This window comes from Chlamydotis macqueenii, chromosome 13 (genome assembly GCF_036417535.1).
Source record: "Chlamydotis macqueenii isolate bChlMac1 chromosome 13, bChlMac1.mat, whole genome shotgun sequence".
Classification (NCBI taxonomy): domain Eukaryota; kingdom Metazoa; phylum Chordata; class Aves; order Otidiformes; family Otididae; genus Chlamydotis; species Chlamydotis macqueenii.
This window is the reverse complement of record NC_141568.1, coordinates 2,513,183-2,654,539: the sequence shown is the minus strand read 5'-3', so window position 1 is coordinate 2,654,539 and position 141,357 is coordinate 2,513,183. Positions and strand designations below refer to the sequence as shown.

The 141,357-nt window shown below is 48.7% G+C and overlaps 4 protein-coding genes and 1 non-coding gene across 16 annotated transcripts; 1 reads left to right on the top strand and 4 right to left on the bottom strand.

Annotated features, from left to right (window-relative positions):
• Positions 1–11,396: 11,396 nt before the first annotated feature.
• On the bottom strand, positions 11,397–34,013 carry KIAA0513 (KIAA0513 ortholog). 6 transcript variants are annotated; one of them, XM_086758344.1, is made up of 14 exons: positions 31,230–31,304; positions 29,310–29,468; positions 20,313–20,795; positions 19,539–19,638; positions 19,218–19,291; positions 19,002–19,072; positions 18,265–18,472; positions 17,785–17,825; positions 17,162–17,240; positions 16,760–16,837; positions 15,037–15,066; positions 12,526–12,606; positions 12,141–12,235; positions 11,397–12,022 (listed from the first exon to the last, which is right to left on the bottom strand). In XM_086758344.1, the coding sequence occupies exons 3-14, from the start codon at positions 20,636–20,638 to the stop codon at positions 11,973–11,975; spliced, it is 1,233 nt and encodes a 410-aa protein (XP_086614470.1). In that variant the 5' UTR covers positions 20,639–20,795; positions 29,310–29,468; positions 31,230–31,304; the 3' UTR covers positions 11,397–11,972. The 6 variants fall into 6 exon arrangements, with proteins under 6 accessions (XP_086614470.1, XP_086614471.1, XP_086614469.1 ...); XM_086758345.1 differs by lacking the exons at positions 29,310–29,468; positions 31,230–31,304 and adding an exon at positions 33,478–34,013; XM_086758343.1 differs by lacking the exon at positions 29,310–29,468 and having other exon boundaries at positions 31,230–31,360.
• A 7,749-nt stretch (positions 34,014–41,762) lies between these two features.
• Positions 41,763–64,461, bottom strand: FBXO31 (F-box protein 31). Of its 7 annotated transcripts, none has more exons than XM_086758406.1 (11): positions 64,080–64,204; positions 58,632–59,001; positions 56,810–56,881; positions 54,308–54,394; positions 49,849–49,925; positions 48,333–48,500; positions 47,542–47,616; positions 45,939–46,048; positions 45,047–45,200; positions 44,040–44,404; positions 41,763–42,936 (listed from the first exon to the last, which is right to left on the bottom strand). In XM_086758406.1, the coding sequence occupies exons 4-11, from the start codon at positions 54,360–54,362 to the stop codon at positions 42,714–42,716; spliced, it is 1,227 nt and encodes a 408-aa protein (XP_086614532.1). In that variant the 5' UTR covers positions 54,363–54,394; positions 56,810–56,881; positions 58,632–59,001; positions 64,080–64,204; the 3' UTR covers positions 41,763–42,713. The 7 variants fall into 7 exon arrangements, with proteins under 7 accessions (XP_086614532.1, XP_086614530.1, XP_086614531.1 ...); XM_086758404.1 differs by having other exon boundaries at positions 58,632–59,108; positions 64,080–64,188; XM_086758405.1 differs by lacking the exon at positions 64,080–64,204 and adding an exon at positions 59,268–59,586 and having other exon boundaries at positions 58,632–59,108.
• Positions 64,462–64,849: 388 nt separating this feature from the next.
• On the bottom strand, positions 64,850–64,922 carry TRNAM-CAU (transfer RNA methionine (anticodon CAU)). The gene has a single exon. It is a non-coding gene; the product is annotated as a tRNA-Met (tRNA).
• Positions 64,923–72,472: 7,550 nt separating this feature from the next.
• MAP1LC3B (microtubule associated protein 1 light chain 3 beta) lies at positions 72,473–81,992 on the top strand. The gene is made up of 4 exons (XM_086757812.1): positions 72,473–72,609; positions 75,407–75,462; positions 77,914–78,020; positions 80,084–81,992. The coding sequence occupies exons 1-4, from the start codon at positions 72,570–72,572 to the stop codon at positions 80,256–80,258; spliced, it is 378 nt and encodes a 125-aa protein (XP_086613938.1). The 5' UTR covers positions 72,473–72,569; the 3' UTR covers positions 80,259–81,992.
• A 4,797-nt stretch (positions 81,993–86,789) lies between these two features.
• On the bottom strand, positions 86,790–134,812 carry ZCCHC14 (zinc finger CCHC-type containing 14). The gene is made up of 13 exons (XM_010116084.2): positions 134,198–134,812; positions 121,783–121,906; positions 100,481–100,554; positions 97,672–97,743; positions 97,357–97,466; positions 95,368–95,462; positions 95,223–95,277; positions 93,509–93,782; positions 92,062–92,153; positions 90,528–90,655; positions 89,994–90,134; positions 88,444–89,907; positions 86,790–87,150 (listed from the first exon to the last, which is right to left on the bottom strand). The coding sequence occupies exons 1-13, from the start codon at positions 134,759–134,761 to the stop codon at positions 87,095–87,097; spliced, it is 3,249 nt and encodes a 1,082-aa protein (XP_010114386.2). The 5' UTR covers positions 134,762–134,812; the 3' UTR covers positions 86,790–87,094.
• Positions 134,813–141,357: the final 6,545 nt, after the last annotated feature.

Below are 141,357 nucleotides of genomic sequence, written 5' to 3'. Positions count from 1 at the left end.
TGCCGAAACCAGACCCCTCCTAAAATAAGCTGCCTTTCCAGAGCAATCCCTTTTCCCCCGCTCTTCCCAGCTGCGGGGCCCGCGGTGAGGGTTTGCCGAAGCTTTTTATCTGGATGTGCAAATACCAGCGGGTCTAAAGCCGCTCTTTAGCCGGGACTGGCAGGGCTTCATCGACCCAGGGGCTCGGAAGGGTTCACCAGTGTGACCTTGATGTGTTTACTGGGAATATATTCTGGTCCCGTGCCTGCACCAGGCTCATCCGTCTCCAGCATCTCCAGCCCCAGCAAACCCCTCCAGCCGCTCCAAAGCTGAGGGGTTTTGCGGTGGCGAGCCCGCCAGCCGGCGTGCCCCCCTCCTCCTTCCCTCGCAGGCTGCTTTTTCCCCCCCTCTCCCGCTTCCATCGAGCAGCAAATATGCTTTCAGAGCAATAAGACGGCTGTTCAGCCTTCGGAACAAATGTTCTCTGCCAGGCTCCGAGCACAGGGGCGGAGGGGGGACTCACACTGATTTAATGACAGTGATTTAAGCAATTTGATCCATTTTTATGGCGCATTTACAGTTAGGGGAAAAAAAAAAAGATAAAAAAAAAAAAGGAGAGAGAGAGAAAGGCAGGAGCGGAACGGAGGCAGGGAAGGTTAGGGAACGCATCCCAGCAGGCGCTCGGAGGGGGAGCGAGGCTGCCGCAAGCTGTTCCCCTCGCTGCCCTGCCAAGGCCAGCCCTGCTCCGAAACCCGGCTCGCCTCAGGTTGGGGGGCTGGGGCTCGCCGGAGAGGGGCTGCAAAGCCCGCGGGGCTGGGGAGACCCCAGGAAGGGCCTGATCCCAGCTCTCATCCTCCTGCCTTCTTTGGGGGGGGGGGGTCCTGTTTTGCCATCCCTCCAAAATCCCGTCCACATCTCCATGCTGGCGGCTCTAGGGGCTGCTCGGGGGTGCCGGAGGACAAGCCGCCTGTATAAATGCCCCGTATCCACTCACAGCAGAGGAGAAAACAGAGCTCTGAGCGCAGCCAGCTCAGCAAAACGCCCGCCCCGGCGAGGCTTTCCCCATCGCTGCGCTGAGACCTGGCCTCCTCGTTGCACGTGTTCTGCACAGCTTCAGCCCCGGTTCTGCACAGCTGCTGGCCAGGGCCGGCAGCGCTCCGGTCTCTCCCAGCTGGCTTTCATGGCTCATGGAAAACGCCGTCTGGACGAGGGTCGTGCCCCGGCTGCTCCATCCCACCCTGGCCTTCGCCCCCAACCGGGATTGATCCCTGTTAAAGCAAGGATGCACCAGCTCGGCCATCCCGGCCACTCACTGCGACCCTGGAGTGAGGGCATCGATGGGCAAACGCCACTTTTCCATCAGGAGGAGACCCTGGGGATGCATCGGTGCCATGATAGCCAGCTTTTCCTGCGGGAAAAGAAAGAAATGCCCTGCGAAATCCTAAGGGATCCCTGTTTGTTCTTGCAGGATTTCCTCAGCGCTTTCGGCCCGTCCCTGCCCGGCTGTGACCCCCCTCACTCTCGCCCGGTGAGAATTTATCACTGGCAGCACCTTGGGGGCTTGGTTTAAGGTAAAACACAGCCATCCTGAATTTTTTTTTTTTAAATATCAAGGCTCATCTGGAGGGTACAAACGCCCTGCAGGTCTGTAAGGGGTTTGAATTGTCGCCAGAATTCTCTGTTTCCAGAGCCACGGGTGGCACTGACGCCTCCACGGACCCAGAGGCACACAGGAGGGCAGGGACCCCAGCCTGGGCTCGGGGGGGTTGTTGTCTTTAAACACCCCCATGGAAGAGGAAAAAAAAAAAAAAAAAAAAGAGAGGGGAAAAAAAAAATTTCCAAGCAGCAAACAAAATAAATCTTCCTCTCCAAGCCAAAACAGAGAGAAAATAGCCAGGGACCTTGGCCGGGAAGCTGTTTATGATTGTTACGGGATTCGCTGCCAATTTCGGCAGTTGGACCATTTTCCTTTTTCAGCCCATAAATAGCCAGCCCTTCGCGGGGCGGCCCCGGGCGCTGCGGGGTGGGCTGCTTTCCTCGGCTCCCGCCAGCATCCCTGCTCCGGCGAACGCCCCGGCCCGCCTGGAACCCCCCCGGCCGGTGAGAGGGGTTTGCTTTGGCAAAAGGCTGGGGCAGGAATCACCTGCGAAGCCGAAATCCGGCGCGCGAGCGAAGCCCGGGCGGCCGCAGCAGGATGCTCTGCCGGGTGCAGCTGCCCTTTTTGCTTTGTTTCGAGGGGATTAAAAAAAAAAAAAAGGAAAAAAAAACAGAAAAGGAAGAAATAAAGCTCAGGAGAGCAGGAGTGATAGGCACACCTGCCTGCGGCGTAACCCCGCGCCCCGCAGCTGCTCCCCCTTCGCCCCCGTCCCAAGCCGGTTCCCCAGGAAAGGGGCAGCTGGTGCTCGGTGGGGTCCGGTCCTCCCGTGGGAACGGGGGACGGTGGCCCCGGGGATGGGTGGCGATCGGCGGCCTGGGGATTGCCCGGCTCCCTTCCCATCTTCCTCCTCTTCCCACGAAGCCGTAAGACAAAGGCGCTGCGGGAAAGGCAGGCTTCCCTCCAGCACGCGGCCTTTTGTCTTCCAATTAAAAACAAACAAGAAATAATATCGGCGAAGGAACGCGCCCGCCGAGGCCGCGCGGCTCCTCCGCGCCAGCTTTGCTCAGCCGAAAGGAATCCGCCGGCTGCGAAATCAAATCCACGTGGGACGCGAGCCCACGCTCCCGCGGGACCACGAGCCCGGGCGATGCTCGCTCCCCTCTCCCCAACCCAGAAATCCGTCGGGAAAGCGCGTTGTCGGTACGTAGCGCCGTGGATGTGCTCCAGAAAATCCTTCTCCATCACCGCGTCGCCCGGATCTCCGCGTAGCTGGGGCAGAGCTGGGGTTTGCTTCCGCGGCCTCGCAGCCCCCGCAAGACGAGGTCACGGCGGGCTTTCCGCCGCGGCCCCGGGAACTCGGTTCCCCGCTTTGCGGAGGAAAAAATTAAATTTTCATTCGAATTTTCACTTCGGCAGTAGAAATATCGGCTCCGTTTCCACCTGCTGCTTTGAAGCCTGCGCTTTGCATGGGAGAAGTGCACAGCTGAGAGTTTTCAATTACAAAGCACATCCGTATAAGCGCGGGAACAGCCAGGCGTATGGATTTTAAGCCTAAAATAAAATATTTTTAAAAACCCCAAAATGAGGGGCGCTCAGAAGCACACGCTGCCCCAGGAGAGACCGTCAGATGCTGGGCTGGGGGGAGCAGGGCCGGACCACGGAGGACCAGGAGGGCTGTGCGTGTGCTTGGGCCAAATTCAACACCAACAGCTTGCAACGTGGAGCTCGGCCCTTCCCCTCCCCAAAAAATCAGCCCTGTAAGGTCCGGCTGGGGAGGTGCCGAGGCTTAACTCTAGGCCGGGCTTTGGGCTGGAGCGTGGGGCAGGATTGGACCCTTCCCTTGAAGGATGCTGGGAGGATGCGTGGAGCGGGGCTGTGGTCCCCAGGCTATTGCTGTACTCGCTTCCTGAGGGATAAAAAAAAGGATTTATCCTCCTTGTAGGGCTGGGAATTCCCACTCCGGGGCTGCAATTAGACTTGGAAGGGCGGGTGGGAGAAGATTGGGGCTCAGCAGCACTGGGCTCGACCGCAGCGCCCAGCGGGTGCCCTGGCAGGGATGCTTGCCCACCCCAGAGCCCTGAGAGCAGCTCATCCCTGTGCCATTTAAGAGGAATTTCCACCTCCATCTACCAGGGATGGCTCTGGGAGGCTCACGCCGGATTTCCTCCGGCTTTCGTGCCCAAGCTCGGGGCTGCGCACTGAGCGCGGCGTGGGAGCGCGACGCTCTGGAGGAGGCAATCGCAAGCACAGAGAAAAACCTTCCAGCTGGCCACGGGAGATATTGATTGAACAACTGCGGCTGCGGCGGCTCCCCGTCACCTCCAGGAGCAGCAGGACCGCCGGCCACCGCGGCAGCGCGTCCGGTCCCCGGCGAGCCTGGATTTGGCCCCGCTCGCTGGAGCGTTCTCCCAGAGGAAGGTTTCCCACAGGGGAAATTGGCTGCATCCTCCAGCAGCGCGGCGGCCATCGCCGGTGCCTGTCTCTAGAGGAGGGTGGCGTTACCATGCTGGGGGGGCTCGGAGCGGGATGTCTGCGATGAGGCATCCCGGGATGGAGCCCGCCGCTGCCTTAGCGGGCGGTGGGGAGGAAGCCCCCATCCTCACACACCATGGTGAGGGATGGACCTCCCAGCACCTCATCACAGACCGGGACACAGCACATGCCATCCCATGGGATAACCCCAAATATCCCCCCGGGATGCCAGGCCGGGGAGCTCCTAGAGGGACAGGGATGGAATTTGGACCCTGGAGCTGCATAGGGTCTGATGAAAGACACCCTGAGCCCAGACCTGTACCTTGAAATCAGTAAACCAGTAAATCCCAGTTTGTGGGACCACCACAGAGAGGATGTTTGCCAGAGACCCTGCAAGGAAAGCCAGGAACTGGGGCAGGATCCGCGGAAGGCAAGAGGGGAAACGCTGCTGGGAGAGGAGCAGAGGAGCCTTTGGGGATGCTATCGCAAGACCTTACAGGAGGAGATGACACTAACGACCCGCAGACGCCCTGCGACGCCAGCGTCTTCCAACAGACCCAGACAAGGCACGACTCCTGCTCTCCAAATTGGATCCGTTCCGAAAGTGGGAACCACGTAGCTGTGCCCCCCTCCCAAAGCCCGGCTCCTTGGGGTGGGGGCTCAATCCCCCGCACCCCAAGGGACCTTTGCAGGAGCCTGCCCTTCCTTCAGGCTCCTGTGTCGCGTTTTAGGGCTGACCAGCAGCATCTCTCAAAGCCATCCCGCATCCGACGCTCGCCCCCTTCCTGGCCTTTCTCCAGCCCTTGCCGGCGGGGGGGACCACCGGCGAGGCCCCCTCCCCGCCAAGGCCAGCTGCGCTGCACACCGAGGGGCCGCCGCCGGCCCAGCAGCAGCTGCCTTGGCCCGGGTTCAAGAACAGCGCCGGAGGAGAGCGGCTTGTTATTTCTGTCCCGCGCCGGGGTTATTTTTAGAAAACGCTGAACACCCCCTTCTCCGAAATCGCTCCTCGAGGTATGACCTTGCCGCGCTGCAGCCGCTCAGCTCCCGGTCCCACCACCCCCTCCCTCGGGGACCGGAGCCGAATGCCACCCACCCACCCATCTCCCCTGGGGTCCCCTGCAAAGCCCCGCTGCCACCAGCATCATTGAGGATGAGGAAGGAGGCGGAGTGGGGGGGATGAAGGCTGAGCGACATCTCAAGCCCTGCCGCCATCCAGGTTCGCTCCCGGTTTCAATTATCACCTGCTCGCGCGGCAGCTGCTGGGCGCTGGGGAACTCAAAGGCAAAGTCAACAAGGTCTTGTTGTTTCAGCTGCTCGGGGCCACGGGGCTCCGTGCGCCTTTCCCCCCGCCCCCCCGCCGCCGCCGCCAGCGCCGCGGGGATGCTGCGGCCCCCCGCTCGCGGCTGCCGTGTTTCGCCTACTTTCCCCATCAGGTGAACACTGCGGGAGCTGCCGAGGGGGGAGCAGAGAGAAACCTCAACGAGGGGGAAAAACAAAAAAGAAAAAAAAAAAGAAAAAAAAAAAGGAAAAAAAAAAAAAGCCCCAACAAGCCAGCCGCTGCACAGAGGTTATCCGGGGGACAGAGCAAATAATTGGCGAGGCGAACAATGCATTTTAATTAAACCTCTGCAGGAAACGAGGGGAGGGAATCAAGTTAATTGCACGGAGCGGGAGCAGGAGATTAAAAACGTTCTTCGCTCCGAAGATGGTGGCTCCCATCCGCCTTCGCCGAGCAAAACAAGGCCGCCCGGGGCGGCGATGCTGGCAGGGAGGAGGCAGCGAGTTGGGGGGCATCACCCTGCTCCTCCGGGCTGCCAGGGGGCTGCAGGGGTCCCCAGAACCCAGGGATGGGTGCTGCCATGGGGGGGTGCAGGAGGAACCTGGCCGTGGGAGCAGCTCCCGGGATGACCCCCGGATGGGGGGCATCGGTTGTGGCTGCAGGAGCAGGACCAGGGGACGTGTCCCGCCACAGCCTGGTCCCTTCCCCAGGGACCAGCCGTCTGTTCAGGGCTCAGCCCAGCGCTCTCCCCACGCCACCAGCCTTTGCTTTTTCCTGCCCTGAATATTTCAGATTTCAGGCTCTCCCAAGCAGAGAGCACCGCTTTCCCACACCATTCCCTCTTCTGGTCCCGCACCTTTTCCTCAAGCTCCTGTCTTCACCGCTCCCCTCCATCCTGGACACGGTGCAAATGGAGATGCCCCCAGCTTGCTGCCAGTGAGACCGGTAACAGCGGCACAGCCGGGCTCCCCTTCCTGCCCGAGAGAGGAAAAAAAGCCACCACAGGCTCCAGGATGCTGGGAGACCAGTGCACGAGCCCCGACCGAGCTCCTCACGCCTGGCACGGGTGCAGGGAAGCGCTGCCAGCCCCAGGCATCCACCACCGCCCCGCCATCCAGGGCAGGAGGCATCGACCTCTGCTCCGAGGTAATTTGTGAGCCCTCGCACTCTGCCCTCCATCCAGCCGCCTGCTAATTAGCACCAGCCCAGCCCTTCGCCGGTAACGAGAGCAGCAATCGGCCCCGCTGTTCCGCTGCGAGGAGCCCGCTCCTTCCTTCCCTCCGCCGCATAAATTTCCCAGGCTGTGATTTTTCCACTCTGATCCCACATAGAGAATTCCCACCGGGGGCAAGGAAATTACTCCAGCGCGTAAAATTACCCGTGCGCGGGATGCAGGGCACAACATAAGGGGTTGGGTTTGTGTTTTTTTTTTTTTTGCACAAAACCGAAAGAAATCCACTGAGGGAGCTGAAAGCCAAGCCTTGCTCCTGACCACGGGTAAGAGCCAGACAAATTACAGCAATTAAAAAGAAGAAAGAGACATGTGGACTTTCATATCCACAAACCTCAGGATGTAGCTGGCGGGGGGAGGAACGATTTTGCACGCTGCGAAAGCAAAGCACATCTCAAAATACTCGCTGTCCTCAGAGGCACAGGCTGTCCCTCCAGGCAGGCAGTGCCACCAGCGCGAGGACGGCGCTGGGACAGCCTGTCCCTGCCGCGGCCACCCGGGACGGCGCGCCCGCGGCACGAGGACGCGGGCTGTGCTGGACCAGAGCTCGGCATCCCGAAGCAACGGAGGGGAGATGGGGGCCAAAGCAGTGGGTGCAACACCCTCATGGACACCCCCGCCTTGCTCCTGCCTCTCCATCCCCCTGCCCCAAGCCCACCCCGAGCTGTGCGAGGACCCCCGGGGAAGTGGGGGCACGCTCGCCTGCGCGTGCCGCGCTGCGGGGACGGGGACGTTCGGCAGCTGCCCGCGGGGAAGGTGTCTGAAGCGCTGCTTGCTGTGAGAACATGAGTCACAGCTCCCGGGTGCGAGAGCCTGACGTCTCCCTCCTGCTCATTTGTTCTGCACGTCAAATATTTGCCCTGCGCAGTTGCACCAGACGCATGTTATTCGTGAGCTTTTTATTTTTTTTTTTTTTTCCCTTTTCTGCTGGCAGTGACAGCTTATTAAAAAACACCACAGTGCCATCTTGGGAAACTTGGCCTCCCAGCTACGCGTGTTCCAGCATCCTTTCCCTCGCCCGCTCCGGGGACCAGCTCCTCTCCAAGCACCTCTCTGCAGGGACCAGGAGAGGCTGGATCCTAAAACCCATGGGGCAAAAGCAGCTGCCCCATGGGGCTGCGATGGGGAAAGGTCATTTTGGGCCCGTTTCCAGCAAAGCCAGGAGCCCACAGGCAACCAGCAGTGGCCCTGTCTGTCCCTGGAAGCGGCACACGCAGTGACCGGAGAGGCCAGCCGAGGAAAACTGCTCAATTTTTCCTCCCTCCATCGAGGAAGCCGCTTTGCTGGCTGCCAGCCCCACAGTAACCCCATGGGACCTCAATCTTTTCTTTTTTTTTGGGCCACATCCCTGGATTTCTTATTTGCAGGGCTCCTCACACCCTGACTGCCTGGTCCCCAGGGAGGAGCAGGAGGTGTTTATCTGTGCTCTATAGCTAAAGTAGGGTTTCTGTCCCACGGTTGCATCTGAAAATGTCCCGTTCCCTTGGGGAACTGGGGGGGACGGCTTATAAACGTGAGCCTAGGGATGGAGCAGAGCAGATGGGCCACTCACACGGTGTGCTGCAGGGAAAAAAAACCCCAAAACTCATGCCCTCACCCTATTTGTAAGAAAAAAAGCACCCTTCAATCTCCGCTTGCATCCCCAGCTAAGACACATGCAAGGCTGTAGGCCTTTGCAAGAGCTTCCAGGATGAGGGCTGGGATTTCTGGCTGGTGGGGGCTCTGGACCCTGCTGCCCCCCAGGCATGCATCCTTCTCCTCCTCCCTGGGGCTTTCAAGAAGCCAAAACCCATGGGAGAGCTCCAGGGGGGAGAGAGGGGAACTGTGCTCGGTCCCCGTTAGCACCGCGTCCTCTCCACCAAAAGAGCACCCTCGAGGGTCATGCTCAACCAGCCCATGGCTCAGTCTTGTTTCTCCATGGGAATCTTCCAATTTCAATCGTAAATCATTCAGAGAGGGACAAAAATAAAACATTTTAGTGGTGGGATCCATCTCTCTAAGTGGAGAGATTTAAAAGATAAACATCCCCCCCCATTCCAATGGCAGGACACCAATGAGTCCCTGGGTTTTCTTACTCACTTGTCGTAGGGCAAGAGGAAACATCTCCTGGAGATACTGTGCGTCTGGAGGGAGGAGTACGGGCATTTCAACAGCTCTCCATCCTACAATTCCTAGGAAATTCAGCAGCATTTAGTCGAGAGAGCCTCAAAGCACTGAGGTAAGGCTGAGCCGCCCCATATTAGACATCAGAGAATCTAAGGAGGGGAGCGCTACAGCCAGCTGATCTTGGCACGTTACTTCTGCAGGCCTCCTGCAAAACCCAGCCCCGGACTCCAGCCCCACTGCCTCGGTCGGTGTGTGCCCCCCATATCATCCCCAGAAGCAGCCTTTTGTCACACTCGCCGCCGCTGCCCGTCACCACGCGGGACGACGGCCGGGGTCCGAAGCAGCGAATGGACTCCTGCTCTGCGCCGCCCAGAGACCCCACTTTGTACTCGTGGTTTTACCAACGGGAAAGCAGCTGTGGCCACATCTGCTGGGAATTTTTCCCGGGACACATCCTGGCTGCGAGGGCACCAACGTTTATTTGAGTCAAACTCCAAATAAACGCGACACGGGGCCAAGCGCTGCCTGACCCAGGGGCCAGAAATTTGGGAGCCAGCAATGCAGTTCGCTTGGCAGACACTTGATGGGGCTACAAAACCGATTACCGGTGCACCTGGCAGAAACAGGGGTGCAAAACAGCCTCTGACAGATGTTTTGGGGGGAGCCCCGCTTTGCAGGGTACCGGGCTGGCATCGCAAGAGCTGCCAGCCCATGCGCGGGATGCTGACCCCGGTCCGGCCGCACTCGGTGCCTGGCGGCTTCGCTTCGGCCTTGCAGTCGCATCCCGGACCCAGTAAGGATTGCCAGCAGCGGGAAAAATCCGGAGGCTTTACCATTTTTAGATTTTCCGTGATCCGTTTTGAGAAGCTACGGGAAGGGCGAGCGGCCGGCGTTGCCTTTGCAAAGCCCCCGTGAAATTTTCTGCTGCTACTTCCCACCACACCACTGCCTAATTTTCCCCACGTGTCACCCCAAAACAAGGGGAGGCCGGGGAGCCGCGGTCCCGAAGCAGAGCCCCAGCACGGCGAGCGGTGCAGCCCCGCGTTGCGGAGTGAGGGCTGGCTCCGAATTCCCCAAACGCTGCTGCCAACCTTTCCCCGCACGGCCCTAAATCCACCGGCCCCTGCCTGGCTCCGGCTGGCAGAAAGTGGCTAGTGAGAGTCGAAGCCTCTCCTGCCGGAGAAAAAAAATTAAAAAAAAATGAAGAGACAGTCCCATAAATCATGAGCCAGTTACTGACGGAGAGGCCTCCCCTCCCTCCTGCTCCGCACGCTGTGGCACGAATTACGGCCCCGGCTTCGCTGCTGCGCGGTGATGAACGTCGGAAAAGGCTGTGACGGATGAGAAAAGGGATGATTTAACTGCCGTAAATCCAGCCAGCTTAGAGGTGTTTTTACAACCAAACCCATCCCGGATCCCCTGTTATGAATACTTATCGCTCCCAGACGCCGCTACGATGGAAAGATTTTTAACGGATTTAACAGAGGCGCAATAAAACCCCCAGGGCCTGGTGGGCTTACGTGGCCAAGGGTCTCTCTCCACCTTGCCGTAGGGAGAATCACGGAATAGTTTGGGTGGGACGGGACTGTTAACGCTGTCCCTGTATCGTCTGCGCCCAGCCAGCAAAACCAGTGGCCAGGTGGTACTGGGGGTGCACTCGCTGCGAAGGGCACTGGGCGCAGGGCAAATATCTGAGGAATAAACACCTCCTTCCTCATACACGGGAGCTTACGGGGCGAGGCGACGAGTAATCCATCCGGCGAGGAGAGCAACAGCCATCCCAGGGCACGCGGCTTCTGGATTTCCGTAGCCAGTCAGCCCGCATCCATGTAAAAATCCCGGGTAGGATGCCGGGTTTCCCTCTTCCCATGGTGAAGCTGTAGGAGGTAATTTAAAAAAAAACAAGGAGCAGGGCAAGCTCCTTCCGAGGAAACGTGGCTGTGAAACCCTGCTTGAGAGAGAAACCAGCACTGCAGGGTACGAACACAGCACGGCCACGGAGAGACCCGAGGGGACGCCGTCTCCGAACCCCGGGTGGAGGATGACACTCCCAGCCCGTTAATCTAAGGGAAAAATCTCTTTTTTTTTTTTTTTTTTAATAAGATAATACTGAGTAATTGATTTTTAAATACACTGAAATCAAATGTCCCCAGGCCAGAGCAGGATCCCAGCTCCGCCATCAGATCAGCGGCGACCGGCAGAGACGGAGCGCGCAGGGAGGGGGAAAAGGAAATAAAAATTAAATCTCCTCCGCGCGCCTGGCTGGCTGCGGGGCAAACCGCTGCCGTGGCTTGAAGAGGCGCATCCGTTTTTCCCTATTAAAAAGGGAGAAGTTGGCAGGGGGGATGAGCTGGGGAGGGCAGCGGGGACCATCGAGGGCGAGCAGGCAACGGCGAGATCGATCCGATTAGAAGACGCGACAGCGGCAGGGCGAAAAGTCATTTTTAAGACGATTTATTCCAACCTCTCTCTCTTTCACCCCATCCTTCACGCAGTCCCTGTTGAGAAGCTTTTATGGCCGTTTTTTTATTTTATTTTATTTTATTTTTTTTTTAGAAAAATACACATGCAAATAATATACATTGCACCGCTTAACTTTTTTTTTCCATGTCGGAAAAAAAAAAAAAAAATAATAATAAAGCAGGATTCGGGAAAGAGTCCAGGAAAGACCAGATAAAGGTTTTCGATGGGGCGAGGGGCTGCTGGAGGGGACTAACGTGCACGAAGTGCACGTTAGTCCCCTCCAGCAGCCCCTCGCCCCATCGAAAACCCTTCTCCAAAAACTTTGCCCAGGTTTGGGAACAGCCAAAGGAAAGCCAGTGCCGTGTCCCATCCTTCCTACAAGACCCAGCATGGAGCAGAATCCCAGCTCCGTGCTGGCAGGAGCCAGAACTCCCCAAATCCAAGCATTTTAGGGAAAAAAACCATCATTTTGATGCTAGGAAATGCCATCGGAGGTGGAAAGCATGGGAAAAAAACCCTGTTTTGCTAGTTATTTTATGGGATATAAGTGACAGCACGGGGAAAAAACGGACTGAGGGTCCCTCGAAATCCGGATTTACGTTTCAGGACGATGTTTTTGGGGTGGGCTGTTTGGCTTCTATTCCTACTGGCTGCCCTGGCGCAGCTCTGAAGTTTGACAGACGATCATGCAGGTTTTATTGCAGCTTGTGTGTGGTTTTTTTTTTTTTTTTTCCTCCTCAGTAGCCCAACTTCAGTTGCAGGTAGCCCCCCGGGGGTTGGGTTTCTCTCCCCTCCCCACCCGCTCCGGCTGCCGTCTCTCCGCCGCAGCGTTGCCGGCCAAGTGGCTACTCGGTGGCCATCTGCTCGATGTGGTCGCTGAGCAGCTTGTATTGCTCTGTGGAGGAGAGGGAAAAGGGTGCCGGGAAGGTGCCAGAGCCAGGCAGGGGGGCTCCATCCCTCCGGGACCCCCGCAAAGGGAGTGAGCATCCCCCCCTCCCCAGGCTCAACCCTACCTTCATCCAAATTGCCGATGGTCGCTTGCTTCTTCAAGAAGTCGCTGCAGAGCTTCTTGTTCAGGCCGAAGGCCAGCATGTTGTGGATGAAGGTGCTGAGGAAAGACAGAAGTGCTCTTGGCGAGGGAAGAAGGGCCAAGGCTGTCCTTTCTTCCTCCCACCTTCCTCTTCCTCCCCACAGCCCCTTGTGGGATGATGCTCGGCTGCTGGAGAGCGCGCTGGGTCCCTGCGGTGCCCAGATTTACGACGTAAGGGGCAGGAGCGGGTCCCGGAGAGAACCATTGAGCATCCTCTGTGCCATAAGGGGATGTCCCCAGCGGGAAAACATCTGTAATGTCCCCCCCTCCCACAGCTGCTGGGGGGACGGTCCCCGCGCCCCGCTCACCCCAGCTGCCCGAAGGTGATGTTCTCGTTGAAGCGGAGGCTGTCGTCCCGCTCCTCCTGCGTCATGTGGCACCACTTCTCCCTGCAAAGGCGCAAGGGCCGTCTGGCACTGCTGTCACCCCAAGACCCCCCACCTGCACCCCCTTCCACCCCTGGACCTGAGGAAGGGAGGGCACCGAGAGCTCCGGCACGCGCACGGCGCTGGGTGAGCTCCCGTGCCTGCATGCACCCACAGATCCCCTCACCTCGGGGCAAAGTGCAAGACACCCCACGAAAAAAAGTCTTCTTCAACCGCGATGAAGAGCTGGGAAACAGCACGGGGTGTCTCTTGCCATCGCTGCCATCGCATCGGCGAGGGGAATGAGTGAGGATGCAGGGAGGCTGCAGTTTTTGGGGGTGGCCAACCCAGCTGGGCTCTGCTGAAGCCCCCCAGACCCTGGGATGCGGGGGTGGGGGTACCAGGCACCTCTCCCCGAAGCTGCTCCCCCTCCGACAGCGCGGGGGGCTTCTGTATCCCTCCCCGTATTCCCACCCAGGACCGAAATCACAGCACTGCCCTGAGGATGCTCCAGCTCCGGCTCCCTCACAAACGCGACTGCAGCGTTGCCTTAAAGGAAGGGGGGGGATTTTTAAGCTCTCGTTGTTCGCAACCAACTCGAGGCGGTGGCGGGAGTCCCCATCCCCGTGTCCCACTTGGGAATAAAGCCCGCGTCACCGAAATGTCACCGCGTGCGACGCGCAGGCGGTGGCACGGGGAGCTCAGTGCATGCACGCCGGGGAAACTGAAGCCAGCCCCCTCCCGAGAACCCAGGTGAGGGCACAGCCAAGGAGAAGAGGAGGAAAAGCAAGGAAAAAACCAGGGATAGCTGGAAGAAAATTAGCTCTGTGGAGGAGAAGGAGGAGGAGAACACTGGGAGCAGAGCGCACGCTTGCACGCCGGCAGCCGAGCAGGACGGGAGAAGCTGCGCCAGGTGGAAACGGCGGCGGGGAAGAAGGGCGTCGCGCGGTAAATTCGGTGAGGTTCCCTCAGCCCCAGTGCACGTTCGTGTTGCTGGAACTGGAAAAGGACGGGTGCTCCGTCAGGCTGACCCCGAGAAGGGGAGCCCGTCCTCATGCACGTCGGCCCAGCCCGGGCGCGCGGAAGCTGCTGAGCCGAGCCGTCGGTCTCCAGGCGCGAGCCACTGTTATTTACAGGGCTCTGGGAACTTATATGAAACGTTTAAAGGGATTTAAAAAAAAAAAAAAAAGGTGTAATTTCTCCCAGATTTCTCCCTAGCAAATAAAAACCACATCCAAATGTGGAGGCTGGAAAGAAAGGAGAAGAATCAAATTAAGGGGCTTTGAAATCTGGAAGCAAACCTTCACAGATCTCACTGGCCCACTTACAGAAGCAGAATGTTTGTAACTATTTTTTTTTTCCTCCCTTTTTATGTTTTTGAGGGAGGAAGGAGGGGGAAAAAAAATTATCAAAGTGGCCAAGAAAAATTTGCCGTGCTTCTGGCTTGTTATTTGGGAATAACACGCCCGGGAAGGGGGAAAGCCCACATGTGGCTCCACTCGAACCCTTTGATCGTTATTCCGGCACGGCGGGGGCGGGCGCAGGATTTCAGGGTGCTCGGGAAAGCCTCGCCGCAGCCGCCGGGCGCTGGGGAGATGGGCTTGCATCTCCCGGCATCGCTCACGTTCCCGCGTCGGCGTTTCACCCCGCGCGGCTAACCCGAGCCACGCTCCGTCTGAGCAACACCGGCGTTATCCGTGCCTTAGCCACGCGGAAAGATTTACTGCCAAGCTTCAAAGAGCCCTCATCCTCTTGCTAATGCCAGCCCTTGGAGTGATTCACTCCAAGACGGAATATCCCACGCCCCGGCAAGAGATGCAGTGCCTCTCCCCCGATCCCAGCTCGCGGCGTGGATGGATGCGGCAGCTTTTGAGCTCTGCAGCCCGGACGACGTGCTCGCGACCGCAACGTGCAGCCCCGTTCGCATTTTTCTTATCATCTAGGGGTTGGCAGCACAGAGCGCATTAAAAAAAAAAATAAATAAATAGAAGGACCAGCTTTTCCAGCTGGCAAAGGATCCTCGGCACATCGACGCGGCAGCGGAAGCCAGGAGCAAGCGGGAAGGACGGGAGAGGGGGATGCTCTCTCCAAGAAGAGACCCAGTTCATGTCCAAAACCTGCCCGGGGAACCATTCCCAGTCCAAGCCCTTGGCATTCCCAGCAGCTGGGCGCCTGATTCCCACAGCAAAATACCACAGCTTGAAACCGGTCAGGTTTCTTTTTAAAAAGCTGTATTAAAGAGGAACCGATTGAAACCCTTCTGGCCCTTTTGCGAGGGTGATGCCCGTGAAGTCCAACCTCCAGCGGCCGTTCCTCCTCGGTGGAGAAAGGGCCTTTGGGAGCCCCCTGAAACACGTTACCCCCCTGCCACCCCTTCCCCAGGGCAGGATTTGGGACCTGAAGTGAGCAGCGGCCTCGGGACACTAATGCACCGGAGTTCGGGGACAGACACACCTCTTCTCCTCTTCCTCCCCAGCGTTCCCTCTGGAGCGGCGGCAGAAACGGGGCCGACAAGAGTGGTGCGTGAAAGATCATGCAAGGCAGAGGGTTGGAGGGGAAAGGAGAGAAGAAGAGATGGAAGAAGGTTGTTAGAGGCAGAGAGAGGAAAGAGAGAGAAAAAAAAGAGGAGTTTAGTTCTGGTTCCTTCCCCCCAGCCCCTGCCCTCCCCGCTGAGAGGAGACGAAACCGCTGCAGCGCCGGGAGGACGCAGCCCAGCCGCCCCGGCGATGCCCCGGCCGCCCCACGGGGATGGGCACCCTCACAAACCCCTCACCACGGGCCCCGCCGCGGCCGAGCGCCGTCCCCCGCGTTTCGAAGCCAGCCCGCAGGACGCCAGCCCCTGCCAGGGGTTTTAATCCTCAGTCCAGCAAGCGGCATCCCAGTTCACCCAGCGGCTCCCATTATCCTCTCCGGAGGACTAAGTGGGGGTCACCACCACCCTCCAACCCCCCCGAGACACTCGGAGTGCTCCGGGATGCGGCCGCCTCAGCTCATTCGTTAGTCGGGCTCGTTTCTGCGGCGGAGGCAGGCTCAGCCATCAGATTAATTGCGGACGGCGCTCGGAGCAGAGAGCAGCTGCCGGTGGCGTACGCCCTTGTGAGACATTTTCTGCCGCTAATTTGGGGCTTAATCAAAGCAAATGCGGTTATGGTGACATTACCGTTCGATAGGTCCTTTCAGTGGGAAAAAAAAAAAAAGCAAAGCAATAAAGGAGAAAGGAGAGATGGATGGGTGGCAGAGCATCCCATGGGGCGAGCCAGGGCTGCCGCGGCTTGGCTCGTGTTTTGGGGAAGACGCGGGAGGGCTGGCTGCTCCCAGAAGGGCTGGCACTGCTCGGAAAGGGGCTGCTCAACCGCCCCCAGCTCCACGGCTCTCATCCCGGCAGCCCAGCGCCCCAAAGCGCCACACTGACCCGCAGCAGGACGCTTCGGCTTCGGAGGGGTGGAAGCGTGGTGGGGAGAGGAGTGAATTGCTCCAGCCCCCGCGGCAGGGCCGTGGCGGAGCGAGAGACGGGCATGAGCACGGTGAGCATCTCGCCCACCCTCGCACCCCGTGGGGTCCCCATGCCCGGGCACCCAGATGCTCCCTGCGCACAGCCACCCTCCAAAACCAGCAGCCCCGTCCCTTCGCGGGGTTTATCCCCATTTTCCAAGCCCTCGGGGCCGACCGCACTGCTGTCCCCAGCTCTCATCCTTGCTGCTTTCCCGGGATCGGTCCCTGCGCAGCGCAGGCAGCACTTCCACAACCCTCCGGCACCCAGGGCATCCCTTCTCCATCCGCTGCTCCAAGCATCTTTTCCCAGATCCGCTTCCAAACTAAGCTCCAGCAGCCTGAACCCTGGCTGGGTTTTCTGGGCACGTCTCTAGGGCTTGCAAAAACGATGCAAAACGAGCAAGAAAAAACCTTCATCCCTAAGAGGATGCACGTCGCGTTCCTGCTCCCAAATCCCGAAGAGGACGCACATCTCCCCGGCGCAGGAAAGGGATTCTTTCCCTCGCTCACCTCCCCACCCCACCACCCAGCGGCCCCAGTAGCTCTGCGACCAGGGGCGGAAGGCGGAGCGTTTCCCAGTGGATCGGTGATGTTTCGGGCCGTCGGGAGCAAGGGGGAACGCCGAGGGGATGGAGGGGACAGGGTGTCTCCTGTTCCCACGGGGACACGTCAACACGTCACCTACCTGGTGGTGGGGGACCGCTTCCTGCGCTCGCAGTGCACGGCGTCGAAGAAGGCGGCGTTCCAAAACCGCAGGTTGTGCCTGCAGGGAGGGAGGGAGATGTTGGGGACGGCCACCCCTCATCTCCCCCACCCTGTCCCCAAGTTTTCCCAGGGCCCGCGCTGGGACCAGGAGATGAGGCAAGTCTGGCAGATTCGGTCCATTTTTGGCCCAGCTCCTTGTGGGGCTGCAAACACACTCTTACTACGCAAGGGATGTGCAAAAGCCATGGCCACCTCTTTTAGGGGCAGTAACAGCTTAAAAGCACTCAGGAAAATTTGGGGAATACGTGGGCAAGGAGGACAAATCCCTTCCCCAGGGAGGACAACGCCAGACAGGACTCAGCTCGACCCGGACAAGCTTTACCAGATGGGCTGCTGCTTGAGGTGCATGTACAGGTAGATCTTCTCTCCTTTCTTCTCCTCCTCTGGGCTGGGCACGGAAACTGTGGGGACACACGGTCACAAGGTGAGGTCTGGGTGACTCCCACCTTCCCACCCACCCACGGACCTTGTGCTCCCCCTGCCAGCTTGGCGTCCAAGCGGCCACGACGGCAAGGTTTGCAAATCAAATATCCCCAGCACACCCCCCAGCAGCGTGAAGAGGAGCTTTGCTGCCCTTTGTGGGTAGGTATCAGCTCTGATCGAGGCAGGGATGTCCCAGGAGGATGCTCGAGGGACCAGACTGCTGGTTTGGTAGCACATGCAGCTACCGGGGGCGCGGCTGGAACAGCGCGAAAGCTCGGAGGCGGTGGATGCCCAAACCTCGGCAACCTGGTGCCACCAAGGATGAGATGCCACCAGATGTTCTTTGTGGGAAAGGAGCTGTGAAGGCTCCTTCGGAGCTCTTTTCTAGGAGCTCAGAGGAGACAGCATCATGCTTCCTGCCCTTCTCTCCACCCCACACCTCCAGCAATGCTGGGCATCTCATCCCGCTTCCAACCCTCACTCCTTGACCACGCCTGCTTCAGCAACACTGGCTCCACTCACCCGTCTTCTTTAGCTTCTCCTTCGGTTTGTCCTCACCTTCTCTGTGGCACAGAAATCAGTGTCAGCTCGGGAGAAGCCTGTCCCCCTCACAGCCCACGCAGCAAAACCCAGCTCCCCTTGCCAGGGGGAGTACCCTCATTTGAAAGACCCCTCTGCTCCCATACTACTTTCCATGGGGACACAAAGGTGACTAAGGGACTGCAATGTCCATCCCAGTCAGATCCAGCATGGAGACGATGCAGAAGATGACAAAGCAGCAGCACCATCTCCTCGAACGACATATCTCCACGGCCAAGGGACACAGGGCTCCCAGACCATGAGATACTTCATGACCAAAGTATGAAGCATGGGACCAGGTTAGAGACTGTCTTCCCACGGCCAAGACAACCCCTGGCTCATGGTGGCCCTACACCCAAGAGGTTTCTGGCTTGGTCATCTTACTCATGCATACCTCAGCCCACCCAACGGAGTGATACTCACTCGCTCTTTTTGGTGGTTGGACCCTTCAGTTTGGTCTCCAGACCCCCGAAGAAGCCCTTGACGTTCTCCGTCTTGGCCGACGTGTTTTTCAGCAGCCGCTCTGCGATGTCCTTCTTCTCCGCCAGCCAGCTGTTCGCCGACTTCAGGTACGAGTCAATGCTGCCCGTGGGCTTCTCCTTGGCCTCCAAGGGCAGCGCGTGGGCCTTGCCTGTGGGCAAAGTGGCAGGAGCTCAGCTGGCCTCAAGGGCCTGGGTGCTGCCAGCTCTTGGGGGACCTGTTCCCAGCTGCAAGATATGCCGCAGAGACCACGAGCCAGATAGAAACGGCCCAGACCCCATCCCATCCCAATTCCTGTAGATCTTCATCCTCCCCGCCATTTTGGATAGAAAATCCAGCCCTCCACGGAGGAGTAGCCACCACGCACCGAGAAACGAGGCAAGGTGCTTTGGGCTGGGGGGTTTCACGTCACATCCCGAGGCTGGGGAACACCTGGGGATCACCGCACACAAATATCCTTGGCTAGAAGCGATGGCAAACCAGCATCACCGTGAGGTACCACGCCAGCGAGGCTCCCCGGCAGGTTTGCACGGCTTGTGGGCCACGGAGGCTCTTTGCTGCTCAGTGTTGGAGTCAGGCAGAGCAAGCCAAGCTTGGATACCCATCCATCACCCTTCCCACGCCCAGAGCACCCTTCACGACCAGCCCAAGCAAAGCCAGAGGGTGCGGGCACCTCTTACCCACGTAGTAGTAGGTGAAACACATGGTCATGAGGTTCTTGGCAGGGCTGAAGTCATCCATCTGGTGACACCTGGAACGGAGGGAGGATTCGGTGGAGACACCCAGCGATGGCACCCAAAGCAGCCTCACGGTTGCTGCCATTCCTCGAGCTGTGGCTCTGATCTCCGGGGCTTTCGGCGGTCGCCACGAAGCCCCTGGACCCCTCCCCGACTTACTCGAACAGCACGAGGGCGAAGGACTGCATCAGGCGGTAGAAGGTCTGCTCCGAGACGCACTTGGAGTTGCAGCGCTGCAGGCACAAAGCCCAGGGTTCAGCCCAGCCCCGCGGGGTGGCCGCTTGCCCAAAGCAGCAAGGGCAACCTCAGCCCCCTCCGGGACCCCCCAACCTGTACTGAAGTTCCCCTCTTATCCCAAATTCCTGCCCTCCGGAATCATTGCTCTGGGCCATTGCTAAATCCCCCCAGCCTGAGCATCCCGCCCAGGCTGCTCAGAGCCCCGGTACCGAACTGCGCTCCCTCGCCCGGCTCTCCCCTCACCTGGGCGCTCACGTATCTCGCGAACCATTCCCTGCCCTTCCCGCTCTCGCCGCTGCAGAGCTCGCCAAACCTGGCCTTCTCTTCCTGGTCCAAATCCTCTCTGAAATAGGGAAAAAGAGAAAAAAAAAAAAAGGAAAATTATTAAAGTTGAGGATGTGGCCGGCATCCCCAGTCCAGCCAGCACGGCTCATTCCCCACGCCGTCCCTCTCGGCGGCTACATCCCAGTGCTGCGACGCCGGGAGGAAGGCAGAGGAAGAGGGAAAGGAGAGCATCCATTTTGCCACCCTCTGGCTCCCGCTGCTCTTTTCTTCCTCCCTTGCAGGAGGGAAGGCGAAGGCGGAGGGAGAAGGGAAAAGCCGAGGCCAGCCCGAGCAGAAACTGAGCTCCAGAGACAGGCGCTCTGCCCCAGAGCGAAAACGAACCCCCCCGCCGCCGCTCGTCACGCGCGGTTTGCTTGATCCCGCCTGACGCGCCGAGCCGCAGCCGCACGGAGACCCCAGCGATGGGAGCCGGGGGGGATGCGGGGCTGGGGCGGGGGGCAGAGCCAGGGGCTGCGGCGGGGGCCGTGGCAGTCGTAAAAAAATGGGGAGGTGGGGGTGAAAGATGGGACACGCTCAAGAGAGGGGTGCAAGTCAGAGCCCGTGTTCCCCCATCATCTCCATGGGGAAGGACACAAGCCGACGCTCCCGGAGTGGGAAAGCAGCCAGATCCCATCCCGCAGGATTTTCCCCGGCAGCAGGCTCGGCGGCGTTCACCGGCCCCACGTCGCTCACCCTCCAGTGAAGATCTTCTCCACGTAATGCCGCATGAACTCCCGGCGCTCGGCTGTCGCCTCGTCCCGGGCCGACTCGGTGCTCTGGCTGGAGGAGAAGGACTCGTTGGAGGAGGAGCGGCGGTAGCCACTCCACCTTGGGGAGTCGCCCATGTCGTTCTCGCTGTCCGCCGACTCGGTGGCATCGCTCTCCTCCCCGGCCGCGTCCCCCAGCTGCCCGTTGCCATCGGGGGTAGCGGGAGGAGAGGGCTCCGAGGGGATGCAGGCGGGTGTTTCGGCATCAAAGTCAATGAGATTCCCTACGGGAACGTCCAGGGGGGCCTCCATGGCTCTGCCGGGGGATGTGGCGGTGCTGGGGGGACTTGGTCCTCGTCCTTTCACCCCTCACTGGGACATGGAGGCCATCGCCGGCGGGGTGCCGAGGAGGACGGGCTGGCTAAGGCAGGCAGGTCCTTCTGCGGGGGTCCGTGCTACCGCAGGACATCTGAAAAACAGGAGGAGGACGAGAGTGAGGAGATGACCCCAGGGAACCCATCACCACGAGGAGGGCGAGGAGACCGCAGGCCACCACCTGCAATGTCCCCAGCAGCGGGGAGGGACGGGACAGGGGTGCAGCAGGCAGACAGAGCTGGCTGCTCCCCATCAGCCACCTGAACAACCCAACCCACGCGGTGCTCCTGCTCTTTCTACGCCGTTCAAAGGGGTTCTTCACCCTTTGGGCCAGAAAAGAGACGATTTGAGCCGAAGCTCTGTATGCCACCTTTGGGCCGCGACATCTCGCAGCCTGATGGGCAAAACCGGGCCGGCGTGAGCCAGCAGCTGGCAAACAGGCTGGTGATGTTCCAAGCCAGCCCCTGAGGAGCATCCTCCTCGCGGGCCTGCCTGACCCCGATCGGAAACGTCTCCGGGGTGGAGAGGGATGCGCCGACTTGGCTGGCAGCCCCGCTGCCTCCGGGGGAAATGGTCCCAGGAGCCGCAGGGACCACACTGCCCTTCATCTATCTGCCCTCCTCAGCCCTCCCTGCTCCCAAGTCCCTTTTTTTTTTTTTGGAAGGATGGAGCGAGGACCTCCTCCGCCAACCCCTCCGGCACCTGTGGCTTTGGGCTCAGAGCTGCCTCCCCGCCATACCAGCAGTGCAAGCTGGTTTCTGAGCATCCCGGGCTGTGTTTTAATGGGAAGCGGGCCGGGATGCATGCGACAGACCTTCATGCAGCCGTGCTTTGCCACCCGTGCCTCCCTCTCTAAGCTGTGACTCGCTTTTTCCCCCATGCACGGCGTTGGGGAGCGCACCCAGAAGCAGAAAGCTGTCAGAGCTCTTGGAGAAATATTTCCTCCATTCTATGCTCCGCTGCTTCGATGTGACACCGAACAAAATCCCCTAAAAAAGACTTTGAGCTGGGACCCGCCAAGCTGGGCACCACTCGGCACGCGATGTCCCCTTTCACGTGACCGGCGTCATCAGAAGCGTCCATCCCGAGCGGAATCGCTCCTGCTAAGTGACTCAAGCGTTTCTGCACCAGAACTTTGCAAACAGGGCCGACTTCAGCCACGAAGCTCGGGCACCCAGGGGAAACGATGCTGCCAGCACTGGGAAACCAGCAAACTCAAGTTGCGCGGCTCCAAACCCCGGGGTTGCTGGAGGGTCGGTGCCCCGAGGAACGAGGTGGGGAGAGATGGGAGATGCTGGGTGGCTCTGCCCTGGGACAGGCGCATGCGAGCCCAGAAGTGACGCACGGGGTGTTTAAATCCAGCGCTGGGAGAGGGCTGTGCATCCTGCCAGGCGAGCCCACCTTTTGCAGGGATTTCAGGATGGGATGCTTTCTGCCTAAAACCCGCACGGAGTTTCCCCTTGGGGCTTTTTGCAGGTGTGCTGGGTGCTGAGGGTGCTGCAAAACCGCAGCAACTCACGCCTGGGAAGCGGGATGCAATCCCAGTTCGCTCTGATGGAAGGGCAGGATTCAGCCAGGCCGCATCCCAGCTCTCCTCGCTCCCTGGCCGTGGAGCTTGGCCCCGGAGCTGGATGACAAACTGCTAATCCTCGTTACCAGCGCAGGCCGTGGGCGGCATCCCGCGTAACGACGGCGCTCGAGCCCGCGTGCGAATCTGCGTCCTATGTGGAAATGGTCAAGGGCGATTAAAAATTGTAATTAAACCAGAAAAACCTCTGCCTGTCTTCTCACAGCTCCAAGAGCGCATCCCTCCCGTCCCTCCGCGCTCTGGGTGCTGGGACGGGGACGTGTCCCCCTCTAACCCGCGGGGCCGGCACGCTGCTACCTCCTCTCGCTGGATGTCCTGCTCCCCCGGAGAGGACACAGCCCCGACGCGGGAGGGACGCGGGCACTCATCGCCAGAGGGACGGGGCAAAGCGCCATTTCTCAGTGCTGGCACTTCTCCACGCTGCAGCCCGCCGCAGAATTCCGCGCTTGACTCCTCCAGCCCCGTGCAACAGCCCCGCAATTGCCCGATTCGGGGTCCAACACGGGCACGGGGCCGGGTACCGGCACTCCCTGGGGAGACCACGCAGCCACCCAACCCTGCACGGCACCCACCCACGGGTCCGTACCGGCGAAGCAGCTCAGCACCGGCGAGAAGCGTGGCGGTGGGCGCTGAGCCAGCCTGGCAGGGCGCTGCAAGGGCAACCGTGGGCAGAGCTTTGTTTCTGCCAAGGAAAACTCCCCGTGCCGTGAGGGAACGGCCTGTTTCCTCCGGAGGAACTGGTCAGTCTTGTTCCCTTGGCCTCTCCCACGGCGCAAACACCCTGGCAGCAGGGTCACGTCTTGGGGACGCGGAGCCAGTGAGTGCTGGATCCCTCGAACCACCCTAAATCCAGCGTACGGCACCATCCCCTCCTCCTAAATTGCCCCACGAACACTTAAATGCACGAACCTCTTCCCTTAAACCGGGAATGGGAGAAGCTGGAACTCCCCCGCGCTGAGTTTGTCCCCACACCGGCAGCGAGGGCGCAGTCCCCATCTTATCGGGGCGCAAGGCGGCTGCGTCCTCGCCGAGGCGCAGCCGTGCTACCCCGACCGCAGAGAAGTCGCAACCTCTGCAACTTAATAAAAATAACTCCCCGAACACCAGGGAGGCTGTGAGCTGAGACCTGCGCTGAGCTGCGCTGGTGCAGGCGGAGCAGAGAACGCACGCACTCGGTGCATGCCAGAATCAGCAAGCCCAGCAAGCTCCCAACGTGCCCCCGCTTTGCGATGAACCCTTTCCTCCCGCGGCCGCCAGACACCAGATGGCAGCTCCCCGATCACCTGGGCTTCCGAAGAGAATTAAATGTCTCTGGAACAGCCCTGCGCTGCGAAAGACCGGCTTTTGTGCCCGGCAGCCGCTTCTCCTTCAACGCTCGCCGGCAGCGCAGCCTTCGCGCCCCCCCCGCCACGCACACGCATCCCCAGGGAGCCCCGAAACGCAGCTAATTATTCCGCAATTCCCATTTCCACCCAGGAAAAATTTCACCCGGGGGTTGGGCTGGGCGTTGGAAACGAGCTCCCCAAAAGGCACAGGGGGGTTTTCACCCACCACGAACGCGCTCAGCCCCCCCACTCCCACGGGAGACGCTGCCCTCAGCCCCCGCCGTTGGGCTTGTGGTTAAAGATGCAGCCGGAGCAGCTTTTGGCTGCGGGGGCCTGGGGACCCACGGGGCACCCTCCATCCGACCCGGGGAGGATGACCGCGTCCCACTGGTGGGTTGAGTTTAAAAAAAGAACGGCGATGCCTCAGTGGTGGGGGCCACAAGAAAGCCGGTTATCACTGCCCAGCGATGGGGAAGGAGGATGGATTCCATCTCGGCAGGGCCTGTCCTCGCAGGGGGTCACAGCAGATTTGGCATCCCCCCCCATCGCCGCCGTCCCTCCCTCCCCTCGCTTTTACCTGCCCCCAGGATCCTCGGCGCGCCTTCACTCGCCGATGTGTCAGCGGCATCCGGCGAGGCTGCGTCCGGCGCGGCTGGCACGCCGGCGAGCGGGCAACGACGCGAGGACGCGGCGATCCCTCCCTCCGGAGCTCAGGCGCATCGCCGTTCCCCCCCGGGTGCCCACGCACGGCTGCGCGCAGAGCCCGGCCGGCTGCGGCGCAGGCTGGGAGGAACGGGAAGGAAAAAGCTCATTGTGTCATTTCGCTACGGGTTTGTCACGGCCGGCCGAGCGCGGGTGTCTCCCGAGAGCCGTGCCGGCCCCTTTCCTGCGACACGGGGCGAGCACGCATCCCCTGCAAGAACGCTCGGTTTGTGGTGGGATCCCCACACCGAGCTCAGCACTCCCCCCAAAACAGCCTGTCCGAGCCCCTGCGCACGCACACATCCAAAATGTTAAGCAAAATTAGGTGAGGTCCCCATCAAAGGGGAGTTCTCCAGCCCTCTCCATCACCTTTAGCTGGCCTCTAAGCCTCCCCATCACTCAGACCCCTGAGGATTGCGAGTTACCCGCCCTGCTCTTCCCCAGATGAGCCACTTTTAGGGGGGAAAAAAAAAAAAAAAAAAATGGAGATCAAAAGGAGAAAAGCCCCAGCGCGGAGGAGAAACCGGGTGAGAGCAGCTGGTGCAGCAAGCGGCAGGACGAGGGCAGCGCTCGGGGGAATTATTTCTCACTTGGAGGGCAGCGTTGGTGGGGTCCAGCTTCTCCCCGGCACCTTTTGGGGAAAAAGCTCCAGGGGTTTCGTGGCAAGGGATGGGAGAGAGGGACAGGGCGAGACACCTGGGAGGGACAGCTCAGAGGGGGTGCTACATGGCTGGGTCTCAATTTTGGGGTGCTCGCCTGCCCCCCATGCACATCAGCGGCAGCCCGCGGAGGAAACGCCGCATTTGTGACACGAAGTTCGAGCTCAGCAGAAATCCAAGAGCGTTACTAATTGACTGTCTGCTGAGGATGATTATTGTATAAGTCAGACTTCAGAAATTGCCAGTGACACGTAAAAACCCATCCCAGATCCCCAATTTTTATATAAGACGACGGTGACGGGTTTTACTGCCTTCCTCTTGCCGATTTTCACGCCGATCTTTAAAGCACGACTTGCAGGTCGTGGGGTTTTTTTTAATCCATCAGCTCTACCGTCGACCTCGGGTTTGCACCGGAGCACGGGAGACGGAAACCCCGGCGACGTGCCGGCACGCGCGCTCCCGGCGCCGAACCAAACCCTGCCCTCTGGGGCAGATCAGCGCCTGCTCCACCTACGCGGGTAACTCGCAGCCCTCCCCAGGGATGATTCACCTGAGCCAGGAAAGGAGAGCACCCGGGGCGCCAGGAGAGCACCCGTCCCGGCTGGAAGCGGCCAAGGAGCAGGGCGGCCCATCTCCACCATGGCTCAAGGTCGGGTTCTTCACCCACACGGGACGTTCGAGACTTCCCGAGCATCTCGCGGCGGCGCCCCTCAAAAATGCCCTTCTGGGAGAGCCACCCCTCCTCCCCAGCTCCGGCCCCAGCCGAGAGCCGTCTCCCATCGCTCCCACGCCCGCAGCCGCGTCCCCAGCACCCACCTCCTCCTCGGTGCGGTTGCGGGGAGCCGGGGGGTCCCCAGCTGCAGCTCTGCCCCCGGACCGAGGTGGGCGTTCATGGCTCCATCCCCCTTTTTTTTGCAGACAAAGGCTGCGGGGGCGGCCGCGTCTGTCGCAGGCAATAAGCGGCCTGTTTTCCTGTTTTCCTTCCCCGATCGCAACACGGCACGACTCCAGCGGTAGGCGGGTACCGCCAGACAGCCGAGCTCACATCCGGATGGAAGCAGAGAGGAGGAATCGGTGCTGAGCTGAGCCTGACATCCCCACCTATGCAGCAGCTGCAAGGGGAAGCACCTCTTTTGTGGAAGTTACTAAAGTATTGGGCAATATTTTTTTTTTTTTTTTCCGCTTTACACCCTTGAGCACGGGGCTGGGCACAAGGCAGAGGCGCCGACAGCTCCGGAAAGGAGCCGAGGTTTCGAAGACAGAAGGATGTGATGCAAAATCCCCTTGTATGGAATAGGAACAGAGCAAGAGGAGGGAGAAACAAGGTAAAAAGCTCTGAAAAAAAAAGCCCCAAAGCATCACTTGCGAAACAATAAGTTAACGTGCATTAAAGAGACCCACAACACCACGAAGCCGTCCAAGCCCCAAAGGGTCCTCGCCCTCCGCCGCCTCGCGGGCCACGGGACTTGCTTCAGACTCACAAGCCAAGGAAGGTGGTGTGCTCCCGATGCTTACCCAGCCCTGTCCTCCCACGCCCCCCCACAGCCCAGCCCACCCTCCCGTGGCCACCCCGCACCCTCTCCTCCGTGCCCTCCGAACCCTTCAAACCCAACACCCCGACGCGAAGCTACAACGCAACCGCCTGTTGCGACACCGCGTACCGGTTGCCACACAGCTGCTGAAAAACCCTAAATAAGCCGCTCTTCCAGCGCGGCCCTCTGCAAATCCTTCCTAATCCAATCTGGTTCATGGCATTAAGTTGGACCCTCCTGTACCGAGCGCCCCTCTTTGCACAGCAGTTGGGAAAATCCGCTCGTTTCCCTGTTCCTGGCTGAGTTGCTGATGCGGAGGTCACCAGAGCTTCCTCCTCCTCGCTGATAGAAGTGTGGAAGGACGGGGATCCGCCTGCGCTCCTGGCTTCCCACCCCACGCGTGGTAGCAGAAGAGCTAGAGGGGACCCTGACCTCCAGTTTGCCCCCGTAAATCGCAGCTGGGATGCAGGTTACGAAACAAGCCCGAAAACCCAACCGTTGGGTGCGTTACTGACGCAGAGCGGACGATGCTGGAGCCCCGCGCCCCCCACCACCGCCGAGTCCAGGCGATGCTCTGCCCTCCCCGCGACCGCCCCACGGCTGGATCCCACATCGGGGGGGCACGGCTGCACCACCAGCTGCCTCTCCACTGAGGAAAGCAGAGCTCAGGTGGGCTGTCGAAGACATGCTCCTCCTCGATGCCGACTTCTTTAGGCAAGAAGTTGTCTCCTCGTCCCTCCCCGGGCTCCTCTTGGTCAGCAAACATCACCGTGGCACATGCGGCAGAAGAGCTCGGCGAGGGAGGCAGGCGTCGGCACGTTCAGACGAAGGTGTTGTAATTACCCTCAGCCTCCCTGCCATCTGCAGGGCACCGAAAAGTTGTGCCGTGGGAAAGGAGAGCAGCCAAACCCATCGATATCGCCTTCCCGGGGAGACGCGGGTGGCCAGGCTGACACCAGCTCAAACAACAGGCTCTCCCTGCAAATCCACCCGAATTGTGTTCTGCTCCAAAAAAAAAAACCCTAATACAGCAATAGCCGGGGCCCGCGCGGGCTCTGCGTACGCACCGTCGCCAGCTGCACGGCGAGACGGCCCCGGGGAAGAGCTCCTGCTGCACCCACGGTTCAAATCACTCCCTGGAGCGCCGCGCTCCGTCCTCTCCCTTCCCAGCAAACCACCCCAGGAGCGGCGGAGCTGGGGGAAACGAAGGCGGTTTGGATTCCTCCCGCCCAGGCAAGGCAGCCGGGACGGGCGAGGAGCGACGGCGGAGCTGCCGGGAGTGCAAAGGTTGCGTCGGCGAGCGTGGCGGGGCGGCTCCCGCAGCAGCAACAGGAGACCGAGCCTGGCAGAATCCAGCTCGGATGGTGCGAACCGCCGCGTTTCGCGGGGAAAGGCGACGCGGGCGGCTCGGCACCGCGGCTCGGTGCTGGGCAGAACCCCACAGAGCCTCCACCAGCCTCCCCAAAACGTGCTGCTTGCTGATATCTCCTGCGTTTTGCATCCCCGCTCCCTTTTCTGGCTCGGTTGCTAGAGAGGCTGACAAGCCATGCCTCAGCTTCACCTCCAGCCCTGCTGCCTGACCCGGGCAGAGCGCGGTCCCGGGGGCGTTCGGACGCGAGCAGCTCGGGACGAGCACAGGGGACACTCGGGAGGCGCTGGCGGGCGCGGCACCAAAGGGAAGGTCACTGGCAGATGACTCGAGCAATGCGGGCGCTAAGGGCATGACATGCTGGCAGGGGACCAAATGCTATTCTCCTGCTTTTATTTCCGAATCCTGATGAAGATACGGATTCCTAAGCAGGCCACCTCCCTGCTCTCCCCCTCACCTCTCCCCAAAGCCGGCTGATTTAACATCACCGGCGCTCCCTGCAATCCTTGACGTGCAGCCCGGAGCATCCAGCATCACCATCGCCCTTCCCGATGCGCAGCACACAGAGCCCAGCGGCGAGCGGGCAGGGATGGGGAGGATGAAAGACCGGTTGCATTTCCAGACAGGAAATCTCTCCATCCCCAGGGAACCCCGTCCCTAATTGTTCTGCGTTACAAGCTTCCGAATTCATGAGCGCGATAACCAAGAAGAGGAGAAAAGCAACTAAATTAACTCCAGGAGCCATGAAAGGCAGGTTCGCCTCGTGGTCCTGCAGCCCTCCGCAATGTGGTGTGTTCCCTGGGATGGGATGGGGATGGGAATGGGGATGGGACGCCGGCCGGTCAGCGCCAGTCACCCCCAGGTCACTATTTCTTACCGTGCACCAAATCTACGCGAACCAAACTCATTTTGCGCTCACCCAGCAAAGCTGCTTCCCCGGCAGAACCCCTCCCGCTCTCCTGAAGCGCTTCGTGCCACATAATTTCCTTTCCAGCCACAACAGCCCGCAGCGACTCTCGGCTCTCCGCGTAAAGCTCCGTCACATGCCAGATGCCGGCCCAAGGAGGAGCTGATAAACGCAGCCTTTTGAGGCAGCGATCGCCACTCCAGCCACTTGCTAAAGCGGAGGGAGCGAGGCAGCGGCGCGGCAGAGGGGAAAATTCGGGGAAAGCACCGCGGCGGTGTCGGGGACGAGCGGGGATGATCGCAATTTGAGATCTCATGGGAGCTGCGCTCTGATCGTTGGCCGTTGATCCCGGGGCTCACCCTGCTCACAGACCGTGAAAACATCCCATTTCCAAACTGCACCCAACTTCCCAACTTTCACCACTCCACCCCTTCTTCTCGCTGCGCGGGGTGCCGGCCAGCACCCGATATTTTCTCCCGGCAGACTCCATCCCCTGCGAACCCCGCAGCATCTGTTTGCTTTTTACCTCCAACCCGTGGGGCGCTTGGCTCCCCGGGGCTGCTCCTTCCAGCGTCCGGCAGAAGGCGATGCCCCGCGCGCCCGGTGCCGGCGCGGACGCAGCCTGGCGTTACAGGGACGGTTTTGCAAGCGTTTACCGGGGCACAGTGATGAATTAAAGCTATGGCTGTCGAAATAAAAGATAAACAAGCCAAGGTGGTGACACACCCAATGCTTTTCCCTCTCCCCGGGTGCCGCCCCACTGCCGACCGTGCCCCGAGAGTCGCAACCGGGCCGCATGCCGAAACGTGGCCCCGGGGTGGGACCGGAAAGACCTGTTGCTGCTCACACTGCCGGAGCCAGGAGGGCACAGGGATGGGAGGAGAGGTGTGACGGAGGCCAACATCACCGCCTCCCGCGCCCTCACCGGCAGCGCTGAGCTCGGGAAAGGATCGGAGCAATGTTAGCGGGCGGCGGCGGCTGGATGCGACCCCCTGTGAGGCTGCACCCATGAAGGGAATACACCCAATTCACTCTGCCCTTGCCTAAGGCTGGGTCTGCAGGGCCCCGACCCACGTCCAGGACCCCCAAGTGCTGGAGGACTCCCCCCACTCCATCCCGAATGCAGAGGCGATGGGATGCCCCGCGGTGCTCCAGTACCCTGGTCCCCATCTCCCACTGCAGCACAAAGCACCTGCAAACCAGTTCAGCCAGGAAAAAAAAAAAAAAAATTGAAAAAAAAAAAGGCAGCTTTATTTCTCCCTGACATTTAATAACCTTTATTGTCCTCCGAGCGGTGGTTTCCCATCCCCAGAGCCAGCAGCACGGCGGATCTTCCTCCAGGCTGGAAACGCTTTAAAGCCTGGCGGCCGCCCCATCTCCCCACCAGCAACGAGAAACCCCAAAGGGTTCAAAAGGCCAAAACCAGAAGGAAACAGCACAGGATGCTGGGGCAGAGCTGGCTCCTCCAGAGCCCGCTGCAAACCCCGCGGCTCCTGGCTTCGCCCCCACGGCATTTCCCAGCCCTCTCCGGTTATTTTTCAGCGCTGAGCTCGTACAGAAAGTGCTGAGGCAAAAGGAGAAATTAACGGTGCTGCAATTCCCACTGCCTCTGTCATTAGGAAAAGAAAACGCATCCGAGCATCCTCACTCCAACGCGCAACGTAATTTGTTTCACGTTTAATATCAGCCTCCTTCCCAGCGGATGGGCTGAAGCTGGGAAAAATCTCAGCTTTTATCGGCCGCGCTCCAGGGCGGATGCAAGGCAAAGGAGGGGGATTGGCAGAGACTTGCATAAAGGGAAAATAAATAAATAAATAAAATCATTGAAACCTGTGTGGTGTTGCTGCTGCAGGAGGCAATCGGCCACTAAACTGTTGCAGACATTATCACCCGGAGCTGCTGGCTAATAAACCAGCTAATTAGCTCAATATTTAACTTTAGCCTTACGGAGTTTTCTCCTACACCCCAAACTCTGCACCAGTAAAACCGTTCTCGCACGGGACGGCGGCGCCGCCTCGCCTGAACGCACGCGTCTTGGGGCCGGGCAGGAGAGGGACGGGGCAATCTCGGTTTTATCTGGGATTTAATCCCCTCCTCGAGCCCTGGCCCTTGCACAAGGAGGCTGGGATTTTCCCCGGCTCCCGGTGTTTCCTCCTCGGGGCCTCTCGTTTGCGCAGGCGGCTGCGAATGTTTCCTCCTCCTCCCGGCGCCCCTCGACGCAGCATGGGAACCCGCGGCTCCCAAACCCGCAAAACACCGCTAATCGAGGCACCGGACCCTCTCAGCTCAACGCCCCCACCCCAAAAAGCCACCGAGCCCCCCCCCTGCACCGCCTGCTTCTGGCTTTTAACCCGAGAGCACGGCCGGGCCGTCAGCCGTGGCACGCTACGGAGTTAAAGTCGGCTCTCCAGGTGCTGCTGGAACAGAGAAATAATAAAACACAGACCTGGTGGTCCCGCGGCAGCAAAATCGCTGGGTTTTTCCCTCCGGGGCTGGAACAAGGAAGAGATAAAACACGCTTGCTCCGGAGCGCAGGCAAACAACTGCTTATCTCCACGCTCGCAGCCTCAAGGCTGCTGCACGGCTCGGGGAAAAGTATTATTCCTCCCCGCGCCCGGCAAACTTTCTATTTTTGGCCCCTCCGTCACACCGAGCCACTGCCTTCACCTGCGCCGGGCTGGGAAGCCAGCCAGCCCCGCAGCCCCCGGGGACCCTGCAAAGCCCCGGCTGCCAGGCTCACCAGCAAAGGGCTAACGTTTCGCTAAAACAGAGATGATTTTTGTTAAAGCTGTGGATTCCTTGCAGTTCAGCTTGGTTTGATTTTTTTTTTCCCCCCCTTGAAATGAGATTTTCCCATCAGAGACCCAAGCCGTCAGCCTGCAGCAGACCCCGTGCGGCATCGCCGCCCAAATTTGCGCAGGGAGTTAAATCAGGGCGGCTGAAATGCCGAAGGGCACGGGCTCGAGGGATGCTGCGAGCCCAGGCTCTCCCGGGAGAGCGGGCACCAGTTTGAGGAGGTTGAGATGCTGGGAAGGGTCCAGCCGGGGGTACCAGGGAGTTTGGGGCTGGCGTTGGCATCCCAGGGGATGCTGGGCTGGTTTGTGGGGGTGAGACACCCGAAGGGCAGCTGCAAAAAGGCAGAGCCAGACCTTGTGCTGGACTTTCCAGCGACACTCTGGGGGCTTCAGGGTGGAAAACGGTGGATTCTCCGTCCTCGGGGGGACGGAAAAAGTGGCAGCTGATCTGACCCCGTGCTGGTGGTGGGCGAGGGACCGCCAGGTCCTTCTGCCAACACATCCGCGACCCTTTCCTTCCTGCAGCACGTTTCCCTTGCCCAGAAAGAAGGGATCCATTTGTTTTATCTCTCTGCTCATTCCACTCTCCAGGTCTCATCAGCCGGCCTTGGCTGCAGAGCTGCCACCGTGCCCACATCCAAACACTAAAACACCTTGAAAAAGAACATTTTTTTTTTTTATAATGATGTTCTGTGGGATCTGTAACTGAGGGTGAAATTACATCCAGGGTGCATTTCGGTCCTGGAAACAGCAGGATAAATTAGCTCAGCTTTTTCCTGGTTGACTCAGCTAATCCTTCAGACGCCGACGGGCAGATTCGATCACATCGCCTCTCCTCGGGCTCAGTAAATACCAAGGCCAAGCCGTGGCAGCTGCGGAGGATGCAGCAGAGCTGCTGCCTGCAGTGTCTAACCCGCCCTTGTTCCTGCACGCACCGCAGCTCGGCGGCGGAGCCGAGCAGAGGTCGCTCCCGTTTTGATTTATGAATATGGATTTTGTTGGTTAAGCCATTAGGAGCGGTGATGAAGCGATCCAGCCTACATCCGGAACGGCAGCCTGCCTCATTTGAAGCCCTCTCCGCAGAACGTTCTCCATGCCTTCCCCCCCCCGCCCCCCCCAGCAACGCCACTCATGCAGGGAAGATTATATTAAGGCTTTGTCTGTAACGCTGTAATTCCACCTGGCCGCCCTGAGCCCTCGCTTGTGAAAAAAAACACAGCCACAGGCAAGAAAAACGGTTGGGAAAGGGGATTGCGGAGGACTGGCATCCACGCCCAGCGGGAGAAGCTGATATCCCAAGCATCGTTCCCCCAGGGAAGCCCAAACCAGTTAGATCCCTCTTTCCAAGGTCATATTCCCCATTTCCCGGGTCAGCACGTCCCAGCCCCGTTCCCCCGGGCTTTGTACCAGCTCGGGGTAAGAAACAGGCTGTGCCCACGAGGCCTCGCCGCGCAATTAGGGAAAACAAAGAGGGAGATGGGAATTGTCCGTACCACACGGCGAGGGCTGGGCTGCGGCCTCTGCCGCCTGGCTCCCAGCTGGCTGCCGGCTCTAAGCCGTATATTTTTTCCCCCCATCGCTGCCGTATCTGCTTGTTTTGGAGAGGAGAAGGCTCCCTCCCAGCTGGTGATCGCCTCCAGCTGCCCTCGCGTCCGGGCCAATTTGGCACCTTCTCCCCAACGAACCAGCGCAAGCCAAGACGCGGTCAGGGATAGCGATCCTTCCCAGCGGATCCTGAGCGTTATCCGCGCGGGAGCCGTTGGGAAGGGCCCCGGCGAGGACAGGTTTCCCTTTGCAGCAAGGAAGATGCTCAGAAAGGAACACAAATAATATCGGAGATCTCTCCCTTCCAGAGCTGCAGAAAATTAAATTTCCACGTTATTTATTCGAGCAACTCACAGAACTCCTCAATGGAGCGGATCAGTCACAGCCATCCGGCGCATCACTTGCCAGCCGTCCTCTCCTCATTTGTTTTTAATTAGCAGCAACACGCGGGGGGCCGAGCCAGGCAGCGCTGGCGCTGCTGATACAGCGACGGATAACGGAGCTCGCCTCCTCCGGCCGGGATTACCGGGCTTCAGGCTGCCAATCACCCCCTCACACGCTGGGAGCAAGGGTGGGATGAAGGCAGGAGGTCGCTGGCGGAAGGACGCTCGCTCCGTCTCCCGGGTATCAGGGTAACGAGGATTGAGGGACACGGGGTCAAACCAGGCTCCGTGGGAAGAGTGGCGACTGCGCAAACCGGGGTGAGCTGCCCCAGCCCATGGCTCGTTCAGGTGAGGTCAGGGATGAGAAGGGGAGAAAAAGCCCCAGGGAGAAGCCAGCCACCGAGGAAAACACCGGAGGGAGGTGAGACACGAAGGCTGAAAGCGAGGGGAGCGAGTTTACACGTGAATTTGAAGCAGCTGCGACATCCTCCTGGCATCCTCCATGTTTGCTGCTGGTCCCCCGCCAGCCCCGCCACGCACCGTAACACCGCCACAGGGAGGGTGCCTGCGCAGACACGGAGGGCATCCCGTGGGTGCTCCCACCCGGGCCCGTGGGGTGTCCATTTTTCCCCGCGGGTGCCCCCGAGCGTCCCCACCTCATTCCGGGGCTGCTCCAGGGGTCTTGAGTCCTGTAGATGTCCCATCCCGAGAGTCCCAGGGTTCCGAGGTGGCGCGGTCCCACGAGCGTCCGTGTCCGCGTGGGTCCCGGTTCCACGAGTGTCCGTGCTCAGTCTCTGGGCGCCCCCTGGCGGGCGCACCGCGCCACAGCACCGCCCGGCAGCCGCCCCCGGGGGACCCCGGACCCGGTGGGGGGGGGTGACTCCCAAGGAGGGAGGTCGAAAGGGACGTTGTGACATGAAACCCGGGGTCCCCACGGCACAGCCACACGCGTGGGGGAGCCAGGAACTGCGACCATCACGCAGGCCCGGCACACAAATTAATTACGCGTCAGCAGGGATGGCAGCGGGCACACCAAAGGGTGACAACGCCAAGGGACCAAAGAAAGAGCTCCTGCTTTAATTAGCCCTGCAGAGCTCGCCACTAATTAACCTTTTGCACTGGGAAGAGGATGAAGAAACAAAGCCCTGCTGGGAAGTGGGGGAGCAAAGCACTCACCACATCACTCATCCTCCTTCCAGCCTACGCACTGGGGAGGGATGCAAAGAGGAGAGGGCAGACCCCAGTTCGGACAGCCGAACTTTCCCCGTTTAGGCACCTCTGAAGGCTTGGAAACTGGGAAACGCCAGCCCTCGGATCAAGGAGCGACATGGGTAAGGTTCCTCCCTTTTCCCCTGGTTCCCGGATCCAACACGGGGACTCCCAGCCTCTAAAGCAGACTCTGGGAGTGATGGTGGGGGTCTGTCTCCTCTCCATCCCCCCCTGCACCAGGAGGGAAGGGAGATGATGGTCCCCTCTCCCAGGAGGGAAAGGGCTCAGGGTGAAATAGATGGCTGATAAGAGTGAAAAATTCCAGTCTCTCAAGCAGCAGTGAACAAAAGCCTCTGCTCCAGCCTGTTCCCGAAGGAGCAGGGAGATCAGGATGGGGACGGAGTGCAAGCGGGTGTTTCACACAGCTCCAGGGTGCTGATGCTGTAGATAAGCTTACACAACTCCAGGACCAAACTCCGTTTGGCTCGCCAGGCCCCAGCCCTGCCCAGCAGCACGCCTCTCCCAACAGCCAAAAATAAAAGAGGTGTTGGGCAGAAAGGCAGGAGTATTGCACGGAGAGAGAATGGCAAAACCCGATGTTGCTTTCACACCCTGTCCTTACCCCAGGGGAAGGTGTCCAGCTGCTGCCAAGAGCTGGGCTCACACAGGGAACTGATTTTCAGGCACGTACTTGCAGCGTTCAGAAGGGAGACCCACCTTCCTTCCTGGCTGGAACCAAGAGACCTCCGACTCCGCGTTACGGCACCAAAGCCTGGTGGTTTTGAGAAACAAGCCAAGTAGGAAGAAAAAGCATCACCGCAAACGGCAGCGGCAGCCTCTTTGGCAGAACAGAGACGCAGCCCTGAGAGGAGAGCTGCAAACGCAGTCCCCCAGCCAGCGTGGAACGTGCCTGTTCACAGCAACTGTCTTCCCAGAGAGGGAAAAATTTACCCTGGCACGGCCTCAGCCTCTCAGCTAACAACTGCGGGGACAACTCTCTGCCTGTTCCACAGCCAACGGCCTGTAACTGGCTGTGGCGCTGGGGACTTTACCCCTAGCAGATGGAAAAAGCAATTCATCCATCACCAAGACAGGAGGAGAACCCACCTGCTGAGGAACATCTCTGCCAGGTCACAGATACCTCCTCGCTCCTCGGCCAGGGGCTGCGGCAAAGGGGGCAAGCGCTCCTCTCCAGGAGGTGTTAAGCTGCCCAGCATTCAACCATCCCATCTCTTGAGTTTCTTCGGAAAGAAAGGGAGGGCTGCAAGTCAGCATTTGGGAGGTGCGCGTGGTTGGTATTCAGAAATGCTGCCGCTTGAGAAACTACATTTGTGCTCCTCGAAGGCCAAACATATGGTAGGAGTTACTGCGTGCTTGCTGGATGTTTTACTATTTTCCCTCGCTAAGGCTTGAACAACAGTAAATCAGATAAAGAACACTTTGCGTAAAGGAGCGGCCTCAGATGTGCCTTTAGCAGCAGGAAATTAACGCCTGGGATTAGGGGAAGGCAAGAGCGGTAAAAAAAAGGGGGAAATGGAAGAGGTCACACGTCCACAGAGGACTGCCTTGAGTGAACCTTGATTAACTACCGGCATTAAGGCAGAGCCGTTTCCAGATTACAAGTTCATGCGTGAACTTTGGTAGTTCAGTGCTCCATGGCCAAGGTTTGTTCTCAAAAATAATCATCTGCCAAGGAGCTTACTGGGTTGCATACCTGGAAGCACAACATCCACTCCAGCAAAGGCAGGGCTCAGGCCATCCACAGCGAAGCGGGGACTCCGCCGAACGCCCTGGCACACCACCAGACACAAAGACCCGCTGCGCAAGGATGAACGACTCCTTGGTGGCAGCTGAGCTCACGCCACAAGTTCTCCCATTTCAACACAATGACTCTCTTGGAAAAGCAGTGCAGATCTGAGGTGGGTGCGAATTTTAAGGTGGGGGGGAAAGTATGAAAAAAGGGGTAAGAAATACAGATGACTCAGCTTAATTCTGTAAAGAAGGAGGCTTACACCATCATGCTGCCTCTCCCTCCTCATCCCTCATGGTAGTTTTGTGCCAGCTGATCTCTTTCAGACTAAGTGGAAGGAAGAATATATAAAAAAAAAAAAGCCAACAACTTAAGGATTACCACACGGTTCCTTTCAGTAAGAGAAAGCTGTAGCTCAGAGGGCAGAAAGACATCCTCAGGGCTCAGTTCTGCCGGCCCCAGCATCTGCTGCGGGAGGAGCTGGGCACCACGGGCACCCCAGGGCGGGAGCGGCACGGGGCAGAAGCAGGGGGAAAGAATAGAAAACAGGGGCAAGGGAAGAGCTGAGATTTTTGCAGCATGAGGTGTGAGGGTGCGGGCCTCCTTTGGGAAATCAGTGCAACCGCTCACCAAGTACCCAGACAAGGGACAGCTAATTCTTATCACGTGGTGGAGGACGGGCTGCTGCACGTCAGAAGGGTAGAACTCAGCTGCTGTTTTCCTTTGAAACAAAATAAACAAAAGGAAGCAAACAGAAGTAAGTTCACAAAACTTTCCTTTTTATTATTTGAAATTGGAAAAGGCTCCTTGGGTAACAACGATCAGGTGTAAAAGTAACACACACATTTTGCTAGCTTTCTGACGCCTGGGATGAAGTAGGCCAAGTGTTGCAAAGTCACGTCTGGCTTTGACAGCGCGTTCCTCTCAAATCCAAACAGCAGGACTGGCAAAACCCCACCCCTCACACAGGGGAGCAGAGCGGGAAGGTGAGCTCTTTCAACGACAGTTATGTTCCACATGGGTATTTCTGGCATGAAATCGAGGTGTCTGACGTCAAATGGCATTTCAGAAAGAAAAGCTCACTTTTCCCCCCTGCACTGCCCTCTGTTCGAAGCAGGGATCTGGTGTTCCCCCTTCATTTTTACCAAGTGCCCCGGGGTACTTTAGAGAGACTTATTTACACTCAGAGCCTCCAGGAGATGCCCAGATTAATCCATCAGTGTCATGTTAAAGTGGTGAGTGCAAAATACACACAGAAACAAGGTACACCTGCTTAGGGGAAGTAGGACTATTAATCAATGAAAAAAAAAGTGCAGATTGCTTTAATTATGCTAATGAACACAGCTGATCCTAGTGCTCTTTTCCTCAAAATTAAAAGACTGCAATCCAAACAAAAACCAGAATCATACATTGTAATTCAGCACACACACACAAAAAAAGGTCAGTGGCACTCACAGTTTGGTAACTTATCTTCCACTCCACCGCCTGATCACACATCTCAAATATTTCACTGTCCAACTGGTAAATTATGCTGTCCGTCTGGCCCGCAGCGTGAAGGCCAGCACGCAAGCCTTTGGCAGCTGAACACAACAGAAGACTATCGGCCACGTGAGCAGCCAGCTACAAGACAGAGTTAATATATTATCATTTCCTAAACTAGTAAGTTGAAATTAAACAACCCATTTCCACACAACACCCAACACTCCCATTAAGTTCCGCTAGTTTTAAATTAATAAAAAACAATAAAAAGTCATCCTTGTTTAAAAGTAAACATTGAGCCAGCTGCATTTTGGTTTTTTCCCTGGTAGCTTACACCTCCAAGCAAGCTTGCACATGAATTTGCTTTCTGCCCAGTACAAGTTTCCTAAATAATTGCCATCTGACCTCTGCTGTCCCATTCCAGAGTAGCCGTGGCAGTACCGCACCGTTCAACCCAGAGGGAAGCTGACAGCCAAAGTTACAAATAATTCTGTCCCTTTTCCTCCACCTCCATAAAAAAAAAAAAAAAAAAAAAAAAAGCAAGCCTGACAAGTCCCCGTGGACTGCAGCGAGTCTCCTACAACCACAACGCCTGATCACAGCACATTTATAGCTATGAAATCAAGCCCAACACAAACAAACAGGCTGGACGAGGATCTCTGACACTTCTGCTTTCCAGCTGGCCAAACCCATGTGTTTTCACAACCCAGAAAGCGTGACCTAGAGCACAACACAGCCCGAGCACGTAAGCCAGTCCCTTATTTATTACTCCTGAGCCAGAATTAAGCCCCAGGTCTGGCTGTGGCTATCGGGGCAATGCCACCCTGCAACCTAATTGCAACCGCTTTGTTCGTTCCGAAAGGCTTCTGCCAAGAAGCCCCTGACAAGTTGTTTTCCATCTTCCCCAGCGCTTTCCACCCATCTGGGATCAAGAAATAAAAGCCAATTGTCCCCAAGATTTTCCACAGAGCGAACAGGATGAGGAGACGTCAGCACCAGAAATTTATCACCATCTGCAAGGCACCACCACACATTATCCCCTGTCAACAGCTCACAGAAATATCCCAACAAGCTGGACAGTTAGGGTTCAGGAAACAAGGAGAGCACGCAGAGAGACGTACCGCGTGGTGATACAGCTCGTACCACACGTGAGCAAGTACAGCAAAACACTGTACTGCCAGCACCGCTTCCAAAGGTACCACGAGGGATGGCAGGACCGGGGCTGTGGTCGCGTCCCCCTCGGCCCCGGGCGATGCTCAGATCCAAACCGCCTGCCGCTAAATCTGGCTGCACTCCTCTTGTTCATTCCCTTCTCCCAAAGCTTTCAGAACTGCAAGCTGTAACCTCTCATCGTGTCACTCTGCTTTTCTCTGGAAGCACTGATGTAGCCAGGCACAAAGGAACCAGCAGAGGCACAGGAGCGCTCAGAGCATTTATGCCAGTCTCTCCAAATTCACCATCTTGACAGCTCTCCTCACCCAAAGCCAAATCAGAGGGAATTTTCCACTGAAATGCCACAAAAGCCTGCCAGGCTTTGAGGAGCAGAAGGTGAGAAGGCAGAGGAGGAGTATTAACACAAAATCTTCTGTTTTCATTGCCTTTGCTCTAGACAGAATAAAGCCACAGCGTATCAGCAGTTCTGCCTTTAATTGGGACTAGCACGTTCTGACATTTTGAGGCCACTCGGGTACACCGTAAATAGAGAGATGCTTCTACAGGGGCAAAGCTGAGCTGTGAAGTTCCTGCAGGGCATCAGCCTCTGCAAAGCCCTTCTCTCCAGCCAGCCAAGCAGGTCTCGCCTTCAGAAGGGACATCCTTAACACTACCACTGAAAAATGCTCAGAAAGGACAAGCTACAAGCAGAAGAACTGTCTTAGCCTGGAGAACAGCAGATGCACAACCTGTGCCAAGAGCCAAGCAGAAAGCCTCACCCAAGACACAACGCAGACCTGCATTCAGCACTGAGCAAAACACTCCTGCCATCTGCTACCTGCGGGTTTGCACTCCCCAGCAGCCTCCTGACATCCAGGGGAATTTAAGCTGCGGGTAACAACTACTCAAAGCAGTTTATGGCGCAGCAGTGGAACGTACCTACACCGCCTTCACGCACTTAGCCAGCCCAACACAGCAGGTTACAGGGAGGAGACTGGCTGCAGTCAGCATCTGTACTTAGGAGACAGCAACTCAGGTCTCAGGCCAACCACTTGTAGTGCATTCAATACAGTCGGGATTTTCAACCTCACTTTAAAAACAAAAAGTAAAAACCATTAAGTCAGTTACGTAAAACTTAGGTTTTTATTTTCTTAGGTGAGTGGGGACATTGAAGGAAAGAGGAATCTACAATCCGAGCTACGGATCCACTTGCAGCTGAAGCAGAGCTGGTTTTAAGCCCAAGCGGTTGAAGCAGCTGCCCAAGGGAGCTCTCATCCCTTCAGGCTGTGAGGGAGAATACAAAGCAGCCAACATACTGGCTGCAGCAGCCTAACAGCAAGCTCCAAGATAAACTGGCCACCCAGATGCCGAACAGACTCCTTACATCTTTAGGTATCCCAGAAATCTGCATCACCAGGCTGGAACACTCTGCCTGCAAGATTAAGCAGGTGCTTAAGCACGTGCTTCTACACATCGCTCAGCAACCGCAGCAAAAGGCTGAGATGCCCGATTTTAGCTTCAGCTCACCTCTCTGCCCACACACCACGGCTCAGAGTGCTGCCACCCTTCCTCTCTCCCAGCCCTGCGTGATGGGGTGAGATCCAAGTCAACTCTTCCCTCTGCTGACGCCAACAGGAACACTTCTAACAGGCTGCTCAGAACAACCTGCTTTTTATAGCTTATTCACTAGAACGACAACAGCACTTCAGATCCTCACCTCCAACACTGAGGCAGGGTTTCCACTACTGAAAAAGCAGTAGGAAACAAAGAAAAAAGCGCCCCAAACCATTTTCAAATTCCCAGGAGAGACAGGAATTAATCCTGTGAGTGACGTGACCTTCTGCTCCAAGTCTCTGCTGGAGACTCGGCTCTCACGCAGCTTGAGGGAACGCTCGAGAGCCAGAAATGGCAAAAAGCCCTAGTGAGAGTGAGAATAAAAGCTGCTTGCAGTCAGGGGAACCAGGCAGTGACTGAAACCTCTCCACAGAAGGGGCCTGCATCCTCCCAGCACAACACCCAACACATGTACGGACACATTTACAAACCAAAACCTGCAGAAAATGTAAAGACAGAGTTTTGTTAGACACTGATCCGGCCGGTAGCGGGAACGGAAGAAACCTGGAGTTTACCATCACAGCCAGAGAACAACTGCAACAAAGGATGTATTTTGCCTGTAACCTAGAGCTTCCTTACAAAAAGCTCTTTTCTCTCTGCACAAAGATCCCTATTGTCTTTTCCTACATGGGATTAATAACACGCGTTGATGCAAATGCTGAGATGGTTTTTAGCACAACTCAACCAGCCAGGGTTTTCCTGCACAGGAGAGTCTATGGGGAATCTGCTCCCTCGCTGCAGCCCACGCTTCCCACTGGAGCTCAGATCTGCCAGAACGCAGGTATCACAGAAAGAAATTAAGCCCAGGAGCTTTCTGTGGAAGCAGCAATCATCTGGGATGAAGCAAGTGTGACTAGAAAGGGAACAGAAGCGTCCTGCGAGTGGAGCAGCAGCACCCACCTGTCAGCAGCCATTGTAAAAGGCGCCAGAACAAGCCACAGCAGCATTAGGAGAATCCCTTGCCATTCCTTCAGACTGCACAGGGCAACCTGATACAAGAACGACACCTAACCAGGGTCACACCAGTACCGGTGACACACAGCACCTTCTGCTTTTTTTTCTCTCCTTCCTTTACATTTTCAGGCCCAGTTTAAAAGATCTGAGGTGAACCTTTCTGGTACAAAACCAGTTCTGAATGCACCAGCTTCTGCAGTTTACACTCATTTTCAGTTCCACACCCAGCTCCTGTAAGAAAGGAGAATCATCTCTACGTTCAGGGAAACACCCAGACCTGGAGCCCCAGGGACAGCACATCCATGAAGCTTCAGAAGCCAGGACAACGCTACACACACAGTCAATTACAGTGGGAATCCTCCCCTTGCTGCCAAGCTGAGGGAATTTCTCAAAAGGAAGCCACCCACTCCAATTACTAAGCCAAGGATGCAGGTATTGCACCAGCCTCTCTTGACAATGCTGCACCCAGCGAAAGGTTTCTGGAGAGGAGGACGTGCTTTGTCACTGCAATTTATCATTAACCAGTCAGCCAGCCTGCAGCAGGGGACCACAGAGGATTTCAGGAGGGTAAAGCAAGTCTCCCAGAAGGACAGATCCTCCTAGAGCACAGCAAAGGATTAAATGAGTCCCTTGCAAGAAGAAAAGCTCTTTCCACGGGAGACCGCTAATGGTCAGAGCAGAGGGCTTGTGTTCATCCAGTCAATTAGATGTTCTTCTGATCCAGCTCTGACCTGGAGCTATTTTTGCTCCAATACATTCTTTTGGCAATAAGAAATGTCTATTTCCTCCTCAGCAGGATCCTTTCAGCTATACAAAGCTATGTTACAGACTGGGTAACCAGGACTGCTAGGGAGCAGTGTGGGGTGACAGGGAGGGAAGGGCAGTCATGGATATTTTAACTGGGATGTGTACATTTGGGGTAAAAAGGCTTTATTAAAAGTGCATGCTTTCATTCAGAGGTACCGAGAGCAAGGAATCCCCATCCCAGCCCTGCCTGGGGAGTGCAGCAGCCTTTGCAACCCCTAGCCCTGTCCATCACCAATCACCCATCAAGTAGCCAGCGACTGAATGTTCTTCAGCATTTCATCAAAAGCCTCACGGGAAGGCGCTTCGGCGTTCTGGAAGGAGACCTTGATCCGGCTGTAGAGACTGAAGGACTTCAGCTCCAGCCAGATGAATCCAAAGCGATCGTCATCAAAGAGAACAAAAACGCCTGGCGTTCGCTCAGGGCTGGTGAAGCCGTGGCCAGCAATAAGCCCCGTCCCATAAAAACTGCAGGGAGAGAAGCACAGCAAAAAAAGATGTGAGAACAGCCATAATTAAACACCACTTAATGAAATAAAAACAAACATAAAACTATCATCAAGCCATTTTCAAACACACAGCCAGGTGCTACAGAACAAGAAGTTTTACATTCAGTCTGTTCTTATCACAGCACAAAACACCATTTTAAGAAAAGAAACTCTCTATTTCTATCTGGAGGCTGCTGCTTTTAGCTATTCTAATTAACACCTGCACGCGAAGGCTGGATTTTTCTGTAGTTCAGCCCAGTAATCCATCTGAGATTCACTTCTGCAACTCAAGGGTCAACCCAGGCCCAGACAATCCTCACAGAAAATAAAAGGCATGTTGACCGGAGAGGCAAAGGCAAGCCTCGTGACAAAACCCAGGGGAAGGGAGAGAAAGAAAAATCACAAAAAAGAAAAACCTAACTGGAGCTGGGGAGGAGTAAAGGTCAGCCAAACCTCTAAGCAAGCAGCAGGTGGAGCAGGGTTTTATTCAAACACAACTCGGTTGTGACAGCAGGGGCCTTCTGGGATTAACCAGCTATTGGTAGGTTTTTCCATGAGCACAGATGTTTGGCTGAAGGTCACCTGCCTAAGCCTAAGCTTCTGGGCTCTTTTTCCACACTTCATTTAGTATGCTGCTTCCCTGACTCCAGGTCCCGTTCAACAAGGCTCTCTGCATATTTGCACCTACTGCTTAGGGTGCTCAGCACCTTCCAGAGCTGGCCCCAAGGCACCAGAGGCCAGGGAGGGGTGGGAGAGAGCCAAGGAACACAAATGACACACAGAAACGGGAAGTGGCTCAAGCAGATCTCCAAACATACGAGCTGGGTAGCTCTGGGAAACAAAACACAACAAAAAGGAGGGGGTGGAATGCGGGAGAGGTGCTAGCTTCAGACGCAGCAGGCTAAAATCTAGCAAGGAAGCGGGATGGCAGATGACAGTGCAGTAAGAGAGGAGAAAACCAGAGCACAAGGGCCTCGGAGATCCGCATGCAGGTAAAGGGCAAGCAAATACAGAACACGCCTCAAAGGCTCCCCACTTTCTGTTTAAAAAAAAGTCATGGGCACAACCACTAGTCTCCATTACCAAATTCGGCAGGTCCGGGGATAGTCTTCATTCCTCGATATGACTCCCATGGGCAGCACAAAGGGCTGGGAAGCTGGTGCCTTGTCCTGGGTCATCCCCCCCGCCCCAGCTGCAGTCTCTTCTCCCTCAGCACCTTCTCCTCCCAGGGCCTTTGCAGCAGGCTGAGAGGCAGCCTGCTGGGAGTGGTCCTCTTCCTCCTGCCGCTGTTCCTGCTCCTGCTCCTCTCGACGCACCTGCTCCTGGACCTCCAGGACGATGCGAGAGAGCTCACTGAAATCACGAAGGTTCTCGACGTCAGGTAACTGCAGAGGATGCGCCAGGTCAATCTCTACAGTCTGCTGCCCAGCTGGGATGTTGGGATCTCCCTAGGGACAGGAAGCAACAGCATGGCTGCAGAGGGTGCTGCAGAGTTCAGACCTGTACCCTCGCCAAGTCCATCATCTGACTTCTTCCACATAGTTCACCCTATTCTGCAATCACCAAGCTGGCCGCAAAAAAAACCAACCCTCAGACCTTGTTTGTTGTTCTCCATGCTGTCAACGTCACCTCTGCTTTCTCCCTCTCAGAAAAAGAATTTTAAATCAAACGATATGAACCAAGCTGTACTTGCAAAGGTAAGAAAGTCAAAGCTGCAACTGCATTTTGTCAGAATCCCTGCCTGCAGAGAGGACAGAGCTCACTAGCCTGGCTTCAGTGAAGAGCTGGTATCGGCTCCTCAGATATATGTGAGTTATCTCCAGTGATCTGCTAGCAGCTGCTCACAGAAAGGAGCTGGAATGGAGAGAAAAGGAAGTGGGAGCCAGGTGGCACCATAAGAAACTTCGCAGAACAGGTTCTAGCTACTATACACATGTTAAGATCCACTCAATGCCACCAAACCCCGCGAGGAACAGGGTTTGGGGTGGCAACAACTGCCTGACTCCCAGACAGAGATCTCTCCTACGGATCCATGGCAACAAGAAGGGAATGCTTTAACAGGCATCTAAGAGAAAGGAAAATGCACTCACAGTGATTTTAGTTCCCTTTGCTTTCCTTCCATGAAAGCTCAACATGACAATCTCCAGCCCATGGCTCCCATACGTCCCCTTGAAGAGACCTGGCTTTATAAGGTCATCAGGGCTGCTGGGAGGGAGGTAGATGCGTCGGTACGTCAAGCAGTTGCTGTGCAAAAAACAAAAGGTTAGAGAGGTTAAGAGAATCCCTCGACATGAGGAACGTGTCTGCAGTCTGCTCCTCTGGGCTGTCTTCAAGAGAGAGGTGGGATCTGTTTTCAGTGACACTAACAAGCTTAACAGATTTCACCTCTCTCCCTTCACTTTTCTCTACCTGTCCTCGTTAGCACACCTCGTTAGTAGGAGGGTACTGCAGCAAGGTCACAGTAAATCTCCTCACTTCCTGAGATTTCCAGAGAACCTAAGAGAGGAGCATATTTAAACATGTTACAGAGAGGTGGCTGCTATTAGAAGTTCGGAGTGAGTTAAAAACAAAACAAATGCTCAGGGACGGTGTGATTTCTGCCTAGTGCACTACAAAGCATATTGCTTACTAATACGGAGATATTGCTAACTAATATGCAGCTATATGCAGACAGCTCCTTGGGATTACAGGCATTTACTGTGTCTTCAAATTAAACACAGTTAAATGACTCAAAACCATCTTACTGTGCACAGTTACTGTAAAGAACTTGGAACCTTATTATTACTGCTATCATTACATCTCATCTCTCTGCGCAAGTGGAGAGCGCTGTGCTTCACTGTATCTCTGCACGGAGCCCGCAGAGACAGAACATTCCTCTGGCTGTTAAAGTCCCCTGCAAGCATCCCATCTTGGGAGCAAACGATCTGACGTGCACTTGGAGCCGCAGCAGGCTCAATACCTAGAAAGAGCCGGTGCCCTTACTCATATTGGCTGGTGTAGATGAACTTCATCAAGATGAGCTCTTGCATGTGTTCATGGAAGATGTCTTCCAGAGTCCGACCCCATTCTTCCCTTAGCCACGTCCGGAATTCCTGCAGCCCAAGGAGAAGAGACAACAGGAAGATAAAGGCATTTCATTTGCGACAGCGATGTACCCCAACATGACTTCACCTTGTCAGCAGGATTCAGTGGCAGAGCCACAGAGAGGGCATACGCTCTGCCAGAGGATCACGGCTGGATTTGGGAACAAGCACATGCTGCTGCAGAGCTGGCTTGGAAATATGCTTAACAAGTAGTGACAGTGGTAACTGCCTTATACTTGCCAAACTCCACACAATAGATGTGCTTCCCTTCAAATAAACCACAGGCAGAACCAATATGCCTCCTCAGAATAAAAGCATAAGCATCACCTGCTACTGCAAAGCAGCTGACCTACTACTTCTTTACATCCTGACTTACCTAGCAGTAACTCATTTGTGTGCCCATAAGCTGACTCCTGTGCTCCATCCTGGCATGTTAAACACAAAAGGGGAAGCTTTTGAAAGGCACCGAAGATTTAGGAGGTTCAATCCTGCTGATTTAATGCCGATGCATCTAAATCCAAGGGGTGCTTTGAAAACATGTCCTGAAGAACCTCTGCACCAGCTCTGACAAGTTAATACCCTGCCATGAGTTGGGGTGATAACAGCTTACACTAAGATAGCAGCCTACCAAGTGATATTCCAAACCTGCTGGCTTTATCTTCTAAAGCCAGATCCTCCAATTACCATAATGCCACGCACGCTTAACGCCGTGCTTTGAAAGTATTAAAGCATTTCTCATCTGCTACAGAACCAGAAAACACTTAACTAAACCTTTCACCCAGCTGTTTCCCATTAGTAGACAGACATTTTAAAGCATTTGTTAGAAGCTACTGAAGTACCAGATTTGTCAGGTTTAACCAGCTGGCCGCAAACACCACTACCTGGAACAGGTAGTAGCTGAAGGTTTTCATCCTGACATTCATACCTGCACCTTAAAACACGTCGTTTGAGTCAGGAATCTGCCTTGCTGGATACAGCTGACATAGACACAGGATAAACAGCCAAATGAAGCTTTTAATCCCTTGACCAAGATGACAAGCAGGAGAAAGGTGTCCCACTGATAAGCAGGAACTCAAATGCAGCTGGTACTCAACATTAGGCCTCTGTGTGAAAGATCTTAATTACACAGACAGCAATAATACAGAGATCAGTGTCTAGCGAGCACTGCAGGGCGTACGATGTATGTTGCTGTCCTTCTTTGGACAGGCCTGCTGTCTAACAGGAATGGTGTCACAGCACAGGAAGAAAAAGGGTGCTGGGGCTCAAAGAGCACCTTGCCACAGAGAACTGCCTAAACCAGCTTCCTGCTCAACAAAGTGGACATAACAGCCCGCTCCAACACCCTGCTGTGCACTAAAGTATGGGGTGGGGTCTCCACCCAGACGTTCTGCTGATGTAACACTGAACTGATCCCATATACTGGATCCTTAAACCACACCTTGGCAAGAACAGAAGAGGTTCCCCAAGATCCTTAATGCAGACGCTTGGCAAAGCACTCTTACCTCCTGCCTTCCCCCTGACATCCGATGGTGATCTGTCTGGTTGCATTTCGTGGAGAACTCATCCTTCTTTACAATCTGTAGTTACCATGGAGGAGAATTTAACAGGTTACAGACCTGATTAGAGATGCCTAGGATGATGTCACTAAGATTGCTTAGAGTAAATGCTTTACACAACAAGCATTACTGAACCCGCTACAACAGAGAAATCATTAAGTGATACTGAGTGCATCAGCTACAGAACACATAAATAAAAGCAATAAAACCCCAATGCATTCTAATGAAAGATACTAGTTTTACGTTGCTTCTCTATTTGAGTTTTTTTCTTCAAATAAAAGGAAAAAACCTCTCAGCAAGCTTTTCAAAGCATCGTGTACTGAATGGATGCTACATCACCTTCTCAACGTCTCATCTTAAGAGAGCTGTAACACAGAACAGGTCTGTGTCTGCTTGGACACATTGACCAGCTGCACAAGGCCATTTTGCGTATCCTTTCCCCTAGACTCTACACATACTGGTGCTCCCACCATGCTCTAGCCCAACAGAAGACAGTATAACAGCCTTGCTGCACTATTGCAGTGACAAATTCAGAGTGGGAACAGCCCACACAACTTGTCAGACACATAATGAGCGTAAAGCTGGCATCCACACATACAACAAGGTGGTGAAAGCCACATGCCTTAAATAAAATTCTCATAATTTTTTGAGGAATCCGTTTCCAGAGCCAGTGTGAGTGCCTGCACACACACATTGCACCTAGGACACAGGATGCTGAAAGCCCTAGAGGAGCTCACCTGGATATGGCCGTTATGAGGTCCCTTATGACCATACATACACTCAACCGTTGCACATTTTCTCTCCATGAGGTGAATCCTGAAGAGAGGTTTGAACCTCATGGGATCGTCAACGTGAGGGTCATGAGGTGGCAAGTACATCCAGCCAATGATGAACAAACCGTCTACCTGCAGAGGGGTGGGAGACAAAGCATACGAGATCAGCCTTGCACACTTCCTGTTGAGTTTGCAGCAAACAACTCCAGGGCCTATTCTGCAACAGGGCAGGAGATGTAGAACAGCTTGCTGCATTTCCAAACTGCTTTCCAGCCATGAATCCAGACCATATGCACTCACAGCACACCCTCGGTGAAGAAGGAGAGGGTTTCTTTACGAGGCTTTCCGCACCACTGGAAAATGATCAGGCCTTTATTACCGCAAATGACTTTGTGACGGACGCTTGGTGCGCAGGATCCAGAGGGAGAGGCTGCACTGAAGACACCGCCCAGCTAGGCAAACTCTAATTGGTTTGAGAGCTCATGCTGGCAGATACTGCTGGAATTCTGCTTCTCATGATTATCTGCGCCTTTTGGACGAGGAATTATTTGGCTCTATTCCTCACAGACAGTACAGGAAGCAACAATCTCCTCTGCTGAGAGGTTCAAGTGCCAGCCCTCTTTCGGCACGCTTAACAGAATCCTTCCTCTCAGGCCCCGCAGTTCCAGAGAAAGGATATTTTTCTAAACAGACAAATCTGAGACAAAAGCAGGGTAGCACCACAGAGGCACACTTGTCTTTATAAGGTCACAATCTCATGCCAGTATTAGTGCACTTGGATGCACTCTTATACCAGTTCATGGAACAGAATCTTGCAAAACCCAAAGGCCTCGTGATTTGTTATGCTTCAACCTGTCAGCTGGCGAACCTCGGTGCAAAGAACAAGGGTTTCGGGCAAGCTGCTGGCCCAGCTCTCTCCAATACAGAGTCAAGCATTAACTGCTCTCCCCAGCAGCAAGAGCTGCCAGACTCCACAGGTCTTGCACCAGTCATGCACCAGTATCCCTACATCTGATGCAATAATCTTAGAGATCGCTAGTGAAAAGTATCGCAAACTACAGGAGGGAGAGCTGTGAACTCCAATGCAAAACATTCAGCTGCAGGCCAAGATAACGCAGTAAAGTGATGGGCCAGTGCTGAAACCTCTGCAGTACTCGATGCACAAGGAACGGATTCCCGTGCCAGCCACTGGAATATCACCATTAAACTTTAAATCAAGCCTTTCCCTGAAACACTGCTCATGTTTTCTGTGTGCTCCTGTGGCTGGCTGGAGTACAGCTGAAAAACAAAAGGACTGTCTGGGGAAAGGTGGTGGTGATGAAGAGATCCAAGAAGCTGGGTTCCAATCACTTGCTTGATGGTTGTTCAGATTTCTGTTCAGATTTCTCAACAGCATGGAAATGGCAACCAGGTCTAGAAAGCAGTATACAAAAAGACTCATCAGTCCTGGACACTGGAGCCCCCAGAAGGAGGTACTCACCACCACGTTCAGCAGTCCCCCATAGGGCCCGATGTCCGGCTGCCATAATCCCAGGATGTGTCGGTATCGGTGCAGCACTAGGGAACAGTGAGACACTGAAGTGAGCACATCAAGCTAAGGAATGGGGATTTGGGGAAAGAAAAGAAAAGGAAGACCGCTCTCAGACTGCACACAACACTGAACAATACCACCCGCAACTGCCTTCGCTAAGAAAGGGAGAACTGGTTACACCCAACCACAGCCAGGCAGTTCTGAAGCACGGCCTCCCACAAGCTCACACAGATCCACCTTGTTCTCTGCAGCCCTGCTCCCAGCCTGGCGCACGGGGACGAGCTAGCTTCCAGGGCTTTACAGAATCAGAAACCTCCCCAGAAATTCTTAGAAAACTTTCGCAGCGTCGCCCCGTTAATGCAAATCACATGATATACCCAGAGCTAAAAACAAATAAAGTGCCTGCCATCTCCAGTTCCCAAAACTGTACTTGATGCCTCAGACTGCAAAGCAACAGAAAATAAGGAAGGGCACAAAAGCAGTAAGGAACAGGGAAATTAAAGTATTTTTAAAGAATTTCCCCATCTTGTATAGACAAACTTGTGTCCAGAGTTAAGCGTTCTTAAAAACAGCCACTGAGAGAGCACGAGCAAAGCGCACAGACCACGCCAGCTCAGGAGATCTGGTGATGTTACCAGGTCAGTAAGCGGCTACATTGCAGCAGTGCCCAAAAGCTGCTTCCAAGTCCCTCTCTCAAAGCCCACTGCAGCAGGCGGGGCTTCCCATTTCTCATCCCAGAGCTAGGTGCACCTTCCATCCCACCAACACTGAAGGACAAGTAGGCACGTTTTCAGCAAGCAGGAGAAAATGCTTATTACAGAATGACCTTAACAAATCTCCTTTTGAGGAAAGCTTAGAGATGCTGCTTGCCTCCAGTCCTCACACATTCAGCCATGAACTCTATCCACACAATTTCCTAACATGGCCAGTTACCTTCACTCGAAGACATTACACACAATCAGGCATTTTGGGTGGGAAGAACAGAATGGAGATTATTTCTGAGACGGCAAGAAGATACCACACTTGCCTCTCAATGATGTTCACGGCCAACTCAGAAGGTCACAGAACTGGCTTGAATAATGAGCATCAATTTATAGGAAGAATTTGCATCAATTTATAGGAAGAACTGTGTTTCAGTGCAGCTGTTACAACAGCTTTGTTTCATTAACTACGATAGTTCTTGCTAACTTAAGGAGTGTTTTCATTACACCAAAGCTGAGAACTTCCACAGAGGTTCAGGACAGCAGGGAGGGTTGTCCAGAGCTGCTGCCAACTGGCCTGGAGGAGCCTTTTTCCCATGCAGTAAACAATTTAAGATTGCTGGCCTGGTTTCACCCAGTGAACCAAGTGCAGCACGAACAGCACTAAGGCAAGCAGGCAAGCCACATTCTGTGTCTTCTTGTGTCAGTGCAGTAATTACATATTAATAAATGGTGTGTGCATAAGCTGCTCCACCCACCACAATCTGCCTTCTACCCTGTCTGGCACACAGCTGATAAAACCCAGCTTCTTAAAAGGACAGAAAACTTCATGCTAAGCTATGCAAGAGTGATGAGGCTGTTCCTCCTCCTCCCCCAAGCTCCTGTCTGAAGCACTCTGAGAGCTCTAGCTACAATCAGTGGACTTTTCAACAGCAGGGAAAGCGTCTGCTTGACAAGGCAAGCCCTTCCACTCCAAGACAGACACCTGCAGAGGGCAGCTTCTGTGCTCACTTTGAGCAAACAGCCAGCTCCAGCTGCAGCTCGGTTCACCAGGAGCACCACAGTTCAGGAAATGTGGCTGAGTAACACACACAGCCTGTTCACCTTCTGCCCCAACCACCTGGAAACCTGGGGCTGTGAAGGAGGGAGGAGGCCAAAAAATCCCATTCACCTCCAAAAGAATCCTGTCTACCAGATAGCAGCTTCTGAGCTTAGCTTGCATCACTACTGTGGGCAGCTTTTTTCTTAATTTTTTTTTTTTTTTTTAAAACCCCAGCTGTCTGGCACCACTGAAGCGTTCAGATGAGCTGATGGGAAACAGGCTGCAATGCGAGCAGCGCTCCACCCCGTCTCACCCTCCCTACTCACCAACACCCACAGCAGGGACACCTTAACGGACAAGTCCTCCCTCACTTGCTCAGGGTGCTGTGGACGACTCCTCCTGTTCCTTCAGGAAAGGAAGTTATTGGGGAAAACACTGGTACTTGGCCAAAGGCCCAAACAAGTCTCAAAGCAAAAGCACAGCTCCATTTTCAGGCCTGGGAGGTCTCTGGGCTCCAGCGAGCCAGCAGCAGCATTCATTGCAGGGAAAGCCTGGTGAATTCCAGCTCTGGCTCTCCCTGGCAGGAGACAGGATGGATCTGACAGTTGTTTCTCTCCCTGCTCCTCGAAAGAAAACAGCACTTGGGTCTTTCTCCAAGATTTTCCTCTGCTACACACACTGTTTTTCTCAATTCTGAAGAAGCCTCTTGCCTATCCAAACTTCTCAATCCGCATCCTGCCAAATGGAGCGAAAATACACGCACTGGATGCTCTAGCACAACCCCCATCCAGCCTGAGTATTACTCAAGTTGCCACAAGCAGCCCTACACGCTCTTCAGATGGAAAGGCAGCTTGACTCCAGCTGGGGATGGGCGAGAAAAAGCAGGGAATGCCCAAGCTCCCAACAAAAGAAGGCTGTCAGGGAAAGATCTAAAGCCTGTGCTCTTCGCCAGAGTTCAACGCAGGATAAGGAAGTGATACTGAGCAAATGCACAGCGACTCCAGCAAACATCGCGGCGCTGACACACCACAGACACCACAGGTATGAGCAGACAAGAGTGGGATATTAAAGCAGGAGGACAGTAGATGCTTCCAGATGTTACTTTTTAAACTAAATCTTATTACCTGTGTCCATCCTGGACAACACAGCCAGAGAAATGCAAAACCTAACATGGGAATTTTCAATGAAATCTGCGTCCTTCAAGGCAGAGGTAGCTCACTTTGAGTGGAAAACAGTCGATCCACTGCAACTCCCTTGGATTCTCAGGATGCAGCAAGATATCTATAAGCAAAATGAGCTGGAACAATGGCAGCAGTTACTGCCCTCCAGCTGGTGATAACTGACCTGCTAGTGGGAAGAGCTATGTGTCAGCCAGGCTGGCTTAAAACCCTGGGGAAAGTGATCTGAGCTGGCCTGGCTAATGCTGTGTGAATAGGAATTAGGGAGCACTCACATGGTAAATCCTGGCAACAAGGTCGTAATACACAGCGGGGAAAGAAGGGGGAAACGGGCAACCGCATCTTAAACCACACTGGCTGCTCCCCAGGTAACACAACAGGCCCCTAGAGAAAAGGGGCATGAGACATGAGAAGTTTGGGGCTGCAGCTAAAGAATTAGCAACTGAGGGAACAGCACAAAATGCCATTTGAGCGCCACTACAAATGGCACTCTTGGAGTAAACACCCAGATAGCAATCTACAAAGGAATCCCTCATCCTGAGGGCAGCTTGGAGGTGCCTCTCCTTCCCATCCAGCTCCAGAACAAGGCTGGTGTTGACAGGCAGGACTGCCAGACCTAAAACTTCCTACCAATCCTGCTCCACCACTGCTGATGCCTCTCTGTCATGACTCACATTGAAGACATCATCTTCTCTGTGTGGCCCACGCTCGACTGCTTTCTTTAGCACAGGTAAGTTTGCAACATCCACTCTGCTCATTAGCGTGTGCGAAAAACAACATTCCCAAGTGCCAGTGAGTTAGTAACTTGAGTCTGCAAACCCAAAGGAGCATTAGAGACAGCTCAACACCCCCTCCAAATACCAAGCACTACTGGCTTCCTTAATTGATGTAAACTAATCAGTACCTCCCCCCAAATCCTGCTGAACAGTGAGCATTAAGCTCCAATGTTTTACTATTCTTCCCTCAAAAAAACATCAGGAGGGAAAGAACAGTTTACCCAAAGCAGCTTCTTGATGCAGAAGGCAAATCACAATCTCTGAAACACCAGCAGAACGCTTCCTAGAGAGGGAGATGGCAGCTAAAATTCACTGCGCAAGGAGGGAAATAGCGTGGGAACCCTCAGCATTTTTCACTGGGAAGGGCTGTGGATCTGAATGCAGCTCATCTGGATCAAGACAAAGCTTTTTGCCAGTCCAGAGCCTATTTAAGCTTGCTTTTGGGAGCCCTCACCAGGGCATCTGAACACTTCCTTCTAAGAAAGGAGCAATCGATGGAGAGCGGAGTGTGTGCTCCCCTACTGTGAACACAGACCCTCCTTTTTGCGCCCAGTCAGGACAATTTTCTAACTCCAAGCACTTCAAAAGGACCCTCCTCCGTACTGTCCCAAGGTCCACCCCAAAATAATTTGCTTAAAAGCAACGTCACACTCCATGCAGCATCTTGTGTGTGCTTAGTGCAGAAAGCATCAAGCAGCAGGAGGTACGTACGGCAGGTGTAAACATCTCTGTACTCCATGTGCTCGTAGTCGGGAAGGATTTTCATAAAACGCCCCGACTTCACTCGCGGGTTTATACCTGAACAGACACAGCAGGATAAGTACCAGTGAACTCTGCTCCACTGCAACCAGCACGTAACAGTAGGATGAATCTGGACCAGCCACACAGGAAAGTCAAACTTCCTTTTGACTTTAGGTCCAGTTGTGGTGCACCATTTGTTTCCATTAGCCCCAATCCCAGGTATATCCAGTTATCAAGATTACTCACACAGAACATGGCATGTTCAAGATTCCCACAGACAATATTCAAAAATGGCATCCAGTGAATTCAAAGTGGAATCAGGGTCCCCCTCAAACTCTGTGGTGTAGCTGTAACAAGCACCCCATCTCAGTAAGACCACTTAGACCAAGTAACCGCATGGACAATAGCCCAGGCCGTGGATTAGTTACGCTTCCTAGCACTCAGTTCCTCATTTCCCACACTACTTCTTACAGAAACACATTCAGAAAAGTGCATGTGAGCCCTGCCAGCAGCCCTAAATTAACTCTTTTGCAATTAAAGAGTTTTACAGGACAGTAGAGAAAATGGGGTCACCCCACAAGGAAACTGTTTCACTAAGTGTCTGCAACAGGGCAAACAGCTGAATCTGAGCAGGAGAGCCAAGATCGTACATCCCTGAAAGGCAGAAATAACTGCCAAGCGTTCTGACTTTAGAGCAGCCGTCGCTAGTTGGGATTGCTGAACGGACACGGGTGGAGTCCTTATTCAGAAACGGAATGAAGGCTATCGTAGAGGTAGTTCTCACATGTCAAGTGTAACTCTTTGCCAATGGATGCTGTGGATGCAGAAACCACTTTGGTGCAAAGGAAGACGGGAAACGTGTAAGACAGATCTATTGAGGGCTATTAAATCAACAAATTGCATTAAGACTCTGGAAATCCCCAACCTGAAAACAGTCAGAAGCTGGGAGAGTACTCGTCTCAATCTTCCTTGAGTGACTGCTCACAGCCACAGCTGGGAGATGCAGTACCGGGCTAGACAGACCATTGCTCTCAGTAAGTGAGTTTTTACACATAATGTGTGTATAAAAAGCACTAAACATCACCGTAGTAAATCTGAACCATGGAACTACTGAAGTGGAAAAAGTCTACAGCCCACAAAGAGATGTTCTGCCATTTAGGACTGGCAATGCAGAACTACGATCCAGTACGGTACGTACAGTACGGCTGTCACAACACCAGCGTCACACAGAGATACCAGACCGAAAGGCAAGTAAGGGAGGTCTCAAGTGCTGATGAGAGTTCTCTGTGGACATTCAAGCGCTAGCTCAGAATCACTCAGCCCTCCCACCCAGTAAAACTAGGCAGCTCCAGTGCTAACGCACAAACAGGTAAAGAGGGACACTAGGTGATGAAGTAATTTGCCAGCGGATGCTCAGCAAATCTATTAAAGATGGGATTAACACCTTTCTACCTGTTCCTCTTTCCAGCATTAAGATCAATGCTTGACGTCATCACTGCTTCAAGGTCAGCAAATACAGCACATGTAGAAGCTGAGCCAGATTTCAGGTCTGCAAGGCCTATAAAGACTTCTTGTGACTTTTAACTTGGGACAATTACAGCTTTTGCTTCATAAAGCAGGACCTTCTTTGAACAGCCAGATCCTATAATTCAAGCACTGTGGGTTAAATCTTGTTTTTTATCCTAAGGACCACAGGTAACTCCCTTAAAAAAATTTGTGGTGGGGAACTGAGACAACACAGCCTGGCAGCGCTGGTACGTGAGCTCTTGGGGGCTTTGCAAGGCTTTCTGAGCAGCAGCTCAGCTTCTGACTGCAAAGGGAAAGATGTGGTGACAGGGGAGACAGCCTCACCATGGATCCAGGCCTCCGTTCAGTCCTCAGCCTACCTTGGTTTCTCTCCTCTGATGATGCCTTGTTCCCACTCTAAGACAGAAGACGTACATCTACCTTGCAGAAGGCACACTGGATCTGGAGAGTTGGGGTCCCACTCCCACAGATGTTCCTAAAACACACTGACACCTTGTCTGAGGCCCAGCCCTGCCAGGATTTGCTCCTTCAGGAGCAGCCCAGAGGAACATTCATCCCTTTACCTACAGCAAGCGCTTGATGGCATCCTTTCACCAAAATCGAGACTTAGCTACACTAGGGCTATGAAAAAATATCATTAATTCCTTAGCAAGATCTGAAAATGGCAAACAGGGAAGGATAAAAACCTCAATCCACTTTATAATGTTAAATTACATGCTCTTTTCCCACCAAAGGACTGAGGGCCACAGACATCCTAATTCTTGGCATCTGCTTAGTATTAAATAAAACTCCAAACATATCAACTTCCCAGATGAAACCCCTGCCATCAGCAAGTAAGTCTGAATAACTTAGGCTGTCCAAGTTCAATAAATATTCAACATGCATATACTTTCAAAACTGGTACTAAGCAAGGACAAACTGATCTGCACCAGCTTTATCACTTACGTTTGGCATAAACGTCTCGACAGGACACTCCTGTGATCTCCAGCTTCCGCAAGTTTTCACAGACGCCGTATTCTGCAATGACACAGACAGCAATGTCAACTCTGGCACAAAGGTGTTTGCTACCCATGACCTTGGTACCTACTGTTCGAGGAAAAATGAGATCTCATTAGGTGCATTTTTCCAAGCTGCCACATTAGTCTGGGAATCTTATTGCTGCTTTGAAGAGAAACCAGAAAACTAGATGTAATTGCATTGCAGTTTGGGAATCCAACACATTTTACTAGCACTGCCTGCAAACACCCCACGAGAAACACACAAACACAGCAAAGTCACAGATGCTTACACCCAGACCAGAAAGAGTGTGAAATGTGGAAGACGTACTCATTCCAGCTGGAACTGTACGCCCGTTTAGATCAAATCATGATTGTGTGTAGTAATTATCTACCCCCACTGAGGTATCCAACAGGGAAAACTGCTTATTAGGATCCTAAAGAAAAGGTCACAGACTTTAAGGAGAATGAAATGGAGACATAAAACAGGCATCAGCATGTACAAATACGGTCACACTTGAAAGCAGATCAGATTGAGATGGGTCTGTTGTACGCTCAAATGCCTTTGATTGCTTACAGAACTCCCTGAACACAAAGCAATCCAGAGATCTTAAAGGCAGCTTTGAAGCAGAAAATGAGATTCTCTCATTTCATTTTCAGGAAGTCAAGGCTGAACTTCTAAGAAACCTTAAAAGTATAAAAGCAAGTACTTAGCATCTCAGCACAAGAAATCCTTAGAAGACTAGAGGGAGGAAATGAGAGGAAGGAGATCCCTAAACATCATCAGCAACAAAAAACACCCTGCTGCAGTGATCCCATTAGATCTCAGTATGGAAAACTACCCTCCTTGACATCAAAGACATCTATACCACAGATCAAACACCAGCTTTCCTTAGCAATACCAAACATCTGCCAGATATTTGATGCCAAAGCGTATCTGTGAAGACCCTCATCAAATCATTAAATACAAAACTTATCCTCCGCTGAGCTTCCTTGAACTAACAACCTACCCTGGCTGCCCAACGCCACGATCTAATGCTGGTAACCTGCAAACTGAGAGTTCTTTTCTCATATATGAGAAAGGCAGAGTTTTCCTGAATGAAGCGAACCTCCTCCTGTCTATAAATACACTTCTGGTACACGAACACGATGATAAAGCACGCACTAAGCTTACTGTCAGCCTGCCTCCGGAGAACACACGCTCTGCATAACATCGCCTCGGGTAAGCGGCGAGTTCAATAAAGGTAAGCGTGGGCAGAAGGTACAACAAAAACACTGCCCTTCGCTAAAAGATGCAAAGGTCAGTGGCAAAGTTCTTGTAGCAAAAGCCAGAGGAAGCTCTGAGTGTTATCAAACACAAGGTGGGATGAGGAAGCACAATTAGCCAGAGAGCAGACAGGCGAGCTTGCAGGAAAGCACATCCAGCCCAGCACAAACAAGCTATTTGGCGCTGGGCTACAGCCAGCTGACCCAACACGGCTGTTCCGCAGATCTGTGAAACCAGAGCTCCGCTGGGGGCTGGAAATCCAGACCCACCCTGCAGGTCACCCCACGTCTGCCCCTCCTGCCAGAGCCACCAAGGCTTTCAACCACCGGTCTGCGTATGTACACAAGCAGGTCCATGTTTGGGAATGACATCAACGGGATGGAGGGAACAGTATGTTTCCTCAGCTGATCACAAAGTCAGAGATCTTTGTAAGATGACAGAAACAGCGTGGTCATAGCCCGCTGTTTGGAAACAGCCAGCTCTTTCCATGTAAACAAATACTCACCTGGCCACAGAATCAGCAAGATGCACGCTTTGTGCTGCAGGCGTTGCAGCTAGATTAAACCGAGTGTCACTGGAGATATTTATACTGCAGCAGAAAGGGAGGAGACATGCAGAGGATCCTGCCCAAACGGCATTTCTCCATGTTGCTCTCTAGCAGCAATACTAGCACAGTGACGTTCTCTTTTCCTCTAGAAGGAGCCGATTTTTGCAAAGCATTTTCCCTAGCAGATCTGCAAGTTACTTTGAGTGCAGTCTCAGTGCAGTGCCACGACAGAGCCACTGCCAGCAGGTATCTTGAAACAACAGGGTGGGGCGGGAAGCGACTTGATGTCAAAGCTCTATCCTAGTTTCATGCAAGTGCCCTTGATAACCTGCAGTGAAATTTTATGAATGTCAAACCGCTACTAAGAGGTGCATTTCCTAAGTTTTGCACTGCAAATCTTTCCTGGAAAGATTCAGTTCTCCCAATAGCAAGCTCCTTTAAAAAAAAAAAAGAGACAGAAATTTAGAATTTTGATATTGCTACACACTATTTGATATTACACATCCAAGGCTTATAAGAAATTATTATCGTGAAAGAAAATAATCTCATTTTAGTGTGCTTTGACACTCATCTCATTTTATAACTAGTTCTTACCCTGCTTTGTTCAGCAAGCAACTACAAAGAGTCAAAATCCCAGAGTGATGGCTTAACTCTGGGTAAGTGCATCACTTAAGCTCTTCTGACTCATGAGCTGTTAACACCACGAGAGCCGCTTGATGGGAAATACCAGTCTCATCTCACAGTGCCTACAAAAACTCCAAACATCAGCAGCAAGAAATCTAGCCATCTCTTTTTAATTCAGAAGACAAGAGGGACATATAATTAACAGTAAAGAGAGCTTCAAAGTAGTTACAGAAAAAGAAAACTGATTAAGTTTTCTTTACATGGAATAGAAGGCCTTTTCCAAGAAAGCTTTGAAGGGCTCAAGCTTCTTGGGAAATTCCACTTTGGTGCAATTAGGTCTATTTTAAGGAAACATATCTCAATGCAACAGCTCACTGAGTGAAGTATTTTAAGGAGTTAATAGTCACAGAAATTCACACACGAAATTTATACCGTTAGAAAATGGCTACTTAATCCTGCTTCAAAAGCAAGGATGGAAATTGGTTTTAAAGCTCTTACTTGACCAGCTGCTAAGTCTGTTTTATTAGGTTTATAAGGAGTGCTTGAAAGATTTACCAAACACACAGTGACACAGTGCTGTCTCCATGGTCACATGCACTGGAATTCAAAGGACCTGGAAAGGCAGGCTCCATTTACCACGAGCTGCACTAACAACTTTTGCAAGCGTCATTTACCACCTGGCCTGCTCTCACCATACGCTCTTCTAAACCTCACGTTCCCTTCTCCTTTGGACGAGAAGCCGTCTCACACGCCTCCCACTATGCAGCCTACACGAGTGTTTAAAAACCAAAACAAACCAACCAAACAAGGCTCTTTAAATCCAGGTGGGGAAGAGCCCCTGTACTCATACCAAAGACCAAATGAGTGCTTTTTCTTTCTCAGCGTGGCAACACCAGTAAGCAACTGCAAGCACCGTTATCTGGACATCCGCAATTCAGAGGAAATTAGGATGTCTGGTAGAGCTTGACACCCTTACCATTGCTAAGTTTCCACTGTGCCCTGACTAATCAAGTCCTCCAGTTATTCCTGGATAAATGCGTGTTTACAAGGCTGTACACAGAACAGAAAGCATAGAAACTTGCTGGATTATTTCAGAGACCACAAAAATGGGAGATTCTCAGCATCTCCAAAATACCAGGTGGACATTGGAAACAAGAAGCTGGTTCCAAACCAAAGGCTGAACTACCAGCTTAAAATACACCAAATACTTTTCCAAACATTTCTCCCAGGGGAAGGCTTGTAGTTACCACCGAGATATTTCACAGCTGCAAATAAGGCGCTGAGCAAAAGGAGATTTGATATGCAACAAATGAAAGCACTGCAGAAACCCTAAAGCAAAAGACGGGCAGCTTCACATCTACAGCTTACAAACACATCTAAGGAGGAGCACATGAAGGATGCTACGGCTAGTGAGCACCTGCCATTAGCAGTGAGAAACGGCCAAATATTGCCAAGTTGCAGCCTAAAAGACAAAGAACGTGGTCAGAGATGAAGAAAAGCCCACACGATGGTTCACCAGAGAAATACAATTATTTAACCTCACATAAAGGGAGAGCAGAGCCCAGTGACATACTAAAACCACCTTTGCGTTGACTAGGGTGCAGCACTACGAGAAATTGCTCCTGTTGTGGGAGCAGTTGTACACCAAACCCCTGCACGGATTCTCTGGAGCCTTGTAAGAGCTGAGCAGTCCCCTCACTGAGAGTATAAACCAAATCTCCCACGCTTCTCCAGACATCTCCTTCTATAAAGCCTGCTGAAGGTTAGCGTCTTTAATACTTTGGCTGACGTTTTTCCGCAGGTCTCAAAGCTGCTGGAGGTTGTTTTTACAACCAAAAGCCTTTTCATCCCAGTTCTAGATCCGGTTATTCTGAATTACCAGTTCCAGGTGTCCTGCTGCACTTGCACTGTTTTATTTTACAATGAGCGTGGTTACCATTTAATACGGACTATCGGGTGTTAATCGAGGTAGGTCAGGCCAGCAGCCAGGGTGAAACGGGCTTTAATTCTGCTCCCACTGCAGAGATCAGCAATCTCCTATTTATAGAAAACATGAAAGTGACTGCAATCCTCTTCTTGCCAAAGCAGCAATTCAGAGACATTGTTTACCCCAAACAGTTGCAATGATAAAAGGACAACAGCCCTAACAGCCAAGCCAGTGTTACACAGTTACTTCCACCCAGCACTCTCCCCGTTCACAACCATCAGCAAAAGCTACTCCACTTTCAGGACAGGTCCTTCGGATGCTTACACTAATCACAACACATCCTCAAGACTAGTCTAAAACCGAGCAGGCCCGCAGCAGTGCAAGAGCAGGGTAGGAACGCTCAGCCCCATCTGACTTGGGCAATGGCTGGGCTTTTGCCTTCGACAGGAGAAGCGCTGAATGTCAGCAATCTTTCTTCCTCTTTACTGTTGCGCATTTCTGAAAACACAAATAATTTTGCATATGCAACCAACACAGAGTTGAAGTCTACCAGCTACTTCCTCAACAAGCTCAGCTCTGGAACATCATCAGTAGGCTTCAGAGTGAATAAGCTATCAACACAAGGAGTATGCTAGGAGAGGCACACATGCTCTCACTCTGTTTCTAGGACAGGCAGCTTCACCAGACATGCTACTATGCCATACGTGAACTCAGACAGATACAAACACTCATCCTCAGCCGAGAAGCGCCTTGTTTTCAAAAAGATTACAAAAAGTAATTACATTTTATTTTTGACTATCATACAGTCACCTACGTACAGCTATGCAGAAATACAGCAAAGGATATTCTAAATTTTATATGTGTATTTATATACCAATGCCTGATGTCCACATACGCTACCAAGCAGTTGCACTCATCACACAGTTGCATGCTCACGTTTGCACACACTCAGTAGCTGAGCATGTGCAACACATCACTGAAGTATATCCAGAGAATTTAACCGCAAAGTACGTCCGTAAAAAGGTGACCAGTTTTACACTCAGGTGTACAAATACTCAAAAGTTACAGCACTACCACAACGACAATTACTTACACTGCTGCATAGAGCAACACAAAGCACTATGAACAGTGCAAGAAGTCCAGATTAGGAACTGCGTGGAGAACCATGACCGGATAAAAGACTGCAGTAACAGTTTCATGGATGTGGTCAGTTTTTCAGCCAGGAACCTGGCCTTTATCTGTTCAGCACAGCTTGAGCACCATGCCTTTGGTACAAGATTTACCACAATCCCACCAGCAGTCCACCAGTACGCTCTCCAACAGCGGCTGGAACGGATATACTGAGGAAACAGAAGAAACAGCGTGCAAAAAGAGAACAAAAATTTGGTTTTGTGCACCTCTCACCCTGTAGTTTGCTAAGGCCGTTGAGAGAGGCCTCTAGTCTTAATACTTTCCCTTCCTGCCTGGTTTAGTTTTAGGCTCACAAACCCACCGCTTCTTTACGTTTCAGCTAAGCCTTTGAACAGTGCTATATCTGCTGGCAAGAACATCCCAGGAGCAGTCAATAATTTAATAAATAAATTTATTTCCCCATCAGGCTGAACTTGGTGGTTCCTTTACAAGACAATCTAGCCCACATTTAAAAATTATACAGATTTCTATACAACAGTTTTGCCAGGATCATAACCTATCAAAATAGTGAACCAGGGAAGTTTTGCAAACCATTTATGAAATACGCAAACCTGCACAAGGAGTCTGTGCCAGCAGAGGAGTCTAAGGAAAGAATGCATACCATTTTATCAGACTGTCTCCAAAAAACAATGTTAAGTTACCGGGACAATGGAATCATTCCATGCTGAACTAAGAAATAAGAATGCTTTGGTATACATTTCCTAGGTACAGCCTTCGCACTGTCCATGGGTTCTTGGATCGTGCTGATAAGGCACAAATTCATCCTTGCAAGGTTTAATGCATTTGAACAGATCTCTGCCTATGGCAGGCAGCCACTCCGACATACCTAACTCCTTCATCCCAGTGCCCTCGCTGGTATTAAAACCAGAAAACAAACAAACAACAACATATACATGACTTCATGCGCTGGCAGCAGATGCACCTGGCAGGATCACGCTACGAAGAGAGACGACGAATACAGCAAGACAGCCCTTGGAGGGTGGGACACTCGCTGGATTAACAAACAGAGGACAGAGCCGCACTGATAGGAGGAAAAGGACGAGGAGGAAAGAGTAAGAATGGCAGCCTAACAGAACAGGGCCACAGCCACACAGAGCTGAGGCACTACTGAAAAAAATGCCCCTGAGCCTTTGCACTAATGCAGCACAGACTGCCCGGAACACCCTATTCCCAGGATTCATCCAAGGACGCCCTACACGGAGGCATCATCTGCCAGGGCCTGGGCTCGGTCCCATCCCCGCCAGCACCCCGCAGGACAGCCCCAGCTCACTGCCCTTTGCCAGAGCTGCTCGCACACCGCCCCTTGTGCGGCAAGGGCCACCAAAAAGGGACCGTGCCCCGAGAGGACCCGAGATCTGCCCTCTTCTCCCCCCTCTGCACATGGAGCCCTGCACGCACCCCTCACGGCCCCACAACCCACACCAGGGCCCCAATTCCTTCCTGCACCCCCAGACCCCATCTCCTTTCTGCATCCCTTTAGGATCCCCCCACTCCACACCCCATCACCTCCCCAGACCCTCCGGGACCCTGACCTTGCACCCCTAGCCCCACCTCCTCCCTGCGTCCTCCGGGACCCCCACCCTGCACCCACCGGGGTCATCTCCTCAGGGTGTCCTCGGCCGCCACCCACCCCCCCCCCGCCCCCAACTCGGGGCGGGCGGTACCTTCGCGGCAGCGCCGCCGCCAAATCGTGTCGGTGCGGAGGATGCGGCGGAAGGTGGTGCAGACGCGGGCCAGGCTGGGCAGGTCGGTACCGGGCAGGGAGCCGAAAATCTGCACCAGGAGCTCGGGGGGCAGCTCCAGGAGGGAGAGCGGGGCCCGCCCGGCCGGGCCGGCCTCGGCGGGGTGCAGCACGGGCCGCCCGCCCTCGATGCGTTCCGCCGCTTCCTCCTCCTCAGTGGCGCCGCCGCCGCCCGCCTCCTCGGGGTCGGTATCGGTGTCGGGCTCGCTGTCAGCGGCACCGCCGCGCCGCTGCTCCCGCGCCGCTCCCCGCCGGCGGCAGCCGCGGGCCGGGCCCACCCCGCACAGGCGGGCGCACACCGCCATGGCCGCGGCCCCTCTGCCCGACGGGGCGGTGCGCGGCGTCGCGCGGCGCCGCCGGGCCCGCCCACCGCGCGGCGCCGCCAATCGGAGCCGCCCTCGCGGCCTCGCCACGCCCACGCGGGTGTTGCCGTAGGAACGGGAACGTTCAAGCGGGGCGGGCTCGCCCTCTAGCGTGCCGGAGGACCGAGCGCCAGGAGGGGGGTCGGTGGCGGGGTGTCAGTGCCCGGTAACGGCCTGCGCTGCGGCCCGCTGCCAGGCCTGTGGGGCTCTCCTCACCGCCGCCCCGTTCCCACCCCTGCTGCAATTCGATTTAAAAAAAAAAAATCATCTTCTCCACGCTGGGTAAGTCCTGTCTGCCCACAGGGGAAAAAAAAAGGGAGGAAACCACTGTTGCCCCGTGTGAGGATCGAACTCACGACCTTCAGATTATGAGACTGACGCGCTACCTACTGCGCTAACGAGGCTCCTCGCACACGAGCTCTACGCGCAGCTCTCTTCTTCCTTCTCCGCGCCGCCCTAGGGCCTCCCTGGTGCCGACACCCTGTCACCGCCATCCCTTGAGGTGCTGCCTGGAAAGCCTTGCTTCTTTGCAAATGGCTCCTTTTCTGCAGGAGAGACGGTTTTGTTTTTTTTTTTTCCCAATTAATTTTTTTCCCACGCTTTTCTGCAAGACATACCTGACATTTTTTTGCCAATGGCTCCTGTTTCCCATGCTGTCCTGCAAGACAGACCCTGAAGGTTTCTTTGCAAGTGGCTCCTTTTCCTCATGTTGTCCTGCAAAACAACTGCATTCCTGAAAAAAATCCTTTGGGATTCCTGAACATCCTCATCCAGCTCCGCTGGCTGGGAGTGGACTGTGAAGGCTGCATTGACAACACGCTCGCAAGGAAATCGAGTTGTTTCCACAGAATTACAAAATTAAACCAAACCTCATTTGCCTCTCTGCTGTTCAGCTGGGATTTCTGCAGTGAAATGAACGCCGTGCAGTCACTGAAGTGCTCAGCAGAAGAGGATCCCCTGCAATGGCAGCAGTGCCGGCCTGAATCCTAATCGACAGGTCTCGCTCTCGGTGAGGGTCTCAAGGCAGCGGTCACCATGACAATCAAGCGACAAATACCTAAACTGGAAGAAGTCAGGAAAACAGACCTTTAACTGATGCAGAAAGTCTCCAGACCTCGCCCGCAAGAATGGCTGCAGGGAGGCTGTTTGCCCGCAGAGCGAGCAAGGAGGAACAGACCCTCGGACATCTGTCCCACCAGACTAACAGAGATGTCTGGGTTGCGTGAACAGCCCAAGGATTTTGCCAAGGGTCTAGTGGGCAGCTGTTGTCAGGGGGACAATACCCAGATTTCCAAGGATCTGGATGGCCACGTGTACGGGACCATCAGACGATGAGTTCAGGCTGCAGGGCTCGTGGTATGAACAACATCGCGACAACCACAGGATGAGTAAACGCACGGCTTCTTACAGCCTGCACCCCTGCATTCCTCCCTCCAGAATGAGGATGTCGTTTTTAATAGCGTGCGAATCCTTTGCGGCTTCAGTGACGGGCAAGCTCAGTGCCCACAGTTCTGATTAAATTCAGAGAAGCTGCTCCAAGCATCTAAAGCAAGGCACACGGACAATGAGTCACCTAAACCAAACACTGACTGTTTGGAAATACGTCTGCAGCCGTTTTCCACCTGTATTGAATCATGTGGGTTTTCCCCCACGTTACATTATGCTCCGCTGGTGCTCACAGTTTCTGACACAGCTCTGGAAGGCCTTGTCATGTCTGTTTGTTTAGGAACTGATGGATTCCTGGAGAGGACAGGAAAAGTACTAATGGCAAGGATTTTTGTATGAATGAAACAAAAGATGTCCTTGGTGACATTGCCTCGAGCAGAAACTCAGCAGTCTACAGCACACACATGCTTTTCCCTCTTTTGCATTTTCTATTTTTATCTGGACTTTTTTTTCTGTCTCCTTTTCCTCTGGATGCTCCTGCTGTGCCTAATCACCCTACAACCCTCTCTCCTTTCCCTCACCCACCTGACCCCTATAACCTTATCCCACAGCCGTGGCTCCACGGATGTTGAGCCACCACATCCTGCTCCATCCCTCCGTCATCAGACTTTTCCCCTGACCCACTGACCCCCTTTCCAGTCCAACCCAGCAGAAGGCAAGACAGCTCATCATAGATCCATCCCAATTCCCACAGAGCTCCACCACCCCATAGCCATTTCCTCCAGATTAGCAGGAAAAAGAGGAAAAGCCCATCCAGCTGATGGGTATTGCCACCTCCATGATGCACTGATGTCACCTGGCAGAGAGGAAAGCCCAGCAAAGTCTGACAATGTGGCTCCCAGTCCTCGGGATGACCACGTTTCCCCTTCCCATGGACCACAGCAGGGGAATCCCAGCCTCTCACCACATTAGGGAGGAAGAACAATCATTGTCACCCCTCCAAGTTTCAAGACCCAGACAGAAAAGGTTTCCAGTGCTGCTCTTGCGGAGCATCACACGACAGTTACAAGCAGAGAGTTTGGAGGCTGGGCACAGCAAAGCTCCTCGGGGCCCAGAAGGCAGAGAGCTGGAGAACAGCGTGCTTGTAACTGAATATAACTTACAGCTTCAGCGTTTAGCACCCTGTCATCAGACTATAAAACTGCAACTTTCTCCTCTATGTTACCAAATCCATTATTTGAATCTACCAGCTTTATTTGTGACAACAGGGAAAACAATAAAAGTGCATTATCATCATCTCCCATCCTCAGACCAAGTGTCTGAGCACCTTTCCCCATAAACATCACGAGAAGAACAGCCCAGAGCTCTCCAGTCCCGCTGTTTCAGGCAGGCAGCCTGCAGCCGTTACCGCAGGGCTCTTGAGAAAGGATGTACCAAAAAGGGAAATTTTATTGCTTTATTCCCCTTCAGCAATTAAGGAGCTGATGCAGCTCTCGCTATAGTCAATTAGTCTTCACGCTCCCTCTAAAGGGCTTTGGACTGCTCCCAAAGTTAGTGTCCTCGTTTTCTGTAATCCTGGAAGTGTTTACACCTTCCCAGCCTCTGAGCAGGGATGAGCCAGATGATGGCATATCCAGCCAATTATAACCTGAGCAGCTAGGAGAGAATTATTTATTTTCCATTTGGCAAGAGGGACAGAAAAGTATGGCAAGGCCGGGCGAGACAGATGAACAAATCCTCTTGCAAGCCCTGTTTGCCACACAAAGTATTTGCAGCATGTTTTTCTGGCACAAGCCTGCAGCGCGATTTCTGCTTTGTAACAAGCATCGTTGGAGGCAGGACACTTCAAAGAGAGAATATTCCAACAGAAAGACCAAATAATTTCCCTTTGTTTTTTGTGATACACATATTTTCACCTCAGATATTCTTTCCTTGCGATCTTAAGCTGGAAAACAGCTCTTCTCATCCTGATTTTAGTGTTTCCCACCTTCTTCCTTTCTGCCTGGACATTGATCTCACCAGATTTTGCAGGATAAACGGAGCAGTGGACAGACCGGGCTCTTTGGGGAAAACCCAGAGCACTGCAGAAAACGCTGCTGATGACTCAGGAAGCGTTTTGCATCCTTCTGCTTTAGAGCTGAGCTCGGTGAACTCTTTATGAAAGAGGGCGTGGTCTTTCTTCAGCATACTGTCCTTGCAACGAGGTATTAGTCAACATAACGATCAGCTGTCGTCATCAGTGCTTGGGGTCACCAAAGACTTCACAGCACTTCTACTAGCAGCAGTTGTTGTTCTTTCTGCTTTGGCCATGGTCCAGCCTGGACAATTTCATTGTGCCCAGCACCTCTGGCAGCCCAGTTCGCAGAAGCGCGATCCTGCCCAGGGCCGATCACGGGACAGGCAGTCAGGTGTTCGAGATGCTATTACTGGGTCGGCTGCTGAGCAATGGTTGTGCAATCGCAGGTAGCTCGCTGAACCTCCGCATGCCTCCCGATGTAAATAAGGAGTGAAGCCACAGGCTACGTAGTGCTCGGTTAATATTTGAAAATGTGTGGAATTGCTTAAATTCTAGGAATATTAAAATCAGTGGAAGACTATGTTGCATGCTGTGTTATTCCGCAATTTCCCTGCTATGCCTCCCACGCTCACACTGTCGTTACTGCTTGCCAAGAGGTTATGGATCTCTTTGAGTGAAAGGTAGTCCATAAAAATAAGTTATTGTTGCTTACACCAACTGATTTACTGTGTTTCTTCATGAAACCAATGGCTCCCATCTAAAACTTGATCCTGAAGGCAAGAAATGTTTGCTGGAACAGCAGCAGCAGCAGTAACTGGTGTCAGAGTTACAGTACATAGCAAAGATGTCTTGGGCAATACTTCTTGCAGGGGGAGTGCAACGAGTTTTTAACCAAACATTCCCAGAAAATGATGGTTTTGTGATGACATCGCGTATGTCTGTGTGTTAGTTCGGATCTAGCATCCAGAAAAGCATCTGTCTAATAATCTCAGAAGTGTTATATTCCAGGAGTCTTGTGAAATGGATAGAGGAGAGGAGACGGTGTCAGTGTTCCCACTGAGGGATAGGCTCAGCTGTTGTTAGACCTCAGAGAAAACCCACAGAGGTAAAACGCTCTGCAAGTGGTTTCTTTAGTTTCCCTTTTCTCAAATTACACTTTTATATCCCCACAAAAGAGGGATATTTTGTCATTGTCATCACTTCTTGCTAGAGTTCTCCTAACTCAGAAGGTGACTTCCACAGAGAAATTTCAAGTTTGGGAATTTGTTCACCATCCTAAGACGAATTTAAGATTAAAACCTCTCCGAAGAGTTATTCGAAGTCATTGCAAGCAATTCACTACAATCTAATTCTGTCTGAAAATCTCCAATAGTAGCTGGGTAACGGCTGCACACTGTATTAAAAAAGTCAAGGCCCACATTGATCTTTATCTGAGCGAGATCAAGAAGAACAATTCAGTACAAAATAACTGAGGAAGGTATTTTGATTCAGGTTTAAATGCAAGTTACTCTTAGCACAGTGTCCTTCCTTTTATTTTACGGGGATTTTCTCTCCGTGTTTCTGGTGAATTTAATACCGCTGACAGCTGCTGAGCGAATAGCCCTGGACATTAAAGCGCTGTCTTCCAGCAAGGGTGTAGCACTGCAGAGGAATAGCTTTATCTACACACGGTAAAAAGCCTTTTCGGTACTGTTGTACCGGAGAAATGAGAGGATGGTTTATAATTCTGGTTGTGAAATACACTCACTTTGTTATGAGGCAGCTCATATGGAAAAAATAGGAAAAGTGGGAGTTTCTCCCCAGGGAAATGCTGGGGTTGAGAGTCACCATTCATACTGGCTTTTTAACAAAAAAAAAAAACAAAAAAAAACCAAAAAACAACCTTCTGGAAGATACAATAGTTGGGAAAGCTTGGCTTTTCTTTACTTCAGACTTAGGATTTAGTATATCCTGCTGTATAGGGCTCAGACACGAGGATCTGAGGTGGGATCCAAACCCAGCTTGTGCTCTATCCTGCTTTGTAAGTTTGGGTGAATCACATCTCCTTTGCTTCATGAAATTTGACCCACCCTTCTCCCTGAGATAAGAACAGTTCTCCCTAAACCCTTCAGAACAGATATTTTACTAATTTCTTGTTAAATAAAAATATCTGATGGTGACTATTCCACTGCTTTCCTAGGCAATTTGTTTCGGTGCTCAATTACTCTTACCCTTAACCCAATGTCTAATTTCCATCGCCTTTTCCAAGACGTAAGCTCATTATTTCTTGTCTTAGACTCACTGCATGCAGAGAAGAGCTAATGCCCTCCTGCTCTGCAGCAACCTATTGCATATTTGAAGACGATATAACGTCTCCTTTCAGTCGCGTCTTCTCCAGACTAAATGCTTTGCAAAGTGTTCTAAGACTAGAATAAAAATGCTCTGTGGGCTAGATTTTTAAAGAGCTCTGTTCTAGCATAGCCACCAAGTCTGAAGCAAAAGCATTTTCAAAAGCAGCATTTTCTCAGTAGGGATGGAGAACGGCGCTTAGGCAGAGCTGGTCCCAAAGGCGATGTCCATGCTGTCATTCCAACTGCGCCTAACACCTTTCTCAAATCCAGACTCGCCAACTGTCTGCGCTGTCTACACGCAGACACGGGCGAAGGCTGGGATGAGGAGGGAAAGGTCAAGCGAGTTTTGGTGTGGATCTAAGTTTTCCTTCTCACAGTCTCTGCAGATTATTCATGAGCGGAAGATGTGATAGCCCAGCCTGTCAGCAGATACTCTGATTGTGGCTCTTCCTAAGCACCATACGGATGCTTTCAGCCTGAGCTGCAGCCCTGCTAACAGTTGGTCGCGTGGATGAAAACCGCACGACACGCCGCACTCGGTATTGTCAGCCCTGCTGCCGGGACTCACCTGCACACCCCAAAAACAACGCTACGCCGTTTCATCGGGGCCACTCAGCCTACGGCAGTCCCTGGGATACAATTCTGAGAGCGTTGAGGGGTTTCATCAGCCCAGAAAATGGCTTTTAAAAGGCAGTTATTTAAATAAGAAAGGATTCTGTGGACACAGAAATTTGTGATTGCTAGTTTAAGTTTCAGATGTATCCGCCTTCTGATGATCATCCACTGTGTCTCACCTGCTGTCCCTGGACAGTGATGTGATGGACAGAGCATTCATAGCCCCTCGGGCTGTTTTTCTTTCCGTGGTTAGTCACATCTTTAATGGCCTCATCCTATAATTATACAGCCACTGGAACTGTATGACCCTGAATCACAAAATTAGGTAGCGAACCCTCATTCTAGCATGTGAGCTCAGCATCGCTTGAACTTCAATGCATCGTTCCACCCCAAAAAATGCAAAAACCCTAATAATCTCTAAGATGGGTAGAAAACAGGCCTTTTCTGTTCAGTAAGGACACTGCTGCCTGCAACACTCTCTCCCTTCAGCCATATAAGTTGGATTGTACAGTGAGATTGTGTAGCCCTCTTGCTGCAAAATTGTTCTTATATTTCAAAACACGGTGCTGGGAACATATGTGAGAGAAGGGGGAAGAAAGGCAGCTGAAAGTCTACATCCAACAGCTTGTGTCAGAAAGCTGCTAAAGGAGGAAACAGTTGGGTATTTTTAATCGTGACATGGTATCTGCAGCATGAACGTGAGCAAACTTGGCTTGTGACTGAAATTGTTTGCGATCAAGTCAATTCCTGACAAAGTGCACGAGGCCAGGTGGTGGGCTTCAAAGTGCATTGGAACACCTGCCCCTAAAATGTTGATCCCCAAACATAAACTTTGCCACGGCCTCCTCGTTCTCACGCCTATCTGTGCTGAAGGCAAACAAGGTAAATCGCTAAACTTGCATCTCTGCACGGAGGCAAAGTTTGCATATGTTGTTGAGGGGGGATGTGGTGGGCCACTCCGAGGTGGCCATGGCTGTGTGTCACTGAGCGGGGACATGGCAGGGCACTTTGAGGTAGCCATGTGTCGCTGAAGGGGGACATGGCGGGGTGCTGTGTGGTGGCCATGGCTATCTTTTGCTGAGGGTGTACGCTGGCAGGACACTTTGAAGCAGCCATGGCCATGTGTTACTGAGGGGCAACACGGCAGGGTGCTCTGAGGCAGCCATGGCTGTGTGTTGCTCGGGGGGGACACACACAATGGCCGGGCATTTTGAAGCAGCCATGGCCATGTGTCACTGAGGGAGGAAAGGGCAGGGGACTGCGAGGCAGCCATGGCCATGTGTAGCTGAGGAGACACGGCTGGGCGCTCTGGGGCAGCCATGACTGCCTTCCGCTGAGGGCATACACTGGCTGGGCACTCTGAGGTGGCCATGGCTGTGTGTCACTGAGGGAGGACACGGCAGGACACTCTGAGGCAGCCATGGCCGTGTGTCGTCCAGAAGGAGCGCGGCAGGGCACGGAGGCAGCCATGGCCGTGCACCCCTCGGGCCCAGGCGGCGCAGAGGCAGCGGCCGGTCCGCCCCACCCCGCCACACTCAAGATGTCGGCGCCGCCGCGGCCGGTGCCCGCCCCGCCGTGACGCGCGGTGTCAGCTGACGGCGGAGCTGCCGGTGGCGGCGGCGGGGGGCGGGCGCCGGCACTCGGAGTTGTCCGCCGTCTCCGCGCAGAGCCGCCGCCGGGCCTGAGGCCGAGCCGCCGTCGCCATGCCGTCGGAGAAGAGCTTCAAGCAGCGCCGCACCTTCGGTGAGCTCCCCGGGAAGGGACGCGGCGGGACAGGGTCGCTGACAGGGCCCCCCGGCTGCCCCGGCCCTCTCGGGGCCTCGTCGCTCGGCGGGCGGGCCGCGGGGGGGGGACAATCGGCGAAGCTTGGCGGGGACAGATCTCGTTAGGAGCCGCGGAGATCCCCGGGCCGGCCAAACCGGGGCCGGCTGCTGCTGACAGCGGGGATCCGCGGGCGGAGCGGGAGCGGGCGCGGCCGGCCTGGCCCGGTCAGCGGGGCCGTCCCCGGCTGCTGGGGCCCAAGGGGAATCGCCGCCTGCTCGGGGCTGAGATGAAAACAAACACCGGCCCGGCCTCCGCTCCCCCGCGCCGCCCTGGGGCTTGTTCCGCCCCGGCAGGGCGGGCCGAGCCTCTCCGAGCCTGGAAGTTTTGGGCCAGGGGTGGTTTTTTTTTGGGGGGTGAGAGAGGCGTGTGGCAGTGCTCAGCCAGGGCGAGCTCTGCGCTGCGTTGGGAGAAGGGTTTGGATTGGGGAGATGACCTCTCCATATCATCCATGATGGGCTGCAGAATTCCCAGGAGCCTGGAAACAGCACTTCGCGTTTTGTGCCAGGAGCTGGGCCTGCCCTTCCCTCCCGACCTGTCTGCTCGGTGTCCGGCTTCGCCTGCCAGTATTGACAGGAGAATTAAGCTCCGCTTGCAGTTTGATTCTTGGCGTGGTGTGAGGAATTCCCAGCCCAGGGAGCTGCGAGTGGACTGGCGTGTATGCCTCCCGCCTCCGTTTAGTTACTGGAAACTAGCAAGGCATCGAAAAGAGCTGTGTAATGATGGCTGGGGAAATGAGATTAGTCTCTTTCTAGAAGGAACAGCCTTGCTAGAGCGGTGCCAACACTTCTTTCTGTGCTGAGGATGAGACCAAAGCAATCAAAGAGCTCGGTATCTGTTCGTGTGTGTCGGTGAGGTAGGCTGAAATGATCCGAGGGTAACAAGAACTGGCAGCGTAACCTATTTCTGCGTGAACTATAAAATCACGTACGTAAAACGGAATAGCTGGAAGTAATTGATCCAGATTTTCTTTTCCTTCTGCCTTTGGGTTAAAGTCAAGCTGCTTAAGAGAGCTTTGTGGTGTTCCCACCCTTGCCGTTGCTGTTCTGTGAAACGTAAGCAGTTCTCCGCATTGAAGTGGAGGGAGTTTTGATCTAACAAAGTCTGCGTTTAAGCTGCCCCTTTTCTTGGAGCCTTCCAAAACTGTTGTTGACCCCATCGCCTGTCAGCAGCCTCTATTGCAGGTATTAAGTTCAGCTAGGATGGCAGCCAAGCAGTTGCCACTGCAACTAATGTCGTCAGAGAGCGGTGTTTATCTGTGGCTGACTGAAGGCTGATTTTGAACGCGCCGTATACAATAATATCAGTGATTTGTCCGGTTGATGTTCCTTCTACCCCAGGGGTTCTGCTGAATAACACTGCCGTGAACAAACGTGTTTCAGCTGAAGTTAGTCAAACCTCCCTGTACGTGCTAGGTTGACCACTGGTCTCGTTCACTCCCATATCTCGTGTTTCTGGTTGATCTTAAAAAAGTATTTTCATTAATTTTAATCTCTGCCCTTGAAGTGTTAATGCTGGTCTGTAGGAACATGGCTGGGGCTGTGGGATGTGAAGCAGGATGCCTTTCAGGTGCTGCGTTTTGCAGTCAGGTGAAGCCTTGGCATACTCCTTGCCTTAGTTCTGCTTGATTCACCTCCAGCTTAAAACCGTGATTCACGTGAGTTGCATTTCCTTACTGGGCTCGTAAAAAGGCACGCGGTTGTCTGTCATGTACACAAATTTACTGTGGACTCATGGCGCGCTGAGCGATGTCGTTGCTGAGTGACGGGGCAGGTAGCGCGTCCCGTGCGTTAGCATTCCAGCAGCGAGTTGGGCTGCCGGGTGCTGATCTAAGCTCTTCCTCTCCCATGAGGAGCACCTCTCCCTAGGCAGGTGTCTGTTAAAGCTGTGATGCAACAATAAATCTTCTCTCCAAGAGGTGTTTATAAGGTGGAGACGGCCTGGAAAGCCCCATCCTGCTGAAAAGAACCGGAGAGGTTAAAATTGAGTTCACTGAATCTGAAAGTAGGCATGGTGTAAGCAGATGCAACTGCCTCTAAAAGCAACTGCATCTGTTTACTTTGGCTTGGACTTGTACTTTAGCCTGGTTTATAATATCTGTGCTATTAATATTTATGTCTTGAGGAGAGGTGAACTTTATCCCGAAAACTGGCACGGAGAGCAACGACATGTCTAGGTACACAAGGACCTACCAACAGCTTCTGCAACAATGGGTGCGGCATAATCAAAACAGAAAACTGTAATTTGGTAATGCTAGAATGCACGGCGTAAGCTGATGCTGCCAGGCTTCGGCTAGGCTTGGGTCTCAAGTAATTGTCGCCGACTTCCTCCTCTTGGTTCTCGCAGAAATAGTCCAGGATATTTAGTCATTAACTTGGGTGGTGTAATTTAATGCCGTAAATTTATGAGATTAAATATCTGCCGTAGTGGGCAGAAGATGAGGGGTGTGCGGGGAGGAAGCTATCTGCTTTAACACTTTCTAGGAGTCCCAGGCAGCATGCATGCAGCACTTGTCACCTTGGGTTAAAGAGCAAAATGTCATCTGTCAAAGGAGAAGTTTCATTTGTGACAGTGCTGTCCCATTTGAAAACTGCTTTGCCTGAATTTGCTTCTATGGCTTTTATTAAGATGCAATCCTTCTCTTCTGTGGTGGAGAAATAAAGTGATAACAGCATTCAGTGTGGATGTTTGAACAGACTCTTTTTTTAATCTCTTGCAGAGCAAAGAGTGGAAGATGTACGACTGATTCGAGATCAGCATCCAACTAAAATACCAGTAAGTCTGGTTCTTTTCCCTTCAGTTTCCAGTCTCATGTTCTTTTTAGTAGATAGAAACCTCTGAAAGAGCTGTCCTGATGAGACCAAATTAAAATTTGGCTGTTCACAAGTCTTTAAGCCTGGATTTCCAAAATATTCGCAAACTTGTAACCAGCAGTCAGTGTGGTAGAGCAAGGTGCTCGCTGGGGACCGGAGGAAATGGGGCTTCCTGTGTACTGGAGTTGCGTGTTGTAACTTCAAAGGAAACCACACCCTGGCTGAGCTCTGAGATTCTCCTGAGTGTTCACCTCTTCTCATCTCAGTGTTTTTCTTCTCCAAAACAAGAGTCTGCAGAGGCTAGTCAAGAAGAATATGCATTAATGTAGAGACAGCCATGGCTTTCATGGTCAGTCTGAGAAAGACAGAAATGCCTGCTTCCGGGAAACGGGCCTTTGCTCGAGGTCTCCAGAAATGCTGCTTGGCTGTCAGGACCCCTCCACCTCACCTCAAAGAAGGGGTCATCCTTCACCTTGTCACTCTTTTTTAGCTGGTTGGCTCCACATGCTACCAGGATTTGTATTTTCTTTTATTTATGGCATCCTCAAGGTTACAAGTGCAAAGCAAAGCATCCTGTGAAGCAAAAGGCAGGGATCATGATATACTGCTGATGAGTTCACCACAGCTGGTGGGCTTCCCTGCGACGGCTGTCGCTGCAGCAAGCAGTAATCGCAACCATCCTTATGGCCATTTGGTGGAACAGAGAAAGTCTCAGGAGATCTTGGGGGGCAGAAGAGAGAACTTAAATCACATGCCTCAACCTTTGGTTCTCAGCGATGAGAGCTGATGGTCCCTGTGAGTGGAAATTCTGCTGCTTGCAAACTGTCTGCAGCTCCAGTGCAAGTTCATTAACAGGAGCAGTTGTTGCCTCCGTGTCAAATAGAAACCGAAAAGTTTTCAGTTTTCCTTTAGCTTTAGACGATGCCATCTTGACGCTGCTGCTGTTGGGTGTAGGAACAAGTAATATTTTATAGCCGAGATGTTCTGACTTTTCTGGAACGTGCAGTTTTCCCAAAAGGCCCTTTCCTCACAAATGTGTTTCCTGACAGAAGATTGCTTTTTCACCCACCTTTCACAGATCACTTAGCCGTAGTCCCCAAGCTCTGCGACCACAGATTGAAAGCCGTTGATCTATAGCCAAGCTCTCATTTTAAGTCAGCCGTGATAATATTACTAGCAAAAATGCAGAGGTACCTAAGCGACTTGCTGAAGATGCAGTGAGGCAGACTCACAACTATGGCAGAGGCCTGCTGCGATCCCTGGAGGCCTGTGGTTGCCTGTCCATGTCCTAGCTGGAGTCACCGCCTCGTTATTATCATTAGCAGTCCTGGATGAGATAAGATGGCAATGTCACGCTAAATGGTAAATCCCTGCTGGGCTGTCAACATCCTTCATTTTGCTGTTGAAAATACTATCTATTGATTATAGTCAACCTTTTTAAAAATAGTATCGTTTTCTTTTTCCGGAATGAGCCAGCATTTATTTAAACTGGTGTAAGGAAGTCTTTCTCTGATACAGTGAAATCTGCTCAGCGTCTCTTCACCTGTGCAACTTTTGAAGATCAACGCAGCCAGACCCCATGAGCGTGGCAATGATCCAAGTGAATGGTGTCACGTAGCTACCGTTGATTTGAAAACAAACAAAGCCCACATGGCTGTGGAAACAGGAGCGCACGAATCCTGAGATCATTTCTTAAAAGCAGGAACTGTATACAGTTGCTGGGCAGGGTGCTACTTAAATTGGCAAGTCTGCAATTTCCTCGTGAATTAAGTAGTTACTACATCACAATCTTGACAGAATTACTGGTTCCTAAGAATGCTGTCTTGAGATTAAGGAGGAAATTCTCTCCTTTGAGGATTTATACCCTTCAAAAGTAGATTTGTCTCGTGCTTTAGAGTAACCGTGGAAGGTAAGTGGAATAGCATACTAATTTGGAGGTGTAGTTCTTAGAAAGAGATGGCCTGAAATTGCAGAAATTCTAGTGAAAACAGGTTGAGTTTGCAGACTTCCGTAGCAGCCCAAGCCCCTGCTCAGCCACTGTAATGTGTAAGAGGGAAACGTGCTTTCTGTTTTCTTGGGTTTCCTTGTTGCTTGGTAATTCAGTGCTAGATTAAGTGATTCCAGCAAGTGAACTGTTCTAAAACTGCACTGCAGCTGTGGATGTTTGCTGCTAAATCCCCGTTTGTTACCCCTTCCTGCCGTGACTCTTGCAAACAGAGCACGAGGGGCAGGTGGAGATAATGATAATTGTTCCTTTTCAGCTTTGAGATACTGCACTCACAGATGAAAGGAAATGGAGTTTCGCATAAATGCTTGTACTTTGCTGTGTTTAAAATGGAGGAGGGAGATGAGAGCGCCAGACACCGTTTCTGCCTGTCACATCTTCTGCTCCTCTCTTTGTGTTTCTTCGTAGGTGATCATTGAACGGTACAAGGGAGAGAAGCAGCTTCCAGTTTTGGATAAGACCAAGTTCCTGGTGCCAGATCATGTCAACATGAGCGAGCTAATCAAAATTATCAGGTAGTATGCTGTGATTTCAGTGTAAGCTGCGTCAACCTAAGACGACGATTCTTTGTGAGTTCCCCACCTGGTGTATGCATTTGGAAAAATCTTTAAATGGAAATTCATCTAACAAGTGCTTAGTATCATCACTAGGACAAATTTATGAGAAGGTGTTTTTCCTTTGGCTTTGCTGGAAAAAAAACCCCTCTGAATTCAAAGCGCTGAGTTGTTAAATGTGCTTTCAAGAGAAATAACTGGTTCCCAGAGATGTAGGAGGGAGTCTGGGGCCGTGAATCCCTGTCAAACATGGGTGCTGCTGGCCCAGGGCCCCAGCGCTTCCTGCGTGGCTATTTTAGGATCCCTTCTTGGTGTTCTGCCTGGGAGTCCCTCTCCGGAGTGCCTGCCTCTTCCCACCCACTGGAGGGGGAGTTTGGGCTCACAGCCAGAGCTCTGAGCTGTTGCTTAGGGTTGATGTTGGCATCCTTTGATTGTGAAATGAAGTTTCCCTCAAAGACAGTGTTGAGGCCCGAAAAACACGCGTTCAGCCCAGTGTCATCTCATCCCAGCTGTTTGCACAGACTGTGGCTTGAGTACTGCTCCGCTCTGGTACTTGAGCTTTGCTTACAAGAAAAGGGAAAGGGGAAGTAGCTATGGAGTGGAGGTTGTGTGGTCTAAAACTGTGGTCAGAAATTCTGCTAGAAGTGCATTTCTCCTGGCTTGATGTCAAGAAGCAATATCTGATTAGTAAGAGTTCTCAAGCGGTAAACTTGGAAGTCAGCAGCAAACCAGAGTTTGCTTTTTGTTGGTCAGGGTGTAGCAGGGTGCTGGTTCTTGGAGGCCACAAGCTGTAAAACCCTGGAGTCGTCCCACGTGTGCAAACAATTCCTGGCCTCCGAGGCTTGTACAAAACCTGTTGGAAGCAAATCCCAGCTCTTATGTGAGTAAGAAAGTGAGACAGGGTTTTGGAAGCAGATTTCTCAAGTCTTCCAGAATGTCTCGTGAACATTAAAGGCCTTGGGCAAAAAGGTTAACAGCAAGGTGAAGGGTTTTTCCCCACCTTTTTTCTTTGGCTGTGTGGTTAATAGGTGACTTGATACCAGCTGGCCTCGGTCCTCAGCCAGCTCCTCTTGTGCATAGCCTGTCCTGCCCACCCCTCGGGTAGCTGCTGCCTTCTCTCGGCCTGCTGTCTCTGAAGCGATCAGAGCTTGGTTTTGGAAGGGTCCCTTTCCAAAGCTGAGGCTGGGAGGCTAAATAAATCCTTGCTTCCAGCTGCTGCTCCCCTTGGCAACGAGCGGAAGCGACAGGAAGCTTTTCTGATCTATTATTCTTTCCTTTTCTTTGGTTGCACCTCCACACCTCTGAGTTCCTCTTGCTTGCTTGGTTTATGAAGTAGTAAGAGAGCTCCTCTCTGCAAACATGCTTTTCAGGAAGCAGGTTAGCAGAAATAGCTATTTCCCACAACCGGAGCGAACAGTCCAGGGGAAACCCCTAAGTTAGATGTTTACTGTGCCATGCAGTCCGTGAAGTCTGTTGCGTTCTGCCCTTCCCACGATGCTTCTCCTGGGAGGGAGGGGAAGAGGGGGCAAGATGCTCCAAAGGTTAAACACAGGCTGTTACGGAGCTGGTAACAAAGCGAGTTTAAAAGGTCCAGGGCCTTCTCGTGGAAGCTCTGCCCGTCCTTCCCTGTCCTCACACGGATCTCTGAGTTTACATTTCCAGTGGGACGCTGTTGAGCTCAGCTGCACGCCAAAGGTCCCAAGGCTGGTGGTACAGGGATCATCCTGGCAAGGAGTAGCTCTTCCTTTTCACTTCCATTGCCTGCCCTGCTGCAGCGTAGCTTTTCCAGGGAAATAAGGGCTCTGCCAGTGGATGTGTTTGACTGGACTGGGTAGATGAATTTAATACAGCTTTGAGGTGGGAAGCAAATGCCTCCTCCAGTGGCAGGGCTGCTTTAGGTGGGGACATTTTCTTGCTCTCAGTGGTGGAGGAGTTTGTTTTGCTGTCCTAAAGCTTTTGTTGATGTGAGTGGAAATGCATGGTCATCACTGTCAAACTCCTTCCCTCCAACCTCCCTCCAACAGACGACGCCTGCAGCTGAACTCCAACCAGGCGTTCTTCCTCCTGGTGAACGGACACAGCATGGTGAGCGTTTCCACGCCCATATCCGAGGTGTACGAGAGCGAGAAGGATGAGGACGGGTTCCTGTACATGGTGTACGCCTCTCAGGAGACTTTCGGAGTGCAATCTTCTGTCTAAGACACGCAAGCGGCTTCTAGCCTAGGATTTTGGTTTACCCTTGGCCGTCACCCCCACTCTTCCCCACACACACCCCAGGGAAAGAAACGGATGTCACCTACGCTCTCAGTACCTTAGCATAGTCTTGCTTTAGCAGGTGTCTCATCTTACCTTGCCTTGGTTGTGACTATTAAACAGTACAGACGAGCACCTCCAGCTTTGAAACCTGCTGTAATATCCCACCACAGGCACATTTACATTTCCGGACTTTTTGAACGAAACCCAATTGCGCATGTGACAATGGCAAATAAAGGGACACTCGATTGACTTTAACAAGCAGGCACCAGGGAGGAGCTAAAGTGTTTCACGTGACAGTTTTCTGCAAAATCTCCCTATGATTCCTTAAAGCTTATTTTTTTTTCTTTCCCCACATGGGAAGGCCTCTCATGAGAGCAAATACGTTTTAATGTTCCAAAGCAGAGCTTTGTCTTCTGCAGCTTGCTGAGACTTGTGTCAGTGCTGCGGCGAGGTAAGGCAAGCGCTTGGGGTGAGCAGGGGGAGTACAGCTCTTTTTCTCTCCATTTTTTTGTGGCACCACAAACGTAGGAACGGTGCTGGTTTCTGAAATACTCATACCAAACACCACAGCTTTATTGTAGTTTTAGGAAGTGTTTAACTGTAAGATACACACCTGAACAGGTCACACTGAAATAAACTCCAGTCTGTCACAAATCTCCAATCCCTGTGTGTTCAGTGAAACACTGTTGTTCATATGGGCTTGCTTCCAAAACATCGTTCCCCTCCTAGCCCCCGGGTTTGCCCGGCAGAGAGCCTGCTGGGAGAAGGTAGTCAAGGGACCCGCTGCCAGCACACGGGGCTGTCGGGATGCGCGCAGAGCGGGCCAGCGCAATCCGAGACACGAGCAGCGCCCGTGGTCTTGGCAGCTCTGCCCATCCGCACCGTCTCCATCTGCTCGGTGAGGTGGGTGCGCTGAAGCCGTCTAACACGAGCAGGTGAATGGCTTTGTCGTACGCATCTCCATACCGCACGTTGGACTTGGACACGCCACTGGAATTACCAACCCATACTGCCTCACCAGTGTGTTGTTTGTTTTGCATGTTACCACTGACAGGGGGTCAGGGAGAAGCGCTTTGAGAAGCAGCTCACCTCCAGGAGTTGCTGTCAAGAGTTGACGAACAAATGATTTTTTTTTTTTTTTTGTCATCACTGAAGTCTCCTGCCACTTGCATGGGGTTTGGAAGATCCTGGTGTCACTACTGTCTTGAGCAGGGAGGCAGCCGGTATCTCGTAGGACCTGTGTTTTTTTTCCTCTAGAGTCGTTGTCAAGTGAAGCGTAGCAGGATGAGATTACTCTTGTATATTATGTGTCTGTGAACTAACCACATCTGTTACTGGAAGCTAACTTACTATAACGGGGGAAAAAGAAGCAATACTACTGCGTCTTGGCACTCTAGCTCAGTAAGGTGTACAGTTTGTACCTACCTACACCTCTTTGCATGCATCTCCTTCACAAAGCTTACTTCAGATTTTTTTAATTGTTCTTTGTGTTTTTACTCCAAGGTAAACTTTTAAATGCAGCTTGTTCTATGTTTAGTTTTGTTCGTGTAAGGAACTGTTTAACTCATAACTGACAACTATACTTGTAATTATGACGTGATTGATTGATATTCCTGTACAAACGTTGCTTTTTTAAAATTAATACAGTGCTGATATGGATGGATTACATCCCAACTTAATTACGGCTTGTGTGGTTTTTTCTGGAGAGCTTTCTTACATCGAAGCTGTGTAGGAAGGGGCACAGAGAGGTCCGTCTCCCCTGCTTCAGGGTGCACAAGGTGGGGAGCTAGGTCCTGTTGATGGTACTGGATCATCGTTAACAGCTCAGAGGGGGATCTACCACCCTCCAGAAGGAATTTCTGGCATCGTAGCCCTGCAAAACAGTTCTGCTCTCCAGATGGGTACAGACCACCGACGGGGTTCCATGTCCCTGTTAGGTTTCTGCTCCTGCTTGATCAGCCTCTCCCTCACGGCTCCAGAATCCCAGTGCTCTCGCAAGCAGGACTCTGCTCCTCGGAAGGACCCCAGGCGCCAGCCACAAAACGTTTAAGGACGCAGTGAGCTGGCGATTCCTTTCGCTTACCCCAACCTGTGGCTTCCTCTGCAGTCAGTGGCTGCTGCCTTCCTGCAGAACAAGGCCTGGGTAGGCAGCTGGAGTCAGGCCACGGCTGATCCCGGTAACAAACAGCAAGCGCAAAGCCTTTCGGAGCAGCTCGGCTTCCTTGGCTCAGCCGGGAGCTGAGGAGAGGAGAGCAATTGCAAGCACGGCTATAGATGTGTGATTCACGAGCAAATGTCTGTGGGTGGAGAGACAGCAGAAGTAATACAGGGAATGGGAAAAAAACAAAGTAAGTCTCTGGTAATTGCCAAGCTGGAGAAGCCCCCACACAGATGAAGCCCCTTTAAATTAAAAAAAAAACAAAAAACAAAAAAACAAAGAGATTCTGTTTAACTCTTTATTTTCCATACATTAAATTTACTCAGATAAAAACATTCTAAAAATGTACAATTTTACTTTTAACAAAGTATAATAAAACATAAAAATCCCAATACCAGAATACTTGACATTTACAATTCAAAATCAAATTAGCTGAATATTAAATATTTACAAAACTATTTAAAATATTTATAAAGTTACATGCACAATTTGTAATACTAGAATTGACCGAAGTAAAAGTAATGGCTCAAATGGGAGCAGGAGTTTCCTTCATTCCTAGTGGAAAGTTATGTCCAAGAGAAGCTGTTAATCTGCACTTGAAAACACACAGGATTTGCTTTCTGCTTCAGTACCAACACATTTCTTGCTCATATTAAAAAAGAAAAAAAAATTAAGAGCAAACGGGTAGTTCCAAGGGTTTATTACAAGAGACGTCGGTGGGCAGGGGCAGTGGGAAGGGTTCCGGGGGCCTCAACCAGTAAAAGTTGTTTTCTAGACGCCTGCAAGTGCTCGGTTGCGTGGATTTCTGTCCAGATCTGCCCACATACATCTCATTTACCAGGCATTGTAGGCTGCCCCGAACCCACAGCTCCGAGCATCCATGCCCTCCAGTAAACAAAGAGACAGCTAACCCATCTGCCGGGGTTTCGGATGATGGCATGTGTTCATTTTGGGGAGGAGTGTTGCTCTGCCAAATACCACAGACTACATGTAATTTTTTTGAGTACCTTCACCCTGCAGCTTGCCAGCGAGAAACAGCACGAAACAGAATTTTGGGTAATGGTAAAGGTCTAGTGTTCAACTGTTAGTTTTGGAAGCCTGGCGCTTCATTTGCTGAGATTTAACGACCATGGTGTAAAAGTTTCACAAACAGTGGAGCCTGACACGTTACTTTAAGGAAAAGTATTGTGGAACTCTGATCAATACCTCACTTGCTAAAACAAGGCTTCCCTCGTCGCTCTCCTGCTGTTTAGCAGCGAGCCTCACATATTAATTAATGCCTAATTTGCAGGCTGCCAGTGCAAAGAGTAGTTTGCTGGGAATTCCATCCTATTTTGAGTATTTCCATCGCCAACACTCCCAAATGGAAAACACTTCTGACACTGCACCACGCGTCGCTCACTCCTCTGAGGGAAGACTCATCGCTAACTTCTCTGTGCCCCTGCAGGGAGATGACTGGGGATTCCCTTCCATCTTACACTTAAAAATAATTTCTATTCCACAGTGAAATCCATTCTGAGAACTATTTCTTTTTATACTTTTAGGACAAAGTTAGGCTGGATGGGGCTCTGAGCGACCTGGGCTAGTGGAAGGTGTCCCTGCCCAGGGCAGGGGGGTTGGAACGAGATGATCAAGGTCCCTTCCAACCCAAACCATTCTATGATAAACAGCATTCTTTGAAATCTCCATCTTGCAATGTTTAAAAATAGGTTTTAAGAACTGGTTCTTTCAGCCAGTGAAGCTGGAACTACTGTTCTAAAATGAGCTGCCTTACTTTTTGGGGGTAAAAAGATGTATTTGGGCCTTTTAAAAACAGATTCAGGATTATTTTCTGGAACTAAAGTGCTCTGTTTGGACTTACCAACTTTGGTTGTTCTTGGTACAAAGTGGACAGCATTCAGCAGCAGATCTGAAGCCACGACTCGCTCTGATCTAGGGAAGGCTGTGCCATTGCTGCTGGCTCATCAAACATTTCTCCGTTACACTTGGCGTTGCTTTAAGGTACTCAAGACTTCTGAATTTGAACTGACTCTAAAACCAGACTTCACCATTAAAAAACATTACCTAAAAGTACACATAAGCCACTTGAAGAAACATCAGCCTTAACTTTACACAAAGGAAACAATCCCAAAGCAAGCTCTGAAGAAAGGAATGAAACAGTTTGCTGGACAGAAGTTCAGTTTTACAGTCCTTTTGTTATGATTTTGACTCTGTGACGAAAATCAGACGAGACTGTGTGCCCAGCTTTGGGCATTAAAACAAAATGCAATTGGTACAGAAATTACTTTTTTTGCTGTTAAATTTTGCTATTTTGAGCGGGTTTTTAACACTTGCATGTGTGTTGAAACACAGTTTCTTTAAATACAATTCAGTTTTAAAATATTGTTTAAAAAAAGTGGAAAAAAAAAATATATGTTAAGGTTTGGCTTTCAGCACATGTTCCAGGCCACTGGAGAGACCCTCAAAGCTGTAAAGAGTAAACATCATCACTGAAAACTGCTCATTTCCTTCAGCCTAATACAGCGTGACAGATTGTTCCTACCATTGTCTCAAGCTCATTAAGGCAAAGTAAATTGCATTGTCAGTTTTCATCGCTTTAGTGTTGTATGTCTGAAGGTTGTTCGTGAGAACGCAGGTAACCGCGAACGCAGGCAGAGCCAACAGAAGCGTTTCGACAGCGTGTGCAACACCGTGGGTAGCGTGAGCTGGGCTGAGAACACAAATTTTTTTTTTGTCATTGCATAGGAATAAAAAAAATTATTATTATTATTTTTGAAATTGAACGTTAGGCAAATTTAGATTTTGGTTTCCACGAAGCCAAACCCGCTCTGAGCTGCAAATCGCTACCTGGACTGAGTTTGGTTTCTTGCCATCTCACGTTACCACGCCTCTCCGGTGATGCTCATTTATCCTGCTTGCCTCCCTGGCGAGGCTAATGACCGCCCGCTGGGAAAGCGGGACTGAAGGGTGGCCCAGAACACTTCTTTCCTATGAACGCGCTCCAGGAAGGTCTCTACTGTCGAGCCACTGCGCTACCCCCTCACACTGACGGTTCACTGCTGAGGCCCGATGATCTCGGGGCAGCTCTGCACCGCTTCAAACCCTCCTTCTTGGGCATGACTTCCCTCACAAGCGAAAGTCAGCTGCACCACTACACACTATTCATCCTGGTGTGGTTTAAACTGGTGTAAGCAATACCTCCAAGTGTAAACAAGGCTTCAGACTTTAAAGGTGTCTTCCAAACTACAGTATGCAAATATCTCTGTCAGACATTTTAAAGAGAAGGCCTCACCCATTTAATGCTGTCAGATTCCTCGGGTGAGCCACGAGGATTAGTATCTTCTTTCAACCAGACAGGACCAAACTGTTTCAAATTAGCAGTTCAAGGTTTGTTTGGCTTCCTCTCAAGTCCTAATTTAGATTTGTCACCCACAAATTATGTACGCTAAGTAGTTAACACCAAAGCTAGTCATCTACAATCTATTGCAACGAAGGAGGCTGACAATAAATCCTTCAAAGTCTTGATAATAATGAAGTTTACTACCTTTTACATGTTTGACTTCTACCACTTCTGAATCCTGTAGCAAAAGCCTTGGGGTAGGAGTCAAAGGGGTTTTTTTTATATAAAGTAAAGCAAAAGCTTACAAACTCTGCTGCCAGAGTTCCTTTTCTGTTTAAGGATGGTTTAAAATCCATTTACAAAAGCAGAATAATAAGGTTTCTGTGAAAGAGACCTATATACAGTAACAGGACGTAAAGGTTGTTTTGTGTATTACAGGAAAATATCCTTGAAGCCTTTATGACTCTGGAGTCTCTGGGACTTGGACCCTTGGAAACTAAGTTTATTCCACTGCTGGGAACCCAGCACTATCTAGTAACAAGCGAGACAATGAAGCATGAGTTTGTTTCCAGAAGGAACCGAGACTGCCATGTGTGTTCTTTTGGAAGGGAAAGGAGAGACTTAAGATTTTTATTGTGTAGTGAAGTCACATAGCCTGCTGGTGCCAATTTTTAAAAGTTGGAACTTCTTTGCCTCTTGCACTGGTCTCAGAGTGACACTGTCTGCTAAAAGTGCAGAAAGCTTGAAGAGTTTTACATTCTTCTGTAGTGCAATCCTTAAAAATCCCAGAGATTAGTGCCTGATCACTTTTGAAAAAAAGTAGACATTTTACCTAGCCCAGGGGTGCCAAAGTCCTTCTGGCGAACGGCCGCTCCTACCTTCAGCCTCCAGCTTCCGCTTCAGGATGTAGCTGCCCTGGAGTTTGACGTTTCACCTTAGAAAGTCCACATATGGCAACATTCTCCAGCCAAAAAAAAAAGGGTACGTCGGATGTTGTACTTGCCACAGAAAATGCAGCTGGCCAGCTCCACCATCCATCCAGTACGCATCGGTCCTATGACAACGCGGTCAGAAGTTCCAACAACAAGATCCAAGCTTGAATTTGGCAATCAAAAATGGGTTTGATGCACCCCTAAGCTAGATTTTCTACCTAGTCTAATAAAGTAAAGCACCTTTGGATTAAAAAATACATTAAGCTTAACAGCAACTGGACGTCTCAGTTTTGTATTTCAATCTCCTTATATCTCCATGGCTTACAGTATTTTCTTGCCAGATAAAATATCAGTCTGTGGAGTCAAGACTTTCAGAGGGAGGAGCGTATTTCAGCCTAAACGTACCTGGGGGAGAGGAAACAGAAGAATTAAAGAACATCAACTTTCTTGCATCTATTACATCTCAGAACCTTCTCAAACAACCTGCTGCTTATCAGGTGCGTAAGGCAGCATTACAGCACAGCGCCAGCTTGCAGCGCCGCGGTTAAGAGGCTGACAAGTGTGTGTCTGCAGCTGGCAGAAATGAAAATCCATGCGGAGTTTTACACAGTAAAGGTCACCGGCCTTAGACGTAGTTTTAGGGCTGGCAAAAATGCATTTGGGGTAGTTTAATGGAAATTTAACTAGTTACATGAAATTCAGCTCAAAAAGACAGCAGACTATGTTTCTGAAGTTCTCTGAATGAGGACTGATAAGGCAGTGTCACCTCATCCCCACTGACGACTATCAACATATTAATCACAGAATCTCCACTAATTATTTACATTTTAGCACTGCTGTAAATTGCTCCCTCAAAACCAGTCACTCGTTCACGCAGAGTGGTCAAATACTTGAGACCCTGTACGCACCGTATAAAAACCAATACAGACATCCACTATGGACAAGCCACAATGTAAAATGTAAGACCTCCGCGCTGTTCCTTCCAGTCAAAAGTTCATATTTAATTTTTTAAGCCTACATGATCTCAACACAATACGTCAATCAAAATAAAAAGGAAAAACGGGACTAGAAAGTGCTCTGGGTAAAGCAGCATTTTTCTCTTTGTTGTCTCCCACCCGGAATTAAGGATCTCAGCCGCCTCCTGGAGAAGCCTGTGCTGTAACCGTGTAAGCAACGTGCTCTACAAAACAAATATAGCAGCAAACACGGGGCCTTCAAGGGCATCTGAACAGCAATTCTTCATTTAGGTTACTATTTTGGGGAGTAAGGGAAGCAGAGAACAGAGATGTTCAGTTGTAAACTTCCAGGGGAATTTACAATTACAGCCAAAGATGACCTGGATGACAAGGTACAAGCAGCAACAATTCCTCTGCAACCTGTCCACAGCAGCTCCCTCCCTCCTGCAGTGCGTGCCTTCCCCCTTCCCAGAAACCAGCACAAGCCCCGCAGAGCGCCCAGCTCTGACTCAGGGCCCGTCCTCCTGTTGGGTCCGCACAAAAATAAGTTTCAACTTTTCAACTACAGCTCAAAAACACCAGCTTTCAAGAACAAGATTTCCTTTAATGCAAGTCGGAAAGGAAAAGGGCACTGCCATCAGACTCCCTCCTGTCCCCGGGGCACGGAGCCGTTCCCCTCGGCTAACAGCAACACTCTGCTTGGAAGCCGCGTCCCGCGTCAGCCCCTCCACCTGCTTTTTACCTTGTCGATTGAAATCCATGGGAGGCTGTTTGCAGTCCTGAGCTCTGTGACCACTGGCCCCGCAGTTGTAACAGGAGAGATTCCCGTTTTTTTTGTGACTTGAACCATTGCTGTTTCCCATCATCCCCTGTGCCTGATACACCCCCGCCGTCCCCGCCATAAAGTTCTGCATCGGCGGTACGGCAAACGTCGACTGCCCAGTCATTACGGAGTCCGGCGCTATACCGCTGTTGTAAGCGGTGTGGACCACGGGGAAAGTGGTGCTGCTGTTGTACTGCTGCGTGTTGATGTAGCCGTTACTACACAGGGGGTTGAAGGGCAGAAATGGAAAAGTAAACATGGAAGGTCCTGAAAACGGGTGCTGAAAATAGTTAGCGTAGCTGACGGTCATACCGCTGGAGCCACAGTTCCCGCTGCACCCGCAGGAGCTGCACACCATGCACCCGGGTGGCTGCGGCTGCTGCTGCTGGTGGTGATGGTGGTGATGGTTCTGGTTTGGTACTGGGATGCTCCCTGCGGATCCGCTGCTGCTGCTGCTGCTACTGCTGCTGCTGTTGCTGTAGAAGTTGTTCTCAGCAACAGATGAGAGCGTGGGGCTGGAGCTGGGTGCGGGGCAGCTGGGCAAATTCGCCATGGTTGCAAACGACGTGGAGGGGTGGATGCTGGAGGAGGCTGCGTTACTGTTTGCGCAGAAGCTGCCTTGCATCGGCGCCACTGGCACGCTGCTCATTGCGGAAAAGGCAACTTTGGTGTTGGCTGTGTACAGAGCAGTCCGGGGATTTATTATTGCAGGGGACACCGTTATTTGCATATTACTGGAGCAGGAAGTCTGTCCGGCGATGGCAGAATCAGTAGGAAGAGATGAAGACACCAGGAGTTTGATGGGTGGACGAGCCACGTGGAAGACTGTGCTGGATGTCACAGTGGCAGCAGTACTCGTTTCTACTATTAATCCTGGCTGCTGAGCTGTTTTTATCACCCTGTCCAGAGTTGAAGCATGTACGACTTTGGTTCGAGGGCCAAAGTTAATAGTGGACGTGGGTGAGCTGTTCTCAGCGGCCCCCGACAGCACTTGCAGGGGCTGATGGGGAGAAGGTGCGGACATCACATCCACCACCGTATTTCCAAAGCTCTTTTCCATTTTTATGCTGCCCCTGGGTCCAGGAGAAACTTTATTTCTTTCTTCTAAAGATAAAAGTGAGTGCATAGACGATGAAAGCAGCTTCATGTCTGCATTGCCACGGTCTGATTTATGCACTGAATTTAGCATCCGAATGGGGGTGATATGAGTAGAGGCCGCTGACATCATTTGCATTGGCAGAGCATGGTGGCCGGACGGATTGGAGCCTGCGTCGTTTTGCACTGGTAAGACCTGAGCCGTGGGTCTGGCAGAGCTCGAAGTGAAATGATTCAGTAACATCACGGGCTTCTCCTTTTCTGACCCATCTAAGTGAATCTCTAAACCTAGGGACAGAAACAGCTATGAATACAACGACTTCACCAGACAAAGCTGGGCAACACAGGCACCCTCTTTGGTTGTTTCTGCTTACGTCTCTCGTTCTCCTCGGCGCTATCCGAGCTCTCTTCCCTTGTCTGGATCCCCATGGGGCTGGAAGAAGAGCTGGAGTACTCAGAAGAGCTGCCTTCCCGGGGTAGTGAGTGGGCTGGCTGATCCACATCCACTCGCAGCTCTGTGGACAAAGGGTGTGCGAGCAATCAGGGAACGCAAACAAGGGATAACACCCCCTTGACAGGAGCGAATTACAACTGTTTCATGACACCATCTAACATACAGGGATGCTCAAGATTTACAGAGATATGCATGGGCTAAGAAGCAGGAGTCTGGAGGCGTAACAGTCACTGACTAGCCATTCACACAGAAGCTGTGAAGAGGCAACTACATTTTATTGCACTCCATATACACAGGAATCAGATTTTTTGATTGCTCCCTATTAAGCTGATGGTGTTTTGGAAGGCAAAGCTTATGGCAGGTTGATGAAAAAGCAGTACACGAATGAGCTTGCTCTTGTGCATGAATATTTCCATCTCCGAGAGCACAGCAGTGTCCACCGCTCCTTTCTTACCTGCAGCATGGTTGCCACGAATACTCTGGATGGGCCCTACATGCGTAGTAGGGGGAACCCTTGCCACACCGCTGCTGGTAACTGAAGAAGGTGTCGTGGGGTTTAGGCACCGCTTCTCCGACTTTTCTCTATAGGGCGATGGAGAAACATATGAATAAACAACAACCGGCTAAAGCATAACAGATAAATCAATTTCTGAATGAAACTGAAGCAGACAAAGCCCAGTAAATAATCCACTGAACTGTTAGGCTAATTTCAAACTGAAACATTTGGAGATGACATCAATCTTGACCATAGCTTCTTGCCAGCAGTTACATTTGGACTATTTGCCATCTGGTGACAGCACCAATGCTCTGATTTGTACACGGTAAAACATCACCAAGTGGTGACTAAATTCTGTCACACATTACATAAGCGCATCCCAAACCCAGTCACGCACACCAAACCCAAAGAGAAGCCAAATGCCACCCAAAGTTTTCATTTGGCAAAACCACTCTGCAACACTAAGACTGATGAAAAATGCTGTCAAGGAACTTTGATAAATGGGCATGGATTTGGATTTTTTAATTACTTTTAAAGTAACTGCAGTAGCTTCAGAATAAACATTTCCCTCTAAGTGGGGATACAAAAAATAGGACAATTTGTTGCATGAGTTTCCCCAAAGAGCTACTAGCATTGCACAGACCACTAGCCTTCTTTATATCACGTTCACAACAGAGCTGTGATCTTCCTGAGACCAGGGTTGCCTGCAACAGCCCTGACTTTCACTGGTTTGTGCCCACACCCATCCTCTACGGGTATCATCTGGCAACCCACACCTGAGCTCTGGCTGTCAGCAGAGGCCTGAGCAGCTGCAGCTGCCACGGCTAGCTTGGGACACCACAGGACACCAAGGAGGCTCTCAAATTAGCTGTGCTCCCTCCACACTGACTGGAAGCCAAAAAATTGTCAAGTCTTACAAAGAAAAAGTCCTGCTGGGCATCCTGACTTTTTGTGTGCACCACCTGAGCTGGCAAACCCTACAGCTCAGTGGCTCGCTTGCCCAGTTCCCTCCTACTCCATGAATGCCAGGTAGGTGGTAAGCCCAACATTTTTTTTTTTGCACACTTGCTTTACAATCCCTATTATACAAGTTTAAAAAAAAACCCTTAAGCAACAATATGTATCTTTTGAAAATTATTTTTAAAATGTCCCCCTCCTTAGAAGAGCTGTCAACATGACAGGTGAAGACAGGCATTTACGTTACGACTGGGTTGCCGTAGCCTTTTAAAACGCAGTTCACAAATTCTTTACACTTGGTTATCTTTACCACAACCCTAACAGGCAACAGTAAATGAGGTAGCACTAAATATTATCTAGTAAGCTCCTGTTGCAAGAGCTTTTCAAAGTAACCGACACAACTGCAGAGGAAGCATTATCCATATTTACAGGTGGGAATCAGCAGCAGGCTTCTGGTCAGGAAAGCAAAGACCATTGTAAACTTGCATTAAATATCTTACGACCTTAAAAAGACATTTCCCACACACACACTTACTTCTCCAGCTCTAGCTGGGTCTTGAGCTTCTTCTTTGCTCCCATGGTGAGGGATTCAAACTTATTCAGATCTTCCTCAGTCAGACTCAGAAACTTGTAAAGAAAAAACATGCGCTTAGTTTTACAGCCTGAAATATTCTTTCTTACATTTTCAGTAAAGATCAATTCCAAAAGGCAACGTTAAAGCCATTTTTAATGTATGTTAATTCACAGAAACTCTCTACTCCAGTTTTAAATTACAGAATCAGTGTAGAATAAAAGTGTGAGGGACTGGCATGAAAGAAAGAACATCTACAGATTAAATTTAATTAGGTGTGTGCTTATACTAACTGTTCACAAAGACAAAGTGTACATATTAAAACAGAACTTTGGCTGTAAATGAGTTTAAGAATCTGCTTCTCAAAAAAAATCACTCCAGTTTTCCTAGTTGTGTCATTTAACACAGAAATCATTGTGCAGTCTTCTCATCAGTTTAATTGGAAAATAACTCCAAAATTAAATTTTATAATAAAATATAGACACATAAAATGAAAATAAAACATATGCATTTATAACACAATGTAACAAAAATTAAAGCCAGCAAAGTATGCATAATAATACATATTTTTTTTTGAAACAGACTACAATATGCACAGTTTTGCTACTTTATTAAATAAAAAACCACTGTATATTTCCCCTTACATAAAGAAAATAAAATCAGAGGACTCTGATAATAGATTATAATTAAATACAAGCAATATACTACAACCAGCACAAAGCCATCCCAATTTAGACCTGGCTCAGCCTGAGCACTTAGTCCACTGGAGGGCGTTCAAGGCTAAAAGACAGTAAGATGACAAGAATTTTTAGAGATGGAGCTGGGTAAATGCTGTAAAAGTATTCTGCTTAGATAAAATCCAGCACACAGGTATCACTCCTGATGTCACTATGCAAATACATAAGCGATTATTTTTCCATAAGAATTGCTGCAGAAACCAAAATCTCACATTCACTTGCAGGTCCGTGCGTACACCGACATTTACGTCAGAAGTCTCTGCAAGTCTATTTTTTTAAATAAGCATAACCAAATATTTTGAGAGAAAAATAAATCAAGAAGCAGAAATTTTTAAAAATAAACAAATTGCAGTTATCTATTGCACATCAAATGGATGAACAAGGAGCCAAAGCAGAGCTCCTAAGGCAGCATGGAAGTTGGATCTCCAAGCATTCAGTGAAGAATTCTGAACAGACAGCAGCTGTCGAGCAGCTCAGGCTCTGGACACAACAGATCAAAAATAGAAAGAAGGTTTTCATCAAACTGTTATTGCTTCAAGAGAGTGCAAACCTTCACAGCATTTGCCAGTAACTCCTGCAATTCTCAATGCAGATGTTTGCAGCCTCTCTCCCCACGCTAGAGAACAGAAAGATAGTTTAAAAGCTGGCCCTCTTGTCTTAATCTACTGCCCTACCTTCTCCATCGTGAGCTGTTTGAAGACAGGATAGTATTTGTGCAACCGCAGTTTCCTGAGCCAGTCTAAGATCCCATTTTGCTCCTGTGTCTGAGGGGTCTGCGGACTGGAAGACATCAACATGGGTGAAGAAGAGGTGTCCATCTGGGTGCGATAGGCCAGCAACGAGCCGGTACCTCCGGCATGGGAACAGTGGGGTAGTGCAACGGGAGCAGCAGCCGAGTGCTGAACGTGGTTCTGAGAAGACTGAATGCCAGCCACTCCACATACAGGTCTGCAAAATAGTAATATAATTTGATTTAGCACGCTGATTCTGTGTCATCCAGAGTTCAGCTACTATGGCCATACAAAACTACCGCTTCCAGGACTTCTGCTAAACCTGCACTCTTCGATCCAAGTTACAGGTTTGTACCTACGCTGTTCAACAACACAATAAAAACAGTGCAGTTTATGGCAAATAGTCAGCCTTATCCGCAGCTTAAGCAGAGCTTTCTTTACATAATCACAGATAATGCGTGTTCCACTACCTCTGTGATTAAAAAAAGGTTTAGAGAGAATGGCTATGGTTCAGCTTTGTGTTATTAAAAGGAAACCCAAATATAATCCTCTAGAATTTTTTTTTTTACATGTAGAAGTGGCAAAATAACTCACAATATTGGCTCCTTGGAGGGTTTTGTTTTTTGTTGGAGAAAATGAAAATTGCCTCTTAAAAGAATGAGTTTTGAGTTTGTTAAATCCTAACAAAAGGCAAGAGAATTTCTTTCCTTCTTTTCCCAAGGCTGACTTGTTTCTCCCTCACAAGAGGTTTCCTTCCTCCTTCTGAAAGGAAAACCCCTGCTGTACATGGAAATATTAAAGTGTGCCGTAGAGAAAAAAATCCCTTCAGAGATGCTCTAGTCTCCCTTTGCCCATGAAGACTTACACTAGGCATGACCAGATCTGGGCCTACAAGTCAGACGATCATTCTTCCTTTTAAGTATGTGACTGCAACCACTACAACTTCAGCATTAAGCAGTGGATCACAAAAAATCATCCATCACCACAGCTCAAAACTGAAGTGTTGATGCCAATTAGTAGTTATGGCTTCAAACATTTTGAGGAATGCTGCTTGGAACAGGTGTTCATAGGTTTTACTGCCAGCAGGAACACTGCCGTTGTCTGATCTCACCAACCATGTCACGCTGATCAAAAAGTCTCCCTAAAGTCTTCCCTGAGCATACAGATCTCTTCAAACAAGAGACCCACTGCTGATTCCATAACCACCAATGATGAGAGATTCTGTCACAATGCTAGAAAGTTTCATCCAATGGTCTAATTACATTTTATATCCTTTATTTTTGAAGCTGATGTTGAATTCTCTCTTCCATTTCCAGTAATTATATGTTACCTAAGATTTGTTGGCTTTGCAATCAACTCACTGCAAAACTTTTATTCAAGCAATTACTCATACTGAGCTCTTGCAGTCATTAGTGTAAGATGTTTTCTGAAGGCATTTAAAGAATAAGCAAAGGACAACACTAGGAATGCTAGGACCTTCCAGCAATATTCTCACCATTTCTCTGTTTTGGGCTGACCACACACTAAGGCTAGAATTTCCTAAAATCTTCTACGGATGAGTATGAAAGACTCAAATCCCCAAGGGGAGACAGATAATTACTATGTAATAGGGCTTTACAACTAACCAGAACAAATGTAAACAAAATAGATGCCTCACCTTCCAGATGTTCCCAGCGTAGTTCCTACTTTATAAAGGGAGGGGTTGCCAGGACCTAAAAAGAGGTAACAAATTTAAAATAGCATCAATTTATGAAAGGTACATCAGTACAACAAATTCATTTTTAACCTTTATTTAAACTTACTTGAACTCTGAAGTTGCTGCGAAGGAGATGAAGTGCTGAAGAACTTTCTAACATGGTCATTTTTCACCACATGGGAAGGTAATGGTGCCAAATACCTGCACGGTCAAAAACAAACAACGTCCCCATTCTGTTAGATTTGATTTGCAGCTGTCTATGCAGCCACAATTGTATCTGTACATGACATTTTAAAATTGAATTTGAAAATTTGAAACTAAAACATAAGAGGTCTTTCAAATTAATAACACCACACAAATCTGATCCAAAGTAGACTTGAAATGTGAGGACATTTTTATCCTTAACACCACTTAAATGCATGCAACTGTTGTGCTGCTTTCACTCTGCTTAGTGTTTCAGTAAAGATGCTTCATTTCGGAACACTGAACACTTGTAAGGCAGAAAATGTTCAACTATAAATTTGAAAATTTCCTTTCAAATTCATGAACCTGAAGACCATAAAACAGATATATGTTATTTAATTTTCTGCTCTTTGAGATAAACAGCAGAGTCTGGCAGCATAGGGGAAAAGGCTGTAAAACTTGTGTCACGTTTTCCCTGGGATTGCTGTGCCTCTTTTGGGGGAAGAAATGTCAATCTCCTAAAACTTTTTAAACGCACAAAGTGTGTTCCCTCAACCTGACTAAACTTCTCATCGTCACGCAAGCTCGACTGTCTGTTACCAAATCTTCTACAGATTTGAAAACATATAGAAAACTGTTTAAACAAGAGAGCATTTCGATCATATCTTTGCCATTTCTGAAATCTTTGAGTAAAAAAATAATTCAGCTATACACACCAATGTGCTTTCCACCTTGAAAAAAATCACAGTTCATTTCTGCATTTTTCAAGTGTGTCGCACTTAAAGCGGCTTCTTTCTCTGCTTCAAAGATACAACCGTTGCTGCGCACACGCAGATTGCTGCTCTATTAACCTAGATTTGTAGAGACTGTTGCTAGCTAAACAGCAGCAGCAGCGACACATTCTCTCTTCCCCTCCCTAATCCCCATCAATAGGCTGTGATCCTCGCAGCACAGAAGGGACTGTCGGAAACATTAACGCTGTTTGCCATGAAAAATAATCTAGGCATGCACCTGCTGGCTCTGGCTACGGAAAAACAATATCCACTGGGGATACATCCAATGGTGGACAAAAGTCTGTCTGGACTTAGGGAAAATGGGTGTTTAACAGAAGCTCTAGCAAAAGCTAATTAGTATTTTAAAATGGCATTTAACACGTTGCACTGATAAAGACAGCAGTAGCTGAAAATACTTTTAGTCCATCAAATTTTCCTAGCAAAACTATTTCAGTATTTAGGAGAAAACTGGTGTGACCTGCCACAGATGATTTTTAAAATGGTGTTTTAGATTAGATAAAGGCCAAGTGATTTGTGATAATGTGAGATAGGACTACCTAAGGCTTCAAAAATTTCTCAGCTGTTAATGGCTTCAAAAAATGTAATGGCTATAATATATACATACATATATTTTTAAAATTAAAATAAAATAAACACTAGGACAACCTGTAACAACTGAGACAATAAAAACCTCCGAGGACAGGGGCGCAAAAAATCCCCACAACCCATCTCTCAATACAGAAGGATGACTATTCAGGCAACTATTTTATTTTTTCCTGAGTTTGGGGTATTTTTTTTTAAAGCAGTTTTGGCTATTTTTTGAGCCCAAATCAAGCTTCTGCAAAGCCAACGATCCTCTATTTGTTTTGAACAAGGAATGAGGAAATGTCAATTCTCCAGGAGGCTTAATACAGAATATTATTACCATATGTATTTCTGAAGAAAGAATTCCTGAAAAATTCTTATGCACTAGAATTAGTATAACATCAAGAAATAATGCTTAGGATCAGGGTCTAATTTCTTGAAAGTAATTTAAAATATGAACATAATATTTCTATTTCCTGTTTCTTTCTTCCACTTGGTGAAAAAAAGCCAAGTGTCAAGTTGAAAAACCCACAACAAGAAAAAACCCAGCATACCTAAGGTCCGATTCCAGGTCCATGTGGTTCCTTTCTAGGTAAAATGAATCTGGACCAGCTAGGCAAGGAATGAATTTCTCCAAGTTTTCTTCTGGATACAGCTGCGATAGCTAAAGGTGGAGGATATTACAAATAAGTGAAAAGAAGACTTGTTACTGATATGAGACTCAAGACACAGCATTTTGTTAAGTCAAACGTTTTATGAAATTTAATTATCTGTATTATCACAGTACATTTTGAAAAATGCCATTGAATAAAGTTACATATAGGGACAAAACATCTCTGTTTTCTAAGTATTTTTCTTATCACCTTTACCTTTGAAATAAATTCAGTCACTTCAGCAGAAGATTTGGTTACCAGTGTCACTGAAGAATCAGACCACAGGACCTTAGGAAGTAAAAAGCATTCAGTTTAGTAACTAATAGTCAGGGATTTAAGTCTGGTTCCAGAAGATCAATAATAGGTATCAAATGTCCCCCACAGACAGCAAGAAAGTTCCTAAAGTGTGACATCAATAGGGAAAAACTCTTTGTGCACCAGTAACCATTACTCAGTCCTTCCTCACTGCCCAATTCTCGCTGTTATTATACTTAACAACTATTCTGAATGCTTAAAAAAGCCCTTCATCGTTTACACAGCCATCGCACGCTGCGGACACCCAGTATTAAGAGACAGACAACTAAGTAATGGAAATTTTTTTTTCTTATTATTGTTAAAGAAAACAGCTGGTTTGTAGAATCTGATGTACAATATGAACAACTCACCACAGCACAACAGTGCCTATTTATAATTAATCAGCTCCACATGCCATGCAAAGTCGAAGATGGCAGCAAGAAAAGGCAAACCCTTTGAGATTAAACCTGCAGTTACCGCTCCAGCTACGTTCTCCAGACACCATCTTGTCTATGCCCTAGAAAAAGGAAACGGTCCCGTATCTCTTCCCATAGGCTTTCTGCATTAAGTCACTGCATTCTTAGGTCCAGAGGCATTTATTGGTTGGTGATTAGTTTAATGGAGCCAAAAGTCAGGCTTTCTTGGCACGAAGAAGATCAGCACGAGACTGGCCGATGAGAAGTCCCTTCAGACTTAAGATACCCATTCAAGGCATCTGGAAGGCGTACAGATCTTCAGTTCTATAGGGGCAGGAGCTGGGTTTACTGGGTTTTTGTGCTTAAGAAGCAGGAGGCCATCTTCTCACATGACACTAGTTTCAATGACAACTGAAAACATACACAAAGTTTTTCCAGCCATCAGAATGCTGCCAAAAAGACTGATGAGAGGAGAGTATTTCAAAATATATTACATAATGGAGGAATTTCCTCTCTGCAGAGCTGTTACACAAAAAGGGGGGAAAAAAAAAAAAAAAGAAAACTTAAGTAGTTTCTGGTTTTTCAAAGTCTGTGGGGTTTTTCTTTTTTTTTTTAATTTTGTGATAAATTAATAAATTTTTAGATTCATGAGAAATTTCAGAAAACATAGGAGACATTTATCTTTCTAGTTTTGTAATAACCTGACATTTGTTACGACTTATGCTTTCCTAACTCGCTATAATTTTCAATACTTACAAAACAATAACGTGAACCATAAATGCAGGGAACAACAGCATTGCCAAGCGATGCTGAAAACACTAAACTGCTCTATCGACCTTCTATTCCCCAGCTACTAAACGAAACATTTAATAGCTGGGTTTATAACCCAGCAAACAGCAATTTATGAGCTCAGCTAAACTGTGCACTGTTCTTTCAGCTACAAGCTGTCAAGTGAAATACTGGTAAAAGTAATTCCTGGTATTTATAGAAAAATTTATAATAGGAAAAGATCTTTCACAAGATACTAATATGTAACTGGAGTCTAGACAACTGGATGCTTCATAGATTTTTAAAGCTCCTTGGAAAAATCCTTTCTAATATTGATGACTTTTGGAACAATCATGGGATTCAGAGAATTCAGAACATTATTCATGAATCAATTCATGCAGAGGTGAATGCTGTCAACATCACAAGAAGATGCCGAACCGACGCTCTACCTTGGGTGGTAGTTTGAAATAAAAAAAAAAAAAACGAACTTTTTTTTTGTAAAAGTTGAAGATAATTGAAATTCTACCGTCCATTTTCTTTCAGGTTCTCCTTTTCTCACCAACTGTTTGGCTCCGTTGCCTCATTAAGCAAACCAAAGACATTTTCTGGGCTTTGCATCCTGAATTTTGGAATACATCATTCCAAGTAGATGGGAGAAAAGCAGTTTGCCATTCTTTCTCGCCAGCATTCAGAATCCAGTCTCCACTATTAACATAAGGTTTCACAGAATGAAGTCACCCCTCCACAGAAATAGTGAGCAATGACCGAACCTCCAAAAGCCGCGTAAAAACAGGGAGGGAAGCTACTTCTCCTACCAGCTTGTGGCTAACCACTCTCATTCCAAAGAAACTGTTCTCACTTCCAGTTTGAATTAGTCTGGCTTCAGTTCTCAGACAACGGTTCCTGTTCTGCCTTTTTCTGCTAGATTAATGCCCCCTTTACCATAAAATATTTTCTTCCCTTTGAAAACGCTTTTATACAATACTCAAAGTCATCTTTCAGCCAAGTTCTTTAACTCTCTCACTACATGGTGCTTTCCTTAAGCCTCGAATAATTTCCATAGCTATTTTCTGTACTCTTCAACACCCCTTTTAAAACCAGTAACACCTGAACCATATGCCAGTCTCACACTCCCCTCAGCGCTGAATACAAAGATAAACGACCATCCTACCTCTTTTCCCATATGTGCACCACTGACCTAGGAGTGTAAATTATCTCCTTTGTCCAGATTAAGACTTAAATTCTTTCTAGATTCTGCACTCCAGCACATGGATACCTATTCTGTAAGTGTGGCATGATATTTTCCCCTGAATATATACTTTGTCACAACCTGTTGCATTAGAGGGAATATTTTTTTTTACCTGTGTCCTGCCCTGCATCATGCACAAATGTTTATCAACAGCAATTTCTGACTACTTCCAGATCACTGATTAAAAATATGCCTAGCATCTATCCCTTATCTAAAAATAAGGTTTGAAAATTTAACTCCTCCTGAAGTATTATCCTCCCTTCTTTCATGGTAAAAAGAACCAATCACCAGAACTTACCTCAAAGGAATATTCAGCATTTCTTTCATTCTTCTTGTGTGCCAGTCCCTTTAATTCCACTTTTTCAACACTCACTATGAGAAAACAAAGAGATAAGAAGAATGAGGAGGATATTCTTAAAAGCATGCAAAAGAGATGACTCTTCAGTAGTGCCAGGACTTGCTTTCAGAGCATCCCACGATTTGCAGTGGTGCTTCAGGTGCAGAGCTCGGGGTTGCCTCGCTTGGCAGATTGGAAGGTTGACCGCGATGCTTCCAGTTCCAGCCTTAGCAAGGCTTTGTTTCAACCAGCACCCCAAACCAATACACTAAACGCAAAGTTCTTTATTTCCTCATGGCCTTATCACACCACCCATTGGTGTAACAGCAGAATGCTACACAAACACACGTGGCTTTATCTTAATAACATCACTAGCAAATACCATCCCTCTGAAGGAAAACTGGCACACGGGGAAATGTAGACAGGCAAAAGTCTCCGTGTTTTCAGGGACTGATTTTGCAAGGGGTTTAGTGTGGGTTTATTGCTGTGTTGACATCACGACTCCTCCTCGACTGCAGTTTCATGGAAAATTGCAGCCTCGGTTACTGCAATTTGAGTAAGTTGTAAGTAAAAACAGAATTTTACTGTGGAAAGGGCTGAATAACAGTACAGGTCACCGCGTCCATCTCTACAGATGATATGCAGCCTTTAAAGACATGATCCTACACATCAGATACTTGATATGCAAAATTCTTGGAGACTCATTTCCCAATACCCACAGATCAGAAATTCCATCATGCTGAACTTCATGAAGCTTGTTTTACTGACTTTCTATTTCTCCTGCAAATTTCTCCTGCCTTTTGACTGCACATATGGGGATACGCACAGAATTTCTCTCATAAAAAGCCAATTTACATTGGCCTGAAAATTCAAAAGCAGCTATATTAAAACTAAGTCTCTAGAATTTGACCTCCAAGTAACAGGCGCTGTGCTGTGTATATTATGTTTTCACTTTGCGGTTCTAACAAGCAAAACCCAGAGCCCTGCCATTTTGTTACTGGAGAATCACCATTTACAAGATGTTTACCTGTTTTCAGGAGTATTTATATGCTATATTACCTGTAAGACTCAAACCTATGTTTGTCACATGTATCTCGCTCCTATCATAACTGCACGACGGAACAGTTGCAGTGCAGAAGTCACAGTGACAACGTTACAACAGGCAGCCTTTTTCATCAGCCTCCCATCTCGCTGTTCCCCACAGTGAAACTTCAGCCAAAGCTACCCTACTGCCAGTCTGGAGCTTGGTTCTCCTTTACCTTAAAACAATCATGACCTGAAGTCTGTACTGGGGCCATTCAGCAGTATTTGTTGTGTTTTCTTAATTTAAAAATGTTACAACCTAGGTCTTGGCTGTTTTAGAGACCTCCTCTTTGAGCCTTATTCATTTGCAGTTGAAATTTTTAGAACTAGCCAGTTTTAAATAGATTTGCAGATGTTCATGCCTGTCTTTAAAACAGAGAATTAACATTCCCTTTATGATCATCTCAACCGTTCCTTCTCCATGTAATTCCCAGTTACAATAACAAATCCCTGAGCTTTATTAATAATGTCAGTTACTTACTACTTTCTCCTGCATATTATGCTTTTGTAGAGACTTGCTCCTCAAAGTTTTCAGTGGATTCTTTTCACGCTTCTGAAATGATTTTACAGTACTACTGTGCTGTTACGCTGCGTGCTGAGCACCACAGGAATAAATACTCTGCATGACAGACACTGTGTTATCTAGACAGTATGAAGTGGCATGAAGATTCAAACACGCACAGAGTTCAGAGGTTTTCTTGCAGTTTTAAGTATACTGAGGTAGATTTTTGTTAAGAGAATTCAGTGCACCCTTAATTGTGATCACAGTTAAAATATACTGAATATTGATTGGAATTATATGTATTTCAGAATTATAATTAGAAAACTTGTAAAGTGGATATTGAGAGGGGGTATCACCATACTGTTGGTGAAACAGCTGAAGGATGAGCAAATAACTTGTAGAAATCCTAATGTCAACTGCTACAACATCTGTTTTTGGAGTAGGACAAAGAAAGCCAGAAAGACACAGCAAATGTTACTCAACATTTGTCATTTATAGCAAATCCAGTGTCACTTCACTGAAACTGTTCTATCAATGGCATTTTACACTATTCAAATACCATCTATTCATTATTCTTCTCCAGCAATTCAAGCAAACCTGGATTAGCTATCAATGTAAAATAAAGCCATTTCTGTTTTACTACGTGAGTTAATAACAAACTTTAAATCACCTCATGGATTCTGTTGTGCTGACAGTTACACGACCTTTTCATGCTAAGGTTCTGGTCTGAACTTGTCCAGTTAACGTAATCCGCTGCAGTGAATTTATCCTCTGGAAAATGATTGCAATTAGCAAAGTGAACCATTAAGCAGGTATTTCTGCACTGACTGCAGTGATCCTAAACCGAATCTTTTAAGATCAAGTCTGTTCTACACCATGAAATACAGTTCATTGTGCAGCAGCAATATGCTTCTAGGGACAACTGACTGAATAATTTCTAATATTATACAAAGTGCTCCAGTAATTTTCTCCCAAGTAGTTAAAACCTGAAAAGTATCATCCATCTAAAAAATTCTAGAGTGCTGTTTAATTTGTCAAGTTGTATGTTTTGTTATGCGGCCTCTCACATACTCTTCATATTATTTAACTTGTGGTCAATTTCATTAAATTAGCCTTCCTAAACCTACCATGAAGCTTAACTTTATTCAGAGCAATCAATCATACAAAACTCAGGACAAAAAAGGTGCCACCTACCAAGCCTCTGCTTGGAGTGGTGGATATTAAATTTGCTGTCTAACAAATCATAAAGTAAAAAAAAAATTAAACTGTATTTATTCCTAAAAGCATGGGAAATTGCTCAAAGAGCTGACTCTACCCAATATCACTATAAATGATTCTATTACCAGAAAAACCTTTGTACAGAATTAAGGACACATGATACTGTTGTCTTTTTGGGACGCTGAATTCAGCAAAACTCAAGCTCCTCAACCCAGGGGATTAAAAAAAAAAAAGCTCATGTTTCTCATTCAGGAGATAGCCAGAGCAAGGATATTTGCAGTACGTTAAATCTGAGCTTTAGGTCTGGAACTAATCAATGAGAACTCATCCACAAGTAGTCTGACTATGCTCTCCCCGTTAGGCTGTGTTGTTGTATGTGGGAGAGGAACCCACCAGAGCAGCTTGGCAGGGTACCAGTCGTGATACAAGATCTCAGGGACATACCTTGCTAGCTGCTCCTCTCTCCCAGCACTTCCCGGTAAAATGATCCAAGAAAAATGCTTGTGTGTGTCCATGCCTCCCTCACAGCTAGGCTTTCTAAGCTGCACTGGGGCACAGAAGACTTCGTCATGGAGATTTCTCCATAATTATCTGGGGAATTAAGGCAGGTAAGCGAAGCAGTTAAAAGATATCACAAATTACACATAAAAGGGGCAGCGGAATACACAGGAGGTTTGTAGAACTTCAGTGCTTCACCACCAGGTATTAAACCCTCTGCCTTTCTTGATGCCAGCCATTGACCAGACACTTCCTCAGAGCAGGATCTTAGATCAGCACCTCCCAAAATGTCAGCAGCTACCTAAAGCAGAAGACCAATTCAAACGCTTTAGGATTAGCCACTCCTAGCAGGTCAAGGTAAAACATGCAGTGGATGTGAGCACGAGCAGAAGACATTTTTGGAAGCCACCTTAATATCCCTTTGTACACTGTTTTCATAACTCCCTTTTTCAACTTCTGGATCAAGCCACTGTTAACCAGCAAAAGCAGTAGATAGATCAAAGTCTCAATCCACACTGAGAATGTGTGTGTTCCTTGTGAAAAAGTAAAAAATTCAAGATAATCACAAGTGTTGGTTGAAGGCTAGTCCCTTTTAATAATATCAATATTCCAGCACTAACACCAGCCCTCCAGAATTAAATCAAACACCCGTTCCACCATTCCACTGTGCAAAGCAGTAACATTTGTACCAGTATCTTTCCCCTTTGATTTCATGAATAGCTTTATACAGTGCCTTTTTCTTAAGCAGTTTTCTTTACCAGAAGAAAACATACATGAGTTCCTAGAGATAATTTTTTTTTTCTACAACACTAGATAAGAACGACAGATAAGACTGTAAATTGGGTTAAAGCAATTGGGTTAAAGTGAATGACATTGAAACTACCAGGAAGAATTCACCACACAGTCCAAAAGAGCAATTTTACTCCATAGCTAGCTAGTTATTTTCCTTTTTATTAAATCACTGCATGCAGGTTCAGTTTGCATGGCACATCGCAGGGAAATACTGTTCTCCAGCCCTCAGGAGGTGAAATCTGAGCATTATGAGACTGGGCTGAACCTGTGCAGCTCTTGAGACATGGTACTTGACAAAAAAAAAAGCAGAAATGCTACGATTTTTTTTTCTCACTTAAAAATAAATTGTAGGTAAAATTATTCAGTTTGTGTTACACAGGAGGCTAAGTACATAATCATCCATGCTTCTGGATTTAAAGACTTACTCCTTTTCATTCATGAAGTTGTGCCTTCATGGAAATAAGCACAAACAAACACAGCCACTGAGTTTTTGCTGAAAAGATCTACCTAACAAAAAGGAACTCATGAAATACTTTCCACATCCTTGCTTACACAGAAGTGGTAACCAAAAATGCAAAACCAAGACTTTCACATGCCATCTCCTCTTGTTTTCTAAAAGAAATACTTCAAAAGCAGCGTTACTCAATCACTGCTGTCCATTAGACAGAAACCCACCAGTATTTATATTCCCATACCTACAGGAGAAAGTGAGGGGAAAATGGGAGGTTTATTTGCTGGTTTCAAAGCATATTTATGGCAACAAAGCACATGAAATTACAAAATCTGGTGGTTGGTTTTAAACAGAAAGATCAACTGAATTGAACCTGAGAAGTTGCTTGTAAGTATCAGCTTAAGAGAGTTTTTTGCCTGTTTTTCAGAGAGCATCCTGCTTTCACATTTCTGATCTTTTTAAAGCTTTTTATCTAGGCTATGATGAAGAACAAAAAAAATTGAGATGCACTCTTACCAGCAAATACGTTAATCCTCTTCTGCCACAAACACACAAGACTAATTCCTCTGATAACTACGTTTATTTTATTTCCCTAGACTCCTGCTTCTTAAAACTTAAATTATTCATTAACTGGAATACTGAAGGCCTGAAGAAAACTCGCAGAATCAAATATTAGGTTTTCAAAGCACATACAGAAACGGTTGGCCAGAGTCTGTAAGATGAGCAGATTAGCGAGAACTGAGATCTAAATAACTCAAGTATTGATCAGCATCTTTCAGGTTGCCGAAAGCTTGGTGTTAAGGATAAGTCCCAGGACCTCAAATCAGGGCAATCTCATGTTTATTTACTGCAATTCCTTTCACCAAATCAGAGAAGTACACTATTAGCTTGTAATAGTTTTGTGATGAAAGCCAAAAAAGAGCTGATGCTGTTGATCTGTCCCTGCGACTTCTTCAGAGGAAGGCTTCGCTGGAAGAGTGTCCCCACTTGATAGAATGCTCAAACTTCCAAACTTGGACCCAATAGGCTCTAAATCACTAAATACTAAGAGGATGACTCTGAAACCATTCGACTTGAACTTTGCTCTATTCAACAGCCAGCAAAAGCACACCTTGGATTCTTTCATGACACATTAACTCACACACAAACTATTCCTTTAAAGAGATACCCAATCTGCATCAAAATGTTAATGGGCCAGAGCCCAAATAATAGAACAAAAGGTGCTCACTGGTACGTAATACTCATATTTACAGAAGATGTGCTTCTCGGGAGGGAAAGATCATGAAAAGGCAGGACATACACTTACGTTTTATGAATATATTGTATCAAACACTTATAGTATCAGAGGTAAATTTAACTTAAGTGACAAGTGCATATCCCTCAGCTATGAGCTTGTCTATCTATAGCTGTACTGAAGGGGAAAAATTTTTCCACTTGAGAGCATCAAGAACGGTGTTAAGGAAGTATCCTAAAAAGTGAGGGGAAACAGGTAAGGAAATAAGTGTTTCTTTTTGAAAATGATGTTGTTTTACTAATTCTAGAAAAAGTCAATATAGGAAAGGATGAAGCAATTCTCTCTGCAGTTCACTACTTTGAGTTGTCACATAAGACCTTTCATTATTATATCAGCAGTGAAGAGAAATGACATCTTCTCAGAGCTCTCCAGACACAGCAGGGTAATTTATTAAGATATTAACCTGTTTTCACACAATACAGTGGTTATGAACCGAGAAAACACTGTGAACAAGTATAATTGGGACACTTAAGTGATCCTAGAACCTTTATGCAAATATAAAGCTGCTGCTTGCTAAGAAACATTTAAATTGAACCATAAGATATACAGCATTTAACTTCCCCTTCCAAAAGAGGGCAGAAAAATTGTTGTTGAAATGAAAGCACAGTAAGATCTTTGCTTATTCTTTCTACATCAGGTATCTTAAACACTGCACGAAGCCTGACCCATCCAGGCAAAGACAGCGATCCAGGGAGACGACTACTGCATTTACAGTACCTTTGAAACTTAGCAGTGACCACGGCAGTAGGAAAATCATTGAAACAGTCTTGAGAAGAAGTCACACATTCACTTGAGATCCCAAATGGAGCAGTCGTTTTCTGGTTACCAAATTCTCTAAACCAATTATCCTGCAGGAACTAATTCTGCCTGCCTAACAAATTCAGGAGACAGGACTAATTACCGTCACAGCTTTCATTTAGAAAAACAAAGGAGAGAAAAATTAGCAGAGGACAAAAAAAAAATCCTCTACGTCTCGCTCATTCCTGTGAGTGAAGCTGATGAAGCAGGGTCTGTCACAGTACACGACCCAAGAACTACTGGCTTCCAGTCACTGCGCACATTGTATCACTTGCTGCTCCTTGCATTTCCACTTTTTGGCCTTAACTTCTTTTAAGATTAACAGTTTGTGGTTCCTTAAAAGTCAATACTAAGTTGATTTTTTTTTCTCTTCATAAGACAGATGGTTTTGTGGAGAAAAAGGGAGAAAACAGAACTCAAGTTTAAGGTATGCTGGACTTACTAGAACCCAGTTCAGCCTCATAACAGGGTTTTCTGCTGGTATGTCTGTAGACTAGAAGAGCAGACAGCAGCTTTTCCATGGTGTCTGCATAAAAAGGAAGCAACAGCGAGGAAAAAAACTCATAACCAAACAGAACAGTTTTACTAGTTCGCAAGGAAGTCTTCTGGCTGGCTGTTACCTCCACAAAAACACACAGGAAGGCACTGGAAACTAAAGCCTCACGGACATAATGAAAAATTGCAGTTAGCAGCAACATCAGGAGAAGAAACGCTCTTAGAACTGTGATTTTCTTTGCAAGACTGAAGGGTTCTTCCAATTTAGAGAACATTTACAATCAAGAACAACACATACTTACAACATGAGTTTAAGTGACAAGTTAATCCTACTTTAAAACCCAGACTGAAGACTATGAACTGCAATATTCCACAGGAAATAATTACACTTTTTTTTTAAAATCAAGGACATCAGCTTACTTTTGGCAGCATACAGGAAGCAATAACACACTGGGATCGTATCGCTTGCCCCCAAACTAGTAGTTTTCATGTTCCTGCTATTTCCTCAGTTTGGCTTATTTAACTTGCCAACTGAGTGACCTTCTTATGTTTCTCTAAAAAAGACATATTAAAAAAAGTCTGCATATCTTAGCTTTTCAGATTTTAATTGAATTCATACATTGTTCTGACTAATAGTGAACGGCAGTGTCAGCACTTTAGCCAACCAAAAGCCAATCAACCTAAAGAATGGTTTCGCAACTCCATTGGATCCAAAAGCTGAAATAAAACAAAAAGCTGGCTGCACTGAAGGCAGGAGAAGACTCCCATCTGGACAGGAAGATGTAAAACCCAGAAGCATCAGCCAGCTGCTTTCAAAACCAAGATACAGCTTCAAACACTAATGTGAAGGTTTTTCTTAGCGAATACTGGAGGCCAAGAGCACTAAGTTCTGCATTACTGCTGCTGAACCGCCTGCCATTGCCGCTGAACAGACAGCTACCTTACAAGTTGCCTTTTTTTCTTTTCTAATGCCAGAAAAAGCTTTTACAGAATAAATTATCCAGAAAGGGCTGCTGTATTGGATATATTTGTGTAACAGCTCCACTGCCTTACTAAATCTGAGCACCAACACATGTCACTAAGCAGGTGCTGTGCCTTGAAACATATACTTACCAGGGATATACTGTGGAAATACAGCTAATAATGCTCTGGGCAGAAAGGGAGCTACAGTACAGAGCCAAGAAAGGCTGCAAGGGTTTGACATTAGTTACGAACAACGGAGCAACAGGTAAAACGCATTCCTCAATTCAGCTTTGAACAAGTAGCTCTAATCAAGCAAAGACGGACCAGGCAGAATGTATCCAAGAAGGAACCCTTAACTATGGTTTTTTAATACCATGGAAACACTTTGGCATTTTCAAGCACAGTTTTAGGTACACCCTTGGAACACTGAAGGCTTAAAGGTATCTGACAACAAATTTAGAGACACCGCAGTGTTTGTGATGAGGCACGTGCTCAGGTTTTGTTGCTTGGGGGCTGGGAGACTGCTTTTTTTTTTAAAGAACTTCAGAATTTAATTAGTAGAAGAATACATTTACTGCCTAATTCCCCAAGCTAGCTAATTCTACATGTAACAGCATCTAATTAACTATTTTCATACAACTGAGAAAAGCATGTGTAAGTTACAAATGCAGCTGTGTACTTAATTTGCTTAGAAATCCAGCCCAGTGACTCATCTTCCTTCTCCGATTTAATGAGAGGAGACTTTTCAGAGGAATGCGTAGCTCATTTTGAGAAGTACTCCTGCAAAACTGACCTTAAACCCAAACACTCTGTTTGAAGGCAGCTTTACAGTAAACTGCTAACATACATTCTTGTATAGGCAATTAAAATAAGCAGGGTGCCCACATCGAATTGCACAGTCCACGCTAGTAAAAAATATCTCTACAATCAAGAGATGTTCAGTTTTTAAAATTACTTTTACTTACTGGGTTGCAGTTGTATATTTAGTCTAGTTTTATCTGATCAAGTGATTATTTTATTTATGGTCCTTAGATCACTTTTAAACAAAATCTTGGCTTTGTTTCCTATTTTTAAGAGAAGGTTAGCTCATTCTAGAGAAGTCTTATGCTTCCCTAGAAAGGATTTTCTCTGGCACAAAATTCACCGAACCCCCGCAAACACAGGGCGAGCCAGATGATTAGTTCTTATCTCAACGCTATATTCACCTACAAAACTAAAAATGCAAAGTCAGTTTTCCACAGAGAACACTCTTGGTAGTGCAGGTCCTTTCCCTAATCACAGTTTCTATACTGAAGTGTACCAAGCCCCAGAAAACCCAGGCTTCACTAAATCCCAAACATCACCAGAGGAAATTCAGCTGAAGCCTTTGAAGTTCGTATGTCTGCATGGAACAGATACCCTGAGCTTAGAAAGAACATAAACCTCACCAGTGCACCCTGAAAGGAAACCAGATGGGGAAGACATGACACATTCAGGTAGTCACTGCAGCTGGGAATCTGGGCTGGCATTTGCTTTGAAGTTTTGAGCAATGTCCTAAATACAGATGGACAAAGCAAGTCTCACAGCCACACACCAGACCCACCAGCGAAATAATGCAAGATGCCACCTTTGTGTGCAGTATGGACTAACAACAAACCAGCTTTTTGGGGAGAGGGATGAGGAAAATGGAAACAGAGTTAAGGTTGCCTACTACCCATTAGTTTTTCCTCATCACACAAGATTTTAGTCAAGCCTTCTTGGTCCCACTTGGATAATCATAATCCACTGTTACTCTTCATGAAAAAGACCCAGTCCCCACTGCATAAAAACAACTACAGCCATAAACAACCACAACTGCATCCAGTGAGAATTTATCCAGCAAGACTAAGCTTAAAAATCACCAAGTCAGGATCTGCACATTATATATATATATATATATATTCATTATACATACTATATAAACATATGTTATATATATTTTTTTCTACAGCACAAACACAGACTGTGGCTGCAGCCTGTAACCATATATCGGCATAGATGGACCCTGTCAGTGCGATTATAACGCAGCAGCTGCTCCGCCAGCATGCCCTGGCTTGAAGGGCAATCTGGTGATAAAACACCAGAGCGCTGAGATCAGATGGCCGGCTGCTCCGGCGTTGGCCGAAGGATTTCTTCGGCTACCTAAAGGAGTTCAGAGTTTCTGACTCCAAAGCAAAAAATACAGCAGCAATGTGCATTTCAAGCTCAAAGGCACATGAATCCACATCGCTAGTCCTATTTGAAAGGCAGCTATTCCAGAGCAGCATAGTTTGATGCTCATGTAAATAAGCACGTGCTGTTTGCTGCATTTTTTGAGAACAGTATCAGCATCTTGAAACTCATGACTAAGGCTGCAATAACAAGGAAGCATGAGCAGCATGTAGAAAGTAATTGTATATCAGCTTCATTATTTTTTTTTTCCTGAAGAGTTATAGCATGAAAATCTTGTTAACAATGAAAAAATATCTGTTAGCATACTATGTAAAAACACCAGACTCAGGGACTAATGTAGAACAGGCAAACCCTTGAGTACAGAGAGTCTTGCCAAATTGCCACAAATGCATTCAAGTGCTTAATTCAGTGAGAAACAAACACCCCTCTGCACAACCACTTCTGTGAGGTTCTCCTTTCGTTGGCAATTATGTCCTTGTACATTTTCAGGTCTCTGGTCTTAGGCTTTAATATTCTTGTTTCCTTTTATACTTCTGTATAAATAATTGGTTTTTTTCCTTTCTGGATCCCAGACAGGATTTGACCAGTAATTCAAAGAGACAGGAAAAAAAAGTTCTAATTCAGCATTTAAGCTTATTTTGAGGTACTGTACAACCATCAGACAAGTGCTTCTGTAACACATCTATGAAGCAAATACAAAAGGGAAGAGAAGGCCAAAGTAGATTTTATTAGTATTTGCCAAGGCAGTGAGAATGCCCAGGAACTGAAGTAAAAAGAACAGAAACAAAAGCCCATCCAGTAAAAACCCCAATGTCTTGAAGCTGTAGCTCTCCACACTGGCTACAAGATTCTTCAGCATGCAGCACAGAAGGAAGCAAAACACTGTTGCTGTAGGAGGTTATCTAGCAAATCCTGGAACTATTTAATAACAGAGACAGGAAGGAACACAAACTTTGAGCTCTCCAAGCCACTAATATCCATTTCATACCTACTGGTTTTACAGACAAAGTTCCCTGATTGTACTCTTCCACAGGACTGCTTACAAGCAAACAAAGTCAGAACGCGTTGCAAGTACAGTGGGCCAACTGTATGTCTGCTTGAATGACACACATTGAATACTTCACCCCGAAAAGTGGAAAACACAACAGAGAGAATATTCTAAGGCACTGTTGTGTTTCATGCCATTTCCTTTCAGCTGTGTATATTAATGATGTAATTTTAGCAGGGCTACCCCCTTCAGTTACCGTTAAAAATAGCATCTGCACCATACGCTGATGAAATGCATCCACTCCAGGCAGTGAAGTAATGCAGCAAGTCCTCTGCTTTTCTTCCAGGGAAAAGAACAAGGCAGAAAGAAAACGACACATTAACCTTTTAGCCTAACATTCCCTTCCACCTAAGAAATAAAGTTTACTTTAATCAAAGTCATTGTTTTGCATAATTGCAAACTGTGACTTTCCAGCAAAAAAAAAAAGAGCAAAAGAAATTGAAATTGGAAATGACATCTCACAAATTGCCTCAACAATGCCAAAGTTGGCTATGTCTCCTCCTCTCCTTGTGTGAGGCACAGTAACAGATACACCACATGGCTCAGAGCCACAATTCCTCCTGTTGCAAAAATGCATCTGACCGCACCAGCATCAAATGCTTAAGGAAAGTACAAGTTACCTTGCTACACGCACGTTTGGGACAGCATGATTCCTTCAGGTTCTCCCAATTTCCACTATCTGCAATCCCCAAATGAGATTTTATTCTCAGCTTACTTTTTAGCATCAACACACTAACAACTCTACATGCTTTCATTACCCATACAGCCGTCAAATCTCTTAATCCAGGTCTCAGTATCTGGCTCCGCTCTGGCATTTTTCAACAGATGGAGTTTGAGAACTACATTAAGCCTGCGTTAAACAGAAGAATCCAACTTTCCTTAAAAAGTCAAAAGTTAAATAGAATGAATACATAGATTTTCACTGCTTTGGTTGTTCTCAGCTTTATTTTTTCTTCATTTTGATTCCATTTATAATGACACCAATATTAATAGTACCATTTTATTGTTTGGTTATTAGCAAAAGGAGATATTAGTCAGTGAAGACACACTTCAATTAAGAAAGGAACATTTAACTATTTAAGCCAAATGAAGGGGAAGAGCTTGCTTCTGTCTACAAAGTGTGTCTAAAGAGCCTTTCTGACCACCAACTAGAAAAATCCCAAACATTTTGACAGAAAGCGGAGTTGTTTCTCAATGAGCTATACAAATATTAAGACAGCCCTGATTTGAAGCAAGAGCTACCCTAACTTTATGGGTACATAGACAAGACTCTGCAGTAGATCACTAGCAAAGCCATGCCTAGAACACAAGAATTAGCAGCTCTTGCGCAGTGATCCTCAAAGGAACACAAGGCACCAACTCCTTCCGAGCTGGAATCTGCAACCCACAGTCTTCTGACCTGTGAATCAAGGCTGGCATCAGCTGGTAGGCAGAGTGCACAGGAACACCGTTTTAAACACACAGCCAGTTTCCTCTCCGCTACTGCACATGTCCTGCAGTTAGACTCATGAGTTACCATTTCAAAAGGTCTCTCTCACTAGCCTAAGAATTATTGCATTTGTTGTTTCTTCTTTGCAGTCCATCTGTTCCTTAAGCCAGATCTGAATGTGAGAAATCATGATCACTTCCATGCAAATAAAGTGTTGTCGTTTACTAAATAAGGTCACTTCCAGATTAGAAAGAAGGGAAACAGACTAAAGAAATATTTTCTGTAGTAGTAGGGGAAGCAAAGAAAATTGCTGGCAAAGCAAATAATTTTGTGAAATGTCCTCATCCTCCCTTTCTACCCACCTCCTCATTTTCAAACCAGACCAATGTGTCATGTCAGCGCTCAGCACTACGGATAACACGTCTCCTCCTGCCGTACTCAAAACCAGAGTTTATTGTTTGCAGTTCCCAGTATCACCAAGTTCTCTAACGTCATCTCAAGTCCTGCAATGGCTGGTATCTTTTCCCTACCATAGTCTGACTCTTTTGGAAACTGCCAGCCTCCTGTATCTGCAGAGAAAAGCCCTCGTGTGAGAATTCTAATACTGACATCAGAAGTCAAGCATGAAATCTCAAGATTTACGCTAAGTTCTCATGAATTTTCAAAACTGAACCTAAAGATCTGTGAGGGATGACAACATTTCTAACTTCTATATGCAACTACTTGTAAAAACTCCAGCTATCTATTGATAAAATTATTGTACTTTAAGCCTACTACCCTCAGGGAGCCACCTTTAGGAGAAAATAACTCAATGTAAATGTGGATGAAAACAAAAAATGACCTTTGAAAAATGGGGGATTTAACAATGAACTGATAAGGGAAGGGAAAAAAAAACATTTACGAGGTAACAACCAGCTATAAAAGCTCCTTAAGCATGCCATACACAAGAAAAGTGCTATTTAGTCATTAGTACACTTGCGACAGTAAAAAAACAGGCAAGGACATTATGGTTTTCTAGGAATACCTGTGAATCACTCCTGTTTTCTTCTTTCAAGTGGTATTTTGCTGCCCAATTTACTTTGGGGAAAACGTAAGCCTAGATAGGATAAGCAAGCCATTTATTTTAAACTCTTCTATCCCTCTGCTTAACGTGGCAGTGAAATGGGCAAGTTCGAAACAGGCATTTCCAGATGTTAAAGCATGTTAAGTTATAAAGAGATGCAATGAACAGCTGAACATTTCTGGACATTTCACACATCCCTTAATCTTCAAGCAGCAGACAAATGTCCAGTCCTAGTGAGCTCCTTGCCATCAGGTTGCAGCAGGAATTGCCAGGAGACAAAAATTAGCAGTTAATGTTCACCTTCGTTTTTTCTTAAGTCCTGCATGACATGTTTTCTATCCTTCAATAAGTTTTAAATTTTCAGGTTTCCTCTCCTCCCACCTCCTGCCTTAATAAAGGATTTTCACTATAAATGGAGGTTTAAGCATTAGTTCCACCAAGATGTACACCAGGTAAAGTTTTCACAGACTCATTCTGCTCAGACTCTGCTACATTTTTTTTCAGAAGATGCTCTGCATTCAGCCATTACCTAAAGACCTGAGAAAAACTGTTTGCTTATTTAATGCAGTTTTAATTAAAAGTTAAAGTTGCTTATGTTGTTTCCATTACTGGCAGAAGGTCATGCTATTGCTTCCATAGCTGTTGAGGTGATGGCTATTAATTTAATCTGCATTAACAACTCATGTGCCATAGCAGGCACTTCCAGGACTTTAGACATGAACTGGCAATACAAGAGAGTCCTTCAGGGAATGGACATGCCTAAGCATTGCCTCCTGTGCTTCTGAAGAGCCATGGAAAAAGGCAAATAGTATTAAATATGAGTTTGTCATCTCACATTGCATATTGACAACTACATTGGCATTATCCAAGATCAGGAATCTGCCTGAGGAATGCATTACAGTGAGAAACTCCTCAGCTGAATTTAACAGCATACTATTCTTAGAATTTTAATTTTTCAGAATAGCTTGATGCTAATTCATTATAAACAGAAGTATCATCCAGCTCCCACTAAAGCCAACCTGAATGGGCTTCAGAGTCTCAGCGGAAAGCTGGTCATTTTCTAAGGTTCAATGAGAAAATTATATTGCCCAGGACAAATTCAGAACAAGTCTTTATATAACAAGCTAAATAAAAGCAAGATTAATTAGTAAGGAGTAAAATGAAGCCTTATTTCCCTGGTCCCTTATGGACCTGTGCTGCATGTCTCCTCTCTCGTGCAGAGCCTCCAACCCTGTATCACCTATGACAGACCTACAACAACACTACTTTCCGTATCTACCTTAAGTTTTTCCCATTTTTCCATGTATTCCCTAAACATATGCACAAAACTCGCTACCTTCCTTCCCCATGCAGACTTACCGCTGCCAGACACCTGCCTCTCTTGCACACCCACTCACTTCTGCAGGATGCCAGTTCAGTCTTGCATCCCTGCAGCGATGTGCACAGGACTCTTCTGAACTGCCAGCTGGGCAACAATCCCCACATGTTGCCTCTAGCCCAGAAAAAACAAACACAATGAGTGGCAGATAAAACAGGATAAGGGCTGAACTGTTCTCACCTCTCCTCTTAATGGAAGCATGAATGTATCTCTTATATTCAGACACTACTGACTCCGAATACCTCTGTCAAATTTAAATGAATGTAATCAACGGGCTCAATAGTTAATGAAGTAGGCAGTGACAGAGTTGCCTGAGCAGTGAGTCCATCACCTTTATTGAGGAAAAACAAGCAAGAAGCCCAAACAAGAATAAAGAAAAGAACCATTCAACAGCTTCAAGATAACGCCCTTAGGTATATGCTTGATATAAACATTATTTTAGGTTAATATGTAAACCAGGCATATTGTATATACACAATTAAAACTGCTTATGGGAAGTGTGCATTAGAGTGTCTTCCATCGTAAGAACTCTGAGTCACTGGTAAACACAGGATGATCTTCCACTGAAGCCAGCTCACTGCAGCTCTTGACCAAGGGGCAGACCTTTTAGTCTTCACGTAGAGTGCCTGTGAACCACAAAGGGCTGCCCTCCTGAAGGAATCCATGCCATGAATTACAAACTTTAGTAAGAAGCACCCTTAAGTATTTGCACAAAAAGGTTGTGACAATTATTGCATGAGTAGGCAGATGAGAAGCCTACTTTTCATTCATTTAGAAGAGTCCCCATGCTGCTCTCTCCTCCACTCCCTTTGTATCTTGCCATAGCAATCTCGGATGTCTCCTGACAAGTTGTCTTATGTGGAAAGGGAGGTACCAAGGATGACAAAGAAATACTGACTCCGACCTCCAGAGAGTACAAAAGTTAACTTATTAACAGTTAATAACATAAATCTGCCAGAGTCCAAGTGCAGCCTGAGGAGTGTGGAACACTACTCCCAGCTCTGACACAGCCCAAGGGTGAGCCGCTTCACCTGGCCTCTGGCCTTGGAGACATAAAAGGGGCTTCTGTGCCTGCCTGAATCCGTAAAAGCTTGATATGGAATGCAGTGTTTTTTATTTTCTTTTAAAACTCCTGAGTATTGTCCTTATTGCAAAGTTAAACCTCCAACCTTAACTGAACTCCAGCTACAGAAGACCGAGCTACATGATTTATGCAAGATACAGGCTTTAAGAAATTTCTTAATATACAATAATCTCCTAGCACAGGGGAAAATATGCAACATCAAAACATTTTTTTTTAAGTACACTAAATCCTTGGATTTGATTGCTAGAATTAACTCTAAATATTTGATACTCGTGAAACACCTAGTATATTAGAGACAGTAAGTTGGGAATGCGATGCCTTGTGTGTGATCTAGCAACCTACGTTGCTGATGTTTAGAAGCAGAGTTCCACTTTGGAGATACAATGAAGACAGACAAACAGCTGAAAAATTATATACAGTTGGTAGAGGGAGATTTTTTTCCTGAAGGATTATCATAGCCTAAATATTTCTTTAAGCCCTACCCTAATAGTAGCTGACCCAATATTGTTGGAGATGATGTATTTACTTAAAAATAGAATAATCCAGCTATACAACTGATGCAGAACAAGGCACTATAAAGTCTCGACCCTGAATCAAAAGGGTTTCAGAGCTTTTTTCCCTCCTCTGTGTATTTTCTCCCTGTTTTCAATAGGGTGAATTGCTGGTGTCAAACATTTCAGGAGGAAAAGGCCGTTGATTGCCTTAACTAAGAGCTGCTGCAGTCTAGTTTCTTATTGAAAAAGGAGTCAAGGAAGTGGGAGACTAAAAGGTGCAAAATCATACAATTACATTTTGCCAAGGAAAATAAATTGGGGAGGGGAGCAAAAGTAGTGGTTAAAAGTTCTAGACAGCTTACACCACATGTTTCTGCTGCCTATTGCAATGAAACAATTCCATACCAAAGCTTGCTGCACATAACAATCAGCTTAACCTACCTGCAACTCATATCCTACCTGAGGTCCGCAAGATTACTGCAAATAAGGATGTATCTTACATTCTAATATTAATCCAAAATTAGATCAATACATTACTGAGATGTATTTTCTCTAAAGTTTGTTTTTCCTCCTGTCCTTTTGTCCAGGAAGTCATGTGCTATCTGTGTATTTACTCTAGCCTGGGACACTGTTGAGGCTCTGCAGGACCCTGTATGTGGGCTAACAGCATACCTTCAATTAGGCAAGAAGTTTTACTGTGCTCAGCAGGAGGACTAAATGGAGTACAGATTGCAGAATAAAACCTGCTGTACCCATTTTACATCTAAAAGCTTTACTCCTCTCCGTCCACAGAAAGCAGTTTGTGCCTGTCATTGGATGCATGTGTTGCAAGAATTGTGATTCAGCTTCACTGTATAAGGATCAGATTTCAACAGTTGCTTCATTTGAAATCAGGCTGGCTTGGAGACAATTTTGAGGTTTTGTGTGGCAACAGCGGAAAGGCAAGATAAATATACAGGAAACACAGGAACAGGGGATTTTTTTTCCTCTTCACAGAAAATAAGACTTGTTCAGTCAAGGAAACCATCTTCCAGACTGCTTTATGGAGGAAAACAGAGGTAAATGACACTTGGAAGGCTTCAGAGTAGTAATGAACATCTTATTAATACCAACAGAGATCTTCCACTGCAAAAAAATAATTTAAAACAGGCTGTGACAAATCAAAATTTTACTCAGTATGATGAGAAATTACAGTACAAAGACTGCACAGTCTTCGTACTGTAATGTTTTATAACTTACATTGCCTTTATTATAAAGATTCTTTTGTTCTGCACTTCAACATCTGGTGTAATGTACTTTATTCCACTGTGCTTTCGGAAAATATGCTGTGGTTACTGACCATGTTTAATACATTGCTAAAATATGTCACATGCACAGAGTAGTACTTGCCTCAGTGCTATCCACCTAAGGGCCAAATCGTTCTGCTTGGAACTTTACAGTAAGGGTAATTAATAACATCTCTGTGTACGGGAAATTCCTATTTAAAAAAAAATACAAAATGAGCTGAATTTTTCATTTCAGCTTTGATAACCATAACTACTCTCTTTTGGGAATTGCCACACAAGCTCAGAACACTCTACATTCATAGGCTTGTTACAAATTAGCTCTGGGAATGGGACTTCCCATAGGTCAGATAGCTCCTTCTGGACTTTGGCATAACTGAATTTCCCTTAGCTACCAGCACAGGATTGCCTGCAAAACTAAAAATAGTGTATTCACTATCAATTTTTACCAGTGACCTTTAACCACCTGGGTCACTTGCTACTGGGAAAAGGTTCTGAGGTGTCTCCACAGAAAATGCAGGGTAAAACCCTAAATTTAAAAGACAACCAGCCTCAGTGCCTTCATCAGAAGCTCTCCAAATTTGCTGACTTTGTTGGCATTGTGCTGGGAAACACAAGCCTGCCTATAGAAGGGACCATCACTGCACAGCTGCAGTGTTGCTAAAGAAGGCAACCACCACTCCCAACAGCTTGGGCATTACAACACGGATCCAGTACCCCAATGCCTGACAGCGTTCCCAGGGTTAGCTAGGGCTCTTGAGATAAAAAGAAAGGTTTATGGACTTCTCAGAGTGACACGCCTCTTAGAAATTCATTTCCCAAGGCAGCAACATTCTGTGCAGATAGGATGGTAAAATTATTCAGAAGTTATGCATTTGACAAGTCTCTACATGAAGCATGTATGAATGTTTCCAGCTAACCACTTAACGCAAACACAAGTGCATACAGACTGCCACTACAGTTTGTTAAAGAGTATTCAGCCATATACTCCACTCTTGTCTCTCCCCCCTGTAGAAACTTGAAATATTTTATGCTAAAAGCTGGTTTCAAAGTGTGGATTAGGGAAAATACAGCCTCTGATAGCTTTCAGGTCCAAGCCTACTACAAAGCCATTCACTGTTCAACTATAGACAGAGTATGTTATGTTACTGACATGTCTACAAATCAGGATTAAAACCATTCACTGGATTAATACAAACTGTCTCTAATCCAGCTAAGCACAATGAATACTCCACCTTTTGTGAACTCTCTCATTTTTCGCCTATTTCAGCTACAGCCTTTTTAACAGACACACTTCCAGCTCCAGTACTTTGCCAAGAAAGGAATGACGAACTTAAGCAGCTCACTATTTCTGACCACAGTTGAGAAGAAATCCTGTCTTCAAGCTGTCTGAAACAAGACTCACTAGAAAATATCAACACGAGAATTACACAACTGGTCAAGCAACCTGTCCATCGCATACTCTCATGACTGAATTTCACGTGCTCTAGGTTAAAAAGTTAGCGGGTCGTGCTAAATTAAGAGATGTAAGTTTGCTACGAGAACTAGAAATCCGTAAGCGAGCAATAGTAGCTCCAGGCTGGCAAATAATCTTCAGTTTTACTCCAACCTGAAGCAGCAGAACTCCCGACCAGACAGATCATCGTGTTTCAAGGAGAACTCAACTCAATCTTTGCTGATGAACCAGAAAGCCGAATATCAGTTAGTAAGGAAACTATATTTGTTCCACAACTCCTTTTATGAACTATCACTGAAGTAATCTATAAATTAAAAAGCAACAGTCTCTGAAAATTAAGCAGGTATTCCATAAGAGAAGAACAGATCAGAGGAAAACCTAATTAATTTTCACAGTGTACCATGACTAATCTTGGCATATATGGTACTGGAATAGCAATCACGGAGTACAAATGAAAACAGTGTTGAACTCTGTCCTATTTTTAATCAGATGAAAGCCACAAACCTAGCCATGCTTCTGCTTAGTGTTGCATTTTCTTCTACCCTGATAGCTTTTACAGCTGGAGAAATAACTACTTACAGCACTATTCTGCTGTAAAAAAATTATTGCTACTTACAGCTACTGGGATTATAGCTGAATGTCACAGAAAAAGAGGTCTGGTGGAGGCAAGCTAACAGCATTTCCTTGGGACATTTGACCCTTTCCAATCTGTATCAGTTTGAGTGGAAATGTGCTTTGAAATTCTTCATCACCCTTGATGTGACATTAAACTGTATTTGCAAGGTTATGCAGTAAGCCAGTGGCAGAGAAGGAAACAGAACTCTAAAGACAGATTAAAAAAAAATATGGTCCGTGCCAATGTTTTTAATAACATTTGAAGGCAATATACCAGTGCTGCTAATGTGATGGTATATTTCCCCTGCATTAGTTCTGCCATACAGAGTTATTTTCATTAATACCACAAAGAGTTCACAGAAGTTTTTCTACACAAACAGCAGCTCACAGTTCAAAGACTTTCCTCACTTAACAGTACTTTTTGTATGCATTAAACAAAAATACTACTAGTCACGTTTTAACCTAGGCATTTTAATATTTGTAGTCATAGCCTGGAGTGTGGAAGTGGAACGCATACTTATTAACTCAAATTTGCTAAGCCCAGTTTTTAGCCAGGTCAGCGTGCAATATATTAGAAAATAAGACTTATTTTTTTAACAGCATTCAGGGTGCACGTGTGCTGAGAAAGGTGCAAGCTCCCCTCTCCTATCCTCCATTCCTCTTCCCTCAGCTTCTCACTTACACATTCTTGCGAACCAAGAGAAAGGTGAACTGGTAGCCTAACTGCTATTTTAAATGCCTTCTCTTCTCCCTGGTAAAGCAACACTTATCACCACATGCTTCATCCAAGAAATAACCTGCTACTATAAGGATGAGAGGTGGAGTGTCAGAGATATTCACTCCTTCAGAATATAATATTTCTTGAGACCTAAGCCAGTATTTTAACTCACAAGGAACTTTTTTTGCTTATTTCTGTACACAAGAATAAGCATACTTGTCTCTTGCTGACTATTTTTCACTGATACACTAACACTTCCTACAAAAATCCTTCTTCTATGACTTCCTTCGCCCAACCCAACCCAGAAGTAGCAAAATTACAGTCTCCAATCACAAATAAAATAATGCTAATTGCCATCAAGAGATAGGAGTTCATTCTCTGCTGGAAGTACGCGTGCGGAAGAGGACACACCTTTGGAGTGTTTCCCCGAAGGCCTCTTGGGTAATGACTCCTCAATGGAATGTGTTGATGTATGTAGGACATTTTCCAAACTGTTACTGACATTGTTGATGGGGGTCTCGGACCTTGGAGTGACCTGGAAAGAAAAACCACAAAAATCCAATAAAATAACCTGAGGGAACGCACAAACATCACACCTTCCTCCGGACTGAGCAGAACCACTTTGACGGCAGTTAGATGTTTGCTTCTTTTAAAACCAAGGGGTGTTACTACTGATATTCCACGAGTAACAGTTCAGGGAGGTTGTTTTAGTCAGCAGCTATTCACAAATCTAGATTATCGTGGCTAATCTATAAAGCTACTTACAGTATAATTCTTTTTTAAACAATAGTCACACAGCAGTCAATTGTAGAGATATTGCAAGACCCTTAACCTCTCCACACTGCAGTTCTTAACTTTTCAACAAGAAAACCAGGGGAAAAGGGCTCTTGGAAAATACCATTTTTATATTATGTCACCTATCTACGCAGATGCAGACTCAAGGCATTTCAAAGAATTTCCACACAGATTACAGGGAATAAATTCTGATTTAGCAAAAACCTAATTTTCTTGTCTTTGCCATTTAAAAGTCTGCTATCATGATCATATTTCAATGAAAAATAGCACACTAAAAATGCCCAAGCAGAAGGCAGCAGCATCAAAACAGACTTCATGGCCTAATATGTACCTTCTAAACTGCATTTGGCATGAGAAAACATTTTCACTATTTCTTAAAACTACATAAACAAACATAATCCATTAGAAAAAGCAGAATTGAACAGTGCCCATTTCAGCTGCTGTCCACAAGAGCATTCACAATTATGCAGCAACACAACATCATCTATTACTTGTAGTCTAACATTCAGCGCCTGCCTCAGAAGGCAATTACTCTCTTGTTTTCTAGGTAATGAGAAGCAGAAGTGGATGAACAGTTACATTAGCAGCACTGAACACAAGGGTTTAAGTATCTTAAAGAGGAAAGTGTGTTTTAAAGAGGTAATTAGTACTAACAAAAGCACTCATACTAATTAATGCATTACTTAAATGTCAGTTGCCATATTTTGAAGAAACAGGAAATCCTGGTACGGAGAGTTGTAATTACAATTTAACATGGATTTCAGTCCTCATAACAAAGAAGCTATGCTTTATTCATGGTAACGAATACCAGTGACTACAGGTTCCTGTAAGGAAAAAGGCTCTCTCAGATCCCCGTTACTTGAGACAGTGCCATGAGTTAGGACAATTTACGCTTAAAACAACATTTTGCTCACTCTGCTATTAGCCTTACACACTGACACCGATCAGAATACACAATGCAAGTCAAAAATAGCACATCCCTACCTCTATACAATTACCTATTCTAAACTCCATTTCAAGACTGACATTTATAGATTTCTATGCAGTTTAAGGCAGTAGCACAAGTGAAAGACTTGGTATACTTGACATCCATTTAAAAGTTCATATGTGCAAAGAAATCATTCCAGAAATACAGATGAGTGTCAGAAGAAAGCAGGATTACGAGTACCTGCTTTCTGTTTCAGCACTGTTAGTCTTCTTTTAGATAAAAATAAAGTTTACTTGCATGCGTCTTCAGCACAGCTTTCCACCACCAACAAAAACTTAATATCAAACTTTTGCATTAGAAAGTCCAGACATGAAAAACTTTGAGCTTGGGGGGAGGGTGGGGAACAGTTTAAATCTCCTTGCCAAAGTCAGTCTTTACCAAAGCTTAGCTCACACTGTCTCTCCCCTGGAGCTCATTAAACTCTCACTCCAGTGGGTCGCCGCTAAGAGGAAGTTCCAGCGGACTGAGCCATAACACCACCATCCTCCTGCCAACGGGAGATTCAGAAGAGCAACTGAGTCACAGACCAAGCTAGAAAGTTAGATTCAGGCAACAAACAGGTTCCAAATATTCAGAACCATCAGCAAATATAAACACTTACAGTACTTGAAACTGAGGAAGAGCATAGCCACATGGATTCAGAAAAATCTCTACACAAGCAGTTGGTTACAGTATATTGCCTCCTATCTTGTACTCCCTTCTTCCAACTATCCTTACAATAAGCATCGCGTGCAGTTTAAAATTTGCATTTTGTTTACACATAACCTCCAATTCTTTCCATAAAGATTTAATTTTTATATTCTCCGTAAAGATTAATTTAGCCCATATGTCTTGACTGAGTGAGCTCATATACTATCTGATTCAGTCGCACATCAAAGCATAGCAGTTTCAAATTGGCCTAGAAAAATCACAAAGCTCTGATTAGTTCCAAATGGAACACTTTGTTAGTGAGCTGAATGGTGTTATAACCAGTGACTGACTGCTTAAAGCTTTCACTCCAAATTTTAAGTAATTTTTTCCACTGACTTAAACATACCAATACTGCAAAGGTTTGCATTCAGTTAGGAAAAGTAAAATAATGAAAAATGTTTTGCAAATCAGTGTTTTATTTCCAAAATAGTAACAGCTTTTTTTTTTTTCATTTGAGGCCAAGCAAAACACAGAGGAATAATAACTGTCAGCTATGAACTGCAGAAGATGCTGTCCTGGGAGGGCCGCGACAACCACTGGAGATGCCCAGTAAGAACTTGCCCAAAATCAGCTGTAGAAACTCAGTGTCAGGTAAATTCTGGGAGGAATGTTCACACATCTGAACACTACTGCAATCCCTAGTTTGGGTTCAGCACAAACAACCATTAAGTTGTCACTAGATTCTGAATAAAGAACAAGGCATTCCAGTGAGATAAAGATTCTGAGAAGTGGTAAGGAAATTGCTTTGGACCTTTTAGGATCTGTAACTTCTCTGAAGAAAGCCAAAATGCCATTAAAGAGTAAGCATCTGCTGTTCCAGAACTGTTAAAGGCTTGTTTCCTAAAGCAGTAACAGTCCACAGTAAAGGTGGATAAGCTGGCATCAGCAAAACCAGAAATGTTCAGGCTATATATCATAAAAAACCACAGAAGTGACCTTTTATAAATGCAGAAAAATTCATGAATCATTCAAGGTCTAAGAGGGCACAGCATCAGACATTTCAAGAGAAGATTTTGGGTTAACTTAAGTTATTTGGGAATATCAGCAGAAACAGTCCATGAAGACTAATCAAATACAAAAAAGCAACCCCAGAGAGTTAAAGCAATAGAAAATATTCACTATACCTAATCTTACCCTTAGCACAGCATTTTGTAGAGGGCCAGGGAGAAGGAAAGTCCTCCGTTGCACCTATCCATAGCTTCATTAGATCACTCATGAATTGTTTTAACAGAGTGGCCTGTAAGCTTATTCAACAACGCTAGAAGATGCACCACAAAGAGATTCTTAAACTATTTTTACTCAACTTTAATGTTGCATCTGCTCCCTCCATAGCAAAGCATCTGGCTCACAGATGGACTTCTGATTTTCTAAATTAAAACCTAGTTTGTCTCTTGAATTTCAAGTTAAAGTAGTAGCCATAACTAAAAATAACAAAGAAAATCCATTATTAGCTAATGACTAACTGAGGCTCAGTCTCAATTCTTCTGTGACTTCTCCACCGTAATAAAGACAGCGCAAAACTGGTATCTGCTACTGAAAAGCACATCCTTCCCAACAAGGGCTAGGAACAGAACAGAAGGAACACAGGATGCCACCCTGAAGCCCTCCACACCCCGAGGAGTTAACCAGGGAGAGAAACAATTACTTTGACTCCAGGGTCAAAGACAACCATGTCAAGGTATCAGAAGTCATTGCCAGAATTTTAGCTATTACCACATTTTTCCCCCCTTTTCACCTGCCAGCAGATGACAATAACATTTTTTCAGCAGAGTGCAGTGATTTTCTTCTCAGCATCAGAGATTTACTAACAGGCATAGATCTTGGGATAGCAAAAAAAGTTCTAGAAAGTTCTCCAAAAGCCTTGACCCACCAAAAAGCATGGGGCAGGAGAGAAAAAACAAACAAACAAAAAACCAGACAAGATGATCACCAGGAACAGTTACTTCAACAGATGGTGTTTCTTTTTCAACCAGTGCTACCTGAAGTGGCTCTGCCAGTACCCGAGACAGTGGAAGTCAATCTGAAAATGGTGAATCTGTGAAGCCAGACTCAGTAACTCTTGGCTTTGCTCCCCAGGGACAATGCCTAGCATTTAATATAGCAAAGTCTTCATAAAAAATAACAGCACTGATAGAAGTCAAACTTAATGTGGTAAGAATTTTACCAAAATAGCAATTATATGTTCCTTTTAAAAATAACTAAGCAGAACACAGAAAATACATGGTTTAATAGCAAAGTATTTGCTGACTTAGTTTGAAGTGGAGCCAATACTAACAAATCAACATAGCTTATTATCTAGAGTGTAACATGACTTATAATTTAATGAAACAATGATATAGGATCAGAGGGAATAAAACAATGATTTCTGTACCTAGTTAGGTATGAAGTTCAGGCCACACATTACACAGGAAAAGTGAACAAAATATAAAAGCAATGAGTCAGTTCAGTGAGATTCTAGGGCTGCAGCTGAAAGCCACAGGAACACATTCTCCCATTCATCACACAAGAGAACTTTTTCACATGATGGTCAGTCTTCAAATTGGCCAGGGATATACTGGGAAAGTCCCACAGATAAATGCTTCTGCCAATACTTGCTTTGGACGTCTCCATTAAAAAAGGTTTTTCATAATGATAAAGCAACCTCCATGTCTGAGGCTGATGCAGACAACATGGAGGAGTGCACTCAGGAACTGGAGTACTGAACTCTGGGGGGGAAAAGCCAGTCAACTCCATTTGCTCCAACCAGTTTCATATTAGTATTACCAGCAGCTTATTTTGAGGTTAACACCAAGGTCTTCAACACAGTGCAATCCTGTTTGCAGAAATGCTCCAGCAGAAGCTTGATGGCAAGGATACAACCCTTGCACGTTTAGGCAGATACGCTGCTATTTCCCAACGCAGGACAGAACTCAGGTTCCCAATTCACTTGGGGAAAACAAAGTATTGCTAACACTTAGGTGTCAGTCCACCGACACATGAGCCTGTTCAGCAGGCTAAGTCTGAGCCAGAAACAAGAGCAACCAAAGCAAGGGCCTGAAACTCTAAATCTACTCAGACTGTAAAGCCAAGAAGAGCAAGAAGAACAAACATCTTCCTCCTAGTAGCAACAAGCCATTAGTCTGCCCAGCTGCTTGTGAAACCATAGCCTCAGGCACCAGTTCTGCATTTACCTATATGTGCAGATACCTGACTGTTCTCCTCCTAGAGGAACAAAATTTAAAACTGCTCCTTTTGAAGATTCAGACTCTTCCACAGGGACGTTGAAGGAACACTCAAACCCACACAAATTTTCACATACCTAGTAAAGTCCTCAACACTTTTGTTGGACTGGGACATGAATGCAACTGAACGCGTTTGGTTTGTGCTAGAAATTCCTGCAGTTCCAACAGCCAGGGTCCACCAAGAAAAAAGATGGTAAGCACCAGGTGCAATCAAGTCAGGAGCATCCATGCTCCTCAACAGCTACAAAAAGGTCCCACACCCGTTCTCATAGGAAGCTGGCAAAAATGTACACATCTTCAAACACAAAGGGTGAAGAGGCAATTCACAGTGGAATGGGATAATAGATCAGATGCTTTTGTCCTGCGAGACTATTACCAGAATGAAATGAGGCGTGCAGCATTTCCATGCCACACCTGCTGCTAGGCTCCGTTACAAATTCAGTAGAGCATATGGAGCAAAAAAGTCTGGGTTGTATTTTATAAAACAAATAATTTCCACTAAAAATCATTTGTTTAAAGAATTATGGATCCTTTGTTAATACTAGGAACATAAATCTACCATAGAGTAACTAGTTTTCTGCCACCACTGCACAGTCTCCAACAGTTAACCACAGGAGCTTGCCAAACAAGCAGAATATGTGGGATTTCCTTTAAAAAAGATACACTGAGTCGAAGTTTGAACTCCAGAGTGAAAACTCTATAAAAAGCAACAGAGAAAAAGCCAAGTCTTACTACAGTAAGCTAAAAATCAACAGCCTGTTTCATTCACCTGGTCTTCCGTGATTTACTATTGCTTATGGACAGGCTGCAAGTGATTGACTTCTGAGCTACTGTTCTTATGTTGCCAGCATATGGGTGGGAAATTGCCCCCCACGGGGCCAGTACATGCATTTGGCAGGTTAAAGGATAGTCAAAGAAGCAATTCTAAAATCTGCTGAAGTGTAATCCAAGCAATGATACCATAAGCCTTTCCCTGGTAGAATGAATCATTGCCACTCCACTCTCTTCTGCAACAATTCACAAACTAAGTTGGCAGAAGTTATCTGACAAGTCACAAATTCACTGAATTGTCTTTCTCCCTCCTTGCCCTCCTCAATACCCACTTAGGTAATGGCTTGAGTGCAATAAAACTACTTATGGTGGAAAAAAATAAGACACTGGAAAAGAATTCATAATACGCATGAACATGTTTACTTTCACCATTTATCATCACGACTTGGCAAGTCTTAATTAAAATTAAGATCTTACTCTTAAGTAATTGATCTTATTATTTCTGGATCACTTCAGCTATTTACAAAAACCCTGAAATCCTATACCAGCCACAACACCTGTTAAAGAGTTTTATCCCTTCCAGTGCTTATTACTGGATAATCATACCAACAGGACCAGAGGAAAAATTCTGTTTTAGCATGGGGCAAGAGCAAGGAATTTGGATGAGAAGTCCATAGAAGAATCAGAGCTCTCTACCCTGCTAGAAAGAGGCACTGCTGTTTATAATGTCCAGCTAAAAGGTGGCAGGATCTCAGTTTTAGCAATTCAAACATGAAAAAAAAACCGCGAAACCAAATGGTTAAATACTTCCAAACAAGGATGCTGTTCAGTACCTTTGAAGTCAGACACTGGAATGCTTGTTAGCTGTGGTTAACTACTCCTGGCTCTGCTTTTCCAAGCGGGATCTGCATACAGCTTGTACACTGATTCAATTAAAGCAGTTTGAAGCCTGGTACAGTTCAAAATGTCCAACATCTTACAATATGTATTTTTATTCCAGAAGAGGTGAGCCCTACTTCAATGTTGCTTAAATGACAACTAACAGTTACAAGCTAATTAGTAGGGGGGGAGGGGGAAGAGTAAATTAAAGTGAAGCAGGACACACTCTTAAAAGAAAAACTTCATTCAGTCTGTGCAAAAAATGGGAAAGCAGTTCACGGAAAAAACAACATCATTACTAGCTCAACATAAATTTTTTGGCTGCTGAGTCCTTGATGTTTGGATGTACAGTCCATTTCCCAAGGAAATTCATTTAGGTTCTTGAATTCAACTTCATCACGTAACATACGATTAGGCAAAGCGAACTTGGTGGTAATTAATATGCTAACTACATGAGACTTATCTTCAAAGGATTCCTTTATGTGTTTCATTTCTGAAAATATTGCAAGTTTGAGACTGAACCATTTTATCAGAGTCCCCAAAACTTTCAAACAAGAGTATCAGTAAGAAATGAGCCAGAACTAGAAGCCTCACATTTCTTAACCAGAAGATCAATAGGTGTGTGTAATCCGTGTTGCCTCAAGTAGTCAGAATGCTAAAAGGACATGCAAAGATTGGCACGTCACCAGCTGGAAGCTACAAGACCTGCCCCTACAGCTCCCTTTCATGTGTTTTTGAAAATGAGATCATTCCTGAGATAGCAACTACTGATAGCAGTGAGTAAACACCTCTAATCCTAGCTAGCAACTGCTATTAACATGGCCATCTACTAAAGCTATGAAATACCTTCAGTGGGTTAGGAGGCTAAAAATTAGGTTTTTCATTATTTAGTCTACCCCTACAAAGCTAGCATAAAAGCCATGAATACAGTTGACACTAATCACTTACTAGCTAGATTGCTTACTCTGTGAGGACTTAAGGATTCAGTTTCCACTCAACAAGTAGCAGCTTTTTCCAACTCTTCATTCCACAGATGAATATTTCTGAAGACTGAGTATGTAACTTCAATCACCTGCAGCAAACAGTGCAGAAAAGCGAGGGTATTTGAAATGGACCCCTCAGAACATCAGCTCTACACAGCTCCCACTGTACAGTCTTTAGCTATTTCTAAGTTTTAGATTAGCCTATGGAATTAGCACGAGTGAAAAATAGAATCTTATGCTATAAACTTGGAATAGCCATTGGTGCAGTATTTGGAAGCTGACTAGGCAAGAGCCCTTTTTCCCATTCACAAGATATCAGCCTGAAACAGCCACATAACTACAGTGTCACTGACTCTGATTTCCTCTCAGCTGCAAACAAACTCAGTCAGACCTACTATTTATGACCCTGGTTCTGCAGCTGAAGCCACCACCGGATCAAACTGCACTGAAGAGCTCTTGTCACAGCCAGCTAGCAGAGCAGGCGCTAAGTAGCCAAAGCATTATCTTCTTTCCCTGTTTTTACAGGATGATCTCAATGAGTAGATGAAAACTCCATGAAATACAAGGTGAAAGATTCATGAATAACGTCTCCTCTAGTTCTGGAAGTTATGTTCTCAGTGTTACTAACGCACGTAGACTTCTTGAGAAAAAAAGTTGGCCCATGCAGAGATTCACGTTATTGCATCTACATGAGTTTCAGTATCCAAGTAGGTCCTGGTATGGCACTACCTACAAGACATAAATCTAAGGGTTATGTAAAGACAGCATCACTACAGCCTCAAAGCAACCAAGAATGAATAAAAACATTAAGTTTTCACCTATAGCAAAGAGATGTTAGTTGTCAAGTCGTACACAACAGAATTCTGAACGGGTGGTTCAAGACATTGGGAGTCAGTTTTGAGACATTCCTCCCTCCTCTGTGGGTCACAAATTCAGCAGCGACAGTTTGCCTGTTAAAGCACCCGGCTGCGTACGTGCACAGCAGGAGACATTTGGCTACAGGTTTTCATATGCCCTGATGCTTTCAGCTCCTCCTCTCCCCTACAAGGGGAGCAGCATTTTACAGCTCTAAGCACTACACATCAGCACAGAAAAGAGCCTAGCATCTGAAGGCACAAAGTGCTGGCCAGAAAACCATTCCATCTCCTTTATGGCAAAGGTATAAAAAAGATGAATAGGCATCTTAAGGTACAAAACCAGCATGAAAAGTCAGTTGTATCATTTCTAGTTAAAAATAAGCCCATTATGGTTAATCTCAGGAACAAGTTTTTAAAGACTTGATTCTTTAGATACTTGCCTAGGCTTCATTTGAAGACAATTTGCCCTGTTTCAATTTAAAAAAAGTTATACAACCACCTTATCTTTCATGCCTACAAGCAAAAAGTTTGAAGAATCCACAACTCAAGTCCTGCAAGCGTGTGCACTATTCAAAACCAGAAGAAAATACAGAAGATGACAAGAGGCAGAAATTATGATCCCTACAGAGACTAAAGGAATAGGCTGTGGTAGCCAGGGCAGTGTTCTCCCTACTTAGGGCAAGGAAATTCAATGTTCATTTTCTACTATCAAGTAGAAACCATGAATCTAATAATTAATGACCTACTTAAAGCCAGCCACAGCCACCTTTTCCTGTAAAGTTAAGATTCATATAATCCAAGAATAATCTCAAAAAGCACAAATTGAAGCAAAAAGATAGAGGCAGCTGTGTTGAGCCTCCTTGGAGCCAGCAGTTGGAGCAGACAGTAAAAAGACAACAGCAAAAGCAGCGGTTTGCATCACCAGCCAACTCTAAATGTGTTCACCTACGCCAAAGCAACTTGAATCATGCAATGTTTACAGTATCAACTGTTCAGTCTCTTCACTATTATACACAATTTATTTTTGAGAGATTTCACTGCAAGATGTGAAAGATAGGAGAGGGAAAGGACTGCAAGCTCCAGTCCTCCAGAAAAAAAAGCTGTAGCTAGTATCAAGTTGGGTCATATTTTAATGGACAGACTAAGCAGAAGCAGCGCATTTCCATTTGCTTCTGTGAGAAGAAAAAAAGAGCACTGTTCAACTTTTTTGTTGCATCTCCCTGAATAAACAAGTTCAATGTAAATCATCAGGAATTGTAACAGACCTCTAGTTATTCAGAAAAACAGGTAGTCACACAAATGTTAGTCCCTGTTCCCACACTCAGCACAAGGGAAACGCTGAAGGATAACTAGCCCTGCTCACAAAGAGCTCCCTATTTGCATGCCACCACACATCCACTCCATTCCAGCTTCCAAAAGTTTCTCAGGACCTCAAATGGAGACCACTTCTCCAGCTCATTTTCTAAGGATGAGCTCAAAGAGGTTTGCACTTGAGAATTTCAGAGCAGCATTCATACAATTCAACACACAGTGCTGACTCCAAGTACCAGCTTAGCGTAGCTCAAGCTGTAGTAAAGCAAGAAGAGTGATGAGAAAATGCTGGCCCTGGGGAAGAAATTCTCCTCCAGTTGTGAAGAGGACGAAGAGCGCAGGACTCTTGGCAGGCAGCAGCCCAGTGCAGCTCACTTTCTTTTGACATCTTGCATTGTTTTTTTTCTAGGTGATGTTACAACACAAGTATTGTCACAACATAACTTGTAACATCACAAGATCTAAGTCCACAGTGTTGGAATTTATTTGTGCATATTTTAACAGGGCTGAATGGAGGAAGATATTGGTTTTTTCCACTTGCTTCGTCCAACTCCTGTTTTAAGCCAACGGTTTACTCTAAAAGTAGCAAAATTACCAGCTATCAACATCGAAAAAATTCAACAACCTTAAAAAAGGAAACCTGCATCTGTTCAAACAAAATGCATATTTAAGAGTGTGAAAGCGGAGTCACCTTTTTTGTTCCCTCTCAACTATTCGGTACTTAGCGACCAGTATGCTGCAATGCCAATTTCTTTAAAAAAACCCTGTATTTTTAAAGAGACAACCTTTCAATGAGTTCAGAAGAAAAAAACCACAATAATCATATGACTGTCTTGTATCCCTTACTGCTGGCACGAAAAATGGTAGGATGGATTCTCCGTCCATCTTAGATTGATGTAAATAGTGCTGGAGTTTTTCAGCTACATCAATCATGCACTATTTGTGCAGCTTTGAAAGCTTACTCTAAAAAATGTTCCTGCCTGCATAATTTTGTCTTTTTTGCTCATCTCAGAAACTGAGCCCTAGAGTCCTCGCATCTTTTGAATACGGGAAGCTGCAAGTAGTTAAATATCTTAAAGGAAGCTTTCTCTGGTTTTAATTATATCCTTCTCGTTCCGTGTGAAATATTCTTTCCATCTATATTTTATTCACGTAGAGGTTTAAACTGAATAAAGAGGCATTCCCATACCCTGTTCTTTCCCCTTAAGACAAAATGCCAGGAACAAGCATTGTTTAAAGACACAGGAAGGGATGATTAAAAGAAATATGAAGTTTAGTAATGCTCATCTAAATCTTACAATTAAAGCAGCAGTATCCAAAGAAACATGAAACTGGAAGGAAATTTGTATTCAGAAGACCAAGCACCGTCTTGGTCCGAAATTCAATGTTTGACTTAACGGATCTGTAGTGAGCCCTCAGAAACAGCTTTATTTAGGATACTACTCCAACAGAGATTTTTGTAGCCTTTAGGTATACGCTGTCTTTCTCAAGAGAAGGGTAACAGTTATTTGCTGAGTGACTCCCTGCATCCTCAAAAGCTCCAGCCTGATCGCCTGCACCCACTTCGCTGGTACTTGGTTTGAACTTTCAGGCAGGTTACATTCAGTCAAGACGACAGTTTGACTCCCTAATTTGTAGCAGGCTAAGAGCACTTAAGCAGTCAGGAACATATCTAATTACTAACAGCACCTCTTAAAATGTTACCATCTAGCTTAATTGCTGGCAACTGAATGAATGAACGGCAAGTTAATGATGGTGAACCACTGACACCAGGATCAATACCCGAGAGATTCAGAGTGACGGGCAACCACAACATTTCTTTGAGTTTAATATGAGAAACTCAAAATGTTTGCTATCATATTTGTCTAAACAAAACCCAGACTCACCAAGACGCCTTTGCCACTGGACAGCTACTCCCAAAGCTGATCCTCCTTTCTAACGTCTTCCAGGGAAACTTTTAAACAGATGCTTGTTTGCAAATCTAGAGATATTACATGTTTGTTTCCCCTGCTAAATCACTGGTCTTCCATGCAACTGGCAGGACTGTCCCCTTAGCAGATATCTTGCCAGACGGAATCAGTTAAGGTTTATAGTGCTGCCTGTTGATCAGCTGTGAACCCTTTCTCATTTAAATGACATGAGCCCCTAAAAACTCCATGCATCCCCTCTTTCCGCCCTCAGCTGACCATTCCCATCATCAACCAAGAAAGTGATCTCTGTCAGTCATCACCAGAACACCCCTACGGAAAGAGAGGTTCAAAAACATTGCTGAAGACACAGCCCAGTGCCCTGTAGCAGTGCCATTATGGTGTGCGAAAGCAGGATACTCACCTTATGGCAGCCAGGATAGGTTGCCATGGTGTTGAGGGTAGAGGTGCTGGGATTCTTGCTGGTGCTGGCCATGATGTTCTGGATCTGGGTGAGCTCTTGCCTCAGCACCTGTTTCTGGTGGAAGCTGAAAGCTGGGTGGTTGGATGCCATCGTGAAGAGCAACAGGAACTCATCCCCTGTACGGCCCTCATTGAGTTGTAGCCCATAGTTGTTGATGACCGAATCGATGTGGGTGAGGGTACGGAAGAGGACCCCAGCTGCCTCTCGGTGGGCAGACCCGAGCAGGGCGAGAGAGACCAAAAGTTTGCTGCGTACCACCTCGTCCGTCAGGTTGGTGAGGCTCCCCAGGTCGGCGGGGTTGTTGGCCTTGATTTCGGAGTCGCGCAGGGAGTGGTAGTCCTTACGGGCCAGGTCCTCCAGGCAGGCGCCCAGGAAGCGCAGCTCCAGCGGGATGCAGAGATCCAGGAGGCCGCAGAGGAACTCCACGCGTTGCGGGGAGGGCAGCTCGGAGAACCAGCGGTACACGCCGTCCCGCTGCAGCCGCGGGCACCGCTTCTCCACCATGGTGCTTCGCCTACCCCCGGCCCGGAGGGAGCACACCCTGGTCGGGGCAGCGGCGAGGGCGGGCGGCAGCGCCCCGAGGGGGGCCCGCAAGGCCGGTACCCCGACACCCCCCAAACGGCCCCCTCCGCGCTCCCGCCCCCCCGGCAAACCCGCCCCCCGGGGGGCGAGGGGGCCCGGCGGCGAGGAGCGCGGGGGGCAGCCGCCGGCGGCGGGCAGGGCCGGGCCGGGCCCCCCCGAGGGTGGCCGCCGGGGGAGCAGGCCCGAGCGCTGAGGCGCGGCCTGGCCTCGGGGTCCCCGCCCGGCAGGGCCCGCCGGGCCCCGAGCAGGCCTCTGCGCTCCCGCGTCCTCCCTCACGGGGCGGCTCCTTCTCTCAGCCGGGCGCCGGCTGCCTCCATCCTCCACGCAAGCCCGTCCCGCCGCGGTGGGCCCCGCCGCCGCCGCCCCGCCGCCGTCACAACCGCGGGAAATAATCCCTCGCTAGAAGGCAGCGAGCAGGCGGAGGGGGACGGGGGCCGCGCTCGGGTGCCGCCGGTACGCGGCGGAGGGATCCTGCGGTGAGAAGTCCCAGCCGGGAGAGGAGATGGGGGGGAAGAGAGAGAGAGGAAGGAGCGATGGAGCGCCTTCACTCCCGGCCTGACCCCGCGGCGGGCCCCGCCCACCGCTCAGCCAATTGGCCGAGCCGTCTACTCGCGGCCGGTGATTGGCTGTCAGCACGCTTCCCTCCCCCCCACCCCCTTCTTCGCGTAAAGGAGCGGGGTCTAGGGGGGCTTGTCAATCGCCAGCTTTTAGCCCCCTTTTAGTCCCGCCCCTGGCGCTGATTGGTCAAAAGGGTCGTTAAATAGACGAGGGGCGGGAACACCGGCCTTTTGTCTGCCGCCGTCTGTCAGTGGCTGGCTGGGGGCTGCCGTGGGGCGGGGGTCGCTGTTGGGTGGTCTTGATGCTGCTGTGGCCTGTGGGAGCCAGGCCTGAGGCAATAATCCCTCTCAGGGCAGAGCTGTGTTTTGCCCTGATCCAGGCTGACCGCGCAGAGGAGCTGTGGTGACTTAATTTGGGCCTGGGGGCTCCTGTCCTCCCCTCAGGGCAAGGGTTGTCCCTGTGGCCTGGCCAGCGCCAGCCTGCAGAGGCACCTCAGGGCATTATCCTGACTGACTTGAAGTCACAATTGGCCACCTTCATTCTCTTATTTGATGCTAGGCACATCTGCAGTCTGTCCACTGACTCAGAGCGCTACCCACGCTCTTTGCTGCTTCCAGTGTGGAACGCGCCTTTTCCCTGCCTTTTCTGTCAAAAGCGTCCTCGTTTCGGCAACACGGAGCCTTACGGAGAAGAGGGAACGGCTACGATGCCCTCTGTCCTTAGCTGTTTTTTTTTTAGGATGGCAAAGAGCATCAAAGATGGAGCAAAGGGGTGCAGGAGCCGCTGCGGGGTGCGCGATGCCAAAATCCCCGTAAAGGTTTTGGCACCAGTGTTTGCCTGAGCTGTCTCACCAAACCAAGCCACGCTCTGCAGGCCAGGCCAATTTGGCGGTTGACTTCAGATTGTCTCTAAATACAGTGGAAACAAAAGAGACATGAAAGGCCTCTTAAAATGGTAATTCCCCCCCCCCCCTTCCCACTCTCCATTCTGAACTGGGATTCTGGCTGACAGCAGCGTAGCAATGCGCATTTTGAAGCAGCGTTATCGTCTTTGGATTTGCCTACAGATTGCACGGGCCGCATCCGGCAACCAAGAGGCGGACACATCATTTGTTTTTTTCACAATGTTTTTCCACGGGACTCGACTGCGTGTCTGTTATAGCCCGGTAGCCAGACTGCGCCTCAGCTAGATAAACGATACGGGTGGAGATCTTTAAGTGGAGCAGGCCAGGAATAACATTTTTAAAATGCAGCCCTAGGCAGGCAAAGGATGATTCCAGACTTGATTTTTATATGATTGTAATCTTCTTGGAAGATAGACCGAGTGTTTTATTTTAGCGAGTGCAATATTTTTGCAAGGCAGATAAACAAAAGAGCGAATGTTGATGTTTTTATCGGCACAATTGCGTTTTGTCTTGAGTTGATCTTTATGGGATGCACACGGTGCCCGAATGCAGGCTGCTTTTGGTCACATGAGTTGTGTGAACGCTTGCGTCGGTGTCGTATAAGAGAAAAAAGCTTATTCCTTTGGGTGATGGTTTATTGGAAATCTCGTTATACACCTTGCTAGGATGAACTGCTGCACCACAAAAATTCCAAATGCTGGCAGTTTATCCTTTTTTTTTTATTTCCCTGTGGAGGATCGTAGACTATCAACTGCATTTACTGAAGTCCTACTGAAACGCAAGAGGAAGCAGTCAAAGGACGCTTACTGGGGCTGCATAATGTCACATATTGTACAGCCACACAACTCTCCTTCTGTATCGCAGGCTCCTGCTGTGAGAGGGTCCTTGAAAATCCCACAGCGTCTCCGTGTCCTTTCCTTGTAGCGATCCCTCATTGAGTGCAAACCATATGCGCTTCCTTTTCCTGCCATGCCCAGTATTGTCCATCGGAGGAAGGGACATGCAGAAAACAGAGGAAGGGCTCTCAGTCCCTTAGGAAAGGTTTGCATTGAACTGCAGCACGGGCCAGGCCATAGGCATAACGACAACGAGTTTTTTGGTGGTCTTTCTGCTTAGGTTGGTGTCTTTATCCCAGCATTAATCCATCCTGAAAGCACTATGCTGTGCTCAGAGTCAGGTATCTGATGACTGCCTGGTCTGTAGCAAGCTGAAGGTTTAAACTTTTTCTGCTTGGGAATCAGCTCCTAGCCTGAGCCCAAAATGAAAGTTTGAATGAAAATTTTGCTGCTAAAGAGTGAGTCTGTGGTTTACAGCCAGAGGAGAAATTGATTGTCTTCAATGCCAGACAGTAAGACAAACTCTAATCTGAAGTGTAGAATATGCGCTTGGAGCGTTTTCTCTGGTTAGAAGTGGCTTTGGGTGAAGCCCGAGGAAACTGAAAGGAGCATGACATGTAATTCTGTCACAAGCCACCAAGAATTCCTGGCTAGCCAGCGGGCAAAGCGAGGAACCGCCCTCAGTGAGATAAATCAACTTTGTAGGAGCTCGTGTTACCATTTGCTCAAGACGGCGGGTTGTGAGTGAAGGTCGTTCCGGGGTGCCCGTGCAGCCGTGTCCCCCGTAAGAGCACAGCCCTCCCGACACCAAAACTGGCTCCTTGCTTCGTCCCCAGACCGTCCCGTTTCCTGCATCTTCTCGCTTCCTGTAAATTCTCCTTGTGCATGTTTGAGGTGAACAGCTGGAGAAGATTTCTTGTCAGAGTAATCAGTAAACAATAACTGAGAGCGCAGCTATTTTCCTCTTTTCATATTTTCAGCAGACGCAGAAGCTCTCTCGGTCAGATGAGGGGAGGGGGTCCATTTCTTCAACACTGGACACATCTACCATGGTTCTCACCTGCTCTCTTGAGGGTCTGAATTCTTGTACTTGGATTTCCTCAGTTCTGTTTAACCAAAGAGCCTGACCGAAGTGTTTCTTTTCCTTTAAACAGCATGTCAGAGCAAACGTAGCCAAATCCACCAAGATAATGTCTTCTTTATCTGAGTTTGACTCAATGCAACAAGCAATGTCCAAAAGCATATAAAAATTAACTGAAATAATTTAGTGTGAGGTGAGTTACTGAGTGCTGTGTGAAAGGAGCTATTTCACTTTTTTATATCTAGCTCGCGTCCAGTGCTCCCAGCCCGCGGGACTTCTCCGCAGGGACCTTTTCAGAGCTTTTGTCTATCACCTTTTAAAAGTTCTCCACGTCCTTTAGGAGGCTGTTCAACGCATGTCATTAAATGGGCAGAAGTTTTTGCATGTTTGGCATTTTTAGACCTCCTAAATGTGGCTTAAATCTTAGCACTTCTGCCAGAAATTGAACCGGGAAATTCAAAGTCTTCTCCCCAAAGCCATGGATGAACTTTCTGCGGCTGTCTTGGTCTCACTGGGTATGAGTTAGCTGTGGTGGGCATCTTTCCCTCACGTGGGTTCCACCCCAAGCCAGCTCTCCCCACTTTTTGGGACTGAATGCTGTCGCAGGACAATGTGCTGAGAGAAAGCACACTTCTGTATATGGATGTACAGAAAACCTGACAGATCAATTCTTTGGTGTTTTGGGTGGGACCTCTGTGGACTTTCACCCTGGAGCTGCTGGCTCCTTTCGTGGTACTTGGCGCTACCTCCTTCCATTTCCTCTGCTCGCTCCCACCTCTCACAAAGTTTCCGCTGCTGATCATCCCCTGCCTCTCCACACATGCCCTTCCTGGCTGTCCTCTTCCAAAACCTTGCTCCCCACTGCCAAATAAAACCGCCCATTCTGACCTGCCCCACATCCACCTCTCCCATTCCACTTCCCCACTGGGCCTCAGTGAAATCTTTTGATCCTGCAGCTCCACCCTACCCCCCCGCCCCCCTGCCCCTCCATCTCCTTTTCTGCTGGGATGCAGTGAGTGACAGGAGCAATAGCGTTGCGTGCCGTCGGCGCCGTTATACGGAAGGGAAAGATAAATATTGCTATTGCATGTTCACTCAACTACTTCTGTGCACACGGATTATTTCCTGTAAGGTTTTTTTTTTTTGCAGATGCTGGAATTGGAGCTCTTGGTTTTGAAAAAATAAACAAACCCCAGCTTTGAAGCACATAGAAAAATATCACGTGGGCTTTGGGAAAAGGGAAAAAAAAAAAAAAAACAACAAACCAAAACGAAGCCAGATGTTGGGCCTGCAGCGTCCCTTGCAGTATGGCTTTCAAATAAAAAGCGGAGTGTGTTTGGTTTGGACGGGGGGGTGGAAGGTGTCCTTGCTGTGACAGCAGCAAAGGCTGGATGGAGGAAAGGCTGGCAGCGACGCGTGGGGACGTGTGCGTGTGTGCACGCGTGTGCGTGCGAGTGTCACTGCCCTCTGCCGATAGACGCTGACAGGCACAGACCTGCCTTCGGGGATTTGGCAGGGTTTTTTTTCCAGCTGAAGGCATAAGGGATAGACTGGCCTCTCCCTGAGTAAAGGTCCCCCCTCTGTCACTGCCGTCTCATCTGTCACCTTGCAAAAATTTCAAGTAGGAGTGAGCCCTGACCTTCCCGCGCCCCGTGTCCCCGGAGCCCCGGCACGTCCCTGCTTGGCCCCGGGAGCCAGGCAGCCCTTCTGGCCTTGCACAGTTCCCCGTGAGGCTTGCCTCAGCCTGAAAATCCACAGTCCCTTTGCAGCCAAAGACGCTTCCCCCGGCTCTCTTCCCTTACAACTTGCATCCGTCTCGGAAACCGCTGCGAGAGAAACACCCTTGGTTTTCCCTGCCCGTGCTTTGGCCTGACCTTCCCTCTCCCGCTCTGCGAGGCTGGAAGGACAGGGATGTCTCAGCCTTTGGTGGAGCTACAGCCTCCCTGTACCCACCGTCCCAGTCACAGGGCAGCTATTTCCTTTTGATTCCTGCTCGGAATTCTTCCTTACTTTAATCTCACCCCAGGAAAGTCACATTTTGGGTGACTCTTTCCAAAACAACAACGTGTCGCAATCATTTTCAGTTTCCTTTGACTTGAGCTAGCACGGCTGCTTGCCCCGCCGGGGTCCAGGCTGCCGGAGCCAACGTTCACCCCACGTGCAGGGTGCTGCTCCGGCAGCTCCGGGAGGGATGTGCAGCAACGCAGGATGGAGTCGGCCTCTCCTATCCACAGGCTGATTCCAACCCTCATCCGTTACACGAGGTTAATTTACTCTTGGCTGCAGCCAAATCACTTTACAGCTGGAAAGGAAAGTCTGGAAGTATTTACTCGACCATTCCAGTGACATTCCTTGGGGTGTTTTCACATCATATCCCTCCTCTCTCCGCCTTTGGTCCATATTCCCCTACCCAGCTCGATCTGTTTAAAATGCTCGGGGAGAAGGCACGAGGAAGAAAAGGAACGTGCACAAGTATTTACCGAATATGAACGTAAAGTTCAGTGTTTCTTTCCAACATTTGAAATTCATGCTACGCTTGTTGGTTACAGGAATAAAAGCTCAGACAAAAGAGAGAATGTCACCTGCCCTGCCTGCCAGCCCCACACCTCAAACACTTCTGTGCAAGCATCACGTATTTACACGTTGCGCTGCACGCGGGAATTGCACGCTGGGGATGATTTCCTGAAGAAGCCCACAAATAACTTCTGAATGACGACCCAAGTGAGAAAATTGGGATTGGTTCATGGGCGATTCCTGAATAGAAAAAGAGATGAAATTAGCTGAATGAACTGTTCATTATGCATTATTCAGCCAGCTGTACTAATTAGTGCCTTAAGGACTGTTCCTGTTCTCGCTGCAGCCAACGCCAGAACTGCTTTTGATTTCAGTGGGAGCAGGGCAGAGCCCTCGGAGAATGGGCCTGGTGCCTGCTTCCTCTGCAATGCCTTTTTTTTTTTTCTTCTACTATTCCAACTTTTTTTTTGTGTCTTCTATTAAAAGGGCTGCTTCTAAAATGTCCTGTCTGATGATCAGTTAATCGCAGGAAAAGAAACATACCATCAGTATCAGAGTGTGTGTCTTACGTGTTCTCTGAAGGAGAAGGTTTTTCTTTTGCTTTGCTTTTATCCAGACTAGGTGG

Coding starts and splice junctions, on each gene's coding strand:
- MAP1LC3B (XM_086757812.1), top strand. CDS start 72,570: ATGCCGTCGGAGAAGAGCTTCAAGCAGCGCCGCACCTTCG. Junction 72,610..75,406: donor CAAGCAGCGCCGCACCTTCG/GTGAGCTCCCCG, acceptor AATCTCTTGCAG/AGCAAAGAGTGGAAGATGTA. Junction 78,021..80,083: donor GAGCTAATCAAAATTATCAG/GTAGTATGCTGT, acceptor TCCCTCCAACAG/ACGACGCCTGCAGCTGAACT.
- KIAA0513 (XM_086758345.1), bottom strand. CDS start 20,638: ATGGAGGCCCCCCTGGACGTTCCCGTAGGGAATCTCATTGACTTTGAT. Junction 19,073..19,217: donor TTCGCCCTCGTGCTGTTCGA/GTAAGTCGGGGA, acceptor CCTCCGTTCCAG/GTGTCACCAGATGGATGACT. Junction 18,473..19,001: donor TTTCACCTACTACTACGTGG/GTAAGAGGTGCC, acceptor CTTTGCCCACAG/GCAAGGCCCACGCGCTGCCC.
- FBXO31 (XM_086758402.1), bottom strand. CDS start 64,461: ATGGCGGTGTGCGCCCGCCTGTGCGGGGTGGGCCCGGCCCGCGGCTGC. Junction 48,501..49,848: donor GGGGACTGCTGAACGTGGTG/GTGAGTACCTCC, acceptor ACCCCTCTGCAG/GTAGACGGTTTGTTCATCAT. Junction 45,201..45,938: donor ATCTACACCAGCCAATATGA/GTAAGGGCACCG, acceptor TTTTTTGCACAG/CAACTGCTTGACGTACCGAC.
- ZCCHC14 (XM_010116084.2), bottom strand. CDS start 134,761: ATGGTGGAGAAGCGGTGCCCGCGGCTGCAGCGGGACGGCGTGTACCGC. Junction 121,907..134,197: donor CCTATCCTGGCTGCCATAAG/GTGAGTATCCTG, acceptor TTTTCTTTCCAG/GTCACTCCAAGGTCCGAGAC. Junction 89,908..89,993: donor CGCCGAGGAGAACGAGAGAC/GTAAGCAGAAAC, acceptor TTCTGTCCCTAG/GTTTAGAGATTCACTTAGAT.